The following is a 122660-nucleotide window of genomic DNA, read 5'->3' as shown; positions in this document are numbered from 1 at the left end:
GAACGAGAAAGTTGTGGACGTGGCACCAACATGCACACCACAATTTGCGTAAAAACAACATTTCTTATTACGTCACGCTTATTCCTGAGCAACTCAGGGTTTTTACTGAAAGTTGTCAGCAGTTTCTATTTGAAACGTTCCTGTGCAAAATTCCGGTGTAATTCCTGTGGTAATATTATAAGTGCGGAACAGTAGCCTGTTGTAACCACAAACGATATTATTGTCCGTTAATTAAAATATTGTTTCTTTGATTGGTTGTCAACTGCACGTCATGCGAGACGAAATATTTGCTTTTCAAGGCTGAAACATTGCGTTACAAGGAGTCATTAGCAATTACCAAAATCAGCTTGGAATAAAGGATTAGTATGCAGCAAGGTCCTCGACAAACTGTATGGTAAACGAGTTAGTACCCACAGTCAAAGAAAATCTAAACTGAGCCTGACGGAAAATAAACTTTCACCTTTAACCCTAGACCTATATCCATCCCTCATAACTCTTCATCCTCTTCTCTTTCCAATACGGTGACCGCGTAATAGCGTCGACAAAGCATGCTTCAGCATTGACGGAGGGATACGGGGCTGGCTATCGATGAAAAATATGTTTAACTTTTTCATCGTTAGGAAAGTACGGTTCTTTATTGGAAAACATTCGCGTTCGATTTGCAAAACCGTCTCAAAACGTTTGTCCCGGTGGTGGTGGCAACTCCCAAAAAAGGAAGCGTGTTGGTTTTGGTACCTCTTAAGATGTTCAGCCTCAAAAGGTCCCCAGCGGGACCTTTTGCGGTACGTTTCAGGGTATTGAGCCGAAAAAAAAAATGACAGGAGATGATGTGTTGTTTTAGAATTGGTGCCTCTCAGCTACGGATGAAAAACATTTCAAGCCAAGCCCACAAAACAGGATCCCGATACCTCTTCGGGGTTCGGTTCTTTTCAAAATTTCCGACGAGCACACCCGTCCTTTTTTTATGGGAGTTCCTCCCTGTGACGTTTTCCCGCAGCTTAAGTAGTCCTATTTGCTCATGACAGCCTGCTCTGGGCGTGCGCGCTTTTTTACCTCAGGGCGGAAAAACTTCTCAGGCGGTCATCACATTACGACTGCCCCAAAATTTAAGGCCCAAAAGCTGGTCATATCAATGGGGGCTCCACTAGACTACTACGAGTGGCTCCCCTTTCGCTTAGTCCGTCGTGCGTGTTGCGAAAGAAAGCCGCGAGAAAGCGGGACTACTCGGTAGACTAGGACTCCACTGTATTTCACTTTGTCTCCCCACTCCCAATAAAATAATTAATCAGCTAATCAATCGATCAATCAATCAATCAATCAATCAATCAATCAATCAATCAATCAATCAATCAACCAGTCAACCAACCAACAAACAAACAGAGATGGCGAAGATGTCAATGGAAATGCAGTCGCGATCTTTTCGTCCCCAGTGCTACTCGACCAATAATAAAAGATAGGAGTCGAACCATGAATATCCGACTGGTCGCGTATTCTAAGCCCGGTGGGAGCTGGCTCCAAAATAAAAAGGAGGAGGGCAGAGACCGCGGAGCCGGGGAGGTTGGGCGGGGGGGGGGGGGAGCTTAAGCAAAAAAATTTCAAGCAAAAAATACACAATCACCCCCGTCCTTCTTATAATGGGAGTCTCCCCAGGGATTCTAAGTACTCGGCAACAGTTAACCTGGAGAAATGCACAAGAACTCCCAATATTTTTTTTCGTAGATGTTTATTTGAAAAACGTATACACTAAGATTAAATAAGGGTTATTGAATATTTCTCTTCAAGACAGGCGGTTTTGTCGGGTTCAACGAAGAGCAAGTGACGGAGCTGTAAACTTCTGAGTCACGCAACCTAACTTCAAGATTGTCCGCTAAATGTTCTCAATTTGTTAGTTTATGTATCAGCAACGATATCTTGGTCAAGGTAATACGATTAGTCAGTTAAGATTTCAAGCCATTTGTCATTAGTTGGTTGGGTTTCAGCCGTTTGAATTCTCTTAGTTTGGTCGTGAAATGTCGTCACTATTACTACCCAAAACCCCTGGGAACAGACCTTCACCAAGCAAGGGAGAGTTGCGCGGGGCCTGGACATGTGTGTTATACAATAGACCAATTTCGATATATTAAAACAATAGACCTCAGCACTAGGCTCCGGGGAATATCTGCATAGATTCCCTGGAGCCTCGCGCTGAGGTCTATTGTTTTAGGCTGAATTTTAAAATATCAAAATTGATCTATTAGCGACACTCGCTCTTCAGCTGACCCTAAAAACCACTTCTGTTGTTATACTTTATACAAGGAATATACCAACTGTGGCTAAGTATTACAAATCAAGCTTATTACAACATGCGATAGACGTTAGCAACTTATGGGGAGGTTGAGAAGAAAGCTATTTTTATAAAATTTTCGGTTTGCAAACAAAAGGGCATCATCAAAGGCTATTCAGTCAGCGTAAAAAAGCACCCTGGCCTCATCCTCTAATTGATCAGAGGGTAGGGGAGGCGAGTAGTGTATTGCTACAAACCTCCTCCTATCCGCTGAAAAGAAGTCGTTGTATTTGTGTTGTTCTGGAGCGGAGATTACCTCTGAGGTCTCAACTTTCGCGGTCATACTTACAACCCCACTTGTCAGAATATCCTTGATGTACCCGTGGAAAGCTGTGATATTTCTTAAATGGAGTTTGCAATCTCATAAAAACGCATGGCAACAGTAACAATACTTTGGTAAACAAAAACGTGTTTTAAAGCTGATGTAAAGGGAGTTTAACTAAAATTCTGAAGTGCTTTGCTTCCCAGAGATCGATAAAAGAGAGAAAAAAGGTTTTACTCGAACCTGACGCAAAGCACTTTCCCAGTCAGTGGTTCGGATGTTTTTTGCTCTGTATATTATCGATCTAGTGGTTTATATGTAGCAAGTAATACGAAAGAAGTATAATGCAGCTCTTCTTGCCGTAACAGGTTTTGGTGCTCAAAACAGTTTAGTGGCAGTTTTAAAGTGGCGCGCCTCCTTAGACTTGGCATGGGCAGACTGTTTCGTTATGCAAAAGGGACTGCAGAAGGATGATCTGAAATAATCCTTCGGGCAATTTTAATTATTACAGTCTGGCAGAAGATCTTCGCAGGTTTTACAACAAGCTTTCTGGTAATAAGGGATGCAACAGTAGTTAACTTGTCGAACAACTTGGCAATGAGCAATGTATGGATTGTCTTCGCATTTAAACGGAGGTTCAGTAGGCTCTACAAAACACAGAAAAAGAAAACAAGAAATCAAGCTATTATCATTAAACTTATTATTGTCAATTTATATACATTATAGGATTTCTATTGCGATTTTTTGGAGAGAAGGTTTCGACATAACGTCATGGCAGCTTCTCCCGGCGGGGGGACCCACAAATAAAAAGGACGGGGGTCCGCGTCGTACCTTTTAGGGGTTAAAAAAGCGCTATCGGTCCCCCCTAAGGAGCTTTTGCGGTATCTTTTAGGGTATTGAGTCGAAAAACTTGGACAGGAGATAATGTGTTGTTTTAAAATTGGTATTAGGGTGAAAGAAATTTCAAGTCACGCCCACAAACCAGCATCTTGGTACCTCTTTGGAGTTCTTTGCAAATTTTCTGACGAGCACCCCCCGTCGTTTTTATATTGGGGTCCCTCCCCCAGTGGACAGCGATGTTGGTATTCTCAAACAAGCCAATTTCGAGTCAGTGTAGGAGAATATAATGCAGCACTTGGGAACTGGAAAGAACGTTTAGGAAATTCGTTTAAAGGATGTTTGTTATATGAAGGTTTTTTTGCCATGCACCCCAACATTCAATTTCGACCCTTAACTATGCACAGTAACATGTTCAATAAAGCGATTTTTCTAAGAAAGGGTTTTCCGTTGTTTTTAGACACCTCAAAAACACAGAGCGTCACAGAATCCACCGTCGAACACGGTTTCTCATGTAAAACGCGAACTGGTTTATGCGAATAGCTAGCTTACTGAACGGCTTGTTTCCAAGTTTCCAAACCGAAAAGGTCATTTGGCGTTTCTTCTATAACCATTCGTTTCTGAGGAAATGGAATTCATGGGACAGGAACCCAGAATGAACATTCTTGACGATTTCGCTCAAACGCACATGTGTGTGGATCTCAAAGGAACGAGAAAAGAGCAAAAAAATTGATAAATACGTTTACAAAATACAATAATAGTAATAAAAAAATTGCTGTAACGTTACCTTTTTTATCGATGACGTTCAAATACATTTTGTCGCTGGCCGAGCCATAGTTGTGACGGGCTTGGCATTGATAGTAACCACTGTCAGAGGGCTGTACTTGTGTAATAATGGCACTAGTCCTTGATACTCTCATTCTGTCTTGACTTCTGATAAAGCTATCGTCTTTGTACCACTCTACAATTGGTCTTGGTGTACCACGTGATGAGCAGGTGATCTCAACATCGTCACCAGGACTCACGGTCGCATTATTTGGTGACACGGAGACTGACACTGGGACTATTACAGCCAAACGCGCTTCCTTTGTTTCCATTGGTCCAACAAAGTTCGTTGCAATGCACGTGTACACATCATTGTCTTCCTCGGTGATATTTGCTACCCTGAGGTCGCCGTTGGGAAGCATCTGTATTCTGTCCAGTTCCAGACTGCTCACGGGTATGGAGCCTTTACGCCAGCTGATGACGGGAGTTGGGAGGCCCGTTGCTCGGCAACGGAACAACACTTCCGTGCCAACATACGCCACTGAATGCATGAAACATTTTCACATTAGAAAAAATGTGCCACAGTTCAATTATGTGAAATGAAGCTTATCGTTTTAAGTTCAGTCAGAGCAGTTTACCATTGAGTGTCTTGGAACCAGAACCAATGTGATCACTCTGCACAATCCCAGTTATACAGAGAACGAGTGAAAAACCAAAACTCGAAGCAGATACATGTAGCCGAAAAACATGCGCGAGCGAGTCACAATTGGTTTTGGTTTTGACAGATTGGCGTGAGTTTCTTTAAGCCAATCATTTAGCGCAGAAATGCAAAACCAAAGTAAATGTAAATCATTTTAGACTCTCAAGTGAAAACCTCTTTATTTGTTGTAACCTGAGGGAAAGAGAAGCATTTTTTTCTCTCTCGCTCAATTCACTGCCCGATAAAAGACATCTGAAATTCCATCCGAAAAATTATTTAGTTTATTAAGGGATGTCTATAATTATGGCTATAAAATCTTATTTTTCCCTCGAGTGGGAAAAGAATCGAGGGCACAATCAGACAACATGTCTTAATAGAATTATCCTTAACTACTTTCCACATCATTATCCACCCTGCGTGGGTCTTCAAGAACAAATCTAATCAGTAAACGAAAACGTAATGAAGAAGGCTATTTTTTCTCTGTAAAATGCTAATGAGAGATGAGCATCGACGCCAACTAAATTCACTTCACTAACTTGTAACATATCTATTTTCTAAGGTGCTCAGTCAATAACACACTAGAGGGGCCGCACATTTTAACCCCTTGAACTAACTTGCCTTTTGTTTGGCTAAACAATGCTGGAAAAGCAACAAAAAGCTGCAAATTTAATAGGATACAATTCTCTATTCAGTACCTTAAATAATATCAGTGAGCCTACTTACTTATATCCTTTGGAGGCTGCATAATCCGGGCTGGTTGATATCCTCGTGTTGTTGTTAGGGGTTTGGTCGTGGTAGTGGGGACTGGTGTAGTAGTGGCGGGTGAGGTTGTAGTGGGGGGTGAGGTAGTACTAGATAGTCGAGCGGTAGTGGTTGGCTTGGTAGTAGTTGTAGGGGCTGGGGTAGTCGTTGGCGGTGGGGTAGTACTGTGGTGTTGGGTAGTAGTGGTAGGAGCTTCTGTTGTAGAAGAGCTTGGAGTAGATGGCGCATCTGTAGTTGTACTCTCTGTAGTGCTAGAAGCAACAGTTGTCGTTGTTGTCGTGGTCGTCGGTATTGTTGTTGTCATCGTGGTCCTTCTTGGTGTTGTTACAACGGGACCTGCAATTGAAATGAAATTATCATGGATAATGTTGGTGCGGCATGCAGCCGTACTTTTAACCACGTGCATTGGAAAAAATGTTGAAGCCGGGCATAAACAAGACTGAAACAAGTTCTGGAAAGATTACTCTTTTGAGTCGGTAGCGAATCCCTAAGCAAAATCTGAACTGTTTTTACGAGAAAAGTTTTCCCTGATAGAAGAGTCGCCCTCCATGACAAGTCAAACAGGTTAAAGTACTTTTCTTACCTTCGTTATAAATGGTAAGAAGTTGTTTACAGAATTGCAACGTTCTTTGGGGGAAGGGGTGAGGTTACCTTGGGTGGAGGGTCATCCGCTTTGAAGGAGGCTTGGTCTATTTTGTAAGGAATTCGTTGAGCTAAGTCCAAACTGTCAAGACCCCGGGTGGATACTTCTCGTGTGCAACCTTCGCGCTTGGTTGATAGAACATTATTATACGACTAAGTTAGTTCAGAGGGCCAATAACTTAACTCAACCAATCAGTTTGCTTCGTTACGTACAGGTGCAATATTCTCTAAGTATTGGACCGGGCACTGTCCCGAACGATCCCTCGCGGTCACTCTTGAAAATTTTCTGTAGTTTTATTGCTTACGTTTCTGAAAGAACTTGTTTTCTCATAAAAGACTCCATTTCTTTTTCTTCCAACTCTCTTTCCGTTCTGTTTATATTAACATAAGACGTGATCGACTCCCAATCAGAATTTCACGATGTTTTTCGCGATGTTTTTCCAGTCCGTAATAGTAGCATTTTTTTCTAAACATTTTCAGTGGTGTAATAAATCTTTTATTAACCACGTACGCTAGCCGGGGAACGTCCAGGTCCTACACGGGGAGTATCAGCCCTCAGTCTTTTTTGTACGGACGTTGGTGTATTCGGGCTGTACTGTCAAGACCTCGGCCAAATACTTCCCGTCAACAACTTTCGCGCTTGGTTACATGTAATAGTACATTATTTAACTTAAAGATATTATATTTACAAACAAGCACTTACACTCTTCCTCGAAACACACTTCTTCCGAGGCAGGTTTGTCTTCTGTCTTACACCATTTTCCTTCGGTGTCTTCCTGTGAGTCAGCAAAACACTTCACACTTCTCCGCCTCAATCCTTGGCCGCAAGTCTTGGAACACTATTGCAACAACACCAAACAAGAAGTATCAGTATGCTGTGTGAGTCACATGTTTTCATGACCTTACTATGGTAGATCATATACCGCGTGGCTCAAAATTTTCTTTGCGACCGAAACTAGAAAAAATATATAAATACATTTCAGCAGACTACAGGTGCTAAAAATAACATGAGCGAGCATTATGCTATGGAATAACAAGTTTTTCAACTGCAATGATTGCACGGGTTTATTACTGCTGTATATCATTGTATGGGAATCAAAACTGTTGTATTTCCAGTTGTACGCGACTAAATGATAACCGCAGGAATTAATCACTGCAAGAAAAAATCTCACCAAACGCAGAAATGTACTCTACAAAACGCAAAAAGCCGCCGAATCACTCAATTATAAAACCCCCGCAAAAGTTTAGTCAACTTTAGTGCCGCACGGTCACGCAGTTACACGGTCACAAGGTCATGGTCACACGGTCACACGGTCACACGATCACATGGTCACACGGTCTTACGGTCACATGGTCTCACGGCGGTCACACGGTCACACGGTCACACGGTCATGCACATGGTCACACGGTAAAATTAAAGTTATTAAGTAAACAGCAAAAATAAAGAGCTTGACTCACTTCCTCCCAGGGGTATATATACCATCCAGCCTGGCAGGGTCTCACAGAACACTTTTGCACTCCACTCATCTCCTTGTCTTTGTTGCACTGATCATTGGATAAGATTCTCAGGATTTTGGCTCCCTCTTTTTTAGCACACATCACATTTCTCATCTGCATGCCCGCACCACAGGAAGCCGTGCACTGAAAAAAAAAAAGAAGAAATTAGTCACTGCACGACGCAAGGTGGCCATTAACAAGTAGCTGTACTTGAAAGAGCAAGGGATTAATATGAATTAAAGAACTAAATGTTTCGGCGCAAAGTGTACTGGTTGTTCACCATGTGGTAGCTTTAAACCAAGTTATTCAATAATGTTTGACACAAATCATAGCAAAGGAATGGATTGGAATATTGTTTACTTGGTTCGTTCTCTTCTAGAACGGAAAACGTAAATTACAAACAAAAAGATAAAATAAACATGCAAACCTAAACTGCACGCACGTGCGAAGCTCTTAACAAACTATTATTGACTTCCGAAACCGCAAGTAAAGTTGGCGATGATTCTCGTGAAATGTAAGGATAAAGCTCGGCACGATTGCCTTTATTAGAGTATTTGTAAGTATAAGTTGGTGCAAATCTACTAGTGTTCTATCACGAATGCCGTTCTCTGATTGGCTGCACTACTCACTGTCTATTTAACAAATAGATTTCATGTTGCCGTGCGTCTGTTCAGTAATAGATCACAGATGACGTCAAAATGTGGTAAGAACAAAAAAGTGGCACACGAGGCGATAGCCGAGTGTGTCACTGATGTTCTTACCACATTTTGACGTCTTCTGTGATCTATTACTGAACAGACGCACGGCAACATGGAATCTATTTGTTTTATATAATAACGAAACAAACTACTACAGATAAAGCTTTTTTTTATTTCAAAATCTTTCAACATAACTCGAAAGCCGGCCTTTGCCCACTTAAGTGAACACGAAAAAAGCCATTTGACGTAATCTATTGTCTATACAAAATGAAGCAATCTCATTGGTTGCTATGCGCAGCAAAGAATTGTGATTGGTCCAGGAAAATCACGCCACTGTCAAACTTGACTTGAGCGTCGCTTCTCGTGGAATGAAAACTTACAGCAAAAGCAGAATTGAACTGCGAAATCTACAAATCTTAAAGAAAATGCTGAAAAGTCAAGTCGATTTTTGTCATCAGAGCGGCCCTGTGAGCCGAAAAGCTTGGACGTCGCCTTGAATATGGCAGGAGTTGAAAAAAAACGCTCGGAAAACTTGCGGTTGTGGTTAACCTGAAGGCCATTCGATTCGAGTTTTGAATGAAAGGAGCGTTAGTGATGGTGGAAATTTGTGTCCTCTGTGGTTGGTGATTCTCAAATCAGTTTGACATAATGTCGGAGACACCTTTTAGCTGCGATACAGTTGGCCGTGAGCTGTAGTGAGCTATACTTTGCTCGCTGCTGTGCCCTGAAATGGACTGGAACATTCGCATCGGAAAGCAAGGTTATGTGTTTATTTTAACTGATTTTAAGAAGTGGTTTTGATGTTCTATTCCAGACGATCACTGTGTCACCAATTATTTTAGGACTGAGAAAAGTTCAATGTTTTCAATAGATTAATCTCATAAACATTTTGTTTATTGGGTTTGTTAAATTCGAGGTAAAGCAATGGTTCTCGACTTACCAAGACTAATTTTTAATTTGTGTTTGGTTTATTCTCGCTCGACTGCCGGCTGAGACTGCTCGAGTATTTTTTCTGAGTCATTTTCTAAAACAGAAACGGCTTTATCTTTCTTCTTTCTGCTAGACTATGCTTCTGGTAGCTGTTCAATGCCTGGACAAGACTTTCTTGTACCTTATCTTTTGCCCAGTCATGTAAAATATTATCTAAATTCTCAAAACTTTCCGCCATTTCAAAACACGGGGGGAAAAAAACTTTGAAATGATGACGTCAATCGTGCATCTGTCCTCTAATAGATCATAGGCGAGAACCAATCAAAATGCGAGAATAATTTGGGTTATTATATAATCTGTTGTAGATAACGAGCAGCCTGGCAGTGTGCAGTTGTAAGGCAACGTAACTTTGAGGATCAAAATCAACACGGCCAGTCAGAGAGTCACCATTGACCTAAGAACACAGTGTGTGAAAGGTAGTTTTTCTTGCATACTCAAGTGTCCACTGTTTTTCGTTCTCTAACCTTACTCCACTGTGACGCGTGCCACATGGCTGGGCAAACTTCTTCACTGAAACACTCCTTCTTGCTGATTGGTCGAGACGAATTATCGCACAGTTCATCCGGATACTTCTGCTCCTTGTTGGAGATGCCCACGCAGTAAACCATCCTCGTACTCATTCCCTTGCCACATTTTGGATAACACTAATAAGTCAACAAACAAACAAACAAACAAATCAGCAGTTTTTCGTCGAAAAATTGTTATAGAGCGAGCAATTATTGCTAACGGCACGGTTTACATTTTACCTCATTAACATACGACATGCGCAGAGTAGGAGAACTTGTAAAACTTAGTAATTGGTGGACGTTTTGGCTCTTTGGGTGTAGTATTCAAAGGGAAATTAGCTTTCAAAAACTGCAAAATTTCTGATTGGCAAAAGCGCTAATGCGCTCATACATGTTGAGATTTTAAACCCACGTCGCAAAAAATCTATTCAGTAATCGGCTACTGATATTTTTTTTTTACCTTGATCAGAAGCTGAATAGCTTATTCTAATGACGCAAATATTGTAAACAAGTTTCTCGCAAGCCGTTTAACTTGGCTAGCGTCTAAACATTTCTCTTAGCGATCACAAAAGCCTGCCTGTTCTTCATTTTCCCATTTGATTAGCCTTTAATTTATTTTTAGAGAATAAAAGGGAAAGTTTACAAAAAGATCCCAGGTTCCTCTTAAGCGACTCATAAGCAAGGTAAATCCTGAAATCCTACCTCGCTCCAGTTCGACGCCAACCATGTGACAGTACAAGGGCCTGGATTACATTTCTCCGTCTCCTTAGGTTTCAAAGCAGGGTTACAGCTCTCTAACGGCAAAACCAGTTTTGTTTCCAGCGTCTTGCACGTGACGTCACGACTTCTCGTTCCCAAGCCACACGACACAGAACACTGTAAGGGTACCGCAAAATAATTAATGATAATAACAGTGGTATGGCTCGTGACGCGAAACATCAATCTATTTCATATATGACGTGTGTTTACCTCACTTTATCACGGGGGAGGGGGCGGGACTTCCTATGATGGCCTATACGGGGAGACTCTGCCCAAAAGGGCTACCTCTCCACGCACCTTATGGTTGTATCATTTAAAAAAATCGTATCTAAAAAAAATAATTTATCAGGTACTATATGAAAATGGGGCTTCATCGCAAATGTAAAATTTAACAAAGTCAAGTTTCTACAGTATAAACTTGAAGTAGACAAACGTACATTAATCTTCGTTACAAGTTTGTAAAGCTGACGTTTCGAGGTTCTTCGCCAGACAAAACCTACGCCACTTATTCTATTCTAGAGGAATTGAAAGTCGTTCTCGTCAGTTCACATTGAAAACAAGATGATCCCCTTTTACCTTTTACGCGACTGGGTCTGAATCAGTAATGTAAGTTGTCAATTAGGTACAACACAACATAAATTCCCTAACATTTGTGCCTTGGCCGGAAAAAATTGCTTGAGGCTAATTGTCTCATACGACAGATGCTCACAACGGTTTGGCAACTTCTGGCGAATGGGACGCAATCTTTAGAAGCCTTAAAGTCGCAACGTATCCTTGATACTAAACGATTGTCTGTAAGAATAGTATTTTTTGGGTTCAATTTCAGACTTCCATTGAGCAGTTGAGCAGGACGAGCTGAGGTACAATCAGGGACGGATCCAGGATTTTTCAAGGGTTTGAGTGACTGGTAGTTTAGTGTTGCAGAGTCAATAGGGCTTGTTCCCCAATGGTACAATTAAGAACTGGAACCTAACCGAAAACTGTTACACCAGAAATTATAGCAATCCCACAGCTATTTATCTAGACAACGTTACTTGAAATTACAGTTATGTTTATTTGAAATATTTGTTTCTTTCAGTTTAAGTGGCATACCTGAGAACTAGCTAGTTGTAGCTACGCGCATCGACCACTTTTAACATTCAACATTTAACATTTTTTAACATTTAGCAACAATGTGGTATCTGTCCAAAGTGATTGCCTTTATCAGTGCTGTCATAATATTTACCATCGTTTTTATTATTTTATCTTTATATTGGGTCGAGGGGGCGGGGGATCGCTAGCCACACAATCCACCCCCTCCCTCCCAAATCCGCCTCTCGTACGCGAGTGAAATATCTGCTTCTCATTTCCTTACCTCTGACCATTGACCAACTGACCATCCAGGACAGCTCTTTTCCATCTGGCAGTCGCGCATAAAAATCGGTTTGAGACCTGGGCATCGCTCATCCGGGATCATGATGGTTTCTCCGCCTTCAACGGTGTGCTGACAGTGAACCCGTCTGACCTGTTTGCCGCGACCGCATGTGACAGAGCAAGGACTCCAGACACTCACAAACCAGCTGAAAAGGGACCAGATTTCTTAAATCACGCATGAGAAAATTGCTTTGTAATAAATCCGCGAAATTAAGTTGCAGAATACTTTTCTCTAAAAGTACAGAGGAATGCCAAATTCTTCTTTCCCCCACTTCACCCATTCCCCCGTGTCCCTATTTCCCCGCCTCTCGGTCCCCCTCCCCCCTCCCTTACCCCGGTCCTCTGACCCTACCCTGTCCTCTTCTCTAGGTGAACAAGGTATACTTCACCGCCCAAATTTCCTTTCCTCCCATCCAGTCCTATTCTGTAGACATAAACTAACCTGGCCGGACAAGGCTGGGAATTACAGCTTTGTTTATTGGATGGTTTCTCGTCATCATTACAGTTTGAGTCGGAAACGTCTTCTCCATTGTCGTCACGAACGCAGAACACACGTCTTTTTTGCTCCCCTGGAAAATAAGTATGTAGACAAATTAAATGACAACAATCAGTGAAAGACGATAACTGTTTGTACCTGTAGATTCCTAGTAATGAGAATTGAAATTTTAAGACTGAGGCACTCGGGTCTAAAAGGCCATTCCGAATATTTTGGTCTCAGCTTCTCACAAATAATCATTTCCACTAAGCGTGCGTTTATAGTACAGGTTTGCTTATAAATTGGGGCAGCTCTTAGCTGAAGAAAGGTATACTGGGGGCAGTAATTAAGTAAAACTTTATTTTAACATAGTGGCCCTTTCGGCTCAAAGACTGGTAACCATAGGGGCCCTTCCAACTACAGTGGAACCTCGTTAATACGGTCATAAACGGGCCATGAAAATGATAAACAGGGTCTAGATTAAGGTGACGTCTTCGGACGATATATCACAAGTGCACTTGTAAACAAGTGTTCTTTATTAGGCATTTGGAAGGCATATAAGCTGATATATTTTTTAAAAAGCTGAATCTTCAAACAGTACATACAATATTAACACTGGATTTGAGCTGGGACTACAATGCTACAATCGCGGCCAATGTTCAGACTGGAGGAGTGGATCTGAGGCCGAGTGTCTGATCCAGCGCGCGCACTGACCATTCATTCACCCGTTCTCCCCCCGCCCATTAGCATTTCCCAGCATGCATTGTAACAGATTCATACCTCCAGCGCACGATGCGCTGCACTTTTCAAACTCGTCAGTCCGCCAGGAAAACTGAGTGCGTCCAGGAAGTGTCGTCACTGATGTTGGTACCGAATACTCGTACGAAATACCAGGATTCTTCTCATCTCCCAGCAAAAGAACCTGTCAAAAAAATTCACATGACCCTCTCCCTTAAGCATTTTCGCCTAAATTCTCCGACAAGGGACCTATTCGTGTACGATGATGTAGATCCACTGATATAATGAACGAGATATGAACTAGATCGAAACATATGAAGCTGCTGCGCACAAGGCCCTCGCATCAAATTAAAGAACGAATGAATCTTTTGTTTCGTAGCAGGCATTTTTAATTTCAAATAGGCGGTCACCTCATGTGAGATTTGGGGCCGGAAAATTACGGGATCTGGGAAGGCCCCTTAACAACAACAGATTTATTATACCCACCAGAAACGTTTTAAGATAAGTCACAAGCAGATATCAGTTATAATAATAACTAAAAAACTACATATTTAAATTAAGTCTACTGAAAGGAACATTTTCTTTTACTGTTGATGATATTCTCCGTAATTAGGTTTATCCTAAAATATTGTTGTGTACATAATATTGTTATTATCTAGGTTTATTGTTGATTATTGCTAGCTAAATGTTAGTACTGTGGTTTGCCGTGGGGGGGAGGGGGTACAATATGGCCAACAAATACCAACATACACACGGACTAACCATACCGGTCAACATACACACAAACATAACATCAACAATGAAAAAGCTATCTTCAAAAATCTAGAACGTTTATGCTTATAATTTGGGACGGAACGTGCTTCGCGTGTACCTCAACGTGCACAGGAACAGCTGTAGGCCCCAAAGAAAATATTCTCTCTTGTCCAAACCCGGTTCGCTCGTAAGTAAACACGGTGCCAGCTATTTTGTGCTTCGCGGGGTTTGTAATGACGTAGTCACCGTTTAAGAAGTAATTTCTGAATGAGTCAGAAAGAGCTGAATAATAAAAACAAAATTAAAGAATTAAAAGATATACAAACAAAATAACATTAGGACGTCTGTCTTCCTTCCAGACACTGAGCATTTCAAGAGCCTGACGTATAAGGATACTAAATCAGCTGTTCATCACAGACCACAGTCACTCAGTTTGTCCGCTACATAATATATCACGAGAATTTTGTTTTGTTTTATTTTTAAATCATTGCTCTTCAAAACGATTTGAAATTTCTCAATTTCCTTCGTCTTTAAAATACTTTCAACAATGTAATCGCGTCATTTAGTCTAAACAAGAAATGGAGATTTTCTTTCAAGTAGTTGATTTCATATACTTACTGGTCGATTCGAACTATGAAAAATGTCGATTCGAACTATGAAAAAGTGTTACTTTCCTTTTAAATGCCACTCAAGTCTACGTCAGCCTGTTTTGAAATTTAGTTTTTAACAAGATATCTACTCTTCAGGCAATGTGTTTTACTTCATCTAAAATAAATCGAGTACGTCGTACCCAGGAAATGTGGCGAGGGCGCTGTTTCTTGGATGTTGATATTCGTCGCACTGGCAGGAATCACCACAATTTCTTTGTATCCTGAAACGAAAAGAAAAAAAAAAGATCAATATACGAACCACACAGCAGATTTCACTTGAGCGTCGTAAAACCAAAACCAGAGTAATCACTCTGGCCAATCACAAAGGACACAGACAATAGATTGAACCAATCAAAACTTAAAACAAAGACGGGTGGCTAATACGAAGCGCGGGAAAACGGAAAGTGGCGCGAATTTTTTAAACCAATCGCTTTGCGTACTAAAACAAAACAAACTAAATGCGAATTACTTTCCGGCGATGCTCAAGTAAAAGCCTGGTTAGCCTTCGTTTAAACAGATACACTACAGGTAAAAATAACAAGAGGTCAAGTCTGTCCCGGTCATAAAGATGAGAGAAGTCAGGTGTCTCGAGAGAGCTTATCAACTCCAATTTCTGCAGCTAGAAGCCGGTAATTAACTCGGGCGGAGGCTACTCTCCAGCGCAAGTTGGACCAACAGTATCCCGGTAGTTTAAACTGGCCGTTCGCCTGTTTCCATTCTACACATGGGTAGAAAGAGGTACAGGAAATTCCTTGGACAAAAACACAACATAATGACTTAATTCGAAGGCGGCGTGCTTGATCCAAAGCTCAAGATACACCTCACTAGGTCAAGGCGTGGCAACTTAACAAAAAGTAGAAATCTTAGATTTTTTGCTAGACTTGCATGGCTTGAGGTTGAAATTTTGTAGAAGCGAACTCACCATCGCCTTCCTCCGTATTGACTCCGCTATGGGTTCTGCAGGTATCTCCATTACCATTGCAAACTCGACACTTATCCTCTTTTGCATTGGAATTCAAAATAAGATCGCAACCGAGTTTCTACAAAAGAAAAGCATACTCAAATTAATCCTTGATTTGGATTTTAGAGGGCGCTGTATTTGTACGCCGAACACGCGTGTATTGGAAGCTCGTTCCGCGCATTTGATACCTCGTTAACACGACCACTTTACTTTTGAAAATATTTGTTTTTGGATGGATGAAAAGTTCAATCGACCGCGCTTAAAGGTCCTTAAAATGACCTGGAATCAACTGCATAAGGGATGCTTACATCACAACTGCCTTCATGTGAGCATTTCATTAATTGCATATTTACACTGTAGTTCGATTGGATGATAAGCAAGAAACTGCTTCTAAGATGATTCTGGAAAGGTGCCATTTGATTTGGCCCATAACTTTTCAGCACTTGATGGTCGCAGAAATAGGCCATTTCCCAGTTGCCTTTTGCCTCTGTGTCAAAACCAGTCTTCGTGAGAAACCATTCAAATGAAAATGTGTTCCCCTTTCATGTTCATTTTCATGCAAGTCAAACTCCATTTTCAAATGAAAGGTTTTGCACGCGGACCCGTTTTGAAACGGAGGCAATAGGTAACTTGTAAATGGCCTATTACGCTCCAGTGCATCAAGTCCCAACTAAATTCTGTCACTCATACCTCGCATCTTCCATCCACACAAATGTCATACGAGTCCAAAGTGCATGTTGTTCCGTCCACCACTTTATCTGCCCAGCGCTTTAACAGGTTAACACCTTTAGGCCTGCAGTTCAGAACGCATTTCTCATGTACTAGAATGAAAGCAATGAAAACTTGATTAGTTTTTTAAATTACAAGAACTGGAGAAGAATGGAATTTTAGAGGAGGTAATTGTTTTTGAGATATATTATTTAAGAGATAGAAAACATGTTCCGTGTTTAGCATAAATCTACTGGCGTTCTATCACAAATGCCGTTCTCTGATTGGCTGCGCTACTCACTGTCTATTCTGTTGTAGGTAGTGAGTATAGCTTAGCAGTGTGTGATTGTTAACAAAATATGGGTCGCTTCTTTGCGTTTTCGAAGTGTTTGTGAAGAAGATTTGGATAAAGTTTTGAACGACTGGTATATTTATACTAAAAAAATTACTCGCTCTCGATTTCTATGCGTGATAGGAATCTCGAGCTCATAATCTAATTGAGAAATGGAAGCACGATGTTTAACCAATCAACGCGCGTATATTCTTTGCGATACTCTCAAACACAATGTATCGACAAAGAGATACAACACTCAATCAAATTTCTATCATACCTGGTATATACGGGACCCAACTGTATCGACGTCCATTTTGAAGTGTTCGGTTGTTGTAAGCTTCGCACTGTTCAAGGCGGAAATCCCTGGAACCTTCTGGACAATCCTAAAATAAAAACAAAAACAAAAACGAAAACGAAAAGAACTGAAATCACATCAAAATCACATCAAAATGCGAACGCATAGCGCAAAAATATGATTTATACTCACCTGAATGTTACATGTCCTGTAGAAACGCTTACTTCCTTTGCAATATTCTTCTGGTCTAAATCGTTCAAAATCAAATAAAAGAAAAAAAAAGCATTCAGATTGCATAATAATAAATAACACCATGTACATAAACCTCAATGTTATGGAAAACACCAAGTTTTGATGGTCTATATTTAATCATGGAAAGGTCGGTAAGAAAACATAGGGAAAGATATATTCATTCGAGACATTTGAGCATGGTGTGGAGAAATCAAAGAAGAAAAGTCTTCACCTGAAGCCCATATTTATTTATTTACCTTCACCTAAATAAAATACTTCATATATACATCGAAATTTATTACGCAGGGAGACCACTACAGCCTAGCCAAATACAGTAGATCCTTCGTTAATAAGAATTAAAACTAAAGCTACTCATATGTAAACAATAACATCTGGATGTATAGCACATCTACACGCGTATGATGTAAAGCTGTGCTATCATGAAGAATCGCTCCGAAAAATCAAAAGCCAAAAGACTTATTTTCAATGACGGAAACATGGAAAAAAATGATTCAGTTTTGCTATCAATCACTACATTGGGGAAATGAGGCTAGAACGGGGCTGTTTTAACAAGCCTCGTGTATAGGGTTGTTACGTCAAATATTGAAAAAGTCTAGCAGACCATTTCAAAGTTCGTCGTTGCGTCTTGAAAAACTGAAGACGTTTAAAAGTTTACAGTTTGCTTTCCTAATCGATTTCACTTTCGTGTTCTAAGATTATTTCGTGTACGATGGAAGCTATTCAGCTATTTAAAACCCAAATAAAAGTCTCACTACTGTTCTTATCTCCTTGATTGGCCAGAACACGTAAGCATGCATACTGTCACTTGTTACCCGAGGAATGGTATTCTTACTTTTCCTTCTCCAGGCACTCTCGTTCCAGATAGGACACCCCGACACCACACGTTCGGGAGCATGGTTTCCACTGGCTCCAAGGCCCCCATTTGGACGATGATTTATCGTTGTCTTGAGCCTGAAGTGAGCGGGAAGAAACGGTCAGTTGCACAGGCAAAAAATAAACGATAAAACACTAATTAGAGACGGCTAGGACAAGGTTTCTGGTTGTTTTAATACTCAAGATCGCATGTAGGATCGATCGAAATTCCTCACAATGTTTATTTTTCTTTTAATCAAGACTCTCTCCCTCGGGGGGAACTCGCATATAAAAATCACGGGGACACTCGTCGTGCCTTCTAGGGCTTAAAAAATTATTAAAGCGGTTTTCTTACCGCTTAGTGCGTCCAGCTTCAAAGGGTCCACAGTGGGATCGTTTTACGGTAGTGAACTGAACAAATATCACAGGAGATAATGTGTTGTGTGTTAGAATTGGTAACCCTTAAGGGTGAAAAAATATCAAGCCACACCCACAAAACAGGATCTTGGTGCCTCTTAGGGGTTCTTTACAAAATTTCCGACGAGCACCCCCCTCTTTTTTATATGGGAGTTTCCCCGGAATCTGGCTTTGGTTATCTAATCTGAAATATATTGTTATTAAACAACGCGCGAGCACACGTTCAGTGTTTTTATACTGCTTCGTGTCATTGACGTCATATTATATGTGTTGTTTGCAGCAAGCCTGTCGTGACAAAAATGCCGCGGGCCAAAATAGTCCATCCATCAGTGCGAGGACATATTTAGTCTTCCTGCGACAATGAATGTCGTTAATTCACGACAAAGTAGCATTTACATTTTCACGGCTTAAACAGCCGAGCGGTAGACATATCATGTTATTCTGAGTCGGAAAATTCAGTGATAAAATCCTCTTGCTATAATTAAGAGACCCGGAAAGACAAATAGCTAAAAAGCCATTAGCAGCAAAAGAGTTCTCGGTACTTTGAAGTGGACCGTGCGAAAAACATTGAGCATGACTCTAAGTAGCTGTTCACTTTGAAAGCAAATAAATAAATAAATCCAGTTCTTGTACGCCTTTTAGATTCTTTTACATTCTGTAGATCTCTTAACTGAGCACATTGAAGAATTTACAGCAATATGGCAGTGGCGGTTGAGTGTAAAACATGTTAGGTAGAAATGTCATACTCATCTAATCCCTTATCAACCGTTACAATCCTACGTGGTCTATAGGCTAGACTCGGTAGTTCGCTCTAATCTGGCGTGGGAAGAGGTGCCGAGGTAGTACTGATAGAACTTGAAAGGATTATAACTCGTTCAGTAACAACTTGGTAAAATAATTGCAGTTTGCCTAAAAGGCTGGTATCTGTGTTTCTTTTGTTGGCAGTCGTTGAACTTTATTACTGTAAGGAGAGGGAATTAGATATCGCCAGCTATTACAATTTTTTTTAAAGGTTCATTTATAATCGCATACCAAGCGAGATTCGCATTTCTGATGTGACAGATTTTCGGTAAATCTTCAGACAGATTAAAATTTAATTACTCCCATAAAAAACCACAATCTGCCTAATCTTGTGAGATCATTTTTTTTAGCTTGTAGCTTAATTGCTGGAAAATTGACTTAAGAAACGTACACGTTATATAACACATTTTTCATGAAATTACGCCCATGTTGTGAGCATATTTTAAACCTACTGAGTGATACATATCTTGTGCATGGTTGAAAGAAATCAACAGGTTAGAACAGGGAAGTCAGTTTTTCCCTGTCTTTTATACCGAGTCTTTGATAATCTAATAATGCAATAGTACATATTTGTGTACTCATGGTCACGTTCTCTTTAACAACATTACCGGACCAGTGAAATTTAATACTTGCATGGTTTATTCAGTATAAAAAGGAATATTACAAGCGATACCGGCAAGCAGCGAGGAAAATATACGAGGAATGAGTTTGCTGTTATTTAGAGCAAATATCACAATATCGCACTACGATTTTTTTAACTTTGCAATTATTCGAACAAATCACTTGCAGTTTGTGCGCCGTTCACAGTGCTATTATACTTACTACTGACGTCTCTAAACATCATCAAAGACCGATTCTAATAGTTGAGTTACAGGAATGTGCTTATTCTCTCACGCAGGGGTGTATTAAGATCATTCACGAAACGAACTGTTTATTTATGTACACGCCATTTGAAGAGATTTTCTGCAACTCAGACAGGATCAGTTTTGGTCGATCACGCACCCTTTTGTAGGTGTGTCTCTTTACTTCCGAGGCCAATCAACTGTGAGCAAAAGGCCAAAAAGTTCGAGTGTTAATATAGTTTCCAGGTGTTAAGTAAACTGGCAGTACCGCCTTGTATCTGCAAGATAACCTTTCCTTATCAGAACAAGTGCATGTTATCTTTTCATAGGCAATAAGCGTCAAAAAATAACTAATATTTTGCATGACATGTCAACAAGTCCTCTGAGATCACCCGAGCTACAATAGATCGATATCTTGGAACGGATCGTTGGGTCATCAAAGATTTATTATCATTATAAATTGCCTCGGACAACACACAGTTCTCTGGTGAAAAACATTTCAAGAAGAATTTTCCATTTCTACAAAATGAAAATAGCACATTTCGCAGGTATTATTAATACCTCCTACATAACGAAACGTGAGAGTTTCGTTCATGTGCGTGTGCTCAGCCAAATCGCTAGATTTTCTTTAAAACAGGCCAAAAACAAAGTTATCTCTTTCGATCTGCCAAAGGTTATCTCATAGCTGAATTGTACACACAGCCTACAATTAGTTATACAACCCTCAAATGTCAGAAATTCGTACCGAACGACATCTGTTTATTAATGTCGACAAGCGCCATTTTAAGGTAGACTTCTTATATTTTGGAAACTTGGACTTCTTACGGAAGAAGGCCAATTCTTTTAACGTTGGTTTTTTCTTTAGTTTCGCGGACTCGCTTTGACCTTAACAGATTAAACTGAGCTTGCATACCATGTTCACTGATCAAAAACTCAGCACACAGCAAAGACGTTTCTTGTCTGATGATTTTGAAGAAGAATCCTGATGCCGGTCTGATATATTAAGTCACCCACAAACATATTTTGCTTTCGGCGCGGAAATCTCCGCTTTTGTCCGAAAGTGCGCTGATCTCTAGCTCCAAGTGTAGCTTGACAAATAACGCATAGGGTCAAAGCACTACGGCTCATTTGTTTTGGGGAGGTGATTTTTAATTACAGGATAATTCACCATATGCTGAGCTTTATCTTTGGATTCCGGAAACACAACGATACGGTTGCTTTAAACAACATGCTTTTAATTTCTGCTTGGCCTCCTTAAACAAGTTTATAAGCCAAAAGAATGCAGTTTGCAGATTCAAGCACCACCCACAACGGGAATTATTCCTTTCGTTCCGAGGCCGTCTATGGCATTTCGTTCGCAGCCTTCGTAACACTTGAGTTAAAAATTTGTGTTTGGATTTTTTAATTCCAGAAATCTCTTACGAGCGACGACGCGAGAGTAACACAAAATTAAATATATTTTTTTTCCTGCTTATTGAAGTAATCTCAAGCCTTAGCTTGACAGAGGCTGAGAAAGAGCAAGAAAAAATGAACTTAATCTGCTGTTAATCTCTTGCTGTTGACAGTCAACTTAGGTCTTTTAGTGAAAGTGTCCTTTACTGGGTATGTTATCCCATGCGATAGTTTTATTTTATTTTATTTTTTTTCGTATTTAAAAAAAAAAAAAAAAATCAGAGAAACATTTCAGAGGTGTGCTCGTGGACTGCATACTTATATAATTTAACAAAAGACCGAGACACAAGGTTTATATTTTTTTCAAGTTATGTGATGCTATGAAAAAATGAAATAAAATCACGATTTTTAGCGGCGAGGAAGCCACATCAGCCTTACCTGGTTTTCATGCAGGTCCTCTATCCTGATCGAATTGGAATTTGGAGATGTTAGTTTTTGTGGAGGAAGGAAAACTGGAGAATCCGGAAAAAACCCTCGGAGCAAGGTGGGAACCAACAACAAACTCACCCGCATATGGCACTGGGCCGGAATCGAACCCGGGGAACATTGATGGGCGAGCGTTCTCACCACTGCACCAACCCTGCTCCCTAAATATGTAAATGTGTCATGGGTTAACGCGCAAACTATGAAATCTTCGTGGCATTTCAGACAAATTACCAATTCACCAACATGAAACTTCATATCCTTCTCTCCATTTCTATAACTAGCTTTTTAGGCGAAACCAGTTGGGTGTAAAAAATTGCCAGGCTGTCCGCCACAGAATACCTATTTATAAAACAATGATTTATCATAATTATTTGATCGTGACTGCGTTTACAAGAACCTTAGGAATTTAAGTTGGGAAAGATTTCATTACTCCGTTGTCCGATCCTTACCTAATGATATCATTTCATACAGAATAAAGTAATCAACCTTCGTAATTAACAGTTGATATATGGCACATGCCATAATCTGATAACAAAAACAAATGAAATTTTTTCAAAGTTAGAACACGCGATGGATACAGTAACAAAGAAAATGATCTTGCCTTAAATTTAGCCTCAGGATATGATGCAACCATGCTAATGTAATCCAAACTTTAAGATTTTCACAATGTTTGCAGGGTTCTTTAGTTGTTAGTTCAATGTTGTTATATAATCATGTAAGTTCCTCTTGTTGCTTCAGTTTGGTATCAGTGCAATACCATAAAAAAAAGCTGTACTGTAGAATATATTGACTTCCCGTGCTATATGTAACGCTTGCACATCTATTGGCGAGTGTTAAATTAAATATCCATGTCAGTTTTCGCAAACTATGATGAAGTTTGGACGTCATTTTTGCGTATGACGAATTCGCGTATGTTGTAACTTAAGCAATGGCGTGATTTCGTTGCAAGACAACTTTCTTATCTTCGGCTTTCTTGGCCTCCCCATGTGATACCCCGTCATGGCAATATTTTTATCTCACCCCCCAAGTTTAGTAAACAACAACATGAGGCAGGCGGGTCAACAAATACATCAAATGTTGTTTGAAGGTCTTCTAAACACCCCCCTCACTTTTATTACATTTTAAGCCCTACAACACCTACAGGTTGACCTGCATTAATCCTGACTGTCTGTGGAACTTTCAGGACAGAACGAACGTCAGACAATGTTTGCCCGAAATGTCGAATCGTTTACCTTTCGTAAACAAATGGATTCGAAGAACTCGAAGAAACAGTTAAACTACAAATTTACAGAGATAAGAGCTAGAATTACTCCTCACCTTTGAACCGGTTGGCACCAAAACCCAGCATAGTCCGACTGCAACTGACAGGACGCGGAGATGAATCTTCATAGTTTCGCGCAACTGAAGAAAACCGAAGCAAAGTGCGCGTGATCGTGATCTGACTACAGTAAACTGTCGAAAGGCTGTTTTATTTCACGCATCCTAATCTAAACAAAAATTAGCAAACAACTATTTCGAAGCACTTACTTAGTTGCTGTTTTAGGAGGACTGATTTCACCTCTTACGGAAAATTGTGACGTGATCAGTTGCTAATTTTAATAGTTTAGGTATCACTACCCCGTCCAAGGTTATGCAATCCTAACATCAGGATATACCCAATCTTCAGGTATTTTTGTCACATTTCTTCACCGTTTCAACACGTCAATGGCCGACATATACCACCTCGGCGTGGTGAAACATCTCTATGGACGTGGTATTACAAGAATCTCTCTGTTTCCTTTTGGTTTGGGATCGTCAATTGGCCTTTCAGATTACGCATTTTGAAAATCAACTTGTAAATTGTGATTGAGAAATGATCAATATGAGCTAGAGAGCTTGAAAGATTATGAGGGAATTTCACTGATTTAATCAACAGAGAAAATAAACCTTCTGCGATAAATGAGTGCTACAATTACATATATTTGACATGAGAACGTGCTTGAAGGCCTGACAAGCGAGGCGTATCGTTCTTACCTTCGAAATCCGTGATTTTCGTTCACCCGCCAAAAGAAAACAACGTGATATTCTGTGATGCACTGATCCCTGGCTTGGACTGGGGTGTCACACAGCTTGATCTTCCTTTAAATAGTTGGGCATGTGCCGGTTTTAACACTTGAGAGAATCACAGACATGTGAGAAAATATAATATGGATACGGGTGGGTTTCAGTCATCAACAGGCTATAGAAAGCAAAACTTGCACGCCTTTTCCGGAGCGTTGAACTGTTTCAAGAGCTTAGACAAGCCTGGCACACGAATCTAAAGTTGTCTGATTAGTGTCTCCAAACGTTGTGAAACCGTAGAAGGGTGTTGCGAAGCTGGATATGCAAACTATGTCCAACAAAAATTTGACTCGGCCATTGAAAGCTTCTTTCATGTCTCGATTATCCCAATTAATGTGTAATGTCAACATCTTGACATTCATGACGGCCTGTTCTTTTTTCTCTGTTTTGACAAAGCCGCAAACATCCGACATTTCTTTGGCGTGGGCTACGGGACTGAAAAGGTCACGAATGATTGACAGCTGGTAACAGTTAGCGGGGAAGTTTACAGAACAGAGGAATAAAACAAGCGCGCGATCGGAATAAGAAAGGAAACGAACTGTTTACATCCACTGTCTTTAACTTTAAAGATTGCTTTGTATATGTTAAACAACTGATGTGTGCAAAAATGGAACTGTAGGCTTGTTCAGTAAGAAAAGTTTTGTTTAGTGTTTCAGATTCTGCAAACTATGAAAATAAATTCTTTAGAATCTTCCGGCGCGCTGAATTGAACCCGGGATTAAAGAATACTGATACGGTATGAGTTAATGCTCTGCATTTCGATAGAAAAACTTCCTTTTTTGAAGAGGACCATAAAAATTAAACGAATTACCCGCATTCAGCCTCGACCGGCTCTCCGGTCATCCGAAGACTGGAAGAGGGGGGTGAATAGGGGTATGCAAATCTGCCGATCCGTGCCATTTTTTCGCCAAATCCGTCGATCCGCCAATACTTTTGTTCAAATCCGAAACCACAACCACTCCGGAAACAGAAGTGTAAAAGTTCAAAGGTAAATTGTTAAATGTGAATGCCATAGTTAATTTTGCACAAATAGTAAAGAAGGCAACAGGCTTGATGACTATAACACAGTACAATTCCAATGACTGTTTAAATGAGCTTCGTTGGAAAAAAGAAATAATTTGGTTGAACTCATTAACATACCGACCAAGGATGAAGAAAGATCTATGATCCAAATTTCGTTTAGGACCTAAGATCCGAACATTAAGACAGGCAGAATCCGGAATCCACGCCAAAATTCACAGCTGATCCACGATCCACTGTGTTTTCAAAATCCGCCAATCCGCTTGATTTACCGCAAAAATCCACAATCCGAGCGCTTTTTAAGGCCAAATCCATCGATCCGAAAACCTATTCATCCCCCTTCTGGAAGGATACATTTTTTTCGCAGATGACAATGCTCAAGCTCAACTAAATTAATTTCATGTTCGATAGTGATTGATAAGCGTTTTTACATGTGGCCTTTTTAAAACTGCGTAATTCGCTAAGTGCAAGGTGTAATTTTGATAAGGGTACACATTCGACTGACGGCTGGTAACGGTAACGAGAGCTTACGAGACAAGCTTCCCATGCGCCAGTGAGGCGCGGCTACTCAGGCAGGAAGCCAGAAGTGTTTTGAGGTACAAACAGCCATGGTTGTCCCGAAGGTGCGATCACGCGAACAACCAAAGGTTCAGGCCCGGGGTGGGGTGGGGGGGGGGGGATGTGGGGGTACTTCCTTATATGGGCCGTATGTGCGCCCTAAAGGGTAAGGTTTTCAACTGTTTTGGTCTGACTTGAAGGAAACGATTTTGGCCATTTTGGTCATAAAATAGGGTACGGTTTTTGCACTCTAGTCTTTCAACTGGGTATGCTTTTAGAAGAAGTTACTGCAAGTTTATCATTATCAACAACACCATTAACAAAAGCCCTTCATAAATTATGTTTAGGGCAACTTGCCAGCCGCAACGCCATAAATAGGGTATCGAATTTTGGTCAGGACATAAATAGAGTTAAATAGGGTAGGGAAAATCGCAGATTTTGGTCATAAATAGCTTAAGGGTTTTGGGAAACGGGCCGCACAGCCCCACCCAATTTTTCTGGAAGTGCCGGGGGTCCAGGCCTGCGACACAAACGCAAACAGTAAATTGAATTTCCTACGGTTTGTAGTTTCACTTGCTTGCGTACTCGAATTTAAACCGTCCTTAAATAGCTGGTTTGACCTAATGAATAACATTGAGCTCACAATGTTAATTAAGGAGTTACAGAGGTCGGTTATTTAGTTTAGCTGCTTCCATCAATTAATTCTAAATAATTTCATTATCTTCAGTCATCACAGTCTATCAGAGAAAATTAATCAGACCTGAAAAGTTTATCAGAAAACGTTTCTTTGCCCGAGGCAAGTTATATAGATCTAATTAATTAGGCGTAACACACCTTAGTTTCCTGTTCTCCTTCACCGACGTCTCTCTACTTGAAAGAATCAGCAAAAATTTGAAGAAAAACTTGTCACAGATTTATATAGCATCTAGCTAGACGGATTTGTATGCCTGGTTTATTTTATCACAATGGATTGTGCATCGCTGTAAATTGCGCGGGCAAACAGGTGAATGAGAAGTGTACACTTTTATAAGAACATAATTTATAAGAATAGCGAGGCTGAAATTTGGGAAATTTTAAGAATATTTTAAGAAAAAACCCGAAACTGAGATTTTGAAAAGGATATAATATGTCCGTTGAAAATATGTAAATAAAATACAATACAATCATATGTTTTTAACTAAACCGTGTAAAATTCTTCCTTTCTCTATAAACGGCAGAAATAACCTCAAAGCAACAAAAACAGCACTAGCCGTATAACATTTGTGCAAGAAGTTAAGTGCGTCATCAGGCTTTAATGTCCGCAGGCGGGCTGCAAAAAGACGCTCGAAAACAGAAATGTCTTGCACTATAATCTAGCAATATTCATAAGAATACTTTCAGCAAAAAAAGTGCATCGGAAACAAACGTTTCCGTTATGCTTCAGCGATGTTTTCTAGCGGTTAGAGGCCTGTGAATGTCATAGAGAGTGAGGTTTGATTATTGTTATCCAATACCTTGAGAAAGGTATGGGATAATATTTTGTTTCCGACAAACAAGAGAACGTGCTTCAGTTAACTTTAATTTCCGTGAAAGGTAATAAATTTAATCCATTCAGAGTGGGGCTGGCGAGGGTCAGCGACAGCTAGACTAGGGTAGTTAATCCAAGGAGGAAATAAATAACGTCATCCACGGGATAGATAACTGCATGTCCGGTAGATACAACGCAAGTACGTGTTACTTCTAAAGACCCTATCACTCAAGGCCACCTGCAAGTCAACATATATATATGAAATATTACTCTGTTTGAACTGCAGAGTAATTGAGAATTTAAACACACATGAGAACAAGTAGGAGATCATCGTATTTATGATATTGTTGATTTTTGAACAAAGAATGTAGGTTTTGGCTGGAGGGAAACGTGGCCCATGATACCGAGAGAGAGAGAGAGAGAGAGAGAGAGAGAGAGAGAGAGAGAGAGAGAGAGAGAGAGAGAGAGAGAGAGAGAGAGAGAGAGAGAGAGAGAGAGAGAGAGAGAGAGAGAGCGAAATCTTGAATCCACTCTCGGGCTTTCCACAAGTTGCTCGAGATGTCCCAAAACGTTGTCCGCAATTTCTCAAAAAGTTGCTCAAAAGTTGCTCAAAAAAATGTCAAAAGTTGCTAAAAAAAAAAACAAAAAAAATCGTTTGGGACTCAGTCAGCGAATGAAAACTGAACCTCAAAATTCACCTGTTTAGAAATATGATTTGGTCTTAAGCTGGGATCAAAGGGAGTTCTTGAAAAAATAAATCAAGCGAAAGATAAAACGGTCTGAAAAGAAAGCGTAAAACTGCAAATGCCAAATTTGCTTGTGCAAACTTATTGAATTCAGCGCTCTTTGTCTGTCAGAGTCCAGCTTTTAATCTGATGGAGTTTTCTGGGATTGGAGCTCAAAATAAAAGCAGAACAACGCCCTTCTTCAGCAGCCCTGATAATGGGTTTGCATCGTACATTTCCATTCACAATATAATCAAGAAGTCAGTTATTGCTTTTAGTCTTCTTTCATGCTCTCCAACCACTCCACGTGCATTATAACTCGATATACACACAGTAAAGCATGAGACAGTTGTGACAAAAACTGCTACGGATGAAGAGAGTCTCGGACTGGGGTACACAATAACAATATAATAATAATAATAATAATAATAATAATAATAATAATAATAATCATAATAATAATCATCATCATCATAATCATAATAATACTAAATGAAGGCGGCTCTTTATCACACTCATGAATAAATAATGTATCATTCACCGACTCCACTAGTAACAACACCAATCAGACAAAAATGCTTACAAAAAAAATCAATTTACAAGATGTGACATTAGGATGACTGCAAACATACGATTCAAATTGAAGTTGATCACTGTATTCAATTGGAATCGAGCAAGTGAGGCTACGTTAGATATTTCTGAACAAGCGAAAGACCATGAATTTCTGGTCTCCTGACTGATTCACCGTAAAACGAAACTAAGGAATCACGTTTCAATCCAGCTCGCGATAACTGCATATAATATATCGACATGACGCAAGCTGAAACCGATCAGTTGATACTTTTCGGTCTACTTTCCAGTTTTCAGTAATATTTCAAAAATTTGAAGATGTAAAAGTTCTCCATTCACAGCAAGCTACCTTGCAACGTAAATGAGTGACAAACGTGTATATATTTCTTTCGATAATGAATTATCGGGTCCGTCTTCCGCATTTAATGCACGGCGAAAAGTTCAACTGGTGCTCCAAGCCCTTAAGAACTAAGAAAAAATAGGAAAAGGTGGATCAATACAAATGGAAATTAATATTGATTTTATAAGTGCTCTTTGAACGCCAGTCTTTACATTGCCAAATGAAAATAGATTGAAGAAAAATATTGTTGTCGGAGTAAACGCCTTCAGCTAATTAATAAAGGTTCGCGAAAACTAACAACTTGAAACCTTCAAGATTCCATCTCCCATTGGCCCAAGACTGAAAACAATAATATTTTTTTCCTTCAAAGGATGGATGAGAGGATAAACACGCGATTATTTTAGCCTAAGACCGATTTTTTAAGAGGTTCGCATCAGTCGAGAAAGCTCAATTGAGAACCGTGAATTCGTCTCAAAGCAACGAAAAGAACTTCATGCTTTTCAAACCTGACACAATTTCCAATGGCAACAGTATCCACGAATAGATGAAATCCAATTTTGATTATTTTTTCGATCTTTTCTACTGTTGATATATCTAAAGAGAGATGACTATAAGGCGAATTCGTTTATCAAGGCTTCTGAAATTAGTTCCCTTGCTGCTATGCTTGTTCGCACTCTATTTAATTGGTTCGTACATTGCGGGCTCATCGAATCAACCAGTCTTTAGAGACGAATTTCAACAAATTGATCAGGAAGAACACCATCTTAATGAATTTTATACTGATCCAGAAAAGAACGCTATGAAGTTTCAAGAGCGTTCAAGCACAGCCAAGAAAAATCTTATTATCGTGTCGCATGGCCGATCGGGTTCCACGCTGATGGGAGATATTTTCAACCACCACCCTTCAGTGTTTTATATGTATGAACCTCTACAAACTGTCGAACGAGTCAGTCCGGCAACGCTGGGAACGAGCAAGAATTACAATGAACGCGCGATGGAGTTTTTAACAGGCATATTTCGCTGCAGCTTCGATTCACCGCAGATGTTGGCTGATATCGAGAAGTTTTACCGTAAACCGGCCCATCCTCGAGTAAGTCACGCCATAGCCTCGCCGCCATTATGCCCCTATCTGACGACAGATCTAAGATGGGATCCATCACTTTGTGCTCCGATGACCAGTGAATCTTTGGGAAGTGCTTGTAAGGAACGTTATGACTTAACCGTTATAAAAGTTCTCATTCCTCGTATTCCCGAGAACAGCATCAAAAGTATTTTAGCGTCTTGTATGCCAGAGGATGTTGACTGTAAAGTTATCTTGCTCGTAAGAGATCCCCGGGCAGTGATCGCTTCAGCCCTTAGCGTGGGATTCTTCACAGAGCAAAAAGGTGATTCTAAAGTGGGAACGCGGCGCTTCAGTTACTTGAACTGTAAGGAAACTGAGCATAACTTAGACTTTGTCAGGAAACTGCCGGAATCGTTACGAAATCGGATCAAATTTCAACGCTACGAAGACTTGGCGCTGAACCCGTTGAAAGAGCTGTCTGGTCTCTACAATTTTGCTGGGTTATCTGTACCGGAGAGCGTGCGAACGTGGTTAAACGAGACCACTCGACAGAGCAGGGGGGCTTGTAATCAAAAGGAAGACGGAGAACAAGCGACTTGCACCAAAGATGACGCATGGGCAGCGGCCAATCGCTGGAGATGGAAGGTACATCCGCATGAAATTGACCTCATTGAGCATTATTGTCGACATGTGATGGCGTTAATGGGTTATAAACCTGTCGACAGATCCTACGAACTACTGGCAAACGTAGAAACTCCGCTTTTTAGCGATGATTATGAAGCAAAACATTGGTTTTTACATTAACAGCAGCCTACCTTGTGGCACAGAGCAGCGTGCTCGCTGCGATACGGAAAGTAACTCAGCTGAACTGAGATTAGGCCATTTATTTTTAGTATTTTGGATCTTGATCACTTGATTGACGAGAGTATTTTAAATAAGAGCAGTTTACAGCTTATTTTGATTTGCGGACTGTCACAAACGGAGAAACACACTCAGACATGTAGAGTTCTTCCCAGTTTCCACCACCAGTTAAAAAAAGTTGCGGAGTCATGGGCAGAAACATAGAAGGGCACGTGGCATTTAGCTTTGTTTATGATCCAACGCGACCAATAAATCAAATTCCTCTGATGATATGGAACATTTTTCAGTTGAGTGTCGTAAAACCAAAACCAAACTAACTGCTTAACAATTAGACTACTCAGTCAATCTCCCACCGTCGTAAAACCAAAACCAAAACCAAAACCAAAGTAATTGCCTGTTTATTTTCGACACCCAGTTGAAAGAGAATGGAAATGGTTATAGTTCAAACACCCCCTCCCCCCCCCCCCCCCGAGACAAAACTACCCTTGGACGACATAAAATTAGGTATTAAACGATGAGAGTTTTACTAAGACACATTCTGTAGTGTTAAACTCTGCCGTGTTGGAACTGCAGTTGAACCCCTATTAAACGGCCACCCTCCGGGAAATGGAAACTGGCCGTTCAATAGAGGTGAAAACAATAGGAGAGCCCTCATCGGGACTTTGATTACTGGCCGCTTAATAGGGGTGGCCGTTTAATAGGTGGCCGCTTAATAGGGGTTCGACTGTATTTCTTTTCAGTTCGTCCCTCGGTTCCAATGACAATTGCATTGATTTATTCGGCGTGTTTTATGGCTTTCAGTGCGCTGTGTTTGTATTAAGTTTCAACCACGGACAGAATAAAACACGATGCGGACTTAAGACCGGGGGAAAAATTGTAGACTGCAGTACAAGGGTAAAATGCAACATGCAGTATTCACACTTTCTCATCGCAAGCAGACTAAAACCTGGACGTTATTCCGACTAATCGAAGTGAAACTGATTCTGGACTCTGGTTTGCTCTCGATAACTAGAATACAATGTCTGCAGACTACATTATGCATTTTATTCCTGGTCTTCATTTTACTCACGGTCGGTTTAACCAAACTCTGAGACTGTATATGTTTTACACCAAGGCATATTGCTATGAAATGTCAACTTCGATCTACTTCAACTTCTTAGATTTTTTTGGCCTAATAAAAAAAGTTATCAAAAAGATGTTAAACATTAATCTAAGAAAATAAGCACAGAAAGGCGAGCATCAACGCAATACAGACAAGAAAAGAAACTTAATCGTGAAACAAAACGTCCACGTATCGGGGTTTCCTAATACGCCATACTGTTGCGGATGCAAAGACCCAACGAAAAAACACGTTTGAAATGGCTTAAACCTTTCAACACATACTCAACAGCTGCAGCTTAGTGAAGGGGTTTCATTAAAGGCCAGGCACCGTGCAAATTGACCGGCTGAGTTTTACCATCTCGAGGAATTTTTGTTATCGAGAAGTTAACTTAAAAAGGTTTTGCCTGCCTGCGAAAAACAAATTCCTTTCTGCTGAAAACGTTAACTGAACGAAACCACTGCTTACATATAAGATAACATCAAAAAATGAATGGTCTTTTCTATTTTACACACCAACTGGTATTAGCTTAATGCTCCTGATGTTGGCATCGTGGCCCCTCAAAATCAAGAGGTCTTATGTATGATTACGTCACATGCTCAAAATTCACCACTCAAGCTTCTGGCACCTTCGTGTTTTTTTCGTGGGAATTTGTTTCGACTTGGATGTTTTGGGAATTTGGTTATGATAAAATTTACAACTGGCAAACTAAGAAACTTGGAATTAAAATTTTTACGAGGACAAATAAAAAATGAAAGACTTCTGCTCAAACGTTTTAAGGTGTTGCTTAGAAGACATGCACAGTAGCAGTGCTGGAAGTGTATCTTTGGTCCATTTTCAACTGTTCCTCTCAACATTATAATATTTCTCGTTTCCTATCAGCAGGCGATAGGAAGTCACAAATAACTTCACAATGTCCAGCCATGTCTCTCTTTTTTCCTCTCATTCAGTCCACCTGTTGCCGCAGTTCACAGCAGTGCAAACGTAATACAACCTCATTTGCTGTCAAAAAAAATATCCCAGTTAGTTTGGAGCAAGTATTTTAACAATTTTAACATTTGGTACAGTCAAACTTCTCTACAAAGGCCACCTTGGGAACAGAGGAAAGTGGCCGTTGTAGAGAGGTGGCCGTTACGGGCAGGTAGGGAGGTAGGAGAGTAATATGACACCTGTTTTCTCGGGGGTACAACATTTTTATATTTAAAAACATACTGACTGTAGCATAGAAATACCTAACAAAATCAAACTATATCAATAAAACAGAAACCAAACAGAAACAGAGACCAACGACGCGCGGCACGGATCAAGTTTCGTGACCTTTTACAATATCACATGGGGTCTTGTACACACCATTCGTCAGTCGATGATTAACTGGCCGTTGTGGAGAGGTTATTTTGGTAGTTTGGGACGCACTTTAGTGGCCGTAACCGTTGTGGAGAGGTGGCCGTTGTAGAGAGGTTAACAATAAGAGTGAATGTATGGACTGGAAAAAAAAAGCCCGTTGTAGAGAGGTGGCCGTTGTACGGAGGTGGCTGTTAGTGGAGATGCGACTGTAGTTTACAGTAATAGGTGCAAGTTGAAAGTACAGTCATACTGTTTCAAGTAAACCATAGGCCCTACATTTACAGCTACATAGCCCCTGAATAAATTCTCTATGCACACATTACATGCCTACATGCAAAAGTAGTTGGTTTGCAATGTCCAAAGCCCTTTGCGGATCAACAAAGTATGCGCATATTGCAATCTACACTCATTGCTTACTTACAATGCTATCTAAACAAAAATACTACAGTTCCTCTGCCTGCCCGTCAGGGCTGTAATGCTCAGTGATAGTTAAAAATGCACATCCCAGCACTGTTTAATTCCAACATTCTCTTTTCTAATGGTTAAAGAGTTTTAGTAAATAGTTGATGACAGTCTTGACCCTTTCATTCATAAGATCGAGATCTTAAATACTTTATACTGATTATTGCACGAGTGAATTTTTAAGTTGCTTCTAAGAATTTGGTAGTTGATCAAGGAAATCCCACCTGTGTGCTACTAACCGAAAAATGTCCTAGACTGTTTGTGCACTTGTAAACGAATACGTGATTTGACATCTGTGTCTATTTTTTCAAATACCATTTAGACCATTTAGACCTACTGCATTGCCGTATGGGGATCCTGTTCATTGTCTTCATTTAATGACCTAGAGCATTTACACATAAAAGCTGCAAAACTAATCCATAAACTCCCTAGTGGAACTCCTGATTGTGACGCCCTTAAAAGGGCTAAATGGAAGCCATTGAGTTACATCTACAAGCGGAGGCTCGCATCGATAATGTATCAGGTGCATAATGATATTCTACCGGAGCAGCTTACGGCCCTACTTGGAACTCGCACAAATGAGACTAGTTACAAATTAAGGCGCTCGAACGACTTCTCGCTAGCACGTTATCATAGTGAACTCGGAAGAAATAGCATAAGGTATAGAGGCCCTATAGTGTGGAATTCCATCCCAAAATTCATAAGAAACGTTACTTCTCTTCAGCTTTTTAAAGAAAAACTTAAACTAGCCTCAAAAACATTAGACCAAATACAGTTCGAGAAAGAGGCGTGCCTTATTAAATCTAAGAATAGTGCATTTTTATATTTTTAAAACACTCTTTTTATACTTAATTTTAATAGAAATGTAAATTTTAAGTCATTTTAAATTATCTTTTAGTAGCTTTTGAATCCTAACGATGTATTTTTAATAATTTTAGATTTTAGTTTTTAGGTATATATTTTATGGCAGGTCCACACCAGCCCTCTGGGTTGCCAGACGCAGACCTGCCTCATCAAAAATATATGTATGTATGTATGTATGTATGTATGTATGTATGTATGTATGTATGTATGTATGTATGTATGTATGTATGTATGTATGTATGTATGTATGTATGTATGTATGTATGTATGTATGTATGTATGTATGTATGTATGTATGTATGTATGTATGTATGTATGTATGTATGTATGTATGTATGTATGTATGTATGTATGTATGTATGTATGTATGTATGTATGTATGTATGTATGTATGTATGTATGTATGTATGTATGTATGTATGTATGTATGTATGTATGTATGTATGTATGTATGTATGTATGTATGTATGTATGTATGTATGTATGTATGTATGTATGTATGTATGTATGTATGTATGTATGTATGTATGTATGTATGTATGTATGTATGTATGTATGTATGTATGTATGTATGTATGTATGTATGTATGTATGTATGTATGTATGTATGTATGTATGTATGTATGTATGTATGTATGTATGTATGTATGTATGTATGTATGTATGTATGTATGTATGTATGTATGTATGTATGTATGTATGTATGTATGTATGTATGTATGTATGTATGTATGTATGTATGTATGTATGTATGTATGTATGTATGTATGTATGTATGTATGTATGTATGTATGTATGTATGTATGTATGTATGTATGTATGTATGTATGTATGTATGTATGTATGTATGTATGTATGTATGTATGTATGTATGTATGTATGTATGTATGTATGTATGTATGTATGTATGTATGTATGTATGTATGTATGTATGTATGTATGTATGTATGTATGTATGTATGTATGTATGTATGTATGTATGTATGTATGTATGTATGTATGTATGTATGTATGTATGTATGTATGTATGTATGAACTTACACTGAAAAAAAGTTGCATCAACAAAATGACACAAAGTGTTTCCGCTAAATGATTTAGAAATTAATCAATACAACATAAAGGTCTTGAAGTTCAACATAGTTTGGATGTGTATACTCAGAGGCCACACCCCTCTTCAGAACCTGTAATTTCATTTGTTCCTTGTTTCATGCACCTCTGTTGTTTTAAGGGCAAAGTTCATTATTTCTGTTGTTTATTAGATATTGTTTTCTCAACCAATCCTGTTGCACCTCAGTATATTTATAACAATTCACTTGCATGTTTTTCTATCTTGAAGGAAAAATGTTTCTCTTCAGGACACTTAAAAAACATACATTTAACACTGCCCAAGCAACCCCAAGCTACAATATAGAAAAGGCATTATTTAAATTTTGATACACCAATCAAAGCTGGGTGTGCAGTTGAAGAGACTACAACAAGAAAACAGAAGAAAACAGAAGACTCACATCTGCTTTACTGGATTGTGATTGGAAGAACACTGCCTCTCTGTGACCACACCTGAAGTAAAAAAAATGTCATCTTATGAAGTACATATTTTATTTCACCTACAAAGATTGTCCTTCAAAATATTTACATTAGGGAGCTTTAGATTGGACTATGAGTACGAGACTGAGTACGAGTACGATTTTCAATTTTCAAATCAGTGACGTTTCCAGAGTCCTTGCTGTTCATGCTGGTTTTAGGCAGAGAGGGTAGCTCAGGGGATGAAATGGGTAGGTGATGTGATAATGTGAAGCCTGAAAACTAGAATTGAAAAGTCGTTCTCGTACTCGATCTCGTACTCGTACTCAAATCTAAAGTCCCCTATTATGTTGTTTCTATGAATGCATATGTTGGCCACCATAGTCTTAGAGTTACCACAGCAACATGCCAAAGAAAGGAAATCTAACTCAGGGGTTTCATTAAGGGCAGGGCACCGAGCAAATTGACCATCTGTGAAGATGATTTTGCCTGCCTGGTTTGTTGATCTAGAGGAAAGTTTTTCATACAAAGAAGTTCAGTTCAAAACATTTTGCCTGTCTGTGAAAGCCACTTGCTCTCCTGCTAGAGACATCGATGAAACCCCTGCTAGCTTGTGTGTCAAGTTCACCCAAAAACTAAAGTTGGCATACTTAGGGCATTCATGATCTTCTGTTCTTGGTAATGTAGGGTCAGCTACAACATCTGTTACAATCTGTGTTAGTTCACTGTAAAAAAGGAAAGGCACAGAAGATTTAACAACAAACATGTATCAGGCTACAAATGCCAATAATTTGGGAAAGCAAAAGTATATCTTTTGGCCAGAGAACACAAGTCTAAGTCTACAATTTAGTTACTTTGTGTTTAAAAATACAAGTTACATTTATATTTAAGTCCAATTCTGGCCCCCTGTCTGTCAAAAAATACTGTATGGCATTGCATGACAGAGGGAGGGCCAGAACTGGACTACAGTATCCATATTAAGAACATTCTGTGGAATACAGATTCCTAGGAAAAAAAACGGCGATTCTACTGTTAGTATAAGAGCTTTTCATTGAAGTACAGAATTGTGAGCAGGCATCCATAACTTATTATTATTATTATTATTATTATTATTATTGTTATTATTATTATTATTTTATTAGAGCACTCACACTATTTACAATACTACAACAGCTACAAATACTAAAACATTACTTATAAACACAACGTACCAATTAAGCCGTATAAATTATTACTTACAATAACATTACATGACTTACAATACTAGCTTAAACATACTGAACAATACATTTATCTTAAAATACAATCACAAAGGCAATAGAAAGTTACAAAAGAAGTGATACAATAAATAGTTAGACTATAGTTATTGTTTACACAGAACAAATTGTCCCCCATTTTTTAATAAATTGATCTAAAGTTTTGTTCTTAGTCCAGATATATTTTTCTGTCTCAAATTTCATTTTGATCTTCATCTTACACCCAGCTAAGCTTGGAAGTATTTGAGATCTTCTGCAATCCCATAGATATGGTTTGGCTATCAACAAGAAATAATTTAGTAAGGGGCATTCTGAAGTTACAATGCCTATTAATACAGGTGTCAATAACACTTGGTTCCATTGTACTTACTTGACTTCATGAGTGATTTTGTTCACATAGATGCAACTGTTATCTGCTTCTTGCTGATAATCACAGTTCCTACACTGAAATACATGTACACAGGATGAGTCAGAAACCAGCCTTTAAACCACTAGCTACATATTACACAAACACCCATGCAATAAATCAATAATTAACTACTGTATTCCATACTTGAATTTAGTTACTTTTACGTGTTGTACCATAAATCAAACTTTCTCTTAGCCTGAATGGAAAGCCATTGGACTAATACCTTTTTAATATTTTTTTAATACTGTACCTCACATTTTCCAAAAAAGTGACTCCTTGAGGTAACTAGATAAAAGTGTTTCACATTCTGAGCTATACTGTTATCAGATAATCCCATGCCATTCAGGTAACCATCTAAGGCTGCATACCCATTAGCCTTTGTACAGCACATTATTTTATGAAGGGAGGTTAGTGCCTCATACAGTAGTATTTTTTGCGACACCCTTTACAAGTACCAAATTCTGTCGATCCATAATACCAGGGCGTAACAAATCACTAATTTTGACACTCGATAAAAATCAATAAAATCGACTATTTTTGACACTACTGTAATTAATTGATTATTATTGGAAATCAGTGAAAATTGATAGTAAAAGTTATGATTTTGATCATTTTTACAATTAAAGTTTGATTTCTATCAATTTCTATCGATTACCATTGATCTCTATTGATTTCTATCGAAAAAATATCAATATTGTTTACTTTCCCTTTCTGGTGCCCATTTCTGATTTCAATGCAAGAAACACCTTGGGAACGAGGTAGAAGATCATGGTAATCAGAAAACTTCTGTGAACAACATACTCAGCCAGAGACGAGAATTTTGCATATCTATGTATGTAGAAAAACATTTGAAGTTTGGTGAAATTAAATTCACCTGAGGCACAACACAGTTTTGCTCAGCAAAAATGTTGTTTGAACAATATTCTTGCAAAGATGTAATTGTATTATTTTGGTTTCCTGGGCTTATTCCACAGATTTAACCAATATTCAGATTCCATGTGATATTCCAAGACTTGCTCATGGAAGAATTTTCCCCTGTAACCGAGTGTTAAAGGTTTCCTAAGTGTAACACTTTTGTACATAGGTATCCTGCAATCTTCCAATATTCATTGCTCCATATGACACTGGGTTATCACGTGTTATCAAGAATAGGTGGTCATGGTAAGACACAGGGGTTAGTTTTTGTTTGATTTCAGATCAGCTTATTCATTTTATGATGTCATGTGAATGAATATGTTAATAGTTTTACTCTAGTTATTGATCAAAATCTATAATCCGATCTCAAATAGTGCGATTATCAATATTTATTGATTATTTTGACCAATCGATTGATCAGTGTTGAAAAATATCAAGTATTAGTATATTCTCAGCTCCGACTATTGCATTTCTAGCTCTCTGATTGGCTCAAAAACTCCGACTATGAGCCATTAGTCGGAGTTTTACCTTATATGGAAAACAGTGCGCCAAGTTTAAAAATTTTCCGCTCTGTAAAATTGTTGAAATAAAAATCGGCGGCAAAAACCCGATTAAGAATATACTAAAACAATTATTCCATTCGACCTTGTTGGATATGAAGTGATCATAACCAACTCGCGCTACGCGCTCGTTGGTTATTTATCACTTCATATCCAACGCGGTTTCATGGAATAATTGTTAAATATCGATTAATTGATTAGGTTTTCGATGATCAATTTTGATGGATTTGTTACGTCCTGATAGTACATGTACATATGGCATTGCACAGATTTGATCATCATCTACAAGTACCACTGAGTAGTTGTGAGTCATTATTCAGTTTTTCATGCATCTCATACAGCACTTGCTAATGTATTTCTGTCAAATAAAATTTTATGCTCTCCACTTTCAACTGAAAACTAATGGTCACTGTAGCTAACAAATCAACTGGAAATGAACTACACTCTAATCACTTACTGCATACAATAAGATCTTGTTATCTTTGTCTTCCTTAGGATACAACATGTTGTTGCTGAAGAAGAAAAAGAACTATCCATTTATAATATTACAGTGTAACCAAATGGCTAAACCTACCACGGTAGCGAGTTGCATTGAAGCGTCACCTCTAATTAAGCAGTGAAACAGTACAACCATGTTTACTATGCAAACTATCGTTAACGTTGCCGATAAGTTAGGTTGCAGAAACAATATAGCACTGAGTACATGTGTAAAACGAACATGTCAATCGTTGAAGAGACAAAATCTTACCATTCCTGACAAAATTTGATGCCCACAAAGCCTGGTCCATCGTCTAAACGACCTCTGGTATTCATCTTCCAGTCGTTTTTTCAATTTTTTTTTTTCCTTTTAATTAACAAAACTTTGACACAGAGAGTAATTTATCAAACGTAAACTAAATCAAAATGGCGACCACCAGGCTCGAAACGTCGCGGGAAACTGGGAACCACAAAATAATAAGTCCGCTGGTAAACTGAACTGCCGCCCGCTACTGTACTGAGGGAAGGTCGTAGCCAATTTTGTAGCAAAGTGTCAGACCTTCCTCTGCAATTCCCCCCAACCCCTACCCTCTTGCTAAGAAAGGCCTGATACTCAGGTTAAGGTGGTCGCTCATTCGTGCCATGGAGAAAACATATTTTTTATCAATTTTTAGCGACTTTTTCATCGATTTTCGGCGACTTTATTAACGACCGTGCGTGTTTACGATATCGGCTCTCACCATGTCTCCATCTCTTATTATCAGTCAATCACGTGTGCAACTTGAGCCCGCAAAAAGTCGCTAAAAAAAGTCGCGAAAGATGTCGCTGTTAAATCTGGGTACAGTACAATGCATCGTTGTCACTATCACTTAAACTCTTTCCCTCGATTTTTCTTTTTCTGTATATTTGCCACAGAAAATTCTCGATTGAATCAAAGTTTATTTCCTTTACTCGTGGGTAGGGGGTTCTGATTGTCTGAACATGCCATCAAAGTTATTGTCGAAGTGAGCGCGAAGCGTGGGGAGGTCTAGGACGGCCGATAGAAATTGGATCGGTGATCAAAGTGGGAATTTCCCTCCAGCTGACTGCGAAAGAGCAATAGCAAGATTGGCTTAACGACTTAAACTTCTCAAACTCCTTAGGTGGTTAATTTACCTTTACCATGGATCGTGGAAAACGACAGTTCAATCACTGATCAACTTATGAAAGAATGCAACAGTCTCCTGGCTGATACAAAACGTGTCGACGAGGAGCAGTAAAACTTCCAAGGGGTACTATTAGTAAATATATGGAAGAGAATCATATCTGGCTCTCAAAAGATTTTTATTAACTGGAAAAGAAAGGGTGGAGATTGCACTTGGTGAAATATATAATAAAAGGGGAAAAAATTAAGATTTTTAAAAAGACAAATTAAAGATTGAATTATAATTCATAACTGACATATGGCTACTAAAACGATGCTCTCTGACTCTGAGTCCCTTTCGTGTGATGTACTGTAAAATCCAATTTCATAGCAAATCACCTTACAAATTGTAGTTATTTCATTACAAATTAATTATGCTTCCTTGAACACCTTGTTAATTAATAAAAGGCTCAACCGAAAGAATTTACTGTCAGTAATAGGGCTAGCCGAAGGTCACACCAAAATTAAGCTCCGCTCGATGTGGCTGATAAAAATATCATCATCATCAATCCTTATTGCCCCCAGTGGGGCATGGGGCCGCAAAAATATAAAAATTCAATAATGTCACATGCAATATCTTTATATATTATTTATCTTCAAGGTTTATAACTTCTGTTCTCTCATCAGGCTTCCTGAGGCTCATGTGACTGGTACAGCGCTGTGTACATGATCATTACTTCTTGGATCCACCATCTGGAGTTGGAGCTAATGCCGGCAGTTTAACAGAACTTTGTTTCGGTTTTGCTGTTGAATTATCCACCATACCCGGCTTGCTGACCTGGAAATATCAAATACGAGAATCACTTTAGAAAAACAATAATAATAACAATCTTGCAATGCGCATACTATGCCAGAAAGGGGCGTACAAATCAGAATAAAAATGTATTGGTCTGACATAAGTGCATAGTCTGACAGCCTGTTCAGTGTCAAGTCAACACAGTTCTACTTAATTGCTATTGATCAGTTGCTCAGTCTAACAGAGGAGAATAATAATAACAATAATAATAATAATAATAATAATAATAATAATTAAAACTAATGTAGCGCAATGTTCCATGACGTATATGATCGAATCCAAAAGTGAATGTATAAACTGGCTTGTTCATATATATTGCCAACAGTCATGGTTTTCATCTGGCACTTACTCGTGACCTATCTACTACTACTGAATTTACTTTGTTCCAAGGTATTTAGTGATTTACTGATTTATTCCGCTAGCTTACTAATTTATTGTTTTTGTTGTTTTTTGTTGTTGTTGTTGTTGTTGTTGTTTTTTCCCTTATTTTGTCTCCTTACTGCTCCTCCCCGGTTTAAGCTTTACTGCCAACCAACTTCTTTAATACTATAAATACTATCTAATGTTACTCAGCTCGATTAGCTTTTAAGTTATTCTGGGTTTCAGTTATCTTTTTTTGTGACTTAAAACTGATACCAATTTCTATTTTGGTAATAAAGTGTACATGTGCGTTGAAGTGTGTTGTTACTGTTTAGTCCACACGACGTCCATTCGATTCATTCACCGTTTACGTTTGACTTACCTTCCTCCTTGTTTCATGGCTGTTTGCTACCGGAAATGTTTTTTTCTTCGATGTCATGATATCAACGATTCTTTGTAGCAACTTGCTATTCTGTTTGTCAATTACAGCCTGGCGCTGCTCCTCAGCCTGTGTGTCAAAAGAAAGATTAGCATTCAGTTACAAAGGGACTGGGAAAAGAAAAGCTCAGAAATTGAAACGCAGAGTTGTCAAAAGCGTAAGCCGATGTAGACAACATTTCTGCGATGCTGGTGATGACGATGATGATGATGATGATGAAAATGATGATGGTGACTATGGTAATGATGATTATTAAGTCAAAATATAACGGACCAATCAGAATCCTAAAATCTTTTTCGCTATTATGGTTGGATGTCACCTTGTTCTGTTGTTTAGTGATAACGATTATGACATTATGACATCATAGATTTCAATCGTTAAACTTGAGCTTGGAACTAGCCTTAGACAAGTGTTCTTGTTGCCAAAAATCTGTTGTCAGTATATTTTTCAATTCATCAACACTGATAAATTTGTCCATCTCTGTAAACGACATGATACTGCTGAATAAAGGAAAATGGAAATCAAGTAAAATGAAGTTATGGAACACGTTTGAAATTAAACCAAAACAAAAACCTATATATAAAATGCTGATAACAAAGTTCAATCGCTGCGTTACGTCACGTTACGTTATGTCACGTTACGATTTTCTCGATCATTGGTCAACATTACACCGCTTACCATAATCCGTCTGAATCTCATTTGTAACTGAGCCTCTTCGTCATTATACTGTAATGTTGTTTCTCGTTTTAATTTGGATTGTGTTTCGCTGAGCTGTAAAATGAAGAACAGAGAGGCTGATGAAAAAAAAAAAAAAAAAAAAAAAAACGTGAAACTTAATGAACTATTCGTATATGACAGAATTAAAACGAATTACACATGATGCAGTGAGCGCATGTGTTGGAACCCAAAACATCTTGTGCTTTTGTTCTCATGTGCGCTAAAAAGTAATAAGAATGATAATCCCGATAATCCATAGAGCCGACAATCCAGAACTGTGAAAAGCTCAGTTTTACAGAAGTTGCTAATCATCAAAAAAATAAAAAAATAAAGACTACGATGATGGCAGAATCATAAGTAGCACAGCTTGGGGCAGCTTGAAACATAAATTTGTAAACAGTTTTCAAGGGAGTTGCACTTAAGACAGGGCGGTTTGAAAACATCCAGGACATAATGCAAATCGGAACTGCATCAGCAAAGTAAACAAACCGAAGAAGGAGGTCCAAAGATACCGTGGAAGAAAAAAGACAAAACATTGGATTTTCACATATTCACTACATGGTTCTACTAATGCCCATTCAAAATAAACTCGCGGTCTGCAAATTAACAAGTCACCACTGAGTGCTTAGCAATGGTGAAGTTTGATATTACTTGACATCGACAAATACTTTCGTGAAAAGAAAGCAAAATCTCTTCGGACTGTCGTCCGAAGAATGGCTCAACAAAGCAAACAGCGGAAAGCTGAGTTGCGACTTACTCTTCGACGATGTTTTTCGTAAACTATTCGCTGCCATTTCTTCTCCAATATGTTCCCAGATTGCGCCATTCTTTCCGAAACCTGACGTCCTTTTGCAACTGAACCAGATAAAAATGTCTCTTGGAATATTCCTCCGTAGAAAACTGACGTTTTGGAATCCCAGAGGGGCTCAAGAGGAAGTCAATCAGTTCTCTCGCCGATCCCGATGAAGCATTCACATAAAGACCTTACAATTAGCTAGAATACCACAGAACTGTAAACCTATTCCTGCTAATGTACGAATAAATACAGACACAATACGCGGTAGACTTTAATCCATCATATCCATTATTTCTTTAGTAACCGGAGTATTTCATAACACACATTGTCATGCAAATTGTAGAGTTTATGGTACGCTTGTCATAAAACTAAATACATTTCAGACAGAAAATTGTCAGTAAGATTTAACAGATTGAGACTCTCATAATGAGTCAGTTAATCACTTAATTCACTCTGACAAGAGCACAAACACGGTTTTGTTGGGTGTAAGAGTTGGGTTTTCCTGCGTGAAAACTAGACAAAAAGTATTATGGCATCTAGAAGCATCTACTTCTGTGAGCAAAATGGCTCAAGAGAAATAAAGCACAGATCATAAGGCAAGTCACGAGAGTATAGAGAAAACCATCAGCTGGAAATTTTCGTTGATGTATTTAAGAATTTAAAGTGTGAACCTGAGAATAACGATTTTAATTGGCACGGGTCCCTGGCAGACTTTGCTCCTTGTGAATATTAATGCAGAAAAATTCATTTGAAAGCTGCCAACGAATCTTTGATCGCGACTTCAAAATCTAAGACGACTAATGCTTTCATCCTAAGAGATTAGTTAGATGTAGACTAGGAACAATCCGTTTTTGTTCCTGAAATGGATGAGTTAAATTTATGCAAGTCATGGAAATACACCAGGAATTGACCGCTCGATCGTTCCTCTGTCAGTAGCGTTTTGCTTCGCATTCGTGTTTTCATACCGCACGCTACGAAAGTAAAATGACTACTCACACTCTAATCCAGACAACAAGTGTTTTAAACTCATTCTATATCATCAAAGGACGCTGATCTGCTAAAGGTTCACGCTCATTTTAATGAGATAAAAAAATGTATATTTTGTAAAAGTTTAATTTACTCAAAATGGCGTGCACCCAAATTAAAGATACCGGTGCGAATCGTATTTTTACTGATCCCGAAGCGATAGAGTCGAGCACCCGCTCGGAGCATGATAGTAAGGAAAAAAAGAAATCATCAAAAACAAAAAATTTAATTTTACATGTAAAATGAAAGCTAGCGTTCATTCATTGGTTCTATTCTATATTAAACAAAATCATCATTTCTTATAGACTAATCGACACTTCCGTGGGTAAAATGAAAAGAAGCAATCACAAGATGTATTATACCGTTCTACCACAGCCTGTTTCTGACGAATCCCACCTCGATTGCGTTACAATCCTGACAGACTACGACCAATAAGATGAGATTATTAATAATGCTAAGTACTGCGGGACAGCTGAAGGCGATAAATCTTCATCTGTTGTCGGTTGTTGTTGCTATAAGCAAAATAATCCAAACAAACCCCAATTTATTTTCTAAAGCTGATTTTTAGTCTGTTAAACTGGAAGATTTATGATGTGGGCATTATTTCAAGTTTTTTTGGCAAGATTCGTGAAGTTATGTTGAAAATCATTGTCATGAACAGCGCGTTTGGCAGTATGATATTCAATTTGTATTTGCTTAGTTTTGTCTGCGTCAAGTTAATAAAAATGTGTCAGAATAATCAAATGTTATTTCCATGGCAATATTGAAAACTTGCGCTGCACTACCTGACGTGATAAGTGGATTCAAACTCAATGCTGTTAATCTATGAAATTCATTTCAAAGTTGTCTCCGAATCTCCGATCGAGTTACAAATCCAAGACCAAAAATGTTCTTATCTGAGAGATCAGCTAGATCAGCGAGATGAACTAAACCCACTCTGCATCTAATCCGCTAAGGTACGGCTCAATTTCATGAATTTGTCAACATGTTTATCATGTGAGCATTTCGCTATAATGGTGGGCACCCAACGATACCAGCGCGAATCGCATTTTATTAAACCCTGGCTGATTCCGAAGCGAAATATTTAAGCAGCTGGTCGTGCCGAAGCGATGTTTCGCTTTTTACCAAAAAAAAAAATATATGCTAACTTACGTGTAACAGGCCACGCGAGTTTTGATCACGTATTGTTATCGGGATTGTTGTTGTTTTCGCTTTAACAGCAAAATAAATCCCACGAAATCGCGAATCGCCACCCAAAAAACACGACAACTTAACATCGCGGAACCCATTAGAACGTTGGCTGGTTCGTTCTAGAGCGACATTTTAATACTCGGCTCGACATGTTTGAAACCGCGAATTTGTCAGTCGTGTAATTATACAATGCTTCTCGCGCCGGGCTTCCCATACTAACAAAAAGGCAACGAAAAATCCTGCAAATGAAAACCTTTCCAGTAATAAACCGACACCGATGTAAAGCTATAGCGCACACTTTTTGGGTGAGCAGTTTTCAAACTTAGCCATTTCTCGGGCGAAAATATATGATGAAAGTAAACGCTACAAACTGTCATTATGAAATACAAAAAATAAAAATAATTGTCGGATCTCATCATCAGTCGCAAAGATGCGACCAATGTCAGACCAAAATGTTTACTATGTGCTTCATGTCAATGTATTTCTTATATGACAGCGTATAAGCAATACACTGAAGATTATGGTTGTCATGAAAGCGTATAAACCAACACTGCTCTTTGCAGCCCTCTTGTGTTATTGTTACCAGAGCTGATATTAGACTGAATTCTTAATCGTTTTGTTTGCCTATGTACGTACTATTTGTAGGTTTAACAACAGTTCTTTATATGAGTGAAATTGCACACACAGCCGGAGGCCGTAACTAAATTGTACGTCCAGACGTATGTCTCTGGGCATGTTTCTTTTGGCATTTACTATTTATTAATAACGAATTCTTGCTTAAAGGCTCTGGTCGGACAATCGAAAAACCCTTTAATTGCAACTACAGATCAAAATGACCAAATATTAGCTGGGCAAGTTTATGTTTTATGAAAAATAAAAAAAAATTAAAATAATACAGAAATGTATATGTTAACGAATTTATAAATTCCGGCCGCCGGGTCTCAAGTAAAATGTTAAGTTGTGCGTAGTCGTCATCAAGTTATTGAGAAAAACAGTGGCTTAAAATGAGGGGGTGGGGGAGTGGGTGCAAACAAAGTTCTCTCCAGGTTACGCAAGTGACCACGTGCACTGCGTGCTCCACAGCTCCACCATGACATGACGGCAGGAAGAATGTCTCTGCACTATACACCCCTGGTACATTTATTAGCTGTGCTCTACAAATGGGCCGTATTGAGTTAGGAATACGAATAAATTCGTCTCAGTAGTATAATAAAGTACGTGTAGGTAAATCTGACTAGATGTACGATAGAACTCGTGTGTTGACAAATAAGGCTGCAGTATTTCGAGAGAGACTAGACTCTACAACAACTCGCTTTCTGCCAAAAAGGAGGGCTTGGCAACTATACAAGAGACTATTTCAGTTGGCAATGGCTAACATAAGGAGTACCGACCTAAATGTCGATGGAATAGAAAACATTTTTCCATCGTTTCTATCGGTTGCAGAAACACGAGTGGACGTACGTTCGGGAGAACGAGAAATGCTGTGAGAACAAAAACCGCCGGCGATTTTGCATTGTGCTGCATTTTGGAGAAAGCGAGCCATTTTCTCTTGCTAACATTTCGTATTTCTATGTAAAACTGAACGCTGCTTTGATATATCCAGCTCGAGCTCGAGCAGGTTCTTAGACCGATTGCGATAAATGCAGATGAGAAGGTAAAATTCAAATTCATTTTAACAAAGCATCGTCGATGGCGTTGCTGTAGGCGGCATTGCATAAGTTCCCCATAAGGTCTCTGAAGATGTACGGCTGGGGATGGATCAGGAAGCTTCTAAAAATATACTTTATTACTAAAGGGGTGTTACCTTCGCTCTTCTTTAAACTAAACTCTGTGTTTTCTGTCTGATATCAGTGTTTTAACGTTTTCTCGCCTGCTTTTGTGCAATTCTATCACAGGAAGGTCTGAGGAGCTCCCCACAATGACGTCACTGCATTCTTACCGGAATGGTGGATTTCCACCAGCTAATAAATTACTGGATAAGATTTGGCATCATGAAGACTATAAGCGACACAAGAAAAAGGTAAAGACTCTCAACGCTTTTTAGCCTACAACAGCTTTGTCAGTATCAAGAGAACATATCAGGACAATATTCCCCCTCCACCCCCCCCCCCTAACCTAGTATGAAGAAATCGACCTTTGATGTGCTTTAGCTTTACTATGATTGTCGAGACAAGCAACTTGATCAAATTCCTCCACCCATCCCACGGTGCCTTGGAGAGATCTTGATGTACATTTCTCATTATCTTAAACTATCAGGTTGAGAAAAACCTAATTCAATCACGACATTTGCTCAATTAGTAAATGGTTATCACTAATTTTACTGAGCCGGATCTCAGCAATAAAATAGTAACAAGTGTCTCGCTGCCAGCTAGCTCTCAATCTCCACATGTTCAGCGAAGAGTCATTATTAATCACGATAACGAAGATTACAAGGGCAGGCTCTCATACATAAAGGTCAACATAAAAATCAGTTGCATGAAGTAATCTTCCAAATAAATCATTTAAATAAGCATACGCCTATATTGCGGTTAACGCAATTTATTTCTTACGACTGGGTTTTCATTTTTTCATTTTATGGGAAAACAACTCTAGCCTGCTTTAATTTCTAAAGAGAGAACGCTTAATTTAACTCTTATTTCAGAGAAAAAGTCACGCGTTTGTTATTTTTCACATGCATTTTTTTTCCACATGAACACTTTCAAAGAAAGAGTTTCCGTTGGAGGCTAGACACTTTACATGCAAATAGCAGCTAGTTGACGTCGTCATGACAAAAAACATCTACAACTTTCTTTCGGCCCGCTCTTATTTATTTGACAACGAAACAGTTTCCATTTGAACACGATAGAGCCTTGAATTGCTCTCTATCCCTTGAGCTGTTTCCGGGGCAGTCTTGGAAAGCTTATTGACTGCGCGAGTGTTTGATCAGTTCCTGAAGTTCGCATGTTTTTTTCCTGGAAGCCATTTTAAAAACTGATTTGAAACATACACCTCAACAAAACCATGCATAGCTGTCTGCCTGGGAAAAAAATGCCTTCGTGCAATAAAACGGTTGAGAGAAGGCTTGATGAAGAAAGGAGAGAAGAGTATTATGAAAAGGTAAGTTAACATGTTTGAAGATTGTGATCATAGCTTGATCTGACATTCGGTAATGGAGTGCGTGCGCGTACTTTGCACAAGCGCGTATCGTTGCCGTGCGATCTCGGGCAAAATCGCTTGGTTGATATATTTTTACGTTAAAGCGGACATAGGATGACAAAGTTGCAGACCGTTCACTTATTAAAGGCATACATTCAAGAGATTTATTTACTCAGGACCTAATAAGCTCTTGACGGAATATCAGACATAATTAATCGATAAGAGATTCGCAATCGATCAAATATGTAAAACAATATACTGATATGTAGGATGGATGCTCTTTAAGTCTTTATAAGTCTTTCTCGGTTCTGGAAATTGCCTCACTTGATCATTTTCATTCCGAGTATTATCTCTTAGGCAGTATATTAGAGTGTAACACATTTGGTTATTTGTTTAATTTCTATTTGGTTCAATCCCTAACTACAGCTTTCTTTAAGGGTACTGCTTGCTTGCTTGCTTGCGCAAAGTTCGGAACTAAGAATTCTTAGGAGTAAATTTAGTAAAGCGACGTGTAAATCTGATGAGAACCTGTTAGTTATGTATCCCTCTGCATATTAAACATGTATGGCGTAGACGAAAATTTAGATTCACTTCTAAGTCACGCTATTCTGATAAGTCGTAAGCCATGATTCTTTAAAATGCGTCGAAAACTCGATAGAATAAATCAAAACAGTGGAAATAGGCAAAAAATGTCTACATGGCAAGTTTTTCTCGCTTGTAGGCCCGAAACAAAATAATCCGAGACGCAAAAAATTCAAATCCTTGTAAAAAAAATTGTGACAAATCGCATGATTTTGCGAGACAGAGGCATCGTTAATTCCCAGTCCTAATCGAGTTGCTAAGAAGTTGCGTGTTATCCCTCGAGACGAGCGGTGGAGTAACTTTTCAAATTTGAATAACAAAGGTAATTTTCACTCCGTCGCTAAAACAATAATGAAGGCAGACCAGATCAATTTATGTTCTAGTTCTTTCGTATTCTGTTCGTGTAAAAACGCTGTAGTCGAACGTAACGTTTATATACACTCGACCCCATCGCCGTGGACCCCGCGAGCAGTTTCGGAAAACAGACTGTCAACATTGAACTTAGATTTACCAAACGTGTTTGCCAACGGAGGCATATAAACACTGAATGAGCAAACAGAGAAATCTTTAAGAGGTAAGATGAGCACGGGAATTGGGAGCAATCCAGTCGATCGACGAATGAGAAGACGACAGACCGAAGATTACCTTTATCGGGTGAGGTTTATGTATGGCGGGCTTGTTATTGATTTTGTTCTGCTATATTTCGCTTTTTACTCAGCTGTTTATTTATCTGTAGCTATGATCGTGTTTGATTAATCGACGTGTCTGTGTCTTCACCTGTTAGCGATTCCGCAGAGTTAACAATTGGTTCTCGGGTTGGTTTGATCGCCTTTACCTCACCAAACATTTCGATCAGCTGTATTTTATCAAATTACCGTTCACCGATTTGCTAAATTTTGTTCATTTCTCTTCCGTGAGATACGATCTTCGACAATTTTAAATAGTAATACGCGTTACTGTTGTTACGTTCGATTTACCCTGTCTGTTTTCGATTTACCCTTTATGTCGTCGTCGAGAATGCTGTCCTTATAATTGCATGTTCATTATAACTGTGTGAAAGGTTTCATTCTCAAGAGATCAAATTAAAGCGAGGTCAATTACATGTCCGTACTATTGACAGATATAAATCATACTTCGTTATGTCAGTTTCCAGGCTAGATCTTTGTATGGAAATATTTAGATAATTCAAATTGATAACAAAGAAAACATTCACTTCAGTTATACTGCCGGTTATGCTATTTTTTTAATCAAAATATATTTTTTCTCTTTTTAGTTAAAAAACGTAAAGCCTTTTCTTGAAATTACACCGCCGAAGGAACATCAGCATCTTCAGTTGTCTGTCAAAAAAATGCAGGTAAATGTATTTGATTCATTGTATATTCATTTCAACATGTTGAATAAGATGAAATGACATATTGTTGTGGGGGGTGCTCTGGTGTAAGTTCTTATAGAATGAAAGGGAGGAAAGTAACAGTAACTTTATGGGTTACTATCCTAACCTAACCCTAACCCTAACCCTAACCCTAACCCATGAGGAATAAATAAAAAATAAATTTACCATTCCCCCAGTGGAAATCTTGCCGGATGCACCCTGGCATTAATTTAAGGTGTTCAGGATGAAACACCTCCATTTTTAGCCATCAAGCTATCTTTTAGAAATAAAAACCCATGTCATTTCTGTTTTCAGTGATATCTTTTATGGCTTTAGTTATGCCCAGATTGGTCTCCATTGAGGCTGAATTCAAATTTTCTATAAATCATCCCAGATGTTTTCACATGGTGGACCCTTCTCCTCCCCACCTACAGAGAAAGGACTACACATAGGGAGCTTCAGTATTAACTTTTTCATTTCTTTAATTTGTCATAGATGCAGCAAGAGAGACAAGCTGCCATTGATCGGCAAAACCAAGTTATTGTTACTCAGCTGATGAAAATCAAGCAATCCCCTGCCAGAGTTGACAACTGGAATACGCAGTGGAAGCCAAGGTTTTTGCTTTTACCTTTGGATCAGTTTTGACTGACTGACCAATTGACTGACTGACTGTCTGTCCATCTGTCTGGCTGGCTGGCTGACTTGCTGGCTTAGTGACTGACTGACTGACTGACTTACTGAATGGACTGATTGACAGACAGACTAGCTGAAGGAGTCTGAACACGCTGATTGACTGACTGATTGAACAGTCTGATTGACTGATTGACTGAATGACTTATTGAATTGACTGACTGACTGACTGGTTGACTGACTGACTAAATTGCTGACTGATTAATCAATTGCATCTGAAAATTGGATAATTTATGAAGATTAGATTAGGAAATCCAAATATGACATTTAAACTGATTCCCTATTTCCAGTGAAGCTTCAGTGGACAGCAATCAATCGTCAGGACAAATATTAGAATCCAAGCTTAACTATATTATTATTTGCTTATTCTTCAGTTGAATATGTCTCTTTTCTTATTTTTGTGGTTATAGCAATGACAGGTTGAAAAGTTTCCGGGACAGAAAACAAAGAAGAATTAAACTGGAAAATGAGGTTTGTTCAGAAATATAATTATATTTACTTTATTACCAGGATAGTTGCAATAAGTGTCATTAAATGCTCTGTTAATCTGGAATTTCAAATTTTACATAGCTTTCCTGATGACTGGGTAGTATGCAGTTCCTGACCGGCCTTTCTGTCTGTTAGTAAGTCAGTTAGTCAGTCAGTCAGTCAGTCAGTCAGTCAGTCAGTCAGTCTGTCAGTCAGTTAATCAGTCAGTCAGTTTTTCAGTCAGTCATTCAGTCAGTCAATCAGTCAGTGAGTCAGTCAGTCACTCAATCAGTCTGTCACTCAGTCAGTCACTTAATTAGTCAGTGAGTCAGTCCGTCGGTGTGCCAGTCAATCAGTGAATCAGTCAGTCCATCAGTCAGTCAGTCAGTCAGTCAGTCGGTCAGTCGGTCAGTCGGTAGGTCCATCATTCTTTACTATGGTATATGCAATACAGCTAAAATGATTTTCCATGCTATCTCAGATATGACCCAAAAGTCTGCACCCACTTCTTAACCATGGCATGTGAACTGCCATCGTATCTAAACTACTCCCCAATTTCAAACAGGTGTTTTTGAGATTTATATATACCAACCACTCTGTAAGAGTGAAAACAATAACTGTGGTCTCATACTTTCTGGTCAGATTGAAAAGGCTAAATATCTTAAATAGCTCCATCATCAAACTGCCTATCTACAGTTAAGCTGGCTACAAGAGCCATAAGCCCCTGTACTGTAGGATTGCACTGTGTGCAAAGGAATTAATTTAGCTGAGCTCCCACATGTATTGTGTCTTGACACCCATTGAGGATGGAATATAATCCAGGTATATATGTTCATTGTGTCAGAATATTTAGAGAACAAATGGCAAAACTAAGTTAGAAAAAGACTAATATTTGGGTAAGAACTACACTATCACCAGACTTAAAAAATATGCATACGTAGTGGGTCTTCAATAGCGAGTTGATGAGGTGTAATGTTGCAGACTAATAGCATGAAATATTTGTTACAAGAATTAGATCAGATTTAACATTGCTCACTTATAATGTAAGGGAAGGCTACAGCATAGTCCTCTCTGCACGCATTGCTTGCCTATTGCTTGTAACCTGCGCAACATAAATGTATATTATTAGTAATAGATAGATAAATCATTTATTAACTACTGAGTACAACTTTTACTAAACAAAAGTGATAACCTGTTGTGGTGGAATCTTTTTATTTTCAGAAACAGCTTGAGAGACTGAGGAACATTCAACCATATTATGACACAGACAAATGGGTAAGAATAATCTCTGTGTTACCAGGTACTGAGTGCGTTCAAATGCATGGATATAATCATGGTCCTGTCTACCAAGTCAGGGGTCGCGCACTTGAATGGCGAGGGACGGGATTGTATTAAAAATAAGACACGTTTTCATCGCAGAGTTTGTATCTTCAAAATCATGTTTTTCATCTACCATGATATTTATACTGTCTCTGAGCTGTAATAATGTTTTTATGGTAAGTTATTCACCCAAAAGTTATTAAACCGGCTGTACAGCCTCCTGTTCTATTTCCTTGGTGATAAAACTGTACAATTATATTCCATTTTTGGACAAACTGAAAATATTAATACCGAAAATCAGTCCGATGCAACTGGTAAGTACATGACTCTCTTCCGGAATGACCATTTTCCTGATCAGTTGTACGACAAATAGGTGACTTTCGCACAATCATTTGAACGATGATATTTAATTTCTAGTAACAGGGAAGTGAAAAACGTGCAGACAGCCGGATGCCAGGAGGTGAACCTCTTGTTCTTTGTATAATAAGACCTCGAGCGGCCTTTTTCAAACCCCTGGAATTTTCGAGTCGGAAGCAAAAAACAAACAATTGAAAACGCGGAGCAAAAAATGGCGCGCAAGTACAAGGAGAGGTGTTTACTGTAAACCCTCGATATGGCAAGCTTTCTGATTTTGTTTGTTTGCAGGAAAAAGATTATAAAAAGCATCAGTACTACTTATGGCTGCTCGATGGAGGAACCAAAGAATATGACGAAATTGAAGACGAAGATGAGGTAACAAAAAAAAGCAAAAAGAAAAAAAAACTGACACCAAAATCCCTAAAAGCAAACAAATAACAAACAAAAAAACAAAACAAAGCAAGCATACACGGAGCGGGAGTCCGAAGTTTTGTTTAATTACAAACAAAAACTACTAACAGAACAGAAGAACTGCACGACACGAAGTCCTGTTCACATCCATTGATGAAATGTCTAAGTAAAGAAAAAGTAACCACTTAAAGTTGAGTTAGTTTTTTAGCAAGATGTATCAACCAAGTTTCCACGAACGGAAACGGGAAGAATTACACTGTCCAGGTACACGCATGACGCGTGCTGTGCATGCTAGGCTGATAATAGGGCGCGAGTTGGAGCTGCGTGACACGCGTGTAGAAGCTCGCGCACATGTTTTGGCTGTCACGCACCGCACAAATCAAAACGTAAACTGAGAACAGTGGACTTGCAGCTTCTCGTGACAGCAAGTAGCGGTCTGTTTGACTTTAAAACAGAAGCACTATCGACTCCTCTGCGTTATATACACTGTTAGAGATTCAGTCCAAGGAGGCGAATTATCATAATTATAAATCTCGCTCGAAAAATTTAGCTGAAAACTCATTTTGCGACAACCTAAACCGAAACCGTTGAAAAGCGTACAAAATTTAGGATCGAAACTAACCAATCAACAATAGCGGAGTTTCCTAAGAGGTTCGCAACACCTCGCGCTTTGTCGGGTTTTTAATTTTGTTAAATACTATTCGTATTCTTTAATGTGATTGGTTTATTTGAGAAACTGGATCGCTATTCTTTGTTCTCAAGTAACGTTCTGATTAGTTAACTCTTTTTCAAGTAGCCCGGTTCGAGTAGTCGCACTGTAAACACTGACACCGATGGCTCTTGTTATCCACAAGACTGTACCACATCGCTTTAATTTTAAATTTTTAAAAGAAGTACCCTTTACGTTTGCAGGAAGGCGAAAGCGACGACGAAGAAAGAGATAAACTGCCTCCTGTCGTAAGTTGACAGTCTCATTAAAATATTTACATCATAGTATGTGTATTTGTTTGTTTGTTTTTTTTTTACTGTCCCGATTTGCACTGGACGCAATGGCTCACATCTTTTTCTTGGATTCTGTGAAACGTAGGACAGCCCAGATGGCGAGAAAGGCGGCGAGAAAAACGTAAAAAAGAAAAAGGAGGAGCAAGTGAAGTTACCGCCCATTGATGGAAAGAAGAAAGGCAAAGATGGCGCCAAGAAAAAAGACGAATATCCAGAGCATGTTGTGATAATGGATGCCGAGGACATTCACAAAGCCATTGAAGGTGAGAGAGCTCAGTGAAGCGCCAATCGGTAGAGTCAAAGTCCACACAGTTTGTCGCTTCTTTGTTACTAAAAACGGTTATCATAGAAGCTAAAGAGTGGACTATTTGACTTTTGAGGGAGGGGTGGGTGATTCTGTACCGAAAAAAGTACATGACTAAGACCACTGCCGAAAAAGAAATTCACGTGCATTCAGTGAGCCGTATAAAAGCATGTATGTTACACGCAGAAAAAATATCATGCGTACACATGTACCGAGAAAACAATTTCCTATTGTTCATGAAAGGGTTTTTGAAAAATTCGTGCCGCTACTAAATCACCCTCACACTTCCTCAAAAGTTAAAAGGTCCGCCCCTAAGAGGAACTCCCGAAAATTGTGTTCATTTTGACGTTGATCGTCGTCTATAGAAGTAACACCGGCACATAGTTTGTCACAAGGTGACAAATCAGGCCCCGAATTCCATCAAGGTGTGGATATGCACCCATTTTTTTTTTTTATAAGAATGCTGTTCTTCCGGCCCAGGCTGAATATTCTTATTTTTTCTGCTGATTTTAGGCTGAAATATTCATGTGAATATTCTTGGATTATAGGAATAAAAAGCGGACTATGCCGACACAGCGTCAGATTATTTGTCCTATCATGACTTTGACTGCGTTAAGGCCTGTCCAAACGGGAACTGTTTGGCGACCAAACACCATCAAACATTGTTGGTGACCAAACATTTTACCGTTTGGCCACCTTGTTTGGTGCTGTTTGATCGTGTTTGATCGTGTTTGGTCGTGTTTGATAAAATTTGAAGACCATCAAGCATTCGATCAAACAACTTAAAACATTTCTTTTGTTCTCGTGTTTGATGGGCGATGATTTGTTCGTTTGGACAGCCGTATCAAACATGTTTGGCGCTCGCATACGTGCCACGCGTGCTCAGCGGCTTGTATCCATAGTTTGATCTGTGTTTGATCAAACATATTTTAACCGTTTGGCCTCTCACTTCACCATCAGCATGTTTGGTCACCAAACAATGTTTGATGATGTTTGGTCGCCAAAGATTTCCCGTTTGGACAGGCCTTTAAAGTAATTTTGGAGCCAGACTGCAGAGAATAAAGCCTGATATGGCACACGTAACTTCTTGCAGAAATCTTGTTAGCATCGAACATACAGCTAGTGCTGTTTTTTTTTTTTTTTTGCTAGTTTTGCCGTTTAGAGAAAGGAAAACTTTTTTACACGGTGAAATTAAAACAAGAGATTATATTTACAAATTTTCAACGCACAAAATTATATTCTTTTCAAAATCTCAGCCTCGGGGTTATTCTTAAAATACTCTTAAAATTTCTCACAATTTTAGCCTCGATATTTTTATAAAATAAATTCTTATAAAAATGAAAGAGTGTTTATCCACCAGATGACCACCATTGAGGGGATTTCTAAAGCAAACCCGCCTCGCGATTTTTAGCTGTACGATATTTACACAAGAAGGCGTACATTGTGGAACAAGCATGTACACATTTTTAAGCAATCCAAAGTATCCAACTGATCTTCTAGATAGCTCGCTGTAGCCGAGGGAAGACTACTTAGAATTTTGCCTGTCTTAAATTTCTCTTTTTCTAATTGTTCGCAGAGAACGACAAAGAAAAGATTCTTCAAATCCTGGGTAGAGTCTCTGAAAAGAAGAAATTGGATAAATTCAAACAAAAGTACAAAGAGCTTTACGATAAGGTAAGAAAAGAAAACCTGTAAAATAATTTAATTATTGTTTTTCATGTTTTAAAAATGAAGACCGGAGAGACAGTGTAATTTGGTGTTCATCAAAAATTTGTTACCTTTCCAAAGCTATCTGCATCTTTTAAGCGTTTTTAATGTCATTATATTGCAAACTAAAATTTCTGTTTCTTATTTCTTTCTAAATTAAACAGGATTTGATGGAGGAAGTCAAACCAAAACTAGACGAAGAAATGCAGGACATTTTGGATTGCCTGGGTTCCGATGCAGAGGAAGACGCTACAAAGCTATACGAAGCCATGAAGGTGAGTAAAGCCATGCTTTTCTTCTTGCAGCTTACAATGCAAGCTGTCGTTAATTTCTCCTCCTCGAAAGATGTTGTTGTTACTCGCGTTTTTGAATTTTCATTCGCAAGTAACAACCAGTCCTGAGAAGCGTTACACCGAGCCCTGTAAACCGACGTCATCAGTTTGGCATTTCTCAAGCCCAGTCTCAAATAATGAGCCTCGCAAAATTTCTTTATTGTCTGACAATGTTTAACACTTTTTCCAACCTTTTGCATGTACTAGGGACTGGGAACCGATGAAGACATTTTGATTGAAATCCTGTGCACGCGGACAAACACGGTGAGCTTCTTGATTGTTACGAGGGGGGGGGGGGGTGGGGGGTGGGGAGAAGAATTAAAAATGATATAGGACGTTGCGCTTAACTGACTTTTTTGTCTTTATTTGTTGGTTCAGGAGCTGAGTGATATTCGAGCCGCTTACAGCAGAAGTACGTACCCTTTTGTCTTCGCTTAAAATTGTGGACATACAAAGGCGTATTTTAAAACTCTTGGATTCAAACTGATTATAACAAAGTGATACTAACACTTTTTTGTTTGTTGTAGAATACGACAACTCACTAGAGACAGACCTGAAAGGAGACACAAGCGGTGACTTGGAGACTTTACTTGTCGAACTTAGCAAGGTACTAGCTACAATTACTGTAAAAACGAATGCAAAGAAGGGAGCTAGGGGGCTCTTAACAAAAGTTTCAAACACCATCGGCCCTAGTTTTTTACTAGCATCTTTTTAAAAATGCATAACTAAAATGTTTTACGTTAATAGGGTCAAAGAGATGAATCAACTGAAGTTGACAAGGAGTTAGCCAAGGTGGATGCTAAGGACATCATGGAGGTAAAACTTGTTTCGTTCAGTGCGTTCGTAAGTTCATTCCTCCCTTCCGTCCCTTCGTTCCTTCGTTCCGTCGTCCCTTCGTACGTTCGTACGTTCGTACGTTCGTTCCTTCATTCCTTCGTTGCTTCGTTGCTTCGTTGCTTCGTTGCTTCGTTGCTTCGTTGCTTCGTTGCTTCGTTGCTTCGTTGCTTCGTTGCTTCGTTGCTTCGTTGCTTCGTTGCTTCGTTGCTTCGTTGCTTCGTTGCTTCGTTGCTTCGTTGCTTCGTTGCTTCGTTGCTTCGTTGCTTCGTTCCATCGTTCCTTCGTTCCTTCGTTCCTTCGTTCCATCGTTCCATCGTTCCTTCGTTCCTTCGTACGTTCGTACGTTCGTTCCTTCGTACGTTCGTTCCTTCTTTCCTTCGTTCTTTCGTTCACTCACTTGCATATTAATGCCCATCAATCTCATAACTTGATCATAGATGAAAACGAACAGTAAAACGCAATGCACGGATATTTGAGATTCAGATTTGACAGTAAATACATTTATCGTCCTTCAAATAACTTCATTCTTAATCGTCTGACTATAGGCGGGTGTGGCCAGTTGGGGAACTGACGAAGGAAAGTTTATTCGTATTTTCACTCAAAGAAGCCGTCCACAACTTGGTGCAACATTCCCAGAGTACAAGAAAGTGAGTTAGAGTGTGATGTGTAATACATCAAGTTACAGCCTTGTTTAAGGACATCAAAGTCAACTTCGATATCGCGAGGCAATTGAAAAACCGCTCAGCTTTCAGAAAAGAATGCTTGAGGTATAGTAGAAGCAACGCAGCTTAAAATAAAATTCACCACTCAGCGCGATTACTACCATAACGACCCAAGGCTCAAATCATAACTTACAGAGCATTTCACTCACGTGACCAGGAACCATGTAAATTTGTCGGGAAAAAAGAAAGTTTTTATATAAGAAAAGAGTTCAACTTACACGGGATTGGTTTGGTACACCAACATGGCCGCCTTTTCATTGGTTTAGAACACCAATATGGCTGCCCTGACGTCATGTGAAGAAGCTTTTATATCACTATTAGTTAGTTAGCAAAACTAATGTAATGACCATCTAATCTGTGCATTTCTGCCTAACATTTTGCAGTTGACTGATAAAGATATCGCCGAGTCAATTGATAACGAGATGGATGGAGATCTACAGAAAGCGTTCTTAACATTAGGTTAGTATACATACTAAGGAGATGCGGCAGTCATATCTGATCCAAAACGCAAACTGCGGTTTACGTAAACGGGCCTTTTCGCCCTCTCAAGACACGTCTAGTGATGTAAATCTACAGAGATCCGCGTTCTGTCATTGAATGGTGGTTATTTGCGCGCGAAAATTTATAACTGAGCAACGCTGCACGGATCTCTGTAGAGCTACGTCATCACTTTGTAATCTTTCGTGCCCAGTCTCAAACGTATTTCGACGGTTGGTGTGTTACCTTGTCTTTAATTAACAATTATTGGCTGAAGTGGAGGTGAATAATGTTGGATATTTACTAACGAGTCGGGAAGTGGTGAGGAAAATATCTATCACTTTTATCGACGCTGAGATACATTGACAATAAACCAACAAATAGTCAAAATCTCTATTCAGAGGTGAATACTGGCCGTATTTACGACGTGACCGTAATGTAACGTTCCACTGTAATGATATTTTTTTCAATTTTTGATGAAACCTGGGAGCTAGAGTTAGGGTTTGGGTTTTGGCAAAATGTTCCCTCCACTTGTCATTATTGAACTAATATTATTATTGTTTGATTTTTCTAAATAGTAAAATGCGTCCGTGATCCAACTGGTTTCCACTCGGACAAACTTCACAAAGCACTAGAAGAAGGTGACACTAAAACTGTGGCAAGAATTATTCTTGGCAAGAATAAAGTGAGTGTTAAATATGAATTATGAATTAAGTAAGCCTTGGTTAAATGCTTAGTAACTGGATTATATCGTTGACAGCGCGAATCTTCACTTATATAAGTGATACCATATTCGAACTGACGCTCGTCTAACATATTAAACTTAACGAACAACTGAATTCCCACAAACTAAATGTTAAACATTTAGGAGAATTAAAGATCAACGTAGTAATCCGCTGTCTGCTTCTGTCTGGCATTGCAGGCTCAGCTGGACCAGCTTACAACAGCATACAAAAAAGCTCACAAGATGGAACTCGCAGATGAAATTGAGAAGAAATGCAATGGAGACTTAAAAGCAATTATTCTTGCTAAGCTAGGAAAAGGTAAGGAGGATAATTTTGGAACTTGTAAACTGCTATGATCATACAAATGGTAAGAGCAGAACGATCATCATGGAGGTGTCATCAAGCGATACACTATACTGTACTCTTCAAGAAAGTAACAAAACTGCTTGCAGTTAGCAGACTCCCAGAAGTGTTAGGAGTTCTGGTAAACTCCTGCAATTTTTTTCTTACCTTTTGAAACAATTTCTTCATAGAACAGAGACCACAGTCAACCGCAGATGAAAAAAAAAGTACTTTTGTTTACTTACGTTAGTTTTCGAAAATGTTATAGTATGTAATGGAATATATAATTCCCAAATTAAACTGCATTATACATGGTCATTATAAATGGTGACGTTTTCTTTTAGCATAACTAGAACATTTTTCATTTTATGTAATGTTTAAAAAAACGAGAAGTAGTGTTTTATCGGATTAAAAACACGAGGCGTAGCCGAGTGTTTTAAACCCGATAAAACACATGCTGCGAGTGTTTTGAACAGCTTCAAAAACGTTTGTCGTAAATCTTTTTTTTATTGCAATAAACACAAATATTTACATGACTTTCAGTACAACACTTAACTAAACATAAACAGTACTCTCGGTGCAACACAACTAACTCACACTTTACTGAGTAGATCTACTCATTTTCTCATTTGTCCTTGGGTATTATTTTCTGGAGAAAATCGGCTGCAAAATTTAGCCGTGTCTTTATCAAATTTAAAGACACTCATTAAACATTCATTTCTTCTTGTATTTCCTTTATGAATTATTAATGAGTTTTTGAATTCCAGGCAAAGAGAAAAAGAAACAACCCGCAAAGGTAAGAAATATGAGTGCCATATCATGAGGAGCGAAGTAGAAGTAAGCTGCATAACCGCTTTCCATATGGTCGTTGATGATAATTCTACCAATTTTTTGTTGTTTAATAAAATGTCGTGCGTTATGGAAAAGATAATGGAAATTTCCTTCAGTTTTTTTACCAAGACAAGGAAATTTTGAATAAGGTCATACAAATTCGAAAGAAAACAGGGGAAAATCCCGAAGGACCTTCATTTTAAATGGTTCTTTTTACGGACAAAGAAATGCCATATTTGTCTCTGACCAATCTGAATTTGACTCGTAGCCGGCGGAGAAGCAGGAGAAGGCAAAGAAAGAAGCACCGAAAGAAAAACCCAAACCGAAAGCTGTAGCAGCCCAGGACAAGAAAAGTGATAAAAATACCGCGAAAAACAAAGAAGACGAAGCCGCACTGGCGAAGGACGCGGATGAATTACGTAAAGCGATCGAAGGTAAACGAAAGTAAACAACACTATTTGGAGGAATTTCACAAGACTGTAATTTTAGACTTGGGGAGTTTCCTGCATTTAATGGGAAAATAATTATCTATGTAAGTGATCGGGGGCTTCATCAACGTTTTCAGCAGAAGGGCAACTGGTTTTCACAGATAGGGACAACTTTTTGAATGATCTTCTTTAGACGAAAAGTTTTCCTCTGGATGGTCAAATTAGGCAGGCAAAATCATCCTCACAGCCGGTCAATTTGTACGGTGCCCGGCCTGCAATGACCCCAGACGTGACACAAAACAGTTTTCTCGAAGATATTCCATGTTGCAGCTATAGCTTTCCCCAAACTTCGTGTGTAAGCCGAGAGACTTCACGTTAGATTTGCGCTATCTACCTTTTAGATTTCATCATTGACTTCATATAATCGATCCTCAACCATTAGTTGCGATGGTTTCTTGTCATTTATCAGTGCAAGTCCTTTTCTTAAATCAAAGCACAGGTTTGGTTCCATTAATGTAATGATCTTGGTAAAAACGTTCCAAGCCGAAAACTGCTCTTTCTCTCTTCAATTAAAAGCATATATAGAGCCGATTACTTCACTACGTATAAAATCATGATTCCAAACTTACTTTAGCATCTAATTCCACTGATATCTTTCTGAAACTTGTTCTCAGCTGAAGACAAGACAAAGATTGTGGATATACTGGCAAAGAACTGCGCTGATAAGACAAAGCTGCAAAAGCTGCAGGACAAATACAAGAAAAAACATAATCAGGTATGATATTTGGCGGTGTTCATCTTGGATATTAATTTTGGCTAGTTTAATTAAGCAATAGACCACAAGTTTTTATGGTTGATAGGCTGATAAACCACGCGGGATGTTGGAAGAACACGAGAAGAATTCGTAAATTACGAGCCGCATAATTCAGAAGACACGCGAAATTTCCATGAGTTTGTTGGCACAATATACCATAGCTGATTGACCAATCAGAGCGCGCGCATTCATTTAATTATTATATAACACCAAATAAGACGACCAAGTAGAAAATATACTGTTAGCATTTGTTTACTTCCCCTCATTTGGGGACTTAAAATTCTACATGTTGAGAGGAAAATTGAAACACGAATCGATCTTCGTCTCGGGAGACACTGGTCTGGGAGAAGGGATGACGTGGTAGTGAAAGCGATCGCCTCCCACCAGTGTGTACCCTGGGTTAGAGTTCCTCCTGGCTTCACGTGTGGGTTGATATTTTGTCGTTTTTTTTTTTTTATTTTTATTATTTTTTTTTTTTTCGGGTACTCGCTAAAGACCTGGACATAGGGCCCGTATGAAAACCAAGTATCGCTGATGTGGCTTCCTCTCTAAATATTGTAATTTATGTTTTTGCCTATCGAGCTCTTCCATTCACCCACTTTTCCACAGTCGATTTATTATTTTTTTAAACTTGTTTGTTCATAGGACTTACTTGAAACGGTTAAGCCAATACTAGACGAGGATGTACAAGAGGCCGTGGAATCGCTGTTGATGGACAGCGCAGCACATGATGCTAAAAATCTCTATAACGCTACTAAGGTAAGAAACACGAGAATTTCATACTCAGTCCAGGTTTTCGTTATTTGTTGATTTTACCAGTGGGTTTATTTTAAAATTAATGTAGTTAGTGTTCTGCATTCTCGGCATGTTAGTCTCCCTCTTTCTCTCCTACCTCACGCGGTCTGCTGTTACTAACGATGACTAACGATTCTTTGTCCGACAAGCGTTTTGGATTTTTTAAATAATTTCTGTTTCTCTACAGGGCCTGGGCACTGATGAAGACATGCTGATTGAGGTTCTTTGTACAAGAACCAACTCGGTACGTTAAGTCTCAACCGAATACAAAGCTTTAAAGTTCCCGCTTTGGCCACGCCCAATGAAGTTGACCGCGTAACGAAAGATTGGTGCCGAGTAACGTCACTTCTGTTTTATGGGTCTGAGAAATTGTACGACTCGCACGTATGACATGTCTAGATAAATACGAGACGCATAAAATTTGTAATTAGAGCCTATTTTTTATTTGATGTGCAATTATCTGTTATCTCTGATCTCACGAATCACATCCCATTTATTATATCTTTAATTTGATTTCGTAGTGATATCAGTTAAATAATTTTTTTCATCTTCTTTTTTTTCTTTTACGCAGCAACTGAAAAAGATCAATACAGCTTACAGCAAAAGTATGAGTGGTGTCTATTTGCATATTGTCTTGTTTCCAATCTTTCTCATCAACGTCTGAAAACGTCCGTATTCTGTTGAAAATATAATTAGTTTAATTTCATTCTCTCTGTCTGTCTGCAGTGTATGGCAATACATTAGAGTCCGACCTGAAGGGAGATACGAGCGGCGACTTGGAGACAATACTTGTGGAGCTAAATAAAGTACGAATAATATGTTTATGTAGCTCATAAAAATGGAGATCCATTAGCAGTGGATTTGAACATGCATTCGCTTACAGAGATGGTGTCTCTGTTGTACATTTTCTATGCTGTGTTCTGTGCAAAGTCGAAGTACAGACTTTCTTGCTGTTCTGATTAAGCCACAAAGAGCGTCTGATTGTAAGAGTTTTAGAATGATCACTTTTCATTCAAATTTTGGGCGATTTCTCAGCTCTGAGTGAAAAGTTCAGCCCATTTTTCAACCGCCAGTAAATTGTGCAGATCTCAGCTCACAAGTACCAGTTGAAAATCACATCATTTTTCAGCTGACAATTAAAATTTTGAACAATCCTCAGTTGCCAACTAAGCCTCATCAAGATGCTTGTCGTGTGTCCTCCGGTTGATTATCCAGTACACTCTTCACAATTACTTGTTGCTGAACCTCGATAATTATTGTTCTTTGCCAAATTTTAGGGTCAGAGAGATGAGTCTACTAAAGTTGACAAAGAGATGGCCAAGAAAGATGCTAAAGAACTTCAAGAGGTGAGAAAACAAACTTGACTGCAAGAACTTTAGATCCAGTTGTTTCAGTTAATATTCGTTATGTGTCCCCTTCGTTCAACCAGAGTTAAGGCCCAGGTACGTCAAACGTCGAACTTCACATGAGACGAACTGAATTGCAATTCTAGTCGATCCAAACGGGTAAAGCTCGACCGTTGGGTCAAACGTCGAACTTAATTCAAATTTAGATCGACCAACACGTTTTATCTGTCAAGTCGGACAAACTCAATTCAGTCAAACGTCAAACTTGTCATGAAGTAAGAGATTATCAAGGTACTTACCTTGATAATCTCTCGCATGAACTTAATGCGTTCAGTTTAGTTCGTCTCATGTGAAATTTGACGTTTGACCTGGGCCTAAGAAACATATTACGCGCTAAATTTAAATTCATGATGTATCTGTAATTTCGTAGGCGGGTGTGGACAGCTGGGGAACTGACGAAGGAAAGTTTATTCGTATTTTCACTCAACGAAGCCGTCCACAACTTTGTGCAACATTCCCAGAATACAAAAAGGTAACAGCGTGATGATATATGTTAAAGTTTTTACAGGTGAACTATCCACTACGGCATGTCGTTTATATGTGCTTTTTATCGATTTACAGCTGACCAACAAAGACATTGCAGACTCAATCGACGCTGAGGTGGATGGCGATTTACAAAAAGCCTTTATGACAATTGGTATGCAAATCAAATATCTCTTCATAATTAACAGGACAAAAATGTTCATTTTATGGATCGTTATATGTTTTAACAAATGTATCGTACCAGCTTGTTCGATTCGCATTACGGAAATATCGGTCAGATGTTTACTGTTTGCATGTTTAATGCTCAAGCAGCGGGCAAAGTCCATAAAAAGTTGCAAAAACAAGCAAAGCTAATTTAGTAGAGCATTTCTTATCATAACGTCTACAATGGCTCTTGTAAAACTCTACAACTAAAACTCTGAGTCAGACGTCGTACCAGAGTCAAATCAAATTCGGGATTTACTGATGCCTCGTTACAGTTCTCCTCCTAACTCCCCATGGGAACGCAATCTCGCCAAAATACATTAAGAATTTTGTTTGGCGCAACAGAAGCACGACGCTTGAACTGGGCCTTAGCTATCCAAATTGTAAAATTCAAACTGGTCGGGGAACCAATAAATATCCGAATTCTCCTCTTCGCTGTGAACCAGTTTGCTATATATTAAAAAAAATGATATGTACATTTAGAAATTCGTTCAATTGCGTAAAAGGGGCCAGCGTTTTTTAAACAGTTGCTGAAACAAATTTCGATTCTAAAATCACCAGAAGCATTTTATTTCATGCGAAGTTAGGTTCATTACATATTAAGCTTAGTTACTAGAGCGTTGAGCAAAATTAAAAGTTATTCCCTTTTTGCATTTCAGTTAAATGTGTCCGTGATCAAACAAGCTTCCGCTTGAACAAACTTCAGACAGCATTAAAGGAAGGTGACACAAAGGCTGTAGCAGCAATCATCCTCACTAAAGACAAGGTAATTTAAAATTTGTTTTACTCCACAGAATTCCTCGACGACTGTCTTCTCTCTGTTTTATGCCCAGTGCTCCTCCTGGGCCGGGTTGTTCAAAGCCCGATTAAGCTAACTCAGGATTAGCGAGAATTTTGCTTTTCGGTGAACTTTTTACTTTTGGTTTTGAGTTTGGATAATCTCAAACTACGCAAAACAAAAGCAAGGAAAAACATTAATTCAAGAAAAATTAATACTTTGGTTAACTTTTAGTCCTGGGTGAGCTTAAACAGGGTTTCGAATAACCCGGCCCTGGAGGATCAGCCACCAACGATCTCAGCCCCAGCGCTCCCGGTCCGGACCCAGCCTCCCCAGCTGGGTCCAGGTATAACCGATCGTCGTCATGTCCTACCAAGATCCCGTCGCAGGGTGTCTCTCGGCCTGCCTCTCTTTTGTTGACCTTGTCGATTCCACAGAAGCACTGTCTCGACGAATGTAATGCTCTCCTACTCCCCGTTCTGATTCTCATTTTTCAAATTTGACTATAACACGTAAAGCTCTTCTTGAACTTTGAAAAAATTGACACCTTGCACATTTGAGCACCATTCTTTCCAATTAGAACTGAACTGCTGTAATCATTTTATGCAGGCGCAGGTCGGTGAACTTGTGGCGGCCTACAAGAAAGCAAACAAAGTGGAACTTGCAGATGAGATTGACAAGAAATGCGAAGGAGATACAAAGACGCTGATACTAGCAAAGCTCGGAAGAGGTCAGCTGATTTTTATACTAAGAAATAAAATACTCTCAACTAGATTACAAAATTAAAAGAAGTCAGGCGTCAGTACGATACCGGCATTAAGCAGCTGCGCAAAGTTCGGGTTTTTACTCGAAGTTTAGTATATTTTAGTTTTTATATCTTTATTCAACAACTCTAATCAGAGTTGTCTTCCCAGTTATATCGTGCAACTTTATTTAGCAAGATAAAGCCATGTCATGGAATAAAATAGAAAAGGAAGGGCGAAACGTTTTCGTTAGTTTTGATGTAACAATAACAAAAATGTAGTAGCCGTTATGGTGTTTTTTTTACGTTCTTTTTTCTTTCTTTTCCCAGGGAAAAATAAGAAGCAGCAACAGAGGGTAAAGCCTTGTTATCAATCAATTGCGATAGCTCTGTTTGCCTTGTAGTGCATATGCTTTCTTGACCAAGATAGCTAGATACTAGCGGAGTTCTTTTTTGCGTGTACGTAAACGAACAACTTGGCTAATATCCAGCCATTTTGATTGAACAAGCTGTCCATGTAATTAAGTAACTCAGGCCTTGTTTATACGTCGTACTTAATTATGACGAATTTAATTTACTTTTAAAAATTCGTCGATTGGTCGTTCTTGGACTTAGACATCCGGATTTTAAAATTCCATAGCCAAGTACTCAGTCAGTATTTTTTTCGGACCAGTGGCGGGATTCTCACTAAGTTACGACCAGGCGAATTCAGTCCTAGAAGGCGGCGGCTACTTAGGTTACACCTTATCAACATGGCGAAGTTTAAAATGGCAAATAATGTGTCAGAAGTAACAGACAATCGAGACGTCAACTACCACATAGGAGGAGACAAATAAAGAAAAAGTTTCTTGCGCGGTTGTGCGGCCTCTAGCTGCATGAACACGCTATATCAGCAATTTCTATGTACCAAAATGGGTAAAGCGTGTTCCACGAATTTACTTAGTTCTCCAGACGTTATACCTACGCTGCACAATCGCCTAATTTAATTACTGGCTGGTATTTGGGTTAAAATTGTCGAAATGACTTAGATCGACTTAATTACTTACTAAGAACTTAACTGTGTGAAAATCCACGAAGTACTCATGGACACCGAATTAATAGTGCAGTACAAAAAGCTACATAGCGTTATGTAAGTTTATATTTAGTTGTAACGCCATCAACAGCCTGGAGCCAAACAAGACGCGTCCAAAGCAAAACCTAAAGCAAGTCAGGAGAACAAGAAAACCGACAAAAACAGCGAGGAGAACAAAGAAGCAACAATGGAGAAAGACGTGGATGAATTACGAACAACTGTGGATGGTGAGTAATATATCAAACACGAAAGAGCGTGTTTGACCACATTTCCCACACCGAGAAGAGAGTTGAAAATACGACGCGTAGCGGGGTATTTTTGACGAACTTTGAGGTGTTTGGAAATGTCATGAAGCATGGTCTTGAGTGTTTGATATATCTTCTCAATCGAAACTAACACTAAGGAGAAAATGGGGAAATAAGATCGCGAAAATCTAGAGTAAATTAAGATCAGATAACCAAAAACCGTCACGGACTTGATTTCCTTTGTATAAACTCGATGAATTATTAACGAGTTTGAGACGTGAACTTCAAACACTCTTTAAAACAAAGTTAAAGCTCTCTCATGTTGCTGTCTTCTTTCGTAACCTCTTCTCATCATATTCTTTATTAAGTTGTTTAAGCCGATTAGGCATCACACCAACTGTATCTTGTTTTGCATAAGTTGAACTATTTAACTCCATAGTTTCACTCCACCCGCCCTGAATTTTCTCAATTATATGGGAAAGTCTTCGGACACGCAAATGGTTTTTCGCTATTCTGCGGTAGTCAAGATGGCCGTCTGATCTAGCTAAGGGACGGCAAATTCGGTATTTTTATTCTTAAGCAGTCGTAGTTTGGGAGTCGTATAATGTAAAACGGTTTCTTTGTTCTTTTTTCTGTATTAGCTGGTGATAAGGACAAGGTTGTGGACATATTAGCAAAATATTGTGACGAGAAATCCAAATTACAACAGCTGAAAGACAAATATAAGAAGAAACACAATCAGGTATTAATTATAATTAGTAATTATTAATCAATTAAGAATTAATTAATTAATTGGTGTCAATTGATTAAGTTTCCCTTGCCTTCTTTCCATTTTCAATGGTTTTGCTTATCAATGCATCTGTTTTGCTGATCCAGAATCTCTTGTGTTTTATGCAGGACTTACTAGAGGCCGTCAAACCGGTTTTGGAAGAAGAACAGTTGCAGGACGCGGTTGATTCTCTCTTGATGGAGAGTTCTTCGTACGACGCAAAAATTATGTATAACGCTATGAAGGTATGAAAGCACGAACTCCATGCTAACCACCACGGCTCTTCGGTAAAATAGTAACGTAAACTATTCAGTGGTGTTAAGCGTCCGCAAGTTTCACGTTGGGTTATTTGTCGGGTCGAAGTGAGGGCGTTGTAATCTCAGTTATCAGTTCAATTTGCGGTGGTTTATCAGCAGTCAGTTAAAATTAATATCTCGGCTGTCGCTTAAGTTTGCAGATCTCACTTTGAGCTATGAGTTAAAAGTGTTCTCATGGGAACGAGGTCGAAGGGTAACACGCGTCATCTATCGAATGGGAGATGGGGTAGGGTCCAGTTCTCAGCATTCGGTTAAACCCCATCCATACCTTCTATTTAATCTGGAAAAAACTCCTATTGCTTCTGTAAAGGGCGACTTTTAGTTCGAGTTTTTCTTAACCTGTTTAATCAATTCGTAGGGCCTGGGCACTGACGAAGATGTGTTGATGGAAGTTCTTTGTTCCAGAGATAACGCTGTAAGTCCTTCGCAATGAAAATCCATATGGCTCTTAATACAGGTGTCTTATTTTTGAAAAAAAAACTAATAACACAAGTTTTAGATAGACGTAAGAATACATCATCCAAAACTACGATTCTTACTCAAATTACAAAGTACCTTATCAAAAAAGGTAAATTTTATAAGTTGTAAAAGAGGCAGGAGCCTTCTGAAAAGAGCTTGATGTTACAAACCTTTTTCGCTACTTGCTGTAGACTCGAACAGTGCGAATGTATCGCTGAGGAAATTTGAGACTTTCATAAGCGGTGGTTCTTTGCTGAAAATGAAAAATTTGGCCAATTCTTAGCTATCAGCCTAACTGTAGCCAGACTCTCAGTTGATCATCATTTAACATAATTAATTAAAGCTACCTCTCTCCTTAGGAACTGGCCAAAATTAAAGAGGCATACACAGAATGTAAGTGAAACTACCGAGTTATAGTTATTATTATATATACCGCTAAGTGGAACACCTTAACAAGTATTCGTTGTTCGTCTCTTTTTTTTCGAATTTATAGCGTATGGCAGGTCGTTAGAAAAGGACCTGAAAGGAGACACGAGTGGCCACTTTGAAGATTTGTTGGTCGAATTAAGCAAGGTAAGTTAAGCGGGTACCTTAATCTCCTCTTTTCCCATTTCATGTTACAGTAGCAAAACGGAGCGATTCGACAAAATTTTACAGACAGCGTTATGTGTTGTAATAGAAACATCTCTGTAGCAACACATTCAGTGAAATGGTATTTGGGCATTTCGGCCAAGAACTACAAAATAGTCCGAAATTGACTCACTTACATGTTGGGTTGTATCATAATGCAAATGAGAAAAGCAAACCGCGCAAAGGGCTATTGGTGAAGCTTAATCATGGTATAAAAATGATGAGTGTTTTTTTTTAATAGCGTTTGTTTGTTTCTCTTTGTGAATGTTTTAATTGTTATCTGATGGACTTAGGGGCAGCGAGACGAATCCAGCAAAGTTGATAAAGGTTTAGCCAAGAAAGATGCAGAAGCTCTCATGCAGGTATTTCATGGAATGTTATAATTTCACCGTCACCCGGTGCAAAGTGAAACATGAAAAGGAAGTGAGCAACCATTCTTATCCTTTGGCTAGTTTATCTCTGTTTTTGTTACTAATATTCATCTTCTTTAAATCTGGGAGCTGACTTTGGCCCAGTTCTACTAGTATCTGAATTTCTGTCAACTGTTTATTCAATTAGTGGTCTGTCCTATTACTTTGTCAGTTTGTCTCTCTTCCTGGTATTCCATCTAAACTCGTAAATCCTTTTACAATGCGTGGTGGCCAATGTGGTGGCCTATATTGAGGAGAGGTCTGGGCTCTAGACCTAGCTACTGTGCGTTTCGTCATGTTTTGTACCCAGGCAAGATACTTAACTTTCACAGTGCCTCTCTTCACCTCTCCCCACGGGGTATACAGGTAAATGCGAGCGAACTGCGAGGACAATCTAACAAAATACCTGGGGGCAGGAGAAACCTGTCATGGACTTCACACGTGTCGTGCGAAATATTGACCCATAAAAATATGTCGTTCAAACAACAGAGCGTGTGAGAAGCTAAGCTAAGCTAATTGTATCTCTTTTCGCTTATGTTTATAACCTCAGGCTAGTTATCTTGGCACGGACGAAGACAAATTTGTGCAGGTGTTTACTCAGCGAAGTTTTGCTCACCTCAAAGTAGTGTTCCAGGAATACAAAAAGGTAAATGTAAACCAAAATGCTCTGAACACAACAGTTTGCCCTTGATACTTATGGACAAATTTCGTCTTTGTTTCAGTGTGACTAAGTTGTCCTGATTTCAGCGGCTTACCTCTTTTTAAAGTCGTCTCCTTATCCAGCCAGGCTTAATAATAACATAATTAAAAACATTGAAAACTCGCTGGCTTTAGGTCCTTACCTTTGATTTTAGAGTAGCTTAACTTTCCGTTATTTGTTTTTGTCTATAATTTGTAGGTTTGTAATCAAGAAATGGACGAATGCATCGAGGAGGAAATGAGCCAAGACTTGGAGAAAGGATTTTTAGCGTTGGGTACACTGCCTTAACTTTATTGTTGTTTCCATTGATTTATTGGCTTGAATTAAACAGTAAAAACGTGTAAATATGTGTAGACTGCCAGCATCCGGTCTTTTCTCGTAGGTTCTTTAGCTAACGAGTGTCCCAACCCCTTTCAGGCTGCATCGCCTCGCTTCATACTCCCTGCCTCCCACGAGAGAAAAACAGTGTGCCTTCAGTTTAAACCATGTGCTAAATAATCATCGTGTCTTAGAAACTCGGTCGCACAAGACATTTTCTCATCCGTTCTTGCATTTTTCGTGTTCTCTTTACAGTGAAGTACACTCGAGATCCTGCTACTTTTTACGCTGCTAAACTCCAGAAAACTTTAACAGATGGCGATACTGACACGGCTGGACGCGTCATTCTCACCAGCACAACGGTAAAATTATTGAAACCAGGGTGCATTCAGAGTAGATTACGCCGAAGATCTTCGGCGTAACCTTTCAATTTCTGCGGCGTTCTGGCGTGCGATTGCAGTTTTTGGCGCGTACGTTTATATTTGCTGGTGCTGGCGTATAAAAGCTTAAATACACACGGCGAATTGGCGTGATAACTATGGCTTCATAACTTCTCTTTATCCCCCATATCCTGGTCGATAACGGGCATCTTACGATCCATTTGAGGGCAAATTTTCCCACCCGCGCCAAGTTGGCGTTTTTAAACGGCCGCTCACCAGGCGGAATTTAAAAAGCCTAGGCGTACCTTCGGCGTGAAGGTCTTGCTGAATGTACCCTGGTAAGTTAAAACATAACGAAAATACCCTTACAAAACTAGGATCTAGAGTATGAAGTTGCAATAATAGTTACTCTAAGCCAACTAACGGAACGGTTACAGATTTCGAATTTTCTCTGGTTCCCAAAATCATCAAAGCCAGACCACGCATAGCTCATAGTTGTTCGGGCATGACGTTCGTCAGGGCAGGACGCGAAATGAATTATTCTCGTTTTGATTTATTCATACAGAAGGTATTTACAAGGTTCATTTCTTCCCAGGCCGAGCTAGCAGATATCGCAGGAGCGTACAAAAAGCTTACCAGCAAAGATCTCATCAAAGATGCTGAAGCAAAGTTCAGTGACAACATGAAGAAACTGATTCTTCCCAAACTGAAAAAAGGTATAACTTAACGTAGTTTTGAATGTTTCACTTTGTTTCGTTCTGTTTTGTGTTGGGCGTGGTTTTGGAATTCCTTCTGTAACTTTTTCGAAACTTTTGTTTCTTTTGTTTAACTACAGCGGTCCAGGAACAGAGAGAAAAGGTTAGTATTGTCCCATCTGCATAAGTTGTAATAAATCAAAGAAATGAATTAAGAAGAAGAACGATACCCGGAATACGCAAGCAAATGAATGAGAAACAAGGAACTGTCAAACTAAAGAACGAACGCGTGAACAAACGAACGAACGAACGAACGAACGAACGAACGAACGAACGAACACCAACGAAAGAAAAAACAAACGAACGAACGAACGAATGAAGAAACGACTGAACGAATGAGTAAGCAAGCTTATGCGAACTTAAGCGTGTGAGTGTCGTGTTTTAGACTGATATTTATTAATTTTGTCCTTTTTCACTCACCAATCAAGGAAAAGGCAAGCAATGGTCCTAAGAACAAGAAGGCAGCGACAGGTGGAAAACAAGATGGCGCTGCGGGAAAGAAAGCAGACGCGAAACCTACTGCTAACAGGAAACCATCTCAGAAGAAGAAAAGCCAGCTGGATGATAAACAAGAATATGCAGCGCTGCGAGACGCTATTGATGGTGAGTGCTGTCATGGGTCTGTCATTCATTGTATGGACGACTTTGTCCAGCAAGATTACTGAAAAGAGTGTTTTTGTTTTCTCACCTGCAAAGCCAATAATAAAAAGACGATAAAAGAGATTGTGTGCAGAAATCTTGAGAAGAAAGAAGACGCCAAGAAACTAGTGGAGGACTACAATTCCAGATATAGCAAGGTGAATCACTTTGGAGTCAATTTCGTCAATTCCTATAGTTATAACGTGAAGTGTGTGTACGAAGCGCAGGATGCTCAAGTGAAGTGTACTGAACAGAACTTACGTTTCGCGCTGTAATTTTAGTGCAGCGGTTTTCAATTGAGTGTCGTAAAACCAGAACCAAAGTAACCACTCTAGCCAATCACAAAGGACACAGATAACCAAGGGACAGAACCAATCAAAACTACAAGTGAATAAATGTAGCTGACTTAAAGCGCGGGAAAACGTGTGCGAACAAGGCGCGATTGGTTTTGGTTTAGCTTCTGATTAGCTAGCGAAGTGACGCGAGTTTTTTTTAACCAATAACGTAGTGGTTATGCAACACCAAAGCACTTTTTTGCACTTGCCAATCAAGTAAAAACCGCTCTATTTTGCAAAACGAAATATATATTTCCAGTTTTTAGTTGAGATGTTCCAAGATGTAAGCGAAACGATGCGGTTTTTTTTATTATTATTATTCCATCAGGAATTATTTGAATCCTTGGATGAAAAGTTAGAAGAAGATCTAATTGAAGCTTTAGCCGCCTTGTCTTTATCCAAAGCTATGTACGACGCTCGGATCTTGGATCAAGCTATGCAGGTGAGTCACTGTCTAAGTTTGTCATAAGCTTGTCTAAGCTTATAATAAGTTCTGGCAATTCGATCTTCTTCGCTTTAGAGGCGAGATCAATATATGTTTGCTTGTTTTGTATTCATTTAAATCGATCTTTCCTTTTAGGGTTTGTTTACAAAGGAGATTGTACTGATTGAAATTTTCTCAACGCGAACTAACGCGGTAAGTGAACCTCCTGAAGAATATTCAATTCCTCTGTGATCCTGACGAGAAGCATGGTTTTACTTTCCGGGTAGCTACTTCATGTACCTTCATTATAGTGTAACCATGTTGCCTACTACTTGATCACAAGTACTTGGGTGTGTAGCTATTATAAAGAAATTGAAGCCAGCCACTAGTTTGCAAATTGAAATTAATGTTAATCATTTTTAATCTATCAGGAAATCGCAGCCATCAGACAAGCCTACAAGAAAAGTAAGCCAAGTCTGTATAATGTTTTTATTTTCACCTTGTCGGAGACCCAGTCTCTTACAACCCAATTTAATGCATTAATGTGAAATTTTGTCTGTCTCAGAGTACAGGAAAGAGCTTGAACAAGTTATAAAGGATGACACGAGCGGCGACTTTGAAACATTACTAGTAGAACTTTGCAAGGTTTGTGATTCCTGTGGTTTGTGTTCCCTGTCTAGGTTAAGTCCTGTTTATTTACCTACCTGTCTTAATACAATGTTAGTATCACAGTTTTTTTGTAAAGAACATTAATTTAAGGGGAGAAATTAGCGAGTTTCTTTGAGTAAAGTTGTCTTTTCTCAGTTTGTCGACTTCTTTTCGTGCACTGATTTAGGGCAAGCGAGACGAGAGCACAGCGGTGAACGATGATTTAGCTCATAAGGACGCCGAATCTTTGCTGGAGGTGAGGAAAAAAAATGAAGTCGTTTACTATTTGTACGGTGAAACCTGCAGCTTAGTTCATCGTCGTCATCATCATCATCATCATCATCATCATTCTATTAAGTAATGTAGGCTACAAAATTGGCAGCCAATGAGGCTGATGTGGACCTACAATTAACTAATAAAATTCAATGTAATATAAAAACTAAAATAGTGTCTAACTTAGATCTGTTCTTTTCAATGTGCACGCGAAAGAATGTTGGACGTGTTTTTTGAACTTGTCAATTTCTCTCCGCAGGCTGGTATAAAGAAGTGGGGCACAGACGAAGAAACCTTCATAGAGATATTTACGTCGCGCAGTTTCCCACAGCTGAGAGCCATGCTTCCCGAATACAAGAAGGTAGATGCAAATCCTACAGTGAATATTTGCCAGTACTTGCTTGCATATGTGTTTGTTTATTTATTTGTTTTTATGGCATCAACGGTTTTTGGCTAATTTTAAAACGATTTGGTTGATCGAGGTTTTGAGCAGGTACCAAACCAGCAGCAACCTGTGTGTAGACTTCTACTATGCTGTTTTGCGACATAACCATAACCATAACCAACCAGAACCTGACAGTCAGGTTAAATCCGGCTGCGAACCAGTAAAACACGATTTGATACAAATTCTTTTCTCATTCGCTTCGCTCAGCTGAATAGAATACATTTCTGTCATAAGTAGACGAGACAAATAACACAACAAATAGTGGAGGGAGCCGCCTGCAATAATCGAGTTTATTCACAAGAAAGTGAGTTACGCTGAATACGGATTACAAGAGAGGAAGAGGCAGTAAAACACGTGATCAAACTCTAGCAAGCCAGAGAATATACATAAAACTGTTAGACGTTGTTCTGTGTGATATTCACGTACAAGGAATGGTTTACCAAGGTCTGGCGGAATATCCCACTGTGAAATAATACAATACAAGCTAATTTAAAGGGACACTGTCTCCATTTTTAGCATGATTTTGGAAATCTCAAAAGCATATATTGATTATTGGAAGCTGAACAACAATGGTTTCATTTTGTAGAGCAGTACTCGATCGACAAATGATTGAAACCCATTAGGAAGTGAGGATGGCCAACGTTGGCAAGCATGGAAACGGATTGCGATATGGATTTACTTGAAAAAGCGTCAGGATGTCAGTTTTTCAAAGATTCAAGTTTGGCCGAAAATCGTTGAAATTGTGCAAAAATGTTGCTGCGGTGTAGACTTTCTTCCAGACATTGCCTTTAATCATTTAGTTAGAGTTAATTAAGTTTTCATTACATCAATTTAGGGACCATTTCGCGAATTAATATCAGTTTTAAGCAAATATATCGTGACAGTGTCCCTCAAACACCTAAAAGAAATACATTTCAATCGCCGCAAAAACACACATTTTACGAGAATTTCATTGTGCTGGCTTATATTCCTTTTAGTGGGCTAAGTGTGAAATCGAGGACACCATAGATTCCGAGATGTCAGGCGATCTGCGGCAAGGATTGCAGACTCTTGTCAAGTGCATCAGAGACCAGAACCAGTTCCTCGCGGACAAGCTGCAAGTTGTACTTCATGACAAATCTACACCTACTGTGGTTAGGATCATTCTGGGAGAGGTGAAGTAATCTATTGTGTTTACTCGGAGGTTGATCATGATATCAAACATCTCAATCTGTTTTCTTGGTAGCAATAAGACACGTCACTCCAAGAGCTGTACAAGCTCGTTCAACATACGTACACGTGTGTATTCCTAAAATACAAAGATTTACGTGATTACAAGTTTATAAAATCTACTTTTGTAACTGAAACAACTGTTGTCGTTGTTGTTTTTTAAATTACGTATAAATAGCTTTTTCTGTTATTGCTTTACTTTATGCGAATGTAACCGTTGGAGATAGGATGAAAAGTTGTTTAACGTTGTAAAATCATCTCAATATAAATTATGATATACTTTCATAATCGTCAATTTCACTGTAGTAAGTTTTAAATTCCATTGTTCTACTGTACCCACCTTAGAATGACAATGGTAGAGGACATGTATTTCAGTTAAATAAATTGGATGTAACCAGCAATTGACCTATCAAAAAGAGAGAATTAAGTATACTTTTCAGTTGTAAAAGGAAAGTTAACATAAACACATCGTGGTTTTGTTGCGTTTTATTTTCCATCAACACGCAAAAAAATGGTCTTAACAAAATATCAGCCTTGGGTATATTCGAAACATACTCTTAAAATTTCGCCTTTTTTAGCCTCAATATTCTTATAAAAAAGAGTGTACTAAAAGAATGAGACAGAAATGTACTGTAATTTTTGCCGTGTTTGCCCACCAAGCAAGATGGCGTCAGAAACCGTGAAAAGGTCTATTTTAAATTAAAGTTTATTTGCTCTATCTAATTTAAGTTCTCTCTGATTGCAGAACACCATCGCTGAGATCGAGAAGGCTTACAACGCTACGTACAAACCGAAGCTTGCGGCCGAAATCGAGTCGAAATGTAGCAATGAATTGAAGAAAGTTCTTTTACCGAAATTGAAAGGTATAAAACAAGTCAAGTTTTGAATCCACTACAAAAGAAATAGAAACCTAACTCCTGTAAAAATACGCATTTTTTTCACTCGAATCCTTCTTTGTAAATTATCTTTTACATTTTCTCAGCGTTATAGCATGATAAGATGTCATTCTGAAGTTAATATTTAAATCGTCACGGCATGTATATACTGGACATATCTTACTTTGACATGGTTTTCGTAGCCGGTGTCACACGCCCTGTATTTTCTTAACCGGCTTTCTGTATATGTGGTTTATATATTTATATTTATCGATATATTCTACATTTGGAATATAAGTTGTAATTTAATATAATTACGACAACCGAGGAACAGGATTCTTGTGAGGTATGTAGGCTCCTGCACATACACCTTGTAAAGTATGTGGTCTATATAAAGCATTCTCTGTAAGCACCTTGTAAAAATGCACTTTGTAACAACAGCACTTGTGTTGCACTTGTTGAAGTTTTCTTATTTATTAACAGATGATGAATGGACCCTTCACGATTTCAACACCATCTTGGTCAGTGGACCAAATATGGCGTGCATTGTAGTAAAATGAATTTCTGCACACTTTCCGAAATTCAAATGCGAAAATTCTACGCCACTCCCGGTTTTTGTGGTTTCGAAGGTTATGTGCAAGACTCAAATACGAAAACGTCATAAAAGGAGCAGTGGTAAATCAAATTACGAGCCGATAAACCAGGCGGATAAAAAGCACTTAATCACTGGCCCCCAAGAGAAACAGTGAGTTTTGTTTTCCCAAGACCACGAAACTCTGTTTCCTGTGGGGCGAGTCATGAAGTGTTTTGTTATACCTCCCAACTGAAAAATAGAAAAAAGTGGGGAAAAAACATATTTGCTTGACGCCTGTCGGCACAACAAATTTGCCTCGGTTTCTAGGTGCACGACCTGACCACGTGCTAGTCGAAAGTACAAGTTGTTTCTTCCCCAGGGAGTTGGTGAGTTTTGACCCACGACACGCGACACGTTCTCCAATCGGGAGGTATAACAACAATTAATAAAATTGCACACGCGGTGTTCAAAGCTTAACTTTCCGTTGACTGCGTTAAAAGTTTTGGCTTGAAACTGGGCGAGTTAGGGATTTTCAGACATTCATTAAGCGCCGGTTTTGGTGGGAAAGACTTTGGGAACTACAGAGATCCGTATAATCCCTCTGATTGGTTGTAGCTAGATTTAAAATTTACGTAAAAAAATGTAAAATTTACGCAAGCAACAACCAATCAGACAACACGAATCTCTGTAAACCTACGTCACCAGCGTGCAATTTTTCAGTCGGGTCCAGTCTCACACGTCTCTCGCGCGAAGAAAGAATTAAGGCGTAGAGAGACTAAGGAGAAAGGCACTTAAAACGGAATACAACGCGCACATGAGGATAGTTGTGTTACTCAAACATATAGCACATAATTGATGTGGCAATTCACAGCCTGGTCCAGCCTCCTTATGTAACAGAGTAATCTTGTCTTAATCCATTCTGTGCTTCTTTTTTTTTACCAATCCCACATCTGAATGCTTTGCTTCAAACTCCAAATCCTACCGAGAAATCTCTGACACTTCATTTACATTCTGGTATTGAGTAGGGGGCTCTTTATACCCTCGGAAAGTAAGGTTATTCACAATGATAGCACTAAGTATAGTTCAGTTCAGAGAACAATTGCTGTCTCCTGAGGGGAGAGTAACCAGTAACGTTTTAAGCAACCACCGACCAACCCTTTCCTTACAGCCATTTACGTATGAAAAAAATGGTTATGATCGAGAGTACTTGACGAATTTTAAGCAATGCTTTCCAGTTAACTTAAGCTTACTCTTGTCTCTTGACAACTTATTTTTTGGCCAGCTATTATGTGTTCCTTTCACATTTACGACACAATAATATCGTCTTAACATCAGCAAACAAGTTCTTTGTGAAGTTACGTAAGCAAAACTACCAAAATAAACGAACACAGACTCGCCATAAAACCATCGTATGCTTTGTTTCCCTTACCTCGGTCAATCTTTTTAATTCAAACGATTCTAGCCCTGCTCACTTTAATTCTTTCTTTTCTAGTTTACTTCGTCTAAGTTGGTCAATTCTCCCGGAGGGGAAAACTTGCGCTGCAAAGCAAATAACGGCTGAGAATAAGACAATATAACTGACCAACCAAATGACTTTCAGCTTAATCCTCGATTAGTTTACTGTAAAAAGGAATGTACGAATGTTTTTAGCAAATCAGAAAATCACACATTTGCTACGCCTTCATTCGAGAACTCTCCTTTGTCTGAATGGCATGCTGCGTTGCTAAGTAACCATTGCACTGTCAAAAACGTTGAAGGTTGAGACTACTCGCGGTGGTGGAACTTTTTTGTCACGCAGTCAGCGAAAAACGAGTAGCTCTGGGAAAAACAATGAAGATAGAACAGAATTCCATTGTCAATCCTAACAAACAGACAAGCACACGTACTATGAAGAAAACACTCAATCATGATATGTCTCCAGTGCCACTGTCTCCATCACATTCCATTGACTTAACTATATTCACAATTTCCTCTCTTTAACTGTTTTCCACCACAATCTCATTGTCATTAACAATTCTCTCTAACAGCTAAATCTTTATCTACAGACACAGGGCCGGACAAAGAGCCACGAAAGGTAATTACTGAAAACTTCCTGTTCTGTTTGAGTTCTCTGGTGAGCTAGTTAGTGGCGTCTAACTATTCAGAATTGAGCTGCCTTGCAGCCATTAAAAAATTCCATACACTCAATTGACACGGGAATTGGCGACGTTAGATTCAGCCAGCTGATACACGAGAGATAGAAGATTGAAGCTGTATTTGTCTATGCAGTTTTCCACTGATTATAAAGAACGAAGGGTCATATTATGGAACATTAATAGTGTCACAGAAGGTTTTCAATTTGGTTTTGTTCGGCGTGAAAAGATGGGGATGAGAAACAAGACAGCACTATAATCGAACTTTAAACTTGAACTTTAACTAAATTTTGTTTTCTTGCATACAGTTACAATCTCTTGCCCCTGCAACTAGCTCTGGAACTAATCGAGGCGGGGGCAAGAGTTTATATTAAAAAGGAAAGAAGGAAAAAATAATAATTATAATTTACAACAAATTAAAAAAGGTACAAATAAACAATAGAAAAAAAAAAACTACAAAAAAATGCGAAAAATCGCGATCCCGAGTGAGAGAGAATTGACCTCACTTAATTGACTTCACTTAATTAAGCACTTAATAGTGCTTCTGTAAACACTATTAAGGCCCTTAATTCTAGTGCTGTAGCAAGGCCATTTTAGATTCTAGATTTCCTCCTTTTCCTGGTGTCCCCATTACGCGTTCGTGCTATTTGTGAGCACAGCTTGACTGCGAGGCTACCGGACGTTTTCGTAAGCGGGTTTGAAGTCACATGCATTTCTTTCTTGAAATTTGCAGTTTGCATAATCTTATGTAACTTGCATACGGCGGCTGCGCCCGCAGTACTAGCGACAGTCAAAACCGTACTGTCCCACTCAAACGAGGAAATAAAAGGTATTTTCTCAAAGCTAACAAACAAAAAAGGCAATTCTAAAATTTTCTGCCTCTCGAGAATTCGAGAATTTTGGGTTTTGTTTAATGAAAAACAAACTAGGTTGTCGGTTAAGCTTGGCACAACTGTTATTCTCCCTGGCGACATCTGGCGAGCAAGTTGCCGGACGAGAGAGACCCAGTTGTGCCAAATTTTAGCTTTAACGCCAAAAATGATTCATTTTTCTCGTTGTACAATTTGTTATGCTTTCTGCCATTTTATATCCCTTTTCCATGAATTTCAATGTCATTTCCAGAGTCTGAAAAGTGAACGAATTAATTGTCTTTCTATACGAACAGTACATGTGACATCAGGACAGAACAGGTTTAATTTTCCCGACTGCATGCTAAATGCTAATTGGTTAATTTAATTACATTTTGGTGGCATCATTCTTATGCAAGGAACGCGAGAACGAAAGAAATGTGAGAAGTTTAAATATTATTTAGATGTTTATTTATAGAGGAAATCGTTTTCACAGGAAGAAAAACCAAATAGCGAGAAACCTGCTGAAAGCAAACCGGAAGAGATTAAGCCTGAAAACAGCAAGCCGGAAGTGACGACTTCAGATCAAAATGCGGAGGCTAGTGAAAAGCCAAGAGGAAATGATGAAGGATCTGGTAACCAGGAAGAAAAGACAAAGGAGGAAAGACTACAATTAACCGTTGAAAAGGTTGGTAACTTTACGTAACCTAACGTGTGCATTTTAGAGAGGTTTTTACTGCAGTGTCCAAAGTGATGCGTATTTGCTTTGCTTTTGCACCGCTTAGGGGTAACCCTGCGATGGACTGGCATTCCAACCGGGGGGGGGGGGGGGGGGGGAAGTAGAAATACTCCTACTCACTTCATGCTACAGAAACTGGAGATAAGCGCCTGCCAGATGGGCCACTTGTCTCGTATGCAGACTTGGTTTTCTAAGTTTTTAACCCTCTTTTTACCTTACTTGTGAGAGCAAAGGTCTGCTCGAACCATAACACAAAAGATCCTGGGAGGAAAGCGTTCAGCTTTTGAGAGATGACTGAAAATTTACTAGTTTCAGTTTTCATTACTGTCGGTTAAATTTTGCGGAGGACGAGGCTTAATTATGAGTATAAACCAAAACTCGCTTGTACACGATAAAACATCCAAATATTGGTTTCAATAGCAATCATCACACGTCATAAGGAACACACACGTGACTTTGGTTGCTGTTTTGCTTTCTAAAAGTAGACGCAAGTTCATTGTAGTCCACAATAATAGCATAACATCTATACTCAAGTTTGTCCATTATCCCTCTTGCCGCATCATCAGAAATAAGGTATGGGAAAGTCCTCGCTGTCGAGTAAACGACAGAGCGAAGCACGAAGTGCTAGAGAGATGACAAAAGGGAAGGAGGATGGGGCGAGTTGTATTGCCCGTGACTTGTTAGCTTAACTGGCACAGCTCCATATCATGAAGTTGTTTATATAATGCTACTGACGTCATTGCCAGGGCTCATGAATATTCTATAAGGTTTCAATAGCTGTAATATTTTCATACTTAGGTCAAGTATCACGGTACTTTGAAGCCAGCGGATACCTTTAATGCTGCAGACGACGCCGAGACTTTAAAGAAAGCTATGAAGGGCTTTGGTAAGGAAGTCAAGTTTAAAGTTTAAAGACTAAAATAAAATTAAGAATTTTGTTGAGACACCATCCCATATTGTTTCGGTGGCAGAATACAAACCTTTAAGACTAATCGTTACTTGTGATTCTATGTCAATCTTTATTGGCAGCAATATCATACAAGCATTTCAAGAAAGAGATACTGATCACATTTTACTGGCTCCATTGTAAAATCCTCCTCGATTAGAGAGAGTGACAATCACCTCGTATAACATTAACATATTGACATCACCGTACACATGAAGCAAAAGTTTTAGCGTCTGTTCCTTGCGGGTTCCTCAGTTGGTATTGTGTAGATTAATATTTTGATGAATCTGTATCAACACCACAACCTATATCACTACAGGCAGTGACGAGGAAGCCATCATGGCGGTGCTCGGAGCACGCACCAATAAACAGCGACAAGAAATTGCTGCCAAGTTTCAACAGGAGTATGACAAGGTACGCTACAGCTTAGTGATCAACTGCTATTCTCTCCGCCTAAAATTTTAATACTTAGTCTACGATACGAAGCAGGAGAATAAAAGATCTCATCTCTGTTGTCAATTTTGATATTAAATAATCGATTTTTTCTAACATGTTATGTATACCTGATTGTACTTGATAATCTACGCGGACAAAGAGAAGTGCTTGTATATATTTAAGGTTACCGTATACCTTCAGGGGTGTCTCGCGTCCAAGCGATGTAACGCGTCCGATTTAAGCTGTAGATACCTAAACCCCTATATCAAATTAAAGCGTATAGAGCTGGCTATCAAACCATACCAAAAATTTTGAAATAAAATGAATTGCCGATTTCTTCACGGCCACTAAATGCAAGCGTCCTAATCACCTTTTGGAAGCTACAAGTCAAAGCGAATTTTGTTTTTCGCCAATTTATTTTTTTCCTCGGTTTCAGGACAAAAAGCGCTAAAAAAGCGTGTCTGCGTTTTTCCATATTCAATTGCAATAAAAAGTTACAGAACATTTTCGAAATAGGATTTAAAAAATGTGAAGTGATCGTACAAAAATCGCTCTCGGAGAAAAAGTATTTCGAAATAAACAATTCGCAGACACGTTTTTGTTTTTTATATGTTAATCTAGCTACTGTCCAAATTTGAGGGCAAACAAACAAATTCCTTTTGAGTTGTAACTCTTTTAAGTGTCTGCTCTAGGCGAAAAAATTTATTCGAGAAAACAGCGCTAAGAAAAATATCTTGCTTCGCAAACAAACTCCGCCCAGAAACGCCTTCAACTGGGTTCTCAGATCACTGAGCCAATCAGCGCTTGGAAAATTTACTACCATTAACTGGCCGTGAAATTCACGCGTGAATCTCCAAAAAACCCTTGCGTTTCGCAATGCACTCAAGGCGGAGAGATAATTTTTCTGCAGCTGGGTTTTTCTTGAAGCTGGTTTGGCAAATTGGGGAAGACGAAAAAGGATACGAACGCTAGAGTAGTTGGGCGACGAGAACAAACTAAAGAAAGCGCGGCAGAGCAAATGTGCATGGATAATATTCCAATGGATCTCAATGAGTTGGACGATTCATCGGTATCGGACTCAACAAAAGAGTCACTGTTAACATCGCTGTTATCGCTGTCGAGTTCCCAAATTTTACACAACCTTTCTCTTCTCTTGACTCGATCTTTTTGCCCGCTTGATACGTCCGTAGCTTCATCCGCGAGGCCAACTTTCGCTTCTTCACTCATTGATGTATTTTCATTCATTCTTCGCTTTTTCGAACTGGTCAGCGGAGTTTTCCGTGGTCCATGTTTACTTATAACGTAATAGAATTACATCTAATACGAAAAATGCTTGGATTAACAATGCTGATTAACTGAGTAGCCAGCCAATTCGTGGTATCCATATCGATAATATTCCCGCGAAAGTAGTCTCGGTTGATTGCATACACGTTATAGGGCTGTCAATCAAGAGGGAACTTTTACTTCTGGCCATAACGTAAAACCTCCATTTCTCCGCCAATATAAGGTTTTTTTCAATTTTGTTTTCAGAAATTAGAGATTACTCTTCGACCATTACTTTGAACCAAAAATCCAAATTTGAAAAAAATTGCCGATCTGAAGGTATACTGTAACCTTAATCTCACATTTAGATAATTCTCCTTGTAGTTGACGAAGATGCAGCCCGCGTCAGCTATCAGGCATAGAAATCGAGACCTGATAATCCAACTGTATTAGTATAAATTTACCAGTCGTTCAAATTTTATCAAAGTCCTCTTCACAGACACTTCGAAAACGCGAAGAAGTGGCCGGCATTTTTGTTAACAAGGGAACACTGCTACGCTACTCACTATCTATCACTGCACAGAATAGATAGTGAGTAGCGTAACCAATCAGAAGACGGCATTCGTGATAGAACGCAAGGGGATTAGATTTATACTAATTGTATTATAATATATCGGCGGGCTCTGACGTCCTTATCGAGTCTTTGTTATGTCTTGGATGTCACTGAGCATTTCCTCACCCGTTGTGTATTTGTAACTTCCTCTTAGAACCTTGCAGATGAGTTAAAGTCAGAGCTGGGTGGAAAGTTTGAAGACGCCATAGTAGCTTTAATGTCCTCGCCAGAATTATTCGACGCTAATTCACTTCATGAGGCTATGTCGGTGAGTTTGTTATCTACAGAGCGTCTACGTGAGGTTTAACCGATCGCTGTAAATTAAACAAAATTTGAACTGTCTCCCGAAAACTCACGCATTGTTAAATTTACAGCAAAGATCTGAGGATTGCACAATTTACTAATAGCTTAGAAAAGAGCTGAAAGTTCGACAGATACAGAAAAGTCGCTTGAATTACCTGACAACTGAGAATTCATCCTATCTTTATTTCACGGTTAAAGCTTGAAATATGAAACGTTTCGTCTGTATTGAACAAATTCTTGCACTTGTTCTAAATTATCAGGGTCTTGGAACAGATGAGGCAGTGCTCATTGAGATTTTATGTTCTCGAAGCTCCGAGGTGAGTATTCCGTATTTTTAGTTTTCTTAAGCTTTTATGTTGTAGAAGTCGAAAGCGAAAAACGAAAGATACATGTAAAGTCTTGTGAACACATGACCAGGTTTGTTGCGCCATCTTCGTATAGTGAACACCAAAACCACTCATTATGTGGGTAAAACCTGAAAACGATTTATGACTGGCTCAATATTCTGTGAAAGGGGAGGTTAAACATGTCGCCTACGTTACCGCGTCTTTCTATTTTGGCACAGACTGATGAATGCCAGAGGAGGATGAAGGGTTAGGAGTTTAATCTCTCAAATTGGCCTTATTCCAAAGGTGATCCATCTCAAGGGTTTTTTTTAGACCACTCTTAGTTTCAGAAACCCCAAGAGGATCAAGAGATAAAAGCGAGTGCCAGATGGGAATAATGTCACAACGGGACGTCAACTCTCTTCAACTTCATCCTCTATTGTGAAAACCTAAGTGTTCCCACAATCTGAACATACACCAGGGGATACTACTCATTATGTACTTCTAAATTCTCACTGAGTTGCCGTGAGAGAAGTGTATGGCATTCAACAAGGAGAATTCACTTTTGGAGCTTGGGACTAAAGGGGCTTACCCTCAGTCAAACACCAAATCTTGAATAAACGCCAGGACTTCAGCGTTGTAAATAACCCACTTAAGTGATGTTCATTCGAGGTATAATTTAGTGCTCATTCGATGCATAATAAGGTTTAGTTATAATCTCAACCAAGAAGAAAATTAGGTGTCTCTTGTCTCAACGTTTATGGTGTCAGAGATACCAAGCATGCAGTCAAACTGGCTAAATATTGGCCAGGTACTGGTGGAATATTTTTTGTGATCGAGAACGTATGGTAAAAATGTGATCTATTGATCGGTTGCAGGAAATTCAAACGATCAAGTCCACGTTTAAACAAGGTAAGAGCTTTTGCTTATGTTATCAGTTAGTGATCTTTTTTGTACTGTGAGAGAATTTCCATATTCTATTGGTTTAATAAGGGAGGTGCGGTGGCCTCATGGTTAGTGCGCTCGTCTCCGGATCGAGCGGTCCGGGTTCGAGCCCTGGCCGGGGACATTGTGTTGTGTTCTTGGGCAAGACACTTTACTCTCACAATGCCTCTCTCCACCCAGGTGCATAAATGGGCACCGGCGAATTTAATGCTGGGGGTAACCCTGCGATGGACTAGCATCCCATCCAGGGGGGAGTAGAAATACTCCTAGTCGCTTCATGCTACAGAAACCGGGATAAGCTCCGGCCTGATGGGCCACTTGGCTCGTATGCAGACTTTACCTTTTATTGATTTAATAGGTTTTAGTATTATTTTAATATTGGTTTCAAAATTATATTGGTTTAATTTTAGATTTTTTATTTGGGTCTTAAAATATTTATAATAATCTTTTATAATTCTTAATCGAGGGCCACAAGTTTATTAGTTGTATTAACCTTCTCTAAGTAAAGTTTGATTGATTGATTGATTGATTGATCATGTAACTGCACTTTTGAATAAAAATATTTAGCCCTTGTTTTTCAATACTTCTTTTGTTTCAGTTCATGGAAAAGAACTTGTCGAAGAAATAAAAAGCGAGACAAGTGGAGACCTTCAAACAACCTTAATAAAATTGGCCGAGGTATGAGACACCAACAATTCTATGACTGGCGAAACAAGATGTGTTTACTCTTCTACTCATGCTTAACTAGCAGTTGGCATGGTTACATTTCTCATTTACTTACTCCTTACTAGCATTATAAGGTGCTAATGGTGGGTGAAAACGCAAAGCCGTCAACATGGGTCCAACATGTGTTCCCATCTTTGCATATCGTTTTCAGCTGTATTATCTCAAACTTTTTTCACAAATAGATATCCTCTCTTGAATTGCATTTCACTTCTTCCAGATTTCTCTATCGCATATGCCGGACAAGACGATAATAAGGCCTCTTCAAAATAAGCCCCCAAAACTTGGATGCAAACGAAACCTTTCGTACATTTAAGTGTCCATTGGCTTATGTTAAAGAGAAAATGCCAATCTATTATAAAGGCCACCACAGAGAGTGGGAGTTGTTTTCTTTTTTATGTAATGACAGTATTATAGAGAGATTAATATTCGTCTGATGATCATGTAACTTGTGTTGTAAAGTCATCTTAACACGCAGTTTCTCCTTATGTGTATCTAAAATTATTCAGATATGCTATTTTTCTTCCAAAAATAAACCGAGCTATTTCTAAAACGTAAAAGTCTTCCGAAAATAAGCCAACCAGAACAAACAAAAGATCAAACGTATTTTACAGTGTTTGTTAAAAATGTGCATCCTAACAGTACACTATTCTGTATTGCACAGGGTGAGAGAAGTTCCTCAGAAAAGGTTGACGAGAATCTTGCTTATGAGGATGCCACCAAACTTCTTGAGGTTAGTTCGAATTTCTTTTACTTCTTTGCCTGATATGCCGCCGAAATATGATTAGTATTTACCGCGGAACCGAAATTGGCCAGGTGACCATTATATCATAGCCATATCAGGTCATTCTCGTCAGTAACTTGATATCGCAGGATATCAGGAAAGTAGATACGGCTTCCGATTGGCTAATTGCGAAATTGGGTTCGACAAGACTGATTAGGTATAATTATTGTGATGTTCTTTGGATTAGGATATAGTAAGCTGTATACGCACTGGCCCGTGTTAAAAAAAACCCTCTCTTTCTCTGTAGGCTGGTGAAGATAAATGGGGAACTGACGAATCGGTGTTTGTTAAGATTCTCACGACAAGAAGTACCACACAACTTCAAGCAACATTTGAAGCGTACAAGCATGTGAGTGAGAAAGTTCTTATTTCATTGAATCCGATAACTTGGCTAGACAGATAGATGTAGAGCTGTGGAATCTGCCAGCACGGATTTTAAACGTTTATTGCTTCTTGGGTTAAGAAGCAAATGCCAGCAAAATTTTGACTACAGTCTCTCTCCAACTTGGTCTGAAATTAATCTGAGCACAATTTGTCGAGGCATATGCCACATGACATAGCATATTGGTTAAAAAAAATTGATATTGCCATAGCAAGCATTTTGGCAACATTATATTTCGGCACAGTTATAATATTCCAAATTTGGAATTTCCTTCTTTAAAAGACAGTTTTTGATGCTTTAGCAGCGGAGCGGGGGAGACTAGCTAGCTAGTAGTTCAGACATTTTTAAAGTTTACTTGCATATTTACATTATATATCCCGCGCTTCCTCAGGTTGTCTACATTAAATAAGAAATCTCTTTCTCCTGTGGGCCTCCCACTGCTTTTCAATTATGTTAGAAAAAGCAATTAAGCTTAGTTAATTGCATTCCTTTTATGAACCTCCTAGGTTGCCAAAATTGATATCATGGACTCTGTGAATGATGAACTCACTGGAGATTTCCATGACACCATTGAAGCAATAGGTATGGTAGTTTATACTTATCAAATCTACTATTAAAGAAAAAATCTATGTTCCAACACCCTTGAACGAAAACGTGTTCCTCTGTTCTTTCAGGATGATCATTCTGTAGAAGGCTTTCCTGGTCGTCTTATCCTACACTTTATTAACTAAACTAACTTGTTGTTTGATCGTTAGTAACATTAATTTCATTCTTCTTGGTCATCTTAGTTCGATGCACTCGCAATCCTCCTTTGTTCTTTGCTGAGGCGTTGGAGAAAGCGTTCAGCGGTCTCTCGTCAGACAGCAAGGCCGTCACTCGGATTGTGGTCACGAGATCAGAGGTGAGTTACAACGACTTAACCTCACGGGCTGGGCATCTTGATAATATTCAACTTTGTTTATTTTCAGTTCAAATGACTTTAACATCGAAACCTAGCCCTTTTATGGACGAAATATAAAGAGAGCGTATCAAGAAATGGTCTATTGTTCCGGCTCAACATCTCACTTTGAGCAAAAATGAATAGCCTTTTGTTCTTGGTAGCCCGGAGGGACTTCGTCCGAAGCCAAGCCAAGATCGTCGCCGTTGTTCGAAAAACTTTCGGCACAACAATTAAGCTGCACTTGAATGAACTCAATCTTAGTAAACAAATCTAGAACGGTGGAGTCGTGATTCACAAAAAAATACGTTGAGAGTAAAGCGAAAATTATTAAATGCTTTTGTGTTATGCTAGTTTACAGAGACTTTATTATTTATTTGTCTGTGTTCTGTCTTTTTCTCGCGACAGCAACAACGACAACGTTTATCATTCGATGCATTTTTCTTCCTTTTCATTACATTGGCCGCTAGCCTAAGAGCCTGGCCAAACGGTGCATGATAGTCGATGATAGTTGAATGATTCTCCCCGAATTTTCACCGACTATCATCAACTCTCATCGACTATCATGCGCCATTTGACCAAGGCTTAACTCCCGAACTGCAAAAAATTGCCTACAAATAATGGCCTGCTCATGCATAAGTGTAACTACGCTGTAGTGTGAAAAATTGCAGATAGCTTCCCTGAGATGTCAGAGAGTGATTTAAATATGAAAACAAACTTGGTGATCGAAAAACGAAACAATTACTGAACTCGGTTATCGAAAAATATCGTGATTTCTCACTGTTTCGCTGTTCAATTATTTGCCTTAGCCGAATGATTTACCTGCTCGCCACTGAAAAGTCATATTACGTTCAAACTCATCCAATAGCTGTTAATTATTTTTATCACAAGAAATAAAAAAGTAACCACAAAAAAGTCATCAAACTGGGCACTAGTTTCCCAAGATAATCACATAGTGCTCTACATGTACTTGCTTGGCAGCTGAACAATTCCACGTCGATTTCGACACAGAATAACCGGTTATAAGTGGGAATCCGTGCTCGTCGCTCGCTAGGAGATCGAAATTAGGCTTCAACCTCCGCTTGAATCCCAGCAAAAATCAAAAGATGCAAATACGAATCCTCCTTGTCAGAATTTTGTTTGTCCAACAGGATCAAACCAGAAGCCGTGTCACGTAAATTTTATTTTATTTCCACTTTAGTTCTTAGCTCATATGATATATATAACCTATTGTGTCACAAAAATGATAACAACGTGTTCACCATGGGCATTTTCTTGATACCATGATCGTAGCATCAAGAGATAAAGTGTGGTTATAATAACCCATCAAAATCTAAGTCTTGCAAACAGCTGGAAACTCTTCTGAGCACCTTTAATAAGGCTAGCAATGTTTTAATTTGAAAGTGAAGAATGATCGTCGCAGTTAATTTTCCAATTTAAGCAACTGGAAAGAAGAAGCCTGAAAAAAATCAGGGCTTCAACGGGATTCGAACCCGTGACCTCCGCGATACCGGTGCGATGCTCTACCAACTGAGCTACGAAGCCACACATTGGGAGCGGGGTCAATTAATTGAGTTCATATCTTCCCGTGAGGAGTGAAATGATGTAAAGTTTATATGAAATATAAATATTTATATGAAATATTTCATATAAACTTTACATCATTTCACTCCTCACGGGAAGATATGAACTCAATTAATTGACCTCGCTCCCAATGTGTGGCTTCGTAGCTCAGTTGGTAGAGCATCGCACCGGTATCGCGGAGGTCACGGGTTCGAATCCCGTTGAAGCCCTGATTTTTTTCAGGCTTCTTCTTTCCAGTTGCTTAAATTGGAAAATTAACTGCGACGATCATTCTTCATTTTCACCTATAACCGCAGTTCATATATGAAATATTTCATATAAACTTTACATCAATGTTTTAATTTGTTGTTGCTCACATCGCCCGTCTTTAATTCCTTTCAGATGGATCTGGCCGACATTAAATCAGAATTCCAGAAGAAAACAGGCAAGACTCTAAAGGCAGTTATACAGGATGAGCTCAAAGGAGACCTCGAACAACTATTGCTCCAGATCATTGGTGACTAGACAGTTACGAGAGAAATATTCTTCAAAACATAGACAGCAAGTCGAACATTCTTTCCAACATCGATATCTTGAATAATAGTGTTAAAATAATTCGCAATCGAAACCAAAGTGAAAATCTGAAGAAAGCTCAGCGTCAGTTTCACTGGTCAGTGGAAAGATTACTGTCAAAACTGAGCCAAAAATTTGAGATTGTTTCAGATAATGATGTGAATTGATTTTGCATTACGTTAACTGTATATAAAGAGTAGAATACTGGTATATACGATCTAATATGGTTGTCTCACTGTACATGTTGAACCTAACAAGGCCTCCATCCCGCGGACTAAGAACACCACAGGAACGGTACTCAGGAGCGAGGTTATATTTTAGGTTTAAAGAGAAACACTCATTATTTAACAAATACGAATTATTATTATATTTTTAAGATTTTACCACTTTTATGTTTCCCGCAGCTTGAATAACCGTAGTAAATATTTTCATACGTGCACTTTGCATCACTCAAGAATCTTAGAACCTCACAACTTTGCAATCGAAAATAGTTACGTTCAAAACCTATCCAGACCATCTAATTACAAAAATTAAGGAAACAGGGTCTTGTATTAAGACATATATTTCCCGGATAAAAAGGACTGCCCCAAATTTCAAACCTGTATAAAGGCTTTCAACCCTGCACACCACGTTATCCCAAGGTAGTCTCCTTTAATTTTTTAACCCCGAAAGAGAATGCTCCTTTAATACAGATTTGAATTTACTTAAACATCATTGATGGCGGCAATAAGCGGGCACTATCTTGTACAATTTATACGTTTTTCATTCTGTAAGGGCATTTTTAATTTTAATTATCATCTTAGGCGGATATTTGACCAAGTTTGTAATATAGCCAATAAACTCAGACGTAGAGAAAGGTTTGTTATTTTTGAATACCTTATGATCTTTATATGTAGAGTAACTTAGAGCAGTCAAGTACATGGTGGGTTATTAGATATATTTCTCATAACAAGAACAAAATAATGCTTTCAAAATAAATAATTTTGCTTTGCACATACGTGTTCAAATTCAGTAACATTCAAGAGGACTTGTACGAAAACACGCAAATGATTTTAGTCAGCTGTGCTTCGGTTGGGAGCCATCAAAGGATAGTTGATTGATCGAATTCTAAACCTACCCACAATTGTATGCCAAAACATCATACATTTTCGAGACCTTGTGCGGCTCCAAACGCAAAATATCACTTCAAATTACTTTTGATATTCTTAATTTCGATATTGTCAGCTGCGAGAAACGCGAAAAATCTTTCGGCTGAAATACACGCGCAGGCATTACGCACTGGTCAGCGAAATCCACAAAAACGTTTAGGAGTGAGTCTATTACACAAACTGCTTTAACTCATTAAAAGCTGTGCATTAATACAATAAGATGTCAAGCATCATTTGGAATGGTCAATTCCCTCTACTTGGACTTGATATTTGCTTTGATGAATACAACTGCCATGATTCCCTACAGACCCATCCCAGAAAGGGAATTAGCCATGGAGGGGTGGATTCTTAAGAGTATTAATTTTCTCCAAAGTCTAAACTGTGATTTGTGGACTAGCATGCTCAGAATAACTGGGCTTAAGTCTGAGACAAAAATTGCCAACAGGAAAAACATGCTAGATCTCAACGTCACAAATTAAGTCTAAAGCCAACTGCCAGATCAAGCCAAAAGCAAACGTCTATTCAAAACTGAATGAAATACAAAAACTGAAATCATAACTAAGTGTAGAAACTGAATCAAAATTCCACATGTTACAGATATATGTCTAATAAGATAAACTATAAATTAAAGCCGCGTCAAAGTTGACGGTGTTCTATAAATTCCACTTGGTCGGAAAAGAACATTGATTGCCTAGCCATCGGGCAAAGATCCCAGGAGACTTCAAGGAAAAGAGACGACGATAAAAGCTTTATTTCAGTAAGTCATACTTTAATTGTATGTCACAAGAATATTGGTAATTTTAACTTGCAGCAAAACCAAAAGATTGCAAGAGGAAAGTTTCTTTGTGAGGCGTGTTCCATTTCGTTTCCTGTGCTGCGGAAATCAGAAGCATACTTAGACAAAATGTTTCTAAAAAAACCGGGATATAGAAATTTTAAATGAACGTTACATGCAAGCCATGTAAGAGCATAACGTGAATCGATTAAACTTCATTTCAGCCTTTAGTCAAAGCTTCAACTGATAAGTTTTTTAAGATGAACAGAAGCGATTTGTCAGTATTAACCTTAAGCCCAGCCAAACGATTGCAACATTTCAACGCACCATATCACAACCTTTGTTGAATTGGGCGCAACATGTTGCGCGCGTTTGGCCACCGTGTTGCGACATGTTGAGTGGGTTGTTGGCTCAAGTTTGACCATTTTCAAACTTGAACCAACAACACATAACATGTAGCAACTCGTTGCAACAGGATGGTCAAACGCGTGCAACATGTTGCGCCCAACAATGCTGCGATATGGTGCGTTAAAATGTTACGATCGTTTGGCCGGGGCTTTAGCTCTGTGTAAAATGCAACTGGTTACTGTATAGGTTCGTGGGTGAAATGTTTCTGAAATAGAGATCTTTTGTGGACGTAAAAAGCATGGCCCATGTTTTCAGTAGCATCAAAAAAATGAGCCTGAAATCTTTTTTCGTTCTGAAGTACGTATCAGAAATTTTGTTAGGTTCGCGTCACGTAATGATAATTATTCAAAGGTGTAAAGCTAATCGCAATTCATTTTTTTATTTTTTTGCGGAACGCACCCGCAAACTATACCGTAACTTTAATACGGTTCTGCTTGTCAAGAGTATGCATGGAGGTGCTGACATCTCATTTCCCAGCTATTATAGTTTTTAGTTCAGCGATCGGTGAATTTTACAGATCTGAGATCTCAGATGTCAGTTATAAATAGCCGAGAGTTACTTCTAGGTTGACAGTTACTGACCAATTCTCTGCCATCTCTGAACCCCTAGTCGCCTGCTTGTGAACATTCACACCATCTTCATTTCCTTAGAAAAATAATAAAAATGTTATTCACCCGTTATTGACAAACTTGTTTGGTGAAGACCAAGTTAACTTGTTTTGTTCATTAATGGACCTCAACATAACAAAAAGAATAATTCTATCCGTACTTTGCGCTTGGTCATTGACAACTACATGTCTGATCGGTCCTCAATGTTCATAGAATTTTTTTTTTCCATCAGTTAAAGGAAAACGAGGAGACACTACATTTGCTGAAGATTTATCCACTCCCTTGACGGTGAGTAATTTAATTTTTGTTTACCAATTATTCTTGCGAAGTACAGTGGCCTGATGGCAATCACATGCAGGACTATGGATTCAGATTGCGTTACATTTCGAAACCTAGAAAATGAAAGATTGAACTTTGCCTCGAATAATATGCTAAAATTTGTATCCTTTTATTAAGACTCGATAATCGACAAAGGAAAGTTGTAGAAAGCGAATCACTAAAGTTACAAAAATACACAAACATTTAACGATAGAAGATGTGAAAGTGCACGAGAAGTTAAATTTGGAAAACGAAGTTTACTAGTTCATTGAAGCAATTCACGACAACTGATGACAAAAATAAGCAAATGATATTATAGCAGGTGTCAAAAACCGAAAGCTGTTAGTTGTATGGAAACTGAAATAGATCAGAAACACAGATCAAGTCTTCTCATGGAACGTTTTAGTCACCGTTCATTCATGATTGAAACAAAGAATTTAAGGTTTTACATCGCATGTCTCTTTCCGGAACTTGAGAGCAAACGCACAGAAAAATGGAGCAAAATGCAAAAATTGCGGCCACGATCAAAAATGAAACCAATCTTAATTTTCAATTTATAATAAGGTATTAACGAGTTTTCAAAGGTTTCGGGGTTTCTTTCTCAAAATACGGCCGAATTTTCCAATTATTTAAGAAAATCGATTTTCGCACTCTCGCCGGCGACAAATAGCCGAATAATTAGCATAAATTGGCATTCGCGTAAATGTCTTTGCGTAAGTAGTAAAGCCTATATCTTGGGGAAGAAAAAAACTAATTTAAAAGGAGAAGTATCTGACACCTTATGTATGCCTACTTTTTGGTTCTAGATGATACTTCTTGCTACGAGAAAACATATTCTTTGATAAGACTTCACCACAGTCTCAGCAAATCGAGCTTCACTTCATAATTGCAAACCAACTATTCGATATGTGACCATTGTTCAATCGGGCTCGTTTTTTGACTACAACGTGTCTAAGTGTTGTCCTTACACATGCAAAAACTAGTCTGGGTTTCTCAGCGAGCGCTTTATAAAACGTCTTCGACAATTGAGTAATTTCACTGAAATTTGAACTAATTAGCATATTCCCAACACTTGACACTTCAGTGCAAAAACGTATTTAAGCCGAAAACGTAGGTTTTAAATGAAATTTTTGGCGCTAAACTCTGTTTCACAGCTTAAAAAGGATGACTTACTTTTACATACCGTACAGCTATTCTCCATTTTATGCTTTTGTCCAGATTTTGTTGAGGAAAGTAACTTACCGGTAGTTCATTCGGTCAAAGGTCACGACTTAAAGTCACGATAACGTCAGTCCGTGACGCTCCCTCACAAACGGCTGTAACGCACACCGATGGTAATGAAATTTTCCAGATCAGGAAATGTATTCTAATACCACAACAAATTTATTTCATCTATCCTTACAATTTGTGGCCACTCGGGAAACTCGGATTAAACAGTTGGATTTGATGTGTTTTTGTTCATGGCGGCTATTTCAATGGCAGCTATTAATGTGTGAACATAAGTTAATACAGGATCATAATTTCTTGGTAGGATTATACCCTCTTGGTTAATGTCGTTAAGTTGGGAGGGAAGAGCTTAAATATAACCCGAACCCAGGAGCTTTTTTAAGGGCGAAATATCTCGATTACAGCTAAGCAAAGGAACCATTTCGACACACTCCAGCAGTAATATCTTTCGTATCGGAACAGCAATAGCCGCCAACAATGGTGAGAAACGCCATCACCTGGTGACCTTTGTAGAGTCTCAGCACTATGGTCTCAGTGATTAACTTAAATCTTGCGTTCAAGTGATGTAACGCAATCCTAATCCAGTTTGTATCGAGAATTTTTGGGACGGATTTCCCTCCCCTCCCCACCACAACAGGGGCAAATTACATCATGGGCGCAAGCACGCAGTCATGTATTCGCCGTATAGATTCGAAGTGTGTATGATTTCTGCAAAGCTGCATTTATTATGATATTATTATTATACCTTATTATCAAGAAAGAATGTTTTGCGGCTCGGCGACGGCAAATGGCCATGAGTTTTGGTAAGAAAACAAATCATCCATGTAGCCCGCAAATGGCCATGATGATCTGTGATCTGTGTTCTGAAAATAAATTTTCCGATGTGTAGCTCGGGAAATCCGTTGTGCCCAGAATTGGTTGAAAGAGAATAAACTTTCCGTCCTGGGTGACTCGGCAAAAGAGAGTGGTCTGGAAAACCCGAATAGCGAATAGCCCCGAATGGCGCGAATAGTCTCGAATAGTGCATATGGTGGCGAACAGTCGTGAAAAGTGGCGAATAGTGACGAATAGTCGTCAATAGTCACCGCTTTAGATCTAATATCCAGCGTTAATTAATTATCCAAATAAGCAACAGAATTTCAGTGAATTTATTACTTTTTCTTCTCCAGACTCAGCTGGCTAGTAGGCTGTCCATCGCCGACATTAAGAAAACAGAAACACAAGGATAACCTAATAAAGACGAATTTACGCTTTTGCAGCAATTAAAACGGAAGAAATTACGTTTAGAAATACCTTTTGTCCTGATAAGCGTCTGTGCTTTTCAGCGGGAAAACCCCTTCCTAAGTTGCTACGAGGTTGACTGCGAGATACTGGGTACCATATTTGCTACTATTTGCCACTATTTACCACTATTTGCCGCTATTGCCGCTTTTCATGTGACGTCATCATTTTCCAAAATAAGAAATTACCAATCCTTCTGAAGTTTTAGTTTCATCAGATGTAAGACCCTGTAATAACATGATGTTTTGCAGCGTTTAAGCTCGACAGGGTTCCTCATTTGAAATAGGGCACGTTTGAATTTCCAAGTTTATGCGTTGCATGACATCAAAATGGCGGCCCGATAAGGCTCTCGAGTAGTGAAAAAGATGAGTTATTGCTCAAGTTTTTGCTAACTAAACAGTTGTCGCTCTATAAAAAGTGCTAATTTCAATGTTTCGGAGCTCTAGAATAATAACTTTTCGTTTCAATGGGAAAACTCGATGACAGACGTTTCTGTTACTTTACGGCCGCCATGTTTGTGTCCCTCCGAGGGGCACAAACATGGCGACTTCATACAAAGCTCTGTAAATTTGAGTGAAACACATCTCCGAATAACGGGAGAATGAAAAACTGCACAGGCCTAAATCTTGGCGAGGTTGTTTTTATATCAGTCATCTTTCATATCCCAGTTTCTTGACTTAATTTATCGAATAGTTATGATTTTTATTTTTGATGGCGTGATACTGCAAACCAGCCATTTGCCACTATTTGCCACTATTTGCCACCATTCGCCACTATTCGAGACTGTTCGCCACTATTCGCCACTATTCGAGACTGTTCGCCACTATTCGCCACTATTCGAGACTGTTCGCCACTATTCGCACTATTCGTACTATTCGCTATTCGCTATTCGGGACTATTCCCTGTTCGCTATTCGTGACTATTCGCTATTCGCTATTCGGGTTTTCCAGACACCCCAAAACGGGTCCAGTGTTTTGTGGTCAGAATTGTAAATTCGTTTTTTTCATTTGTGAAAGCAAGATGTAAATTCGAGCAATGTAAACAAATATAAACACTGAAAAAATTTAAAAACATTTGGCAAAGCACTGTCTTGTAGGGTCGCTGGTCAAAACTTTATTTTCTCAAGGAATGGTTACTACAAGTGTTGGCGATCTGAAATTGAGTTCTAAGTGTCGCCAACAGTTCAAATGCCTTTCCTGGAAAATGTTTTGTCCAGTACAAGTCAGTACTTCATTAATTAAAAACACTTTTATCACAGGTTTCAACCTCACGTGCAGATCGTTATCTGTCATTCGATCAAACTTAGTTTTCTATCGCACCATTTAAACGTCACCAAAGTAGACCAAACATGCAAAGTACTCGCTGAACGCACTGCTCTAATCTTTGGTTACTGCTAGTTTTATACAATATACTCCTTTATCACCACATCCATCGCAGAATCACAATAACAGAATTAAAAACTAAACCTTAACTCAATTGCTATTGGAAGCGGATTGTTGGAACCAGCAGTTTAAACGCTCACGTGTCAGTGTTTCGTTACCGTGACAATATACAAATTAGTTGGAATTTCAAAGAAAATTCTCAGATTTTGGTGGCGTTTTTCAAAGCGCCCGCTGAAAAACCCAGGCAAATGTTTATATCTCGAGCAAGAAGAATATCTCGGCACTTTATAGCCATAAAATGAGCTCGATTCGAGCCTGGCCACATAACGAAAAGTCTTTTTGCAATTATAGACTAAAACTTGCTTTACAACGGCTTCATCAAAGGATGTGCTTTTCACAGTGACAGTTATCATCTGCAACCGAAAAACAGACAAATATAGAGTGTCAAAAACTTCTTTTAATATTAGTATCTAATTCCCGAAGATATAATTTTAACTATTAATGCGAGGACGGTTTTGCAACGCTATTTTTTGCCAATTTATTCGGCCATTTTTTGGCCAGAAAGAGCGTGAAATCCATTTTCCCAAATATTCCTGAAAGTAGGCCTTATTTAGGAAACTGAACCCTAAAACCTTTGAAAATTCATAAATGCCTCTCTATAAACTCGAAAAAAAGGTAAGTTAAATTTTGACCGTGGCCACGCTTTGCTCGATTTTTCTGTGCACTTGCTCCTAATAAACAAGTATAAATATTACATCCTGAATTAGAATTGGAATTCCCAGTTTTGATGTCTATTTACATTCTGATGATGATCTTAAAGACTTAGTGTACATTTTTACCTGGATATTTATTGACTCAAAGGTCATTTGTACGTTTTTCCGTATCGATTTTACGTTTTTCCGTTTCGAAATTTTCTGTTACTCTTCGCGTATTGCGAATCGAATTGAAAATCGAAAAGTTGATAACTGAGAATGAAAAATGACTCTTTAGAGGCTATTTGAATTTTTTGACTTTCGCGTTGAGAAGTTCCCGAAATTTCAGAGACCAGTTGATTAGAAAACAGCTGCCATACTTGCAGTTCTTCGTGGAGATTTTTAGCCATCTGCACTGCTGTCGATAGTGCTACACCTGAACACCAACCAGTGAGGTATAAATACGTTCACTATGTAAGGTGTACTATCAATGACGTCACAAGGCAGATTTGATTCAGATATGAGTTACCTTGGTGAAAATGCAAGACAATTCTGACTCAGCTAGTGTTTCCAAACGCGGAAAACTACTCTTCTTGCAACCTAGGCAGAGGAATAGAACCCCTTTATTTGATGTCCTCTTCTTCACAATTTCCGTTATTATCGTCTTTACTAAAACGCTAATATTAAAACGTGAAATTGGAAAAACTGAATTGTCGAAACTGAAATCTAGAAATTTATGTCGACAGGTGGTAAAGTTCTACATTCCACTTGGTAGTAAGGAAACACTGCTGGCTCAGAGAAGGGACTTCAAAGCAAGAAAGTGAACGAAAAAGAACTCTTCAAAGGTGAGTAAATTTTATTTGGACATTATAATATTAACAATAATCACGCGCATCGATGTCATCATATGGGCCTGTATTAGTTTGCAAAATTCTATTTTTTTGTTTCAAAAGCAGAAACAAAAGAATGTTTCGTAAACAATAAAAATGAAATGCAATTCATTCATTTTCCTACAAATAACATGGGGCAGAATTTCTAGAGCAATCACCGCTGTAGGTATATCTCCCGTTTCACGGAGGTAAAGTTTCATTCCTCCAAACTTTAGCAGAAAAAGTAATACTTAATTTCTACATGCAGCATTCTTAGCATAACATGATCTTTACAAAGCTCAGCGACCAGAAGAATTTTAAGTGTACTAGTCGATTTAACTTTTGAACCGTTAACGGCATTTGGCAGTTTTAAATCAACTCACATCACTGAATGCCTTGTCGATCAGATGCCAGTATCATTCAGGTGAAGACTTCAACGATTTTGCATCAGTTTAAGTTCAAACCCAAAGATGCAGCGGCCACTGGCTGGTAACTTCTTTGTCTTTGTTCTCTAAATTAAATTATGGTAAACCAGAAATACTAATTTCCGAAGCCGTTCATTTTTCTCGCCGTTTGCTCGCACTACGTTTCTTTCTTTGTGAGTTCGAAAAGTTTATTCCAACCAGCGAAAGGTCAAGGACGAAAAGCTTTGGCAAACGATCGTTTACTGGCTAGCGAAAAATGGAAACGACTACACCCTGACTATAAATAGTCTTGTGTTAAAATATTCTGACGTTGGTCTCCCAGAGATCTTCGCAGTCTCTCATCGACTGATCTTCTATCTATCTAATGCTAGCCATGTAGACAAGCCGATCAACATTTTTCTACCTCTTACTCACGAAATCAGTCTGATGGTTCATCCTGTTCTCATAACTTTGCTTTTACAGTTCAACTATCTGAGCCAAAGTACTCTTCCTTACAGTTTTCTCTCCCATAATGGGTTGTGGCAGACATCGTCTGTATAGTCCAGGCCCTCTAGATTGGATGCTAATTAAAATCCATCTGATCCTAGGTCTTTTTGGTGTCTATAGTTCTTTCTTTGGAAAGAAAAGTCCAACAAGCTCACAAACAGCACTTGCTATAACCCAAATTTACCAATGATATTTAAAGAGGAAACCACATCAGCCTTAGCTGGTTTTCATGAAGGTTCTCTATTTTGGTCGAATTGGAATTTGAAGATGATGGTTTTGGTGAAGGGAGGAAAGCTTGAGAGCACATGCACGGAGAAAAACCCTCGGAGCAAGGCGAGAACCAACACCAAACACAGCCCACATATGGCACCAGGTGACAATCAAACCCAGGCTACATTGGTGAGAGGCGAGCACTCTCGCCACTGCACCATCCCTGCTCCCCTCTATGTACAATCCGTGATTTTAAATTGCCTCATGCACGAGATACACTTGCAATTGAAATTTATAAATTTGACGGCACGCATCATCTTAATGATCTTTCGCGCGAGCGTAATGCTTTAAAGCTAAAAGATCCTCCACGAAGAACCTTGATATTTGCTGTGAAAGGCTTTTTGGAATATGTAAACAAGATCGTCCCACTATGCATGATGATTCGAAGAGAGTGTCTCGATGACGTCTCCAAATGTCAGATCTATGCATGGCCTTCCTTACCGAAGCCTGTTTGTTTCTTTCAGTCTCACATTCCTCTCCAATGCTTTTGGAATTCTTGTCAAAAGGGCCCGATTGAACATTTTCGACATTATTGACAGTGGAGTGACTGCTCTCCAGTTGGTGCGCTCCGTGACATTGCCTTTCTTTAAGTGAGATTCTTGACATAATAGGGTCTCTCTGTCAGTCTTTTGATTTCCCGTTTTCTTGTCAAATGTCTTCAAATAAATAAACGGACACATTTGTTGTTGTTTCAATATCTGTTTCAGCAGTTCTACCAGAATCTCACCAAAGTCAAGGTGTTACTTTTCTTAGGCTTCTTGAATACCTGCCTGTCTTTAGCCCTCTTTAACGTAGTTGTGTCTATGCCTCACTCTGCCGTATTGTCTCCAATATGCGTGGAGGATTTCATAGGTCTATGTTTAGTAACAGAATCTCTGATTTATTCACTCCATCTTCTCATTTATCATGAGTCGTATATAAAATAACATGTCATCTTTATCTCCCTTTTCTATCACCCTTCTCTGTTGCAACACGCGTTTCGGAGTCAGTGCTTCCAAAACAGCAGAAAGTTGTCCAGTGCTGCTACTTAGCGATGCTACCAGCCATTTTTGCAAGGATGAGATACCTGTAATCTATTTGTACTCTATTTTAAGATTTTTGAAGATCATTTTAAGATCTTCCGTTACATGTGGCTGCCTGCCGTAGTCTTTCCCAAACAACAGACATGTGAGCTGCTTTTGGTTAACCGACTCCAATCTGCTCGGACAAACGCAGACCTACATGCTATCCAATCTTATCGTCTTCGGTGGTTCTCTTAGGTTACTAAACCAAAGTCCCAATGAAATAACCAATTCCAGTGAAGAAGCGAGCTCGAGGAAAAAAGCTCACTCTGTCAAAGAACTGAAAAGACATCCCAAAATTTTGGTAAACTTCGGTTTCTCGCAAATCACAGCATTCTTTTCAGAAACTAAAACGTCTAGCCACGGAAGTCATTCTGTCGGTGGTCGTACTTCCACAACATTTCCATCCCATAATGGTTATCTCCCAGGCAAGCAGATTATTTGTTGATCTTGGTGTGTTGATCAATGTCCTCTTATCCAAGAAACTGACTCAGTTGCTGATCTAGCATCTCTTTCACATACTTCATGACGTTTCATTTCCTCATTCGGCCATGTGCTCCTGTAATGCTAATGGTAAAACGAACCCGAAGGGGGGCAAGTCCTGTACAGTTTCGATATCTTACGGCTCTCACTCTCTACCATCACTACCTTTCTTGTATACTATCTGAACCTCACAGACATTTAAGTTGGCCCTATGAGGTGTGTGGATGACGTCACTGGAAAGAACTTCCGGGAAGATCGGTCGGAAGCTAAGCTCGAGACGTTTCTAAGAATCAGAATAAACGGCCTTATAATATTATACGCGTAATTGAGTTAAACATATCAACAACCATAACCACCTCAGTAGGAAGCGTTGTTTATTGTGTAAAACTCATTCATTGAAATACGGACTGACAAGATAACGAAGTAGATTCAATGTTTAGCTATCACAAGCTTTCGACTGCTGTCACAGCGTCTTCCTCAAGTAAATGTGGCGGGAACCTATTTGTCACGCGAGCTTGGGTGAAACAGGTCACGTACCAAAATTCCATGTACGGGGCCGGAAGTTCAAATCTGCGGTCTCGATTGAGCATCAGGGACTGGCACAGAATTTCCAAGGCATCACGAATTCTCCTTCTGAAGTTGTTTTCTTCTCTAGCTATGAGAGCCGCCTTACTCTCTTCCAGACTGTGGCCTCTGTCCCTAAGGTGTTCTCCAACGGCGGAAAGTGTCAATCTAGTATTGTTGGAATGTTCCTGTAAGCGGACATTAAAGGGTCGAGCGGTTTGTACAATACAGTTTACAATCAGCACACTCTAATTTGTAGATGACGCCACACTTCCTTCCATTGTTTTTGGGATCTTTAGAATATACAAGCTGTGATTTGAGATCTATCTTGATCTATACTGGATAGCTCTTTTCACATTCAGCACACTCTAATTTGTAGCTGATACCACACTTCTTTCCATCGCATGTGGGATCTTTAGAATGTGTAAGCTGTGATCCGAGATCTATATTGATCTATACTGGATAGATCTTTTCACAATCAGAACATTCTTGTTTGTAGACGACGCCACACTTCTTCCATCGGTTGTGTGATCTTTAGGGTGTATAAGCTGTGATCGGAGATCTATATTGGGTAAAAATGAGCATTAGTTTGAGCGAATTTTTTTAGCCGACAATTTCTTAGCTCGCTTCTCTATAAATTCTCTCTAATCTTGTACATCATCGTTACGATGAGCGTACATTTCATATTGTTGTGGTGGAGCCTTCCCCAAAGCATTCTAGAGTAATTACTAATTGTTTAAAATGGGTGAGCTACCTTAAGCAGTAGTGGTTGTTCCTATCGGCAGAGAGTGACTGTCTGGAGCAGCTGTATTAAGAACATTACAGAGAGCTATTTAGTGGTTTGAGAAGCCATTTCACAAGAGATAGCGACAGTTACGGTGATTTTGTATCAGTGGTGACTTAACTTTTATATTAGTAATATTAGTAGCGGGAAAAACGTTAGTTTTTAAAAAGCTAGTTTAAAAGTAAAATGTATTGTTTAGAATTGGCTGCCGCCCGGTCTTGTAACTACAGCTTAAAAGTCTTTTACTACCTATCGTTCAAAAACATTAGTCGGGTTTATAGAAGTGTTTTCTACTCTAGCTTTTCTTTTGGTTAAGGTCTATCGTAACAACATAAGAGAATGTATGACAACCTTGTTCCCAGGGCCACTCTCCTTTCGAAGAGCGCGAAAAAAACTCGGCCTGATCACAAGTTACTTTGATCAAACAGAAGGCGATTGTAAAGATTGTAGGATAAAAAGACTGTGTAGTAGCAATATCCTCAGATCTCAAGGCAATTTAAGACTGAAAGGTACGTTTTAAGGCTTTAAGGCTGTGTCGTTGTCATCCTAAAACCTTCCAAGGCTCTAAGACCCTCGGGCTAAAATATACCAACAGGGAAATACCTATAAAGTAAGTATGCAACCTTTATTAATGTGTCTAATGCCCTTAACTCATTAGCTCTATAACGTTACAAGTAGTCAACTTAACATGTCAATTTTCAACATAATTTGCACAGAAATGGAACAAAGCAAATCAAAGATTATAGATAATCATCTGCAACATCTTAACATTGCCAAAGAAATGGGGGACAGGGTTGGAGAAGGAAATGCTTATGGCAATCTCGGCAATGCTTATCGCCGCCTCGGTGATGTCAAACAAGCCATAGAGTACCACATGCTCCATCTTACCATTGCCAAAGAAGTGGGCGACAGGGCTGGAGAAGGAGGTGTCTACAGCAATCTCGGCAATGCTTATGCGAGCCTCGGTGATTTCAAACAAGCCATAGAGTACCACATGCTCCATCTTACCATTGCCAAAGAAGTGGGCGACAGGGCTGGAGAAGGAGGTGCCTACGGCAATCTCGGCATTGCTTATCGGAGCCTCAGTGATTTCAAACAAGCCATAGAGTACCACATGCTCGATCTTACCATTGCCAAAGAAGTGGGCGACAGGGCTGGAGAAGGATGTGCCTACGGCAATCTCGGCAATGCTTATCGCCACCTCGGTGATTTCAAACAAGCCCTAGACTACCACATGCTTCATCTTACCATTGCCAAAGAACTAGGCGACAGGGCTGGAGAAGGAGGTGCCTACGGCGATCTCGGCATTGTTTATAACTGCCTCGGTGTTTTCAAACAAGCCATAGAGTACCACATGCTCCATCTTACCATTGCCAATGAAGTGGGCGACAGGGCTGGAGAAGGACATGCCTACGGCAGTCTCGGCATTGCTTATGAGCACCTCGGTGATTTCAAACAAGCCATAGAGTACCACATGCTCCATCTTACCATTGCCAAAGAAGTGGGCGACAGGGCTGGAGAAGGAGGTGCCTACTGCAATCTCGGCAATGCTTATCGGTCGCTCGGTGATTTCAAACAAGCCATAGAGTACCACATGCTCCATCTTACCATTGCCAAAGAAGTGGGCGACAGGGCTGGAGAAGGATGTGCCTACGGTAATCTCGGCAATGCTTATCAGAGCCTCGGTGATTTCAAACAAGCCATAGAGTACCACATGCTTGTTATTACTATTGCCAAAGAAGTGGGCGACAGGGCTAAAGAAGGAGTTGCCTACGGCAATCTCGGCAATACTTATGCCAGTCTCCGTGATTTCAGGAAAGCGACTTGGTACTGTGAGCAAAGTCTTCAAATTGCGAAAAAAACCGGAGATAAGGCTTCAGAAGGGATTGCGTATGGTTCCCTTGGCGGGATTCGACTACGCCTTGGTGATGAGTCAGGAGGAGTACAGTACTGCTTACAGTCTCTCAAGACTGCCCAGAGAGTAGGAGACAAAATTGCCGAAGAATATGCGTATTGTAAACTTGGTGGAGCTTATCACCGTCAAGGTGATTTAAAGCGAAGCATAGAATGCCACAAGAAGCATCTTAACATCGCCAGAGAAGTTGGGGACAAGTGTGGTGAAGGATGTGCGTGTTATTCACTAGGCTGTGATTTTGAATTGTCGGGTCGTTTGCATGAGGCTCTGGATCATTATCGTTCCAGTGTAAAAGTGCACAATGACATAAGACATCTTCAAGTCGAAGATGTGTGGAAAGTGAGCTTTCGTGATATGCGTCATCATGTGTACACAGCTTTGTGGAGATTACTGGTAAGGCTTTCAAAGATTGACGAGGCTTTATGTGCGGCTGAGCAAGGACGAGCACAGGCCTTAATGGACCTCATGAAGATACAGTATGACCTTCAACTACTACATTCTGAGTTTCCTGGTGATGAAGAAAAGTTCTCAAACTTGGCAAGCCCTACGTCCACTCAAACAGTTTTTGTGGCACTCCAGGGTAAAAAAATCAATTTATGGGTCCTATGCAAGGGAAACAATGTCCAGTTTCGACAAAACACGGTAGAAGAGAGAGATGCAGTTTGCTTTATAGAGCGGTTGAGGAAAAGTGTTCTGAAAGAAAACCAGATTCGTGGTCGTTCTTTAGATAAGCTGAGAGAAGAATCTCCACCAAGCCATTCATCTGATCAAACAGTACAGTTGACACCAGCCACAACCAGTTCTTTGCGTGTTTTGTACCGCAGTATTTTTGAGCCCATCAGAAGCATGTTAAAAGGGGATGAAATAGTCATTGTTCCAGATGGTCCACTACACCTTACTCCTTTCGCTGCGTTTTTGGATGAAGCTTCAAGATACCTGAGTGAATCGTTCAGGATCCGTATAATCCCCTCGCTGACCAGCTTACAGCTGTTTGAAGATTGTGCTGGGAGCTACCACAGTAACACTGGGGTGTTGCTTGTTGGCGATCCATGTTTGGAGCAGGTTACAAACATCTTTGGTGAACCCATTTTGCCACAGCTGCCACATGCCATGAATGAAGTAAAGATGATTGGCGAGATTCTAAACACCACCCCCCTAACAGGAAGGGAAGCAACTAAGGAAGAGGTGCTTAAAAGAATCACCTCTGTTGCTTTGGTTCACATCGCAGCACATGGCAATAGCGAACATGGTGAAATTGCTTTGGCTCCAAACTCAACACAGAAGTATATCAGTCGAGCAGGGTACATGAAGCATCACATGCTGAAAATAGCTGACGTGCAAGCTGTTCAGCTACGAGCAAGGCTTGTTGTTCTTAGTTGCTGCCATAGTGGCCAAGGAGAGATCAAAGCTGAGGGTGTGATCGGTATTGCTCGAGCTTTCCTGGGTGCTGGGGCTCGTTCTGTTCTAGTGTCTCTCTGGGCAATTGATGACAAGGCCACTTTGGAGTTTATGAAATTCTTCTATCAAAACATCCGTGATGGAAACAGCGCCAGTGTGTCTCTCAACCGGGCTATGAAAAGTCTCAGAGAATCAGAAAAGTTTAGTGAGGTGAAACACTGGGCCCCGTTTGTACTCATTGGCGATGACGTCACACTGGATTTTGGAGCACTGTAAGTAAAATATGTTTGAAAGCTCAACCGTTGTTAACCCCTGCTATTAGAGATATGTGAGCTTTTCTGTATTTCTGTGTTCCTTTCTTGTACACCCTTACATGTCAAAAAGCTGGTCACTGTTTCTAAAAGAAAAATTCAACTTTTGAGGCAATGCCAAAAATATATATACTTCCCAGTACGTTAAGAAGAGTATTTTTCTATTTATGTTGTATTAGTAATGCTTTTTGCGACGTTTGACGCGCGTTTGTCCTCTTGTAAAAGTAAGGAGATAATAATGTAAGAATAAGATAGGTTTTCGATAGTCCCGCAATATATTCGAAACGCTGGATGCGTTACTTTTGAATAATGAATAAGATATCGGAGAAAGCTTTCCATTCTTTTCAATATTGTCCTCCCAATCTAGTCGCATAGTGAACATCACTCTGAATACTCCGCCATCTGTTGGTGCAAAACATTCAAAAGCAACGAGATAAAAGAAGGAAATGAATGCAAGCAATTATGGCTGCAAGTGTGCCCACTCATTGCACTTCATTTCTTTTTCAGGACTGAGATCTGAGCAGCCACGAGGAAAGAAATATTCACCAGCAACCAAGGAATAAAAACGGTCACTGACACTGTTCACTTACATTTTTTGTTCCCTGATGTTTTCTTTGCCTTGCGCTTCTTACAGTTTTAAAATCACTAATCAGAAACGATCACTTACACATGACACCAACTGGTGAGATGGGAATGATTATAGAGCTCGGGGGGCAAACAAGAAACAAAAGAAAAACCTGTTAGTCTCGAGATTAGTGTGATAAGAGGAAAAATCAGTACACTAAGAGTGAATTATAGCGAAATCGAACGGTTTACAATGTGAATTATTCTTTACGGAAGTAACAGCTGAAACAGCCTTCTGTATGTCTTGAAACTGATTTTCTAACTTTCTAACTCTTATCCATTATTTAGCCATATTCTGCCTGGGGTGCAGTGTTTGTGATTCCTTTTATAACGTAAAACGTATTTAAGCAGTGCTGAAACACCAATTTTTCTCACGTGATTGTTCATGCCACGATAACAAAGTTTTGAAGGGTTGTTGTACCCATATTTGCCTTTTTACTTTAGTTTCTTCTAGAGCCTTTGCAGTTTTTTTGCGTCCTGAAAGTATTTGGAGTGACGGATGAATTTAATATGTAAGATCTTCCCGGTACAAGTTATACTTTCCGAGTCACTAGCCTTCCTGAGGATCCAGCATCGTGAAAACCCAGGCAGAATATATGAAAATAGTGTTAGAGAAACAGCAAGCGTTAATGTTAATCGCTTTCGCAAGCAAAATGAAAGAATGTCTTTATCATTTAGAAATGTTTTGAAATTAAAAGTTATCCGTAACGGAAGTACGGTCTTACTAGAATCTAACATGAACACCGTGATTGTGTCAATTAGCTTTTCACGTTTACACAAAAGTTGTTTTGTTTTAGTTTTTATTAGTTTTGGATAGCGAAGAGATCGTCATTATTTCTTAGGTTCACTCCCTTTGATCAAAAAGAAAGCGAAACACACTGGCCTTTAGGCTTTGGTCTTCCGCTACACAATTACAATGATTTATTTGATTGTTACAAGCATCTGCCGATCAAGAATCGGACTCCAAAGTCATCTCAGAAAATGTTTAAGGAAATGTACAACTACTAACACACGCTACAATTACGGACTAGATTGTCCGATAATGCAAATATAATAATACAATACAAGAATTATAAACTATGTTTGTAGGGAATAGGAACAGAATTTTAAAGCATGTAAAGAAATAGTAATGACACTTTTTTCCTTACTGGTTTTTCCTGTGGTTTCATATATTTATGATTGTCAAGATAGTCTTATACAATAAGTACTTATATAGTTCTCCCGTTTTTTTACGGACCATAAGATATGAAGTAGTATTTCGTTGTCAGAATGGGCCAATGTCAACTTGGTCTATATCCGGTGATCCAACTAATGCTCAAGGGTTGATCATGTGAGAATTTTAAGTAAAGGGGCCGCTTTAGCGTGCTTGAAGAAGCAACCAAAGCTTAGCAAAATAAGTAAACTATCACTTACTGGTGAATAAATTCTTTCAGAAGGAATTCTTCTCAAAGTTGGGCAAAACATGGTGTGCTCTTCATTCTCGTTGAAATTAAACAAGCTCCTCGAAAAAGGCCCAGCATCTCTTTGTTTATCTGCTCGAAGATCGAAGGAGGCAAGTTTCATTTTTCTTTTTGGCTTTTCCATTATTTTTCAGTAAATTTGGACAAAGAAATGAAATGCGATATCACTAGCCATATTCAAGTTTGACAGTGGCCCGGCCAGTTCACAAATATGGCAAATTAACGTAGCTGAGGGAATTTATCAAGTGTTGTTATAAATACGTTTAAGTTGTGATCTGAACTAACATTATCTTTAACCGTCTGGTCACTAACTCGGTGCTGTTCAATAATGTTAAATGCTTTCGGTGCCTTTAAGTTGGAGATGCTCATTCAATTTGTGTAAGCCTCTGCTTGAACAATCGACCGGCCATGGAACAAAGGAGAATTTGAAACGATACACGGTTAGACAATGACCAAGCCACAACCAAGCCCTTTGTACAGAACAGCAAGCTAGTGAAGTGCTGACTAATTTCCAAGTCTTGATGATGACAGTATAACGGCGGGCAGACTGAGAGATTCAGAACAGAGCCATTTTAAAACTTTTTATATTTGAAAGCTTAAGCCCCGACCAAACGATCGCAACATTTCAACGCAACATATCGCAACATTGTTGGGAGCAACATGTTGCGTGCGTTTGGCCACCCTGTTGCAACGTGTTGCGACGTGTTGCGACATGTCGGGTGTTGTTGGCTCAAATTTGAACCTGGTCAAATTTTTCATGCAACATTTGTGGATGTTGCATGATGTTGTAGCCGTTTGGCCAGGTTCGTTCAACAATGTTGCACCCGGGCATGCGCACTTGTTCGATTTTCATTACCCAACATGTCGCAACACGTCGCAACAGGGTGGCCAAATGCACGCAACATGTTGCGATATGTTGCGTTCAAATGTTGCGATCGTTTGGCCGGAGTTTGCAAATGCTGGGCCAACAAAGTTGGGATATGTTTTGTTGAAATGTTGCGATCGTTTGGCCGGGGCTTTACATTAGAATGTGAAGGTTAACCAAGAAGAACTTTACCCTTCCGTCTAAGTGACCGTTTTCTGACATTGCCGCACTGTGTATAGCGTATATCGAAATGCTATAGTTATTGAATAATTACTTAGCTTTTCTGACTGTGGACATGTTTGTGGAAGCTCCTCACAGCCTTAATTAAAGAAACAGGACGTTAAAAGTTCTTGCTAAGCTCAGTGATAGCATTACATTTACAGAACATTAGGAGGCGACGAGCTGTTCAATAAATTTCTTTTGTGAAGAAACTTGAATTTTTTCAGGTGTATGTTAGCTGTTTGTTAACCCAAACATGTCCACAGCATGATAATAAAAGGGTTAAGACGAAATCCGATAGAAAATCGAGTAATTTCAGTTTTTAGTGGACAAAAGCCTTGTCACTTAAGGTATTTTACAGTCGTTTTTACATTTTTTTGTAGCCAAAGATATAAATAGTTGACTGAAATAACACCGAAAACAATTTCCAAAGAAACTCGAGAAAATATGCTTCAAAGTTCAGTGAAATTGTGCAGTTACAGGTAAGATTTCATCATCATCAGTTTTATTTCACCAGTACTTTGAAAATTTGTTTTTGACATTTGGTGTTGTTAGAAATGATTTATTTTGAGAAGATATCTACATAGTTGCACAGAAGCTTGCGAAACGATGCCAATGATCTCGGTACAAAGTTTTTGTCCACTTGTTACTCGAACTTCCGGTGGATTCCTTCGTTATATAAGTAAAAGGTAGAATTGATTGTAATTTAACATGGACAATCAGTTATAATCAATCATATATAGTTATAGATAAAATAAACCGTTGCTAACTGTCAGGATTAAATTAAATTGTTGATAAATTAAATTGTCCAACTCTCTGTTTCACGCGAATGTGGAGAATTAAGCGCTTTTTGACCAAGGGTAATGGTACGACCATGTAGCGAACAACAATTTGAGATAAAACTTTGAAAAAGACGCAAAAATTATTTGACTGTCAAAATTATTCAAAATACATTAGACCAAGTTGCAAAAAAATCTGTCGACTTCGTTTCATGTTTGTCTGGTTTCATGGAAGCTGCGAAATTTATAAGAGATTCGAATGAGTTAAAAAAGGCGTTATAAAAATTCTTACAGAGCGCAAAGAGGCCTTGGTACGAGTTAAGCGCTTCCGCGTGTTGCAGGATCAGTGTGGAGAGCGGCTTTCCCTGTAAGTTCGCGTAAGAGATAATGACAAAAGTAAACCACTCAATCCATTTTTTTTCATTCCTTTATTCACTTTCATCCTAATTAACAAGATTGTATGCTTCTTGTGATAAAAGCCAAAAAATGGATGGCGCGAAGGCCTAAGGTCGAGTTTAGCTCTAGTTTTTTGTTAAATCCCAGCAGGATCTAGAAATAGCCAATTTTATGACACCGATTATGCTCACGTGGACAGCCCAAGGGGCTTTACAAGTATTTGTATCTTCCACGAAAACATCCACACGACGCGCGCGGTGAACTCATAAGAAGAAGTGGGTAGCATCTCTAAAAAATAACGTGAGCGGCATTATCTTGAACATAATGCCTATATGGAGAATTCACTGACTTAAATCTTTTACCTTTGATTCCTTCTTGGTATTATTTATCGGGTGAATATCATGCAGTAAATGTCACGGACAAGTATAACGCTAGTAGTTATAATGACCTTTCGCTCCGACCACTATATTTCTAAGTTATACCTAGGGTGGGATCCTCATGGTAACAGTTTCATTAGACGTGAGAATTGTGAACGTTTTCGTTTTTGCTGCAATTTGAGTGCGCTTGTATCTCGATTTCAACACTCGCACGTTCAGGCATTGTGTAATTTTTTGGGGGAAAGAGGATCACCCCCTTCAGTCCTTAGGGACTTTGCAATAACTAACAGTCACTCCGTCTGATGTAACCGTTTTATTTCATTTGTGAATAAGAGGAAAAAAGACCGACTCCCCGTGCTTACCGGTAAGTCAACTGTTTGAAAATTCTTAACAAAACACAACGGACTTCCCGCAGCTTCTCCCGAACATTGGAAAACTGTTTGATTCTTGAACCTGGAATGATTTTGAGAAACAGACTTTGCTAACTGAACGAAGGATTTCCAAACGTTTACTTAATGTACGTATTATCTTCCCTCCAGGCCGATTAACCTGACCATGCGGGATATGAATTATTCCACGAACGCTCGTTGGATATGAGATGATAGATAGCCAACGCCGATTTGGTGATAATCATCTCATATCCAACAAGCGCGAGTGGAATAATTGCTTTATTGAAAACGTCCTAAAAATAAAGAAAACTGAACTAAAATAAAAGCAAAAAACCCCAAAAAGTTACGCCTATGCCGACCATATTTTAGAAATAAACAATAGCCTCCATTTGTGTCTATACACAATTCTAATACATGTTTTAAAGAGTGGACGAAGGATATGAGAGTTAATCTTCCGTACAGGCATTTTTCCCAACGTCATCTCTCGCCCGTTTATAATAAACATGGCTACCAGTTCGTCGGGTGGATAATGTTGCAACGTGCGTTGTGTGTATGTTTTATGTTGAAGATGAAAATCCTCGTAAACCCGCTTGGGCAATCCACGTGACTTAAATCCGCGTCATAGGATTAGCTACTTCAGACCCTCCTGGGATTTCGGAAACCTTGAGAGATCTAAAAATAACTAGAGAGGGATTACCTTGGAAACAAGGCCTGTGTGGAAGATAAATTCTCTAACTCTTCATCCGCTCTTCATCTTATAAAATAAAGAATGTTTTAAATCTGCATGAGTAAATAAATAATGAATATTCTGCTTTTTATAGTTTTCTGTAGTTGAAGGAGCTAGGTCACGGTCGCGCATGCGCGTGTTGTCACGAAACAGTTTGAAAGTTTTAGCCTCAAACTTTCAAAATCGTCGGCGAGGACGTATTCGTAACTTTATCGGAAAGTATCTTTCCCATCCTTGAGTGGTCTATTCTTTTGATAGCGGTTATAAGTCAATTGATTGTGCTAGAGTATTTACATGTAGATTTTGGCTCGTGTTCGATGTTTTGTGAGTGAATTTTCGTGTATGTTGTGATGCAGTGTGATGTCTTCTCGAGGCGGTCGGCGATCTGCAAGTGGTCGGAAGAGGATTTACACTTCAGTTTCTGAGGGAGTAACGTTTTGGCTTTTATTCTTCGTCAGTATCTGCGATGATTTATGGCGAATATTGGAGTGATTCAGCGTTCGCTGGCCACCTTCTTTCCCTAGAATGACGAACGCAAGTACCTTTCGTTTATCTCTCACGCGCAGTTTGCCACTTTGCTTGTATCGTTTATCTAGTCATTTTACATGTTTCCTATTCTTTTGCCTCTCAAATAAAGGAAAGTAAGTTAGTAGAGGAAAATACGAGACGAGAGAAGATACGGAAAAATAGCCCTTCCGCAAAATGATCCGCACATGCGCAGGTCGTGACGTAGTTCCTTTAATAATAAGTTCCTGTTAAATACATTGTTAATAAATACAATAATACACCAAAGGATAGTTAGCTTTATCATTCAGATTTCCGTAATGTCAGACAGGGACCGCGCAGGGAGAGGGCCTGGAGAGGGGGTGGCTTTAATGTTGCCAATTAATGTTACACCAACGATAATTGGAATTTTTTAAAGAGGACAGCCAAAACGGAGGTCTTCGAAAACTCTGAAGCCGAAATTCAGATGCTTGCACGTTCTCATCCGTCTACCCTAATACGTTCTGGAAACGATGCGTTTTCGAAACCTCATCAAACGTTCCGTGTTCACACCATCGTTTCAGTAACCGTCACTTGCGAATGTGCAAACATCTGAATTTCGACTTCAGAGTTTTCGAAGACCTCCGTTTTGGCTGTCCTCTTTAAGACGATATAGGGCTCCGTTTTCAATTGTCTCCTGACTGTAGACAGCGTTTGCAAACGTTTACGTTTTCGCTGAAGAGGATGAGCGTCTGGAACGAATTAGTGTGGACAAGGCCTGAGATTTTAGAACAAACATATCCCACGAAAACACGGAATTATTACAGGCAAATATATATTCTAAATCCGTGGAATATAGCGTTTTGACCACCAAGAATTTGCTGCATTTGGTAAGTTATTTTTTGATTGATACACCGTTTACACAGCGTTAGTTAAATCCCGCTGAAAGAAAATCGTTGGGTCCCTGGTTTATTTACAAGGTTATTTATAAAAGGGGAGTTACAAGAGAGTAAATTTCTCTGGGCAAAGTCAGATTTTATTTTGAATTTACAGGTCGGATAACCTGTCGGAGAGATGAGCTCGACGCTGGCGTCGTCTTTGAATGCATCCAGCAATGACGTCTTTAATTGTTTGTTCACCGAGGAGCGTGTTAAATTCATTGAGGTCCGCCTATCGATTAAACTGTTCATTTCGATAGTGAAAGTTGAAAGTGCTGTACCAGTTGTGGCGATCCTCGAACAGTGAAAAGTCTGCATAGTTCTTTTCTTCGGTTGTTTCTCGAAGTATGCCTGTTAGGATTGAATAGAGTTAGTTATTAAAATATTTCAAATAAAACTGTCCTTCTGACAAGTAAATAAAGTCTGTTTTCGCGCCAGATATTACAAGTAAACATACCATGGTTGAAAATTTCAACTCGCAAGAGGTAGCCCTGTTGCCGTGTTATATCGTTTAGATAAATGTTACTTATTTTTTATTATTTATTTCAATATATGTGGTTCGCTTTCGTCGGCGTAGTTAACTTTATTTTCAGTTTATCCCCAGTCAATAATTACCATTAACTAGAGATAAACTGAGAAAAAAAATAACTATTTGAAGAAAATGGACTACTTATAGTAGAAATAAAAAAAAACTGAGCAGTGAAAATAAACTGCAACATGTACAAAGCGTGCAGTAACTCAGAACAACCGAGAATCCATCCGAGTGGAAGCGAGGAGAGCTGGAACCTAGTAAAACCAGCGCCTTAAACTACTTGGACTCCCTGCACTTACCCTGTTCGAGGCGGTCGGGCTGGAAAACGAAAAAACGGCGAATGGAAAAAAGAAAGTTGCGGTCTTTGTTTCCACTAACCATTTTTCCTACTAACCCAGTTATTTGTGCAGGTCTCCGAATAACCGAGCAGCTGGAACTGGTTACGTTGCCTTTATGTTGATATGACGGGATTTATGTTAATGAAAATTTCACCTTGGTCAAGCATTTTGATGGCGTTAGAGACGATATAAAAGTTCGAAGGAATATCAGTCTTTTGTCCTCCTTTTTGTACTCTTCTACTGTTTTTGATCGCTTGTAGTGATTTTTAGGCCCTTGGGAGTCTTGAAATCAAGTGTGTAGCTCATTTGGTACAAAGAAACACACTTTTCGCATAAACAAAGTTTTCATAAATCCAGCTTTATATAGACACAACAACAATAACGACAAAGAATCAAGTTGGTGCGATACCTGGTTTGAGTTGTTCCTTGAAAGTTCTATTTGCCAGCACAAAATGAATAACGATTGGACAAGTTGGATCTTGTGGATCTTGAAACACGTAAAATTCTTTCATTCCATGCCTTTGGTACTGCAATTCTGCTTCAATTGGAGGAAATTTTAATTTGTTCTTTATCGCCCATTGTTCTGCTAATAGGAGTTCCTGATATGATACACAAAAATATATATATATTTCATATTATGGCCCTCTAGAGGCCATATGTGCCACGAGGCACAAAGAAGCTAGGTAACAGGTAACAGGTATTATGGCTTCTAGGCAACCATTGGGGTCGTTAAGTAACGCTCTCCTTATGTAAGGATAATCGTTACGTGACAACCCAAGTAACGGATGCGAAGAATGCCAAACTAACAAGAATCTAAAACAGTGGAGAAGCCCTGCTTATGGCCCCGTCAATTCAAAGTACGCTCATCCCCACCCACCCGCTCCCCCATCCCTCCGGGCATTGGTCGTGCATTACTCATCTTTTTTGGTCGTTGATGATAGAAGAATAATCTTGTCCTAATTATTATAAACCTTCGGAAAGTAACAAAACTTAACAAATAATGCAACAATTAGCATTCCATCCCGTCCAGGATTGAAGCCCTAACATACTTTTGTGGCTGGTTTTGGTTTTCTTCTAACACTGAAATTAAAGCATAGATGTCGCAAAACTGAGGTCACAAAACATCCAGCCAACCAATACGATTAATGCTCGTTACACAAAAATATTATGGCTTAATTTTACTGAACAACACAAACAGAATCACCGAAGTAAACGGCGTTTCAGTGGGTCGACCTCGTTTTGAAATACATCTTTACCTCGAAGCAAAATTCAACATCTCTTTTCCTCACACTGAAGTCAAAGGAGAGAAACACATCCACATCCCTCTCAGGCCTCAACAGGGGAGGGTACGGGGAATTGAACACAAGCCCATTGTCAACCAAGTAGATGCGACGAGATGTGAGCGCAGACTCGTCAGCGGTTTGTACTTCCTCATCAACTTTGCCTGTGATATACATTGAGAAGATTAATATTCGAGCAGCATTCCACATCAGCGCTCATCGGCACTATTAAGTAACCTCAGGGGGTGGTTGGGGGGCCTAGAAGAAGTTCGTGAATACCGCCCATAACAACGTCACTTGATACAGTCTCTTGCAAGCGAAACAAGCCGAGCTTGCGCTCCTCTTCCTCGTATTCAGGTTTCGAGGGTTGCTGAGAACAATGGTGCTGACGTCATTACTTGCAGACCGCGAAGAAAATTGTGTACCAGACCTGCTCGACCAGCTCGAGTCTTAAACACAGCAAGCTTATCCACAAGAGTTTCAAAGAACCGCCCAAAGAAGCCTCCATCGTCATCGTCATCGTGTTTCTCTTTAGTTTCATCGTTGCTGTCGCTGTTGTTGTTGTTGTTGTTGTTAGGACCGTCAGTGACATAATTGTCATCTTCATCGTCGCTGTCACTGTCCGCAGCGTCGTCGTCATCATCTTTCCCGTCGACTGCATCTCCTGTATGAGACAGTGAGATAAAAGGTGAATTGACATGCCTGTAATGAATACTTGGCCTGAAATTCAAGTTCAGAAACAGGCACGTAATCTGGAAAATCAATTGGTGATGAGTGAAACTAGGAAATAATTTCTCGCGCATTTGGTCTACATTCTTGTTAGAATTTTGGCAAAACGCAAGTGAAATTATTTCTTAATTTCAAGAGTATACAATTTTATTACCTTTAATATCATGTGTGTTAAATAACGTTTGCAATCGTGGGTTTTGGACTTGTTTATTGAACCGAGAAATTTCACGCCAAACGTTATCATGGCAATTTTGTAATTTCACACGTGAAATTATACCGATTAGCGCTGAAATTTCGCGCCAACATTAAGGAGTAAATTGTCACGCATGATTTTTTATTAGAACAGTAAGAGGGGTGGTAGCCTAAACACCGTATTGTTCAACTCCGAGTGGTCGAATGGCGTCGAGTGGTCTAGTGGCTTCCAGTGGTCGATTGGCGTCGAATGGTCGGCGTTAAAACGCTGGCCATAGTCATTTTGTTGTGTTATTGGGTTAGACATTTGCATTGCCTCAAACTGCGCACGGTTTCTCCCTGATGACAAGATTACAAGATACATCCTTAAATATAAAACTCACATCACCAATGTTGTAAAACGCTTGACTTAAGTTTCTAATCAGTGGGGATGTACCTGGTAAACGAGGGCTCTGCGCGAGATTCACTTTGGCGTATAGTTTGTATGTCAAATTTTTAGCTTAAAAGAATGAAGTTTAAGGGTGCCGCTCTCCATTTTGCCAGACCGACCGGTCAGAGACCAGTGGATTCCCCGAGGAAAACTGGAACGACACTTTTCGATCAAACTGGGCCAACCAGGAATAGTTCTTACCATTTTTTATTCCTTTCCCGAATTTCCTACATAATTGAAATCTACTGAGGAGATGTAGGGCAATGAACTGGTTTTTCAAAATGGACCGGCAAATATTTCGGTCCAACCGGTGAAGTGGACCACCTCCAGAGGTCGGGTGGTCCGTATATTCCGGTCTGACCAAACCGAAACGGACCTTTTTATTTGACTACCCACCGGAATCTCCGGAATATTTGGCATAATGGAAAGCACCCTAAATGACATACGTAGCTCTTCTCTCAGATCTCCTTCGTTACTCATCTCGTCTACTGTATCACTGGGAAGTTTTCTCTCACGAAGTACACGCTGGAGTAGTACGGTAAAGGCGCTGCCCCATATGCCTGCGGGCAAATCAGTAATGTTAACTTAACAATGTCCTCTTAAGCTTCGTTTTTCATGTCCCTTAGCTTTTCAGATCTTAGGAGGGTTTTTTCCCTCATTTTTTACCGCGCGAATAACACAGTAGTTTTAGACAGATAAAGGAATAGCCCTGCAGAGAGCCTCACGTGATTCGAAATGGACAATCAACAAACGAAGCCGAAAAGGAACTTAATTCGTCTAACCGACCGAGATATTCATTTGAGCATGTTCATTCGAGGACGCCTCTAAAATCAGTCCATATTTGTGACAAGGTGCAGATCACCAAAGTTTGAAACACTAAACTAATGAGGGAGAGAGAAATTAATCCGTTTTCATTCCTCCACTTCCAGCAATTTGATCTTAAATTTTAAGGGATTAAGGGATTTTGATTGTTTAAAACAAGTTGGGACTGACAAATTACAGTACATGAAGAAATAAATTAATAAAGAAACAAGATATAAAATGAATAATTTCAATATTAGGGCTAATGGTCTGAAATTAGGTGGACAGTATCCCTGAATGACTCTAAAAGAGCCACTGCCTGTAAATATGGAGAATCCGACGACAGGTCAGAAAATTCGAATTTTCTTTTATTGTGTCAAAAAGACCCTTTTGGTGAACTATTTTCAGAAATATACTTAGGGCCATTTCTGAGGTATGATGTTAAAAATTATTGCTTACATGTGTGATACACAATGTCAAAGAAAAATTTTTTTATGAAACATGTCGAATTATGTTCATAAAGATGACGTTCTCGCTCGGTCGTGTAAAAATAGCGCAAATAGTCGAAATACCCTTTATAGTTTTTCGTCTAGAGCGCTTAATTTTTACGGGCCAGACTAGCCATTAAGACATGGTATGCCCATAGCATAGCTCTTTCTTTAGAACCTCTTATTTGTCGAGAGATTCGTATACTAGAAGAGTTATGACCCTCTAAAACTAGTTGAAATTTTACACGTAAATTAAATTGCGACAGTTGTATTTTTCAAACGGCCTGAAGTAGACAAAACATATTTACTTCAAGATGGCGTTTAGGTCAGAGGAATGATCAAAGTGTAAATTACAAATTGTTTGAGTGTGAAATCCAGGCAAGCTCCCTTCTTTCGGTACTGGCCTGATGAAAATGTGCAATTTCACACAAATTCCATCGGCCATCTTGGTTGATTGAGTGGTATTTCGAATTTTCCCAGATATATTTCACAAAAATGTGAACTCGCTGGAACTTTTAAAGTATATTTCTGAAAATAGTTCACCAAAAGGGTCTTTCTGACGCAATAAAAGAAAATCCGAATTTTCCGACCTGTCCTCGGATTCTCCATATTTACAGGCAGTGGCTCTTAACTGTCCTATTTATAGCCGAGTAACAAATCGTAATACCAGTTCGATAGCTCACTGCTAGTGCACATGCATAGGTCTATAGAAATATTGCTCCTTCTTCAGGGAACTGTTTCAAATCCACAAGGAAGGATTGTTATTTTGATTTTTAGCGACTCTTCGTTTAATCCATAATTAGGTCCTTTCAATCCTGTATTTAGTAGTAGAAGTCTTTATTAAGAAATCAGTTACAACATACGTTGTTATCGGTCTTATAAAAAAGGGGTAAGAATCGAGTCATATTTCAGTGCAGTGGATGTATCCTACTCTAAGAGACTATGATCTAAGAAAACATATTCCCGTACCCCGTGGTAAACTTTTCAAGCTGTTTTGAGCTTCAGGTGTCTTTCTAAAAAATAGCTTCGTAGTATGACCACGCGCTAAAATTAGATTTATGGTGGCTCAAGACAGTTTCCAGCGTTTAGATCCCGTGCCGTTTTTGAACTATACGCCCCTAAAGTTGTAATTAAGGGTGTTTTTAGCAGGTCATACTGTTGCTATGGTAACCCATTGTGTCACGAAGATGATAACAACGTGTTCACTGATGATTGGGCAGTTTTTTGACACCATGATTGTAACATCAACTGATAAAGAGTGGTTATAACGACTCATCAAAATCTAACTGCTGGAAACTGTTTTGAGTCACCTTAAAAGATATCATTGGAAGAGGCCCATGTAGGGAGAATGTGTTCTCTTCGATCATAGTCTCTTGCTGAGACTCAGCGACAGCTCATCTTACCTTGTAAGTAGTGAAGTGGCGGTTCTGGATATGATGTCACTAGTTTACCGCAGAAAAACTTGCTTCCAAAGAATTCTGTTTTCATGAAAGTACCATATCTTGGGATGCCTATTTCGTACGGCGAAAACTCGAGCCATTCTGTAAGTAAAAGTCGAAATTTTAAAATGTTTCCCGGTTGGTCTAATGCATAGATTAAAATCATAGAATAAAAATTTTATGACGAATTTTATTTGCTGCATCTTTTCGCTAACTCCCAAGTAAAGTCGGCATCCAGGGAAAGTTC

General features: G+C 39.1%; 6 protein-coding genes and 1 pseudogene across 12 annotated transcripts in view; 3 read left to right on the top strand and 4 right to left on the bottom strand.

The window, feature by feature from the left end:
• Nucleotides 1-2715: 2715 nt before the first annotated feature.
• On the bottom strand, nt 2716-24539 carry LOC110043970 (papilin-like). Of its 2 annotated transcripts, XM_089291568.1 has the most exons (20): nt 24353-24539; nt 24124-24261; nt 23428-23511; nt 18153-18271; nt 17261-17315; nt 17051-17156; nt 16422-16552; nt 15693-15810; nt 14911-14991; nt 14239-14402; nt 13410-13551; nt 12597-12723; nt 12096-12300; nt 10685-10858; nt 9941-10120; nt 7750-7932; nt 6995-7130; nt 5611-5985; nt 4210-4728; nt 2716-3232 (listed from the first exon to the last, which is right to left on the bottom strand). In XM_089291568.1, exons 3-20 carry the CDS (start codon nt 23497-23499, stop codon nt 3084-3086), a joined length of 3036 nt encoding a protein of 1011 aa, XP_089147694.1. In that variant the 5' UTR covers nt 23500-23511; nt 24124-24261; nt 24353-24539; the 3' UTR covers nt 2716-3083. The 2 variants fall into 2 exon arrangements, with proteins under 2 accessions (XP_089147694.1, XP_089147695.1); XM_089291569.1 differs by lacking the exon at nt 24353-24539 and having other exon boundaries at nt 24124-24344.
• A 4816-nt stretch (nt 24540-29355) lies between these two features.
• On the top strand, nt 29356-31121 carry LOC110043983 (carbohydrate sulfotransferase 1-like). Its single transcript, XM_020749492.2, has one exon. It carries the CDS (start codon nt 29535-29537, stop codon nt 30795-30797), a length of 1263 nt encoding a protein of 420 aa, XP_020605151.2. The 5' UTR covers nt 29356-29534; the 3' UTR covers nt 30798-31121.
• Nucleotides 31122-31877: 756 nt separating this feature from the next.
• On the bottom strand, nt 31878-40315 carry LOC110043985 (DNA-directed RNA polymerase II subunit RPB9-like). Its single transcript, XM_020749494.2, has 6 exons — nt 40033-40315; nt 39742-39796; nt 37771-37844; nt 36795-36869; nt 36129-36180; nt 31878-32955 (listed from the first exon to the last, which is right to left on the bottom strand). Exons 1-6 carry the CDS (start codon nt 40095-40097, stop codon nt 32896-32898), a joined length of 381 nt encoding a protein of 126 aa, XP_020605153.1. The 5' UTR covers nt 40098-40315; the 3' UTR covers nt 31878-32895.
• Nucleotides 40316-41065: 750 nt separating this feature from the next.
• On the bottom strand, nt 41066-44372 carry LOC110043984 (uncharacterized). The gene is made up of 4 exons (XM_020749493.2): nt 44014-44372; nt 43218-43310; nt 42483-42608; nt 41066-41722 (listed from the first exon to the last, which is right to left on the bottom strand). Exons 1-4 carry the CDS (start codon nt 44080-44082, stop codon nt 41618-41620), a joined length of 393 nt encoding a protein of 130 aa, XP_020605152.2. The 5' UTR covers nt 44083-44372; the 3' UTR covers nt 41066-41617.
• Nucleotides 44373-45824: 1452 nt separating this feature from the next.
• Nucleotides 45825-93515, top strand: LOC110043977 (uncharacterized). Of its 5 annotated transcripts, none has more exons than XM_089292717.1 (67): nt 45825-46034; nt 48165-48289; nt 51260-51340; nt 51854-51972; nt 52459-52519; nt 53738-53791; nt 54482-54568; nt 55517-55561; nt 55692-55869; nt 57487-57584; nt 57782-57892; nt 58157-58213; nt 58328-58361; nt 58477-58556; nt 58697-58765; nt 59332-59433; nt 59892-59967; nt 60564-60670; nt 60908-61028; nt 61820-61848; nt 62152-62317; nt 62986-63086; nt 63771-63884; nt 64108-64164; nt 64492-64525; nt 64647-64726; nt 65198-65266; nt 65697-65798; nt 65888-65963; nt 66673-66779; nt 67401-67521; nt 67864-67889; nt 68697-68832; nt 69492-69592; nt 69748-69864; nt 70295-70351; nt 70755-70788; nt 70889-70968; nt 71319-71387; nt 71986-72081; nt 72334-72409; nt 72709-72815; nt 73429-73549; nt 73669-73691; nt 74017-74191; nt 74285-74385; nt 74891-75004; nt 75143-75199; nt 75418-75451; nt 75552-75631; nt 75822-75890; nt 76167-76268; nt 77330-77506; nt 78307-78424; nt 81056-81084; nt 82487-82678; nt 83528-83615; nt 83995-84089; nt 86141-86254; nt 86550-86606; nt 87494-87527; nt 88159-88238; nt 88948-89016; nt 89315-89416; nt 89956-90031; nt 90238-90350; nt 92352-93515. In XM_089292717.1, the coding sequence occupies exons 2-67, from the start codon at nt 48188-48190 to the stop codon at nt 92472-92474; spliced, it is 5880 nt and encodes a 1959-aa protein (XP_089148843.1). In that variant the 5' UTR covers nt 45825-46034; nt 48165-48187; the 3' UTR covers nt 92475-93515. The 5 variants fall into 5 exon arrangements, with proteins under 5 accessions (XP_089148843.1, XP_089148841.1, XP_089148842.1 ...); XM_089292715.1 differs by having other exon boundaries at nt 81038-81084; XM_089292716.1 differs by lacking the exons at nt 45825-46034; nt 48165-48289 and adding an exon at nt 48852-49365 and having other exon boundaries at nt 81038-81084.
• Nucleotides 93516-106015: 12500 nt separating this feature from the next.
• On the top strand, nt 106016-113106 carry LOC110042378 (uncharacterized). Its single transcript, XM_089292709.1, has 2 exons — nt 106016-108888; nt 109435-113106. Exons 1-2 carry the CDS (start codon nt 106022-106024, stop codon nt 109445-109447), a joined length of 2880 nt encoding a protein of 959 aa, XP_089148835.1. The 5' UTR covers nt 106016-106021; the 3' UTR covers nt 109448-113106.
• A 3096-nt stretch (nt 113107-116202) lies between these two features.
• LOC110043972 (cytosolic phospholipase A2-like) overlaps nt 116203-122660 on the bottom strand; it is an 11676-nt pseudogene continuing 5218 nt past the window's right edge. The window contains exons 9-14 of the transcript XR_016208037.1: nt 122378-122515; nt 120132-120245; nt 118707-118998; nt 118311-118503; nt 117464-117653; nt 116203-116535 (exon numbers count right to left, since the gene is read on the bottom strand). The product of XR_016208037.1 is annotated as a cytosolic phospholipase A2-like (transcript). The remainder of the gene's footprint in view (nt 116536-117463; nt 117654-118310; nt 118504-118706; nt 118999-120131; nt 120246-122377; nt 122516-122660) is intronic.

Source organism: Orbicella faveolata, unplaced genomic scaffold (genome assembly GCF_042242905.1).
Source record: "Orbicella faveolata isolate gen_17 unplaced genomic scaffold, um_ofav_v1 contig_24, whole genome shotgun sequence".
NCBI lineage: Eukaryota > Metazoa > Cnidaria > Anthozoa > Scleractinia > Merulinidae > Orbicella > Orbicella faveolata.
This window is presented reverse-complemented; position numbering and strand designations above follow the sequence as displayed.

What these genes read in the sequence shown, in the direction of transcription:
- LOC110043970 (XM_089291568.1), bottom strand. Translation starts at nt 23,499, where the DNA reads ATGAAGATTCATCTCCGCGTCCTGTCAGTTGCAGTCGGACTATGCTGG. An exon ending in ACAGGACATGTAACATTCAG is followed by an intron (nt 17,157 to 17,260) that starts GTGAGTATAAAT and finishes TTTTTATTTTAG; the next exon opens with GATTGTCCAGAAGGTTCCAG. An exon ending in TCCCAGCCTTGTCCGGCCAG is followed by an intron (nt 12,301 to 12,596) that starts GTTAGTTTATGT and finishes GTCCCTTTTCAG; the next exon opens with CTGGTTTGTGAGTGTCTGGA.
- LOC110042378 (XM_089292709.1), top strand. Translation starts at nt 106,022, where the DNA reads ATGGAACAAAGCAAATCAAAGATTATAGATAATCATCTGCAACATCTT.
- LOC110043983 (XM_020749492.2), top strand. Translation starts at nt 29,535, where the DNA reads ATGACTATAAGGCGAATTCGTTTATCAAGGCTTCTGAAATTAGTTCCC.
- LOC110043984 (XM_020749493.2), bottom strand. Translation starts at nt 44,082, where the DNA reads ATGGCGCAATCTGGGAACATATTGGAGAAGAAATGGCAGCGAATAGTT. An exon ending in ACGAAAAACATCGTCGAAGA is followed by an intron (nt 43,311 to 44,013) that starts GTAAGTCGCAAC and finishes TTCATTTTACAG; the next exon opens with CTCAGCGAAACACAATCCAA. An exon ending in GCCATGAAACAAGGAGGAAG is followed by an intron (nt 41,723 to 42,482) that starts GTAAGTCAAACG and finishes TGATATTTCCAG; the next exon opens with GTCAGCAAGCCGGGTATGGT.
- LOC110043985 (XM_020749494.2), bottom strand. Translation starts at nt 40,097, where the DNA reads ATGAATACCAGAGGTCGTTTAGACGATGGACCAGGCTTTGTGGGCATC. An exon ending in ACAAGATCTTATTGTATGCA is followed by an intron (nt 37,845 to 39,741) that starts GTAAGTGATTAG and finishes CATGTATTTCAG; the next exon opens with TGTAGGAACTGTGATTATCA. An exon ending in AAAATCACTCATGAAGTCAA is followed by an intron (nt 36,870 to 37,770) that starts GTAAGTACAATG and finishes CCTTTTTTACAG; the next exon opens with TGAACTAACACAGATTGTAA.
- LOC110043977 (XM_089292715.1), top strand. Translation starts at nt 48,188, where the DNA reads ATGACGTCACTGCATTCTTACCGGAATGGTGGATTTCCACCAGCTAAT. An exon ending in ATTACGTAAAGCGATCGAAG is followed by an intron (nt 62,318 to 62,985) that starts GTAAACGAAAGT and finishes ACTTGTTCTCAG; the next exon opens with CTGAAGACAAGACAAAGATT. An exon ending in TTCAACAGGAGTATGACAAG is followed by an intron (nt 84,090 to 86,140) that starts GTACGCTACAGC and finishes ACTTCCTCTTAG; the next exon opens with AACCTTGCAGATGAGTTAAA.